The 124,717-nt window shown below is 49.2% G+C and overlaps 4 protein-coding genes across 6 annotated transcripts; 1 reads left to right on the forward strand and 3 right to left on the reverse strand.

Moving 5' to 3' along the window:
* Positions 1-7,376: 7,376 nt before the first annotated feature.
* On the reverse strand, positions 7,377-17,655 carry CD40 (CD40 molecule). Of its 2 annotated transcripts, none has more exons than XM_004430314.3 (9): positions 17,544-17,655; positions 14,363-14,441; positions 13,905-14,030; positions 13,278-13,424; positions 12,821-12,914; positions 10,148-10,209; positions 8,638-8,724; positions 8,481-8,509; positions 7,377-7,950 (listed from the first exon to the last, which is right to left on the reverse strand). In XM_004430314.3, the coding sequence occupies exons 1-9, from the start codon at positions 17,592-17,594 to the stop codon at positions 7,795-7,797; spliced, it is 831 nt and encodes a 276-aa protein (XP_004430371.1). In that variant the 5' UTR covers positions 17,595-17,655; the 3' UTR covers positions 7,377-7,794. The 2 variants fall into 2 exon arrangements, with proteins under 2 accessions (XP_004430371.1, XP_014642889.1); XM_014787403.2 differs by having other exon boundaries at positions 8,626-8,724.
* Positions 17,656-36,353: 18,698 nt separating this feature from the next.
* NCOA5 (nuclear receptor coactivator 5) lies at positions 36,354-66,314 on the forward strand. 2 transcript variants are annotated; one of them, XM_004430315.3, is made up of 8 exons: positions 36,354-36,500; positions 48,533-48,599; positions 57,165-57,491; positions 58,886-59,022; positions 60,007-60,133; positions 62,014-62,213; positions 63,562-63,882; positions 64,345-66,314. In XM_004430315.3, exons 2-8 carry the CDS (start codon positions 48,562-48,564, stop codon positions 64,932-64,934), a joined length of 1,740 nt encoding a protein of 579 aa, XP_004430372.2. In that variant the 5' UTR covers positions 36,354-36,500; positions 48,533-48,561; the 3' UTR covers positions 64,935-66,314. The 2 variants fall into 2 exon arrangements, with proteins under 2 accessions (XP_004430372.2, XP_014642892.1); XM_014787406.2 differs by having other exon boundaries at positions 63,562-63,905; positions 64,345-64,513.
* A 2,947-nt stretch (positions 66,315-69,261) lies between these two features.
* On the reverse strand, positions 69,262-104,410 carry SLC12A5 (solute carrier family 12 member 5). The gene is made up of 25 exons (XM_014787407.2): positions 104,205-104,410; positions 91,148-91,242; positions 90,713-90,844; positions 90,169-90,315; positions 89,300-89,354; positions 88,673-88,803; positions 86,448-86,689; positions 85,513-85,724; positions 83,531-83,701; positions 83,127-83,225; positions 82,933-82,990; positions 81,112-81,286; positions 80,348-80,466; positions 79,928-80,026; positions 78,901-79,020; positions 78,452-78,556; positions 77,075-77,243; positions 75,033-75,228; positions 73,927-74,096; positions 73,356-73,487; positions 72,350-72,457; positions 71,068-71,190; positions 70,776-70,975; positions 70,023-70,156; positions 69,262-69,815 (listed from the first exon to the last, which is right to left on the reverse strand). The coding sequence occupies exons 1-25, from the start codon at positions 104,323-104,325 to the stop codon at positions 69,724-69,726; spliced, it is 3,405 nt and encodes a 1,134-aa protein (XP_014642893.1). The 5' UTR covers positions 104,326-104,410; the 3' UTR covers positions 69,262-69,723.
* Positions 104,411-107,034: 2,624 nt separating this feature from the next.
* On the reverse strand, positions 107,035-114,399 carry MMP9 (matrix metallopeptidase 9). Its single transcript, XM_004430318.3, has 13 exons — positions 114,159-114,399; positions 113,439-113,671; positions 112,956-113,104; positions 112,531-112,659; positions 112,268-112,441; positions 111,863-112,036; positions 111,312-111,488; positions 111,033-111,188; positions 109,946-110,222; positions 109,683-109,822; positions 109,186-109,336; positions 108,990-109,093; positions 107,035-107,344 (listed from the first exon to the last, which is right to left on the reverse strand). Exons 1-13 carry the CDS (start codon positions 114,294-114,296, stop codon positions 107,226-107,228), a joined length of 2,121 nt encoding a protein of 706 aa, XP_004430375.1. The 5' UTR covers positions 114,297-114,399; the 3' UTR covers positions 107,035-107,225.
* Positions 114,400-124,717: the final 10,318 nt, after the last annotated feature.

The following is a 124,717-nucleotide window of genomic DNA, read 5'->3' on the forward strand; positions in this document are numbered from 1 at the left end:
GATTACAGGTGGGTAACTCAAGATGTGGAGCATCAGCCAGTACCGTGGTCCTGACCCTGACTGTTGCTGTCACCCCCACACCCTGGACCCAATCTCTCCCCTCTCCTCCCCCTTCCAACTGCCCTGTTCAGTTGGCCCTGCCCCTCTCTCTGATTCCGGGAGTCTGGAAGCATGAGTGACTCAGGACCCAGTCACAAGCTGAGGGTCCTGCAGCCAACTCTTTAGATAGCAGTCTTACTGGGCAGGGGGCTTCAAGGGAGAGTTGGAGGCATAGGTGGAACACAGCCCCCCAGCTGAAGACCTCGAAGGAAAGAAAGTCAGCGGAGTCCCCTCTCTGGGTCTCAGCCAAGGGAGGTGGCAATGGCCTTCCCACCTGAAGCCCAGCTTCCTCTGCCACTCACACCCCTTGCTGCCTCCCACCCTACCATACCTCCATCATCTGTATAGATTTATTTCACGATAATTTCATTTCATCCTGGCTCCGGAAAGATGGATCAGCCTGCGAGGTGATTAGGGAATCTGTGTTGGGCTCATAAATTTGCTGCCCGTCTATGAAGCTCCCATGAAGTCCCCCGCACTTGGGGAGGGTGGATGGAGGGGGCGTGAGTGTAACACCGTCCATCTCTTCCTGCCACCTCCACTGGGGACGGGAGACGGGGTAGCAGGAAAGCATGGGAAAGGGGGAATTTCCCTGCCCTGGAGGGGCTACGGTTCTCTCTCCACCTCTGTTACAAACAAGGCTGTTTGTCATTTGGCTGGCAGGATGACCCATCCTTCCCCACCCCTACCCCGCCCCTACCCTGCCCCTCACCAGCCCCCAGCCACAAGAAGAGGCTGTCCCCTGCTGCGTGGGCACTGGAGCTGCCTGTGGGAAGCGGGCTCAAGAAGCAGAGGCAAGTGCCCCATCCTCCCTCCTCTCACTGGTCAGCAGGACGCGCTGTGCTGGGTGGGAGTGGGGGGCTTGTTGACAGCTAGCCCCTCTTAGGAGGGAGAGCCCACACACACACATCTAACAAGCATGCACACACACGCAGAATAGTAGCACGCCCACACTAACACCTGCCAGAGAAGAGATCACAAACGCATTAGCAGAATGCAAGCAGCAGAGGAGAGAGGAGCATGGGACTTGCAATCAGGAGAGCCAGAAATTGGATGCTGGCTGTGCTGTGTTTCCTTGGACCACTTACTCAACCTTTCTGAGCCTCACCTTGTTCAGCTGTAAAGATAATATTCCCTCAAAGGGTTGCTGTCAGGATCAGAGGAGATAATGTATGAGAATGGCACATAAATGGCAGAATCATGATTACTACACACACACACACACACACGTACACGCCCCTTCACTCCCCTTTCTGCATCTCTCCTTAGCCTAATTCACCTCCCTTTTCATTTCCGCACAATCCCTAACTGACCTCTCACCTCTGACCTCCAGGAACTGCCCAGAATGGTGCAGCCCAGAGCCCCCTGGGGCCACTTTCAGGTCTCCTTCCCTTACTCTCTCGCCCAGTCACCTCCACCATCCTATTCCACACAGTCCCTCCTGCCCCCAACTTTCATGCTCCCAGATGTCAGGAAACCAGGTGACAGATACGGCTAGAGCCCTGGCGGTCATTTGGGATGGGTTGGATGAGAGGACGGAAGTGAGTGGAGGAAGGGGTGCCACAAACACTGTGAAGTAGGGGCAGAGACTCAAATAGGGAACTAAGGTCTACACCAGAGGTTTTCAGCCCTGGCTGAATGTTAGAATCACCAGGGAAGCTGTAAATAAATACTGAGGCGTGGACTGCTACCATCGCGCCCCCACCCCTCGGACATCTTACGGTTTTGAATTGGTGAGGAGGGAGGCCTGGGCCACTCTAGGGTTAGGAACACCAGCTTTGTAGCTAGACAGGACTGAGCCCAGTCCTGCTCCACACTAGCTGTCTGGCCTTGCATGAATCCCTTCCTGTCTCTGCGCCTCCGTTGTCCTCCTCTGAGATCATGACCATGCCAGCCCCCGAGGGCTACGGTGAGGGCTGTGGGCATCGGTCTTCAGCACAGGGGCTGGCCCTGGCAGTGCTTGGGTGTGGAAGGGACCCTCCTCGGAGCCACTAGGTCCCCTCCGCTGTAGGTGAGACTGAATTCTTGCCATCCACCCCCACCGCACTGCGTTCCCTCCAGGCGCCGCTGTGCCCTCCTGCCTCTCTCCATATTAAACATTAGCCCCCTGCCTTCCTCAGGCTGGAGGCCCAGGATTTCATCTCCCCAGCACCCCCCGTGTTAACCCTTCCCTGGGGTCCAGGGTGCCCCAGGGAGGGATCAGGCCTCCAATGAGATTCACGCAAGGATTCATTTCTCCTCGCGACCCCGGCTTCCCAGAGGGGAGAGGGACGGGAGAGGCGGCTCTGTGCCTGATTTTCTCCCATCGCTCCTGCCTAATTAGTATTCCAAGGAGAGCTGGCTCCACAGGCCCCAGGATTTGTTTGCCAGCCGGCCGGTTCCCTGTCTCCCCAGTTCAGAGTGAATAATTCTGTCCCTCCCAGGCCCATTTAGGGGAGTGAAGAATTAGTTACATTCAATTAGGCCTCTGCTGCCACCGTGGCTCCTGCCTGCCTCACTTGGGGGGACAGGCGCACTAATGAGACGGCACACGTCTGACACGGGGAGCGAGTGTTAAACACTGATGGCCCCCACCCCTCCACAGGGGGCCCAAGGGCTTGGAGGGAACTGGGAGGGCGGGAGAGGAGAAACTGAGGGTGGGACCTGGGGATGAAGGCAGGAGAGGAGGGGAGGGTGAAAGAGGCCAAAACCCGGAGATAGGAGAGGAGAGGTGGAGAAAAGAGAAAAAGCAGAGGAGGCGCTGGGGAAGCAAGAAGGGACTCGAGAGGAAAAGGAAAGAGAAACCACCAAAAGTCCATCAATACGGAGCCGTTACCTGAATCAGGCTCCAGCTGTACCGTGGAATCCTATGCAGCCATTAAAAAGCACGTAGTCGATCTATATTTATTGGCACGGAGAGACAGCTGCCATATACTGCTAAGCAAAGAAGGCTGCTTACAAAACAGTGGATGTAATAATAGCCCAAGTTTAAAAAATATTTTTGGCACAGAGAACAAGTCTGGAAGAACCTGTAACTCGTGGTTGGTGGGGGTGGAGGCGAGGCTTACAGGAGGTCTTATTCTCCTATTTATTGCTTGGATGGGGGAGTGTGCAATGCACAGCTATGACTTTCATAATTAGCCAAAACAATAACACAGAAAGAGAACAAGGATGAGATGGAATTGCTGGGAGAAGGGAAAGGAGGCGGTTGGTCAGGGAGCAAAGCAGCAGGGGTGGGGGGTGATGGGCAGAGACTGCAGACTTGGGGGAGGGAGTCTTGGAGGGAGGAGGAGGCAGGGAACTAGGTGGGCACCAAGCCCCAGCAGGATGTGCCAGTCGGCAGGGAGAGAGGCAGAGATCCCCAGGGATGGGGAGGGGGATAGGAATGGAGGAGTGGTGGCCCCGCCCCCAATCCCCCTCACCAATTGTCCCATCTGTCTGAGCAAGAGCTGCTGACTGTGCTTGCTGAGTCTCTCCCGGAGCCCCCCCTTAACAGTGCTGCACGTCCCGGAGGAGCCCCCCCATGAGCTTCCCCCCATCGCCCAGACTCCAGGACCACAGCATGGGGTTGTTTTTCTTTTTTTTACAAATTAAAACTGTATCTCCCCAATCTTGCAAGTAGGTTTGTAATTTTCTGTGCCAGAATAGCTCTGGGGGAGAGAAATCCTTGGGGGCAGAGTCTTTAATAACTTCTGCTGCCCAAGGAATCTGTGGGGCCCTGAAGGCTTAAGGAGAGGGTATGTGCCTGCATGCCTTGGGGGCTGGGACTTGGGGGGGGGCAGTCACAGAAGTAAGAAGACATCTACACCCAGCTTAGCCCCAGTCGCAAGACAATTGCCTCAGCCCTAGAGTTGCAGTACCTTAGACCCCGTTAACCAGGGTTGCATGGGTGAAGCCTATGCCCCCAGGGGCTCTCTCTAGCCTCCTGGCTGGGTGCAGAGGAAGGAGACAACATGCCTACGGTGGTGCGTTGCCTAACTCAGATCTGGACCCTCCCAGGGCCTCACTTTCCCCATAAATAAAACATGGGTCGGACACGATGAAGTTCCCAGTCTCTTTTAATTCCAACCTTCCCTGACATGCTTTCTTGGGCTCTCACTGTGTTTTTTAATTTTTGGAATTGGTAGCATTTAAACATGGGGAGATTTCACGTGGAAATCTGGATCCCCAGCAATATACAACTCTCATTCCTGCAGGGTAACCATTGGAAGGAACCCAAAGACGCTGCTCCCCAAAGATGCGCAGAGCCTCATGGCTTTGCCAGAGTCTCCGCCACCCTGACTTCTCTTGACCTGGCCTGCTTTGCTCTGCAGCCCCTGTGCCTGTGAGTTTGCAACCCCTGCTCTGGGCCTACCTCTGCCCTGGGCAGTCACACTGACTTTCAACGGCCTGTTAACATGTGCCTGTTTCCTTACTCACTGAATGGGTAAAAACCGCAGGCTTTGGGGTCAACCAAGTTAGGTCCAAATCCTGGCTCTAACTCTTCAGACCTTAGCAAGGGTTTTGGTCTCTGAGCCTCATCTGTAAAATGGGTGTTATAAGAGACTGTGCCTTATGTTGGGTTGTCCTATGGACTCAGATGATGCATGTAAAGTTCTCAGCACTGTGCCTAGCACATAGTGAGCACTCCATCCAGGTACACTGTTAGTAGTCACAGTGCACAAGCCTAGCTCGGGATGAGGCCACAGTAGGAATGCAGTTGATGCTTGTTAAATAAAAGAAGCAGTGGAGAGGAGTCCTGAGCAACAGATGAAGTTGCAGAGTAGAGGTTGCAGGCAGCTCAGGCCCATGGGGCCAAGGGAGGAAAGGCCTCACCGCCAATGTAAGGACAGACGTGGTGTGCGAGTCGGCAAAGCCTGCCGCCAGGGTCTTCGGACGTTACCTTGGCACCACCTTCTGGCTGAGGTGTGCCTCACACCCACCCCCTCCATCCACAGGCCAGAGAGGACACTACAGTGGGTTCATCCTCTTCGCTTATGTTTAGAATTGGCAGGAGACCCTTAGCATTCCTAGGGCCCCAGCCCTTCATCACACATCTAGGGGGAGAAAGCCCAGAACCAGAGAGTGACTTTCCCAGGGTCACACAGAAAGTTCCTGGCCGAGCTCCACTTAGAACCCAGAACTTGCTACAGGGGCCGAGAAGAGCAACCCCTTCCCGTTGTCAGGGATGCTACGGTATACAGGACTGTACCTTCTCGTGCGTGAGCTCTGCTGCCTTTTAGGGGAACTTCTCCCGGAAGCCAACTCTGCCACAAGGAAGAACTGCAGGTGGTTTATTCGGGAGTTGAACCGAAGAAGCCCCAGTGGGGGAGTGGGGGAGTGAGACGGAGCAGGCAAGGAAGCCAGTGCAGAGGGGCCGCTGGGGCTCCATCTAGGGGACCCAGAGACAGTATAGGACACACCTCAGATTTGTCTCTCGCAAGGGCAAGGAAGCCGGGGCATTTATCTTGCAACTTACATTGCTAGTTGGTTGCGAGGATCCCCCAGGTACATCTCACCTACAGCACACATGCACCAAGGACGTTTTCCAGACCGGGGAAAGCCCCAGGGCAAGCGATCCCAAGTGCCTGCAATAGGAAGCCGACTGCTTATCTAGGAATGTGGATGCCAAGGGTGGCAGTTCTCAAAGTGTGGTCCCTGGACCAGCAGCATCAGCATCACCAGGGAAACTTGTGACAAATGCAAATTCTTGGGCCCCACCCCAGACCTACTGAATTGGAAACACGGAGGTGGGGCCCAGCTACCTGTCTTTTAACACGTCTTATAGGCGGTTCTGACACATGGACAAGATTGAGAACCCCTGACCTGGGAGAAGACAAAGGAGGCATCAGAGCATCTGCTATGGGACTGGCTCCATTTCAGATAAAGAAACTGAGAGGCTAAGAGGCAAAAGTGACCCATCCAAGGTCACACGGATAATAGGTGGCAGAGGTGGGTCTTTTGTCTCTTTCCGCCATGCACAGAAATGAGTAACTTTCCCTACGTTTTCATAAATGGGCAGCATTTGGACTCTAGGTAGGGGAAGAGGGTGAGGTCTCAAAGCTCCCCTCCCCCCCAGCCCACAACGCCACCACTTTGCTCCGCTTTCTAAACCAAACGTCTCCCCCTGGTGCATCCAAATGGCTCTTGAAGCTCTTCTGGGAAGCCTGCCAAGCCAGGTGCCCCTCTCTTGGCTCCCAGCTGCCCTCACAGCCTCCATCGGGGACAAGCCCTCTCCACCCCCACCCTCTAGGCCGAGGGACACACTGGAAAAGTCCAAGGCAGCTTCTTTGGGGGGAAAGGTTGAGATCCCTGGGTTAAACCAGCCTGGCCTCACCCTCACCACGACTCTTTCATCTTTGTGCCGCTGGGCTTTGCATTGCTCGTCCTTCTCCTTCTTGTCCTACAACCTTCTTCCCCTCCCCTCCCCTCCCGTCCCCTCCCCTCTGCTCCCACTCCATCTGCTGCTCCTCCTGGCTAGGCTCCCCCTCAGTTGGCACAGCAGGAAAAGAGAACAGGACGGTTTATTTTTATCCTAAGATACTGCTGGCAGGGAAGGGGGCACCATCTGACCGAGAAGCAGCAGCTCTGGTAGCAGTTGGGAGGTCAGAAGGAGGGGGGAGGCCCAGGAGCTCCCTGGGAAGGGGCTATAGATGTAGGTTCCAGAGAGCAGGCAGGTCTGAGAGAAGCAGTGCAGGACCAAGACTGGGGAGCTCTGGGCCGCTCCACTACCAATTGCTGTGTGACCGTAGGCCAATCACTTCACCTCTCTGGGCCTCCATTTCCACCTCTCTTAGAGAGGGAGGGAGGGCTGCAGGCCCTGCCTGCCCCGAAGGCTGTTGTTGTGAGCAGGAATCAAATGGAGAGAACCCTTTGCAAACAGGATGTCAAATGTGAGTGCCCATGGAAACCGCCCTGGCGGGGCAGCAGCCTGAGCACATTCTTATCTATCCTCAGAATGTGCCCCAATTCTGTGGGCCTGACACCACGTTAAGCAGCTCATGTCACCAAGCACGGCCACCCCCCTGTTTCTTTTTACATGTTTGATGACTTTTTAATTACATAAGCATTATGTGAATTCACTCTCCTTTTGGGGAAAAAAAATGAAGCATTATGGGAAAGCCAAATCTTCCTTTAACCAACCCTCCCCCGACCCTTCTTCCCCAACCCGGACATTACAACTCTTCGAGCTATGCATTTTCTTGTATCCTTCCAGAACCCTCGTTATACCGACATATATAATCCATATTATGTTTATACACATATCCATAGACGGTATATCACATTGTTTTTCCCACGACAGTGTTTTTCAGATCCTGTTGTATAAATATATTATAATTTTATTTAGCCAGTCCCCTGTCGGTGGACAGTTAAGTGAGTTCCAGTTGTTTCTGAATATCCACAACGCTGCTCTGGATATTCGTGTATATGCCTCCTTGGGCTCATAGAAACCACCCTGAGGCAGCTGGACATTGAGCTGCTGGTTGGAGGGTTTGGTGGATATTACTACATGGTCCCCGCAAAAGTTTTGCCTCCATCTTTAAAAGCAAGTTGGAAGATTGAATGAGCTTCAGGGATGGGGTTCTCCGAGGTGAACTGTCTCTGAACCGCAGGGGTGCAGGCAGAGGTGGATGTGCCCAGTGCCAGCCCCTCGCCCTCCAGCCGCAGCAGCAGCTCCAGGCTCCCCGGCCATGTGCCCCTTGGCCCACACTGCCACGCTCCTGGACACGCACAGCCTCACTGTCTCTCCTGCACCGAGATGCGGCTCTCTTTGCCATCCTCCTGGGTGACTGGCTGGCACCCGTGTAAGGTCTCCTGCACCGGAGCAATGGAGTGGGGTCCAGGAAAATCCTCCAGATAAAACGTCTCCTCAGGAACCTTAGGGTGGAGGGCCTGGGGAGCCAAGGCCTGAGGTTACCCCCAGCAACACCTCTGAGGAGCTCTTCCCTCAGAAGCAGATCCTCTTCCCAAACCCCTTCCCCTTTCCCAAACGGAGGCTCAGGGCTGATTCCATGGGCGCCTCCTGCCCCCTGCTGGCCACACCGAGGGTGTCAGGCAGCTTCCAGAGTGGGAGCCCGTGGGTTCAAGGAGCTGCCTCTCCAGGCCCCATCCACGGACCCCAAACCAAGGCCCAAAGATGTGGTTCCCCACATACTGAACGCCAGAAAAGAAGAGCAAATGTCAGATTTTGCCACTGGTGCCAGGGCAGCTCCATGGGGAGGTGAGCTCTGGAGATGACAAAGGCTGGCACCAAGGGACTGAACAGGAGATCCCTGGAGCACCAGGGTCCAGGGGAGAGTTCTGCTGCCACCACACTGGCCACAGGGACACACCCTGAATCAGTGTTACTGCCATCCAGGCAACAAGTCAGTCTTTCTTTCCAGTTTGCCAAAACTCTGCCCCAGTTCCCAGGGGTGACCTACCTTATTTTCTGTCTCCTTGGCCACCTTTCCTAGAGAGAGAGAAAAAAATGCAATGCGGAGTTGATGAGGCCACAGACTAGATCAGGAAACAGGTGGCCAGTCCTACGGTGCCTTCTCCTCCCTCCCTCTCACATCACCTCCCCACCTGGGAACTCACTGATACAGGCAGACACCAACAGAACAGCAAACAGGATCCCCATCGTGACAGGGATCACCACCAGGGCTCTCATCCGATACCGCAAACCTACAAAAATGGAGACTTCAGCGATGGCTCCCCATCCCCACGCCCAAAGCTGCTGCACCTTGCGGGACTCTCAAATCCTTCGTGTCTGAGCTCATCTACATCAGATGTTTCAAACAGGTAGCCTGGTAAAATGTGGCCAGCAGATGTCTGTAGTGTGATCAGCACATTTAAAAAATTTTTTTGAAATATTTGCCAACATTTTAAAACTGGGAGATTGCATATTTAAATCTGGATATCTGGTTTCTCCTAGAAATTTAGAAGGTCTAGCCCCAGTGGGCCAGCAGCCCCACCTGGCACCCATTGGCCAGAACTGAGTGATGGTAGCTGTCTCCACTGGCTCGCCACACTCCCCACCCCTCCCTACTCTCTGCCCAATGCTGAGGTCCAGCATCATTTATGTCTGCACTGCTGCCTTTGTTATAGAAGAATGGAGGGGAAAGTAAAGTATTTCTTGTACCTAAGTCTCTATTCTACATGGGAAGATGAGAAAAAGACCAAGAGACAGGTCAGGGACTAGGGTGAAGCAAGTGAGACACTCGCCTTGGGACAAAACTTAAGGGGGCACAAAAAACTCAGTAATCAAGATACATAATATTTTAATGTCATGTTTTGAAAAATCAGATCAGCAGACATTGGCCCACAGGCCAGCCGTCTGTTTTTTAAATACTGTTTTATTGGAACCGAGGCTGGGATTAAGACGAGGTGATTGAGGCAGGGTCGTGCAAGAGCAGGGTCGGATCTTGTCTTTATTTAAATTTTGATATTTTGTTCATTATGGATTTTTTTGCATTAATTTCAATTTTTTAAAAAAATATTGCATCAAAATGTTATCTATCTTGATTACTGCGTTTTTCTGTTACCCCAGGAAAGTGCCTCGCTCAGCTCACTCGAGTCCCAGCCCTGCCAAAAGGAAAGTGAATTTTAAGAAAAAGCAAAGAGAGTGCATTTTTCTTACTTCTGACCTTTTTCATTTATTAACATGACCTGCCTAGTCCCTGTAGTTATTTGAGTCTGTGATCTGTGCTGTCGGCCAGCCTCCTCATTCTAAAATCAAAACTGAGGCCCTGAGAGGAAACAGTGTCACACCATGCTGGCACTCGAAGTGCAGGGTGGCAGACTAGCACTGATGGAACACCTCCAACGTGCAAGAGCCCGTGCCAGGCGCTTACACCAACCTGCTAAGGGAGGTGCTGTTATCGTCCCATTTTAAAGATGAAGAAACTGAGGCTCAGAAAGGGGAGGTGACCTGCCCTGGCTCCACAGGTAAGTGGCAGAGCTAAGATGCCACAACTCCAAACTGCCTCCTCCTGTTACTTCATTTCCCCTCCCTCTTTCCCCACCAAGGGTTTCTATGTGCCTCTGTCTCCCCCCTCAGTTCTCCACCCTCCTAGCCTGCTGCCAGGGCCCATTCTCCAGGACTCACCACAAACAGCATCAGTCTTGTTAGTCCCTGCCTGTAGCTCCACCAGGCCTTTCGTCTCGCAGCTGTGTACAGACACATGTGCGCACACACACACACACATACAAAGAGACATTAAGTTTCCCCAGTCATAAGATTTCCAACCCCAGTGGGAGACAGTCAACAACAACAAGTCCAGGTTCACTGAGCAGCTATTACATGTAACCTCCTAGGCTGGTTATTATGAGAATGACACAGACTCTGTTCTTATGGAACTCAGGAGTGCAGAAAAAAGATTGTTGCACATCTTGAAGGAATAATAATAGGAGAGTCTCTAAAGAATGCCAAGCTTTGTAATAGAGGCTAAAGTGAACCGGTAATTGTTCAGAGAAGAGGAGACAAAATCCACAATGGCTGGAATGGAGAGATGATGAGTTCTGCCACATAATTCTCTGCTGTCCTGTATATCACAGGATGTTTAGCAGCATCCCTGGCCTCTACCCACTAGATGCCAGTGGCATCCTCCTCCCCAGTCGTGACAACCAAAAATGTCTCCAGATATTGTCAAATGTCCCCTGGGGGAAAAAATTGCTCAGTTGAGAAGCTCTGGTTTAAGGGTCATCCAAAAAGACTTCCCTGGGGAAGTTAGATCTGAGTGGACCCTGGAGGATGTAAAATTCAGAGCAGCAGTACATTCTAGCTAAGCAGGACAATGTGATATGAGGGATTAGGTGAGCGGCATGCCAGATGGTGTTAGGGAACTATGTAAAATGGGTTCTTTAGAACCAGATCACTGATAATCAGCCAGGAAGGTTTTGACTGGATTCAGCGGGTGAGTCACATCAGCATCCAACCCTATGACTTCAGTAGCGAGAGCACTCAGCTGGCCAGAGAGCTCACAAGAGGAGAATTACAGAAAAGTGGCCACCAGCAGGCCACTGCAGGAGTCGAGATATGAGATGATGAAGACCCAGTCCAAGGTGGTCCCCGGAGGAGTGGGGAGGAACAGACAGAGAAAGACACCGCAAAGAAGAAAACATCTAAAGTGGAGAAAGAGAAAGAAGCTTCAAAGTAAGCACACGCATGAGAAGAGTCTTACATGAGAAGAGTGCCCAAGAGTTTACAAAACACTTTTACATGTCTTTTCCTCAAGCCTGAGAGAGAAGGTCATGCCCACGGTCCAAATGAGGACACCGAGGCTCAGAGAGATGAGGGTCACACACTGACACAGGGTCACACCCTTTCTAAGCTGCAGCAAGGGTGGAACCCAGTGCTCTGACTGCACTACACCAAGGTGCCTCCAGTTATCATCCAGCATTTATTGAGCAGCTACTATGCATCCGGCACTGTTCTAGGCATAAGGGATGCAGCAGTGGAAGAAGAAAAAAGCCAAGTCTCTACATTGAAGGAGTTTGCTATCTACTGGAGAAAGGCAGACAGTAAACAAATAACAAAGTACGTATGGGATGCTACTACTGTGTGGACTCTATGTGTGTCTGCATGTGTGCATTTATTTGTCTGTACATAGAATCTCTGGAAGGACACACAGGAACAGGGGCTGCCTCCAGGGAGAACTGGGTGGCTGAGGGACAGGGTAAAAGGGAGACTTATCTTGATAGGCCCTTTTGTGCCCATGTGCTCGTCTTACCCATTTTTAAAAATTCAATGTAAAAGTTAATCGGGCGTGTGTATAAGGGTATTCCAGGCAGAAGAGTTTGATGCAAGAGAAGGAACAATGTGTTGAGGGGATTGCAAGGAGCGTGATGCGGGGAGAGGTCAGGAAATAGAGCTGGAAGGTCAGAGGCCATGTGAAGGAGACTGAGTTTCATCCTAGAGGCATAGAGAATCATGAAACATTTTAACTAGGGAATGCCATGATCCGAAATGAGCCGTAGAAAGCTCACTTTGGCAAAACAATGGAGAACCAGCTGAAGGGGAGAGAACAGAGGCAGGGTGGCTGGTGAGGAGGCTAAGACATCATCTAGACCATGGTGATGAGGCCCAAACTAAAGTGGGGACAGTGTAGATGGCGAGAAGGAGTCGTCCCAAAACATTTGGAAGGCCAGACGCACAGGACCTGGTGACTGATTCGGGGTTGGAGGTGAGGGGGAACCATGGGACGAGTGCCCATGGACATGATGGTGGCTTTCACAGATGGTGAGGGGAGGGGGAAGGTGAGTCCATTTGGGGCCTGTGGGTCACCTGCGTGGAGGTGTACTCTCGGCAGTTGGATATGACAGTGTGGGACCCAGGAGACAAATCTAGACAGAAGATGTTGATTGGAAACCATCCGAGGAGATGGTAGCTGAAGCCATGGATATGGATGAGATGGCCCAGGGGAGGCAGGCAAAGTGATTGGATAGTAGAACCTAGAACAAAGGCCTAGAAAATGAGTTAAGGAGGAAAAAGGAGAAGGAGCAGAGGAGGGGTAGATGGAAAGTAAGAGAGGTGTCACAGTTTCCCCAAGAAGGGAAGATTGAGAGATCAACAGTGTCTATTACCACCAAGAGAGAGCAGGCAAGAAAATACTGAAAGGTTGGCCATCTGGTTGGCCACGAGGTCACTCTAGGAGTTCTACAAGTGCACGAGTGTGTGTGGACACGTGGCGCAGGGGCTGAAGGACAGGTGGCCAGAGAGAATGGAAGCAGGTCCCATGCCCCTCTTGGGACAGGAAACACAAGGGCTGAATCCTTATACCTTGTCCAGGAGTGACACTTTTCAAAAGCAGATGATACATTGGAGAAGAAGCCGACTGGACAGGGCTCGCAGATGGTATCAGAAAGCCCTGTAGCTGGGAGGAAGGAGGAGGCATTAATCATCCCAAGGACCACCTGTCCGGCCCTTGAGGGAATCGGTGGACAGGCAGGGCAGGAAGAGCCGCCTGCTCTAAGCACCCTTCCCCCAGCATATCGCTTCCCCGACTGCTGCAGCCCCTAGGAAGGCTCCTTCCACTGCCCTCCCAAGACAGACACCCATGGCGGCAGGTGGAACGAAAAAGGTTCCATTTCCTGCTCACTCTGGCAGAGATTCCACGTAGGTTGGAGTCCCCATTCCCTCCGCCTCTGGGGCTGAGTGCCCACTGCCCAGCCCCTCACCTTTGGCCCTTGGCTCCTCTGTCTTGCCTCTAGAGCTGATTCCCAGACAGGCCACTTACCGAGCTGCTTGACCCCAAGACCAGGGGGGCACAAGCTGTGCAGGGTGCAGCTTTCACAGGCATCGCTGGAACAGTGTTGGCCTTCATGACATGTGCAAGTGGCGTCTGTTTTCGAGGTGCCCTCCCTCTGGACCCGGAGGCCTAGGTCTGAGCAGAGACAGGCAGGAAGGATGGGAACTCTTTGCTGGCCATGCTCGGGGCCCCGCTCCTCACACATCCTGATCTTTTTTTCTCAGACCCTCGTCCAAGTAGGGATGGCGATCAAATTAAATAACTCAGACTCCAACCAATCAGAACAGACCTTGGCTATAAAAAAAAAAAAAAACAGAATGGGGGCCGGCCCAGTGGCGCAGTGGGTTCGAATTCTCGGGTTTGGATTCCAAGTGCAGACCTACACACTGCTCATCAAGCCATGCTGTGGCAGCGTCCCACATACAAAGTAGAGGAAGATTGGCACAGATGTTAGCTCAGGGACAATCTTCCTCAAGCAAAAAGAGGAAGATTGGCAACAGATGTTAGCTCAGGGCCAATCTTCTCACCAAAAAATACCAGAATGGCTGCATGGTCAGGAATGAGCTGGAATATCAGCCTGGCTCCCAAGTGCCCCTTCCCCAGCAGCCCACGCACTGGGGTCGCAGTATTTGTGCTGGTGACAACGGTTCTCTCTGTTCCAAGTGTCTAGGAATTCGCCTTCATTGCAAGGAGAGCATTCTGTTCCAGTGATCTCCGTGCAGTCATGCACCAGTTTCTCTCCTGGAAAACATCAGCGAATGAGGCAGCTCCAGCCAATTCAATGAATCAGACACTTACCAAAAACCGACCAGGCTGGGCTTTAGGGTGGGGGTATTCAAAGGGGACAGTCTTGGACCCTTCTAGCCTTCCTAGTCTGGTGAGGGACATGGAAGAGATAGGAACCCTAGTCCTGGGTAGGCAGAGAGGGAACCCAGAACATTCTGACAGCCCTGGGCAGGGATGGAAAATCCCAGGGGTTATTGAAGACTCGAGTTTCAGTTGAAACATGGGGTGTGCATCTGCCAACAGACCAAGAGGGGTCCCACTATAGAACTAGAGGGTTGGCATCTCACCTGGCGGGCACAAATTACAGCACCGACTGCTTGTTAGGTATTGGTTTCCTTGGCACACAGTGGGTGGTTCTGGGTGGACCTACAAACAGAATCGGGCGATTTGAAGGGATCTTGAAATCTCTGCTGTAGCCTCCCTGGCAGGAAGGTGGAAATCAGCCAGGACAGAGGTTAGAACTGAAGTGGAAGTCCAAAGCAGAAAAATGGAGGCTGCATATAACTTGGTGTGTTTGTTTTTAACTAAATTTCCAACTGGTATGATTATAAAAGCACAGAGAATCATTCTGGTATTCTACAAAGCGATTGCACTGGAACCTCACACTATTCTCTGAAATAAACAGATCTTCCTTTTGGCTTGATTCCTGAGTCCTTCCTCTTCCCAAAGACCCAAAAGAACAGGAGGACCCCAGCACCTCCCCTGGAGTGCTGAGGCTGGCTGGCTTCAGCTGGTCCTAGTCTTGGCTGGGGCTATATTTAGCACCTGGCCTCTTCCTTCTAGACTTCTGCTCCCCACCCTCTTCCCCTCTCCAAGCCTCATCATGTTTTCTCCCTCCAACCCCTCATCATCTGATCATCCAACCCCTCTTTCATGAAATGCCAGGATTGTGAAGCTGCAAGGATAAAAATCATATTCTTTCACTTTACAAATCGTGAGACTAAGGTCCAGGGTCACTTACCCAGTGTCACTTACCCAGGGTCACACAGTGATAGAATCCAAATGAGAACTCAGGTCTCAGTACTCCCTCTCTCCATCAACTTGGGTCTCACCTGCACTATTTTTACTATATCCAGGTACCACCCATGCTATTAATTACTTCCTGTTACTCTAAATACATTTATTTTAAATGGGAACCTATCATCGCCATGAGAGAAGAACCAGTATCACTTCTCATAAATGAAAGGTAACCCTAAAAATAAATTCAACAGAAACAAAACAGTGTTATTAAACCCCAGCTGGCTGCTTCGCTTGCTGACAGCCCTCTGCCCCAGGCCTGCTCTTGATTTTTGTTTAAAAAGGAGGATTAGCAAGTGCTCAAGAGGTATTAACTATATTCTAGCTCCAGAGACTTCTTCCTTGAAAATATGAGAAGGATTTTAAACAGAACTGTAAAGTAAATCAATGTTGCTTACAGATTTATATATATATTTATATAGTTCTATATATCCATGCACTTCCTAAAACCTTCCCACACTTTGGGAACACCCAATGAAAACAGCACAAGTTTGAGTCAAACAGCTTAAGGCTCCAATCTTGACTTTGTAACACTTACTAGTTATCTTCCTTCTCTTAGCCTCAGTTTTCACATCTCTAAAATGCCCCACAGATTAGGTTATGAAGACGAGAAAGAATATGTGTATATGGCCTGTACAATGTCATAGTAGGTGCTCATTAAATGGCAGTTTTAATTATCATACATACGTGAATATCTACTTGGATGCTATCTGGCTGACTGTCCAGAATCCTGCCTAATTGGTGGCTTGCATTCAACCTGGGTGGGCAAATTACTTACAGAAATGTACCTTACCCCAGATGGAGAAGGAGGTGGAAAAGGCTGCTGCCCCCACCATCATATCACAATGCACCGCCCTGTGCATGTTCTCCCTGCAATCCTTCCCACCACACTCTCAGAGCAATGAAACTCCTTTATGCCTTTTTCAAACACATGAGAAATACAGCTCCTCCTCTGAAAGTTTAAATCCTGAGTTCCTACTCCATAGCTCCAGTCCATCTGATGCAAAGAACCCCAGGACCGTGGCTTGGAGACTCTCACCATGTGAGAGGCAGGCTCAGGAATCAGGCAGACGTAGATTTATATCCAGGTTCCACCTAGCTATGAGAATTTTGGCAAGACATTCCCTCTCTCTGAGCCTCAGGTTACTCATCTGTATAATGAGGGAGGGAGTTGAAAGAAAACGGACAGAGAAGGCACATAAAGCATTTTGCTCAGAGCCTGACACAGGAAGCTGTCAATAAATAGCCCCTGCTATTGTTGTTGTCACAGCCCAGTCTCTACCTGGAGCCAAAACTGGAAGTATGCTCTTGAGAAGCCCAGACTACCTTTCACCCTACCTCCCTTGGCTCTTTCTCCACTCCTTCCCACAAGAGCCCCCTTCCTCCTCTCTCTGGCTCCACCCTCTTCCTGCCTCCTTTCTCCCTAAGAGCCATTGCTTGGAATGAAAATGAAAGCTCTGGGGCCAGAGCAGCTTCCCTACTGACTCTCTTCCCTTGTTGCTGACCCCCCACTACATGGGTCATTCCTGCGAGACTTCATGCCAGAAACTACAGCCCTCGAAAGTAGGGGGAGCCCAGAGGGGTTGGGATGAGAGGGTCAGGTACTTGGGGGATTCCCAGCCTCCAGAATGAGGAACTACAAAAATATATTTAAACAAAAAGTGAGTCAAGTGTGGGCTTCTGAAAATCCCGGAGATATGCTTGGTTGGGTATATCTGAGCTCTTCTGGTTTCTGGAGAAACCCTTGATGGTCTCTTACCCTTTCTCGGGTCTTATGAACTGTTCATTTCCCCCAAGGGTTCCCTATGTCATCTTAAATTCAGGAGGCAGAGACAGCCTTGGGTATACCAACTAGATTGGATCACCCAGGATTTGGGGGTGGGGGTGGGAGTGTTAAAAGCTTGCCTTCTCAAAGAGGTACCTGGGCCTCTGCACCCACCCCTTGTTCCCACAAGATGCCCTAAAAGAAAGCAGCCCCAGCTGGTAAAGAGATGATAACAACTCACAGAGGCTGGCATCTGTCCACAATGGGAAAGAGACAGGAAACCGGCCAGATCCGCCCCTTCCCTTGGCCGGCCTCTCTTCCCACTTCCGAAAGCCCTCACCAGTCTCCGCGTGTCAAGGCTCTGAGGCAAACCTAGACTCTAGCCTTTTGACCAAAGGCTTGAGGCTCCCAAAACCCCAACCCAATCCGCACCGTCTATGCACGTTTCCTGCAGTGCCCCCACTACGACGCGCCCTCTGTGGGCTACCTGAGACCCCAACCTGGGAAGAGAGAGAGGCAGCCCACCTCATTCAGCCAGGAGCTGGGTACCTTACCCAGCTTCCACGCACCCTCCTATCCCCCCAAAATCAGCTAGGAAGGTCCCCTCCCCGAAGTATCGCTTCTCTTCCCGGGAAGTTCCCCACTCCCAAACTCCCCGGTCGGGACGGAGCAGAAACGCAACTCACGGTGGTCAACAAGCAGCCCCAGAGCAGACACTGCAGAGGCAGACGAACCATGGCGAGGAGAGAAACAGGCGGCGGAGCCGAGGGCGCGTAGACAGGGTCTCTAGTAACTCGCTTGCCCCAGTCTGTGGCCCCGCCCAGGAAAGGGGCGGGGTCTTCGGGGACCAATCGCCGCAACCAGCCTCGCTGACGGGGCGGAGTTCTCGGCGACTCCCTGCCCTGGGATTTCCCCAGGACATTCCCGGGAGTTCAATTTCCCCGGGAGTTTAGGGACGCGTTTTGGGAGGTGGGGCTGGTCCCAGGGAAAGCCCTTCCTCCTCGCCCCCTGAGACTACAGAGGCCAAGCTGAAGAGGGCAAGGAGCCAGCCGGCTCCCAGCGGGGGCGAAGGGAGGGAAGAGAGAGCCCCACCGGTGCTGGGAAGATGCCGCAGGGACCCCCACGGTTCTCCCCCACCGCCTCCGGGAATCCCGACAGAACCGAAAGCACCTCCACCGCGGATGGAGGGACCTGAGGAAGTTCCCCCCATCCCAGAAAACGGGAAGGTCTCAGCTGGGGTGTGGGAAGAAGGACTGGGGAGGCGTTTCAAGGAAAACAGTTTCCCAACTTAGAGTTTCTCTCTCTTTCAAAGGAAATTCCCTCGTGTGGGCGCAGCGTCCCAGCCTCGCCATCCATTCATTCATCCATCCATGCGTCCCCACCAGCTTCTCTTCCCTCCCAGTTCCGATCCGGCGCCTGGAGACAGGCGTTTAGAGTAGATCCCTGTCATGGGATGGTAGGACCCCTTGAGAGTCTTAAGGAAACTCGGGACCCTCTCGTTCTGCGGAAACACACACACCCTTGTGCCTACATTTCCCGGGGTTCCCAGCCCTCCAACCCAATCTTGAACCAGTATTAATACTCTCTGCAGTACCCAACACCCGGATTCTGGTCTAGGCTCTGCCTCTGATGGGCTGGGTTCCCTTGAGCCTCAATTTTCCCTAATGAAACGTGAGGAGCTTGAACTAGACAGTAGTTGAGGTGATGACCCTCTAAGCTCTGAATTTCTGGACCAGTACAAAAGGCCAGGCTGTGCAGATCAGGGAGGATGGGAGAGGAGGGAGCTGCTAACCCCATCCTCCTGGCTTCTGCTGCAAAGGGCACATTTGCAGCCCTGTGGATCCTAATCTCTAGAATCCATCCCCTCTTTTCCATCCCCTGTGCTCCTGCCCTAATTAAGAGGCTCATCTTTCACCTGGGCTGTCCCCATAGCTTCACTCATTCACTAAGTACTTGTTGAGCCCCCACTATGTGCCAGGCAACTAACACTTTCTCTCTCTCTCTCGTTGTTCATACTGTTGGAGTTCTCTTTGTAAACTCCAGATCTGATCTGATCCGGGCACTTCACTGCTTAAAAACCTCTTTGGGCTCCCCTATGCCCCCAGAATAGTACAAACCCCTTCTCCAGGCACAGCAAGCCCTTCTCCACTCAGCCCCAACCCCTCTCCCCATGCTCACTCCTAGCCATGTCCTCCCATGCACATTGGCTTCAGCCAGGCTTGCCTTCTTATTTTCCAAACACACATTGTTTTTTCTTACTGTGTCTTGCTTTTTCCTTACTTCCCTTATCCTTCCTGGAACCAGTTTAAATTTCACTTCCTTTTCATTTAAGCCTCCTCTTAGCTCCCTGAGACAGAGGTAGATACTCCACTCCACCTTAGCCCCTCCCCCTGTTTCCACAGCATGAGGATGCTGAACTGGAACTCCATCTGCCCGGCCTCATTTGGTTGTGAGCTCCTGAAGGCCAGGACTGAATCTCTCCCAGTCCTGGGCACATAATAAGACACCAATATGCATTTGCTGAATGAGTGAATAAAGGAGCGAGTGGGTTAAGTAACTTCTCATTCTAAGCTCAGCTTCTGTCAGGAAGGATGTGGGGGCACAAGGTGCAAATCCAGTGGTCGCAACACAGACCTCAAGCTGGTGGTCAGACACTAATAATCTAGGAACGCTTGAAATCAGAGTCTAGGGGGCTTCCTGAAAGCCACCCAAACATGCCTGGGATGAAGAGAAACAGTAAAATATCTTTTCCCTTTTTAATCCACTTTGAGAAAAACAAGCACAGTTTTAATTCCTTCGGGAGTGGGGGGGCGTTACTATAATAACTTCAGCCATTACTTATTCTTTATTTGCTTGATTCCAAAATTGGTCCCTTCACAAAACTGCCTTGGGAAGCAAGTACACAGAATTAAAACATTAATTATATTATATAAAACATATCATAGCAGCAATTAAAGCAGCTTAAATTAATGTGTGAAAGAATAAATAGTAGCCTTCGGGTTGCCCCATGGGGTGAAGACCAGATGAGATAAAGGGAAGATATTTTAGTATATGCATCTCCCAAGGAGACATGTGCTGGCGGGCACAGGCCCAAAGAAGGCATAGAATCTTCTTGGGCCGAGAAGAGTATGCTGAAGGAGGAAAGAGAGAAGATGATTTATGGGGAGGGCAGCAATATTTCAGAGTCCCATCAAAGAGGGGAACTATGAAGGGTTTGATGATGGGAGTAGGGCAAAGGACATTCAAAAGAATGGGGACCTAGGATTTGTAATCAGATGAAATGGCCTTTGCAGGGGAGTGGGGGTCACAGGGCCAGGTGAAAGAGTGAGAAGCGTGCCTGAGGTCAAGTCCACAGCAGTGCCAGAATCCTAGCGACCAGATGGTTCTAATAGGCAAACCCAATTGTGTTGCTCCCAGCTTTGAAGCAACTCTCCAGAGCCCTCACTTCTTAAGCTCACAGGGCCTCAAGGCCATGGGCTTCCAGGTCTTCATCTCCTACTGTCCTTCCTGCCTTCAACTTGCTGCTCCAGACTGTGCTGTCACCTCTGCCTGGAAACCACTCTCCTTTCATGGAACCAACTCCGTCTCATCCTTCAAGACTCAGCTCAGATGCCGCCTCTCTGGAAAGCCCTCTCCAACAGCCAACCTGGGGTGTGCACACCTACCTCCCCATACTCCCTCAGAACCCTGGGGCTGCTTACCTAAGCAAGACTCCAGCCCTAGCGCACTGTATTTCAATTATTCTGTTTACTCCCAGAATCGGCGTATTAAGGTGACTCAATTTGGTGGGACATAATAATGAAGTTTTTTCCCCTAATCTCTGCCTTCAGCCACGCTGTGTTGAATCTCCCTTTTTCATCCATTAATGACATCTTGGGCAGATTGCATTACTTTTGGATCACTTTCTGTTGTTAAACCTCCCTCCTTGAAAGCTGTATTCTCAAACTCAATTTAAATCTCATTTTATCTTCTTGCTTACTCATCCAAGGATTGACTTGAGCCAAGATCTTCCCTGCTTGGATAAAAAGTGGGGGCAGGGGGGACATGGCCTGGTTGGGAGACATGCCCCAGCACCCTCCCCCGTATTGAAATTGGGAGGAGGGAGTGGGAATGACTCTCTGCAATAGCCGTCTCCCTGTTGGATGACCCTGCTTCCCTGGCTAACCCAGAGTGGCCAGTGTTCATATATGGTATCTCAGAGGCACATGAGTAAGTTTCTTGGGGGCTTCTCCACTGCACAGTTCTCTGACATGGGGCATCCAGCTCAGGCTTGAGCTTTCCTACCTCGCCCCACCACCTGGGCTCCTGCCACTGGTGGGACCCTCTTGCTCAGCAGTCAGCCTTGCTTGGGTGGGATACCAGAAAGCCTGGCTAACTTACTGCAGTGTCCCGGTAAGTTAGCCAGGAAGTTAGCTTGACCCAGAGAAACTCATGCATCCTGGCCAGCCGCTCAACAATGCCTCCTCTCTCCGCCTCTCTTCTCCCCTGCTAGCTGGCACAGAGGGACATCAGCAAGTCTACTACCAAGTAGACCCCCACTGGGGAACAGCGTCCTAGTATCCCCTTCTTGAAGTCAACCCTTAATCTCCATGAGGGATTCCCAATTAAAGAGTAGGGAGAAGGGAATCATCTTCCACCATAAACACTATACTCCTCAATAAAACGAAAGAACTCCTCCCTCCCCAGGATTATTATATGGACAAGGAAGAGGAGAGTAAGGTTTTAGCTAGGGCATATAGGACCCTTTTAATTCTACCCCTTTTAGTAAACTTTGGAGGGAAAGTATCTGGCTTCCATTTGGAATGCAGGGGCCATGGGGCCATGGGCCATAGTGCCAACTCACACCCAACTTGATTCCTGAAGAGGAGGATCTTTGTAGCCTGATGCCCACACAGAGCCCAGGCACACGCTGGATACTGAACAAGTGTTTGTTGAGCGAATGAGAGACTATGAAGTAATGAGACTGAAAGGATCCACCAGGATCCACCTGCTCATTCCCACACTGTCCTGGGTTGCTGCCCATCTCTACCAGATAACCGGGCTCTCTAGATGGGATTCCCAGGCCCAACTATGGACAAAAACCTTTCCCTTCAGCTCAGCAGAGTTGGGTTGGAATTTATCAAAGGGAACTAAGAAACTCCAGAAAGAACCCAACCAGAAATTAAGGAAACCCGAAAGCCAGCAAAACAGATGGGTGAGTTGACAAAGTATAGAAGTTCTTTGTCAGGATCTGGTTAAAGCCACTTACTGACTTGGCTGATCCTGATTCCCAGACAAGCAGACCTCAGGTCTGGTCCTCAGCCTTCTCTGGCTCTGATGTCTGGAATAAGAGATGGCTTTGTTTGGGGGAGGGGATCCAAATTCTTTACCATGGCCTCAAGATCCTGCATGATCTAGCTTCCCTGCCTGCCTCCACTCTCCCACTTGCTTGCTACCCCCCAGCCATCCAGGCCTCTTGGTTCCCACCTCAGAGCCTATGTCTGTTGTTCTCCCTCTGACGGAAATGCCCCTCTTCCCACTCTTCATCTTGTGACTCTTGCACCATTTGGGTCTCCTGGCAAATGGCACCTCTTCAGAGAGGCCCTCCCTCATCACCTCATCTAAAGTGAGTTCCTCCGCTACCAAACCACCTTCCCCACTGCTGTCCTCTCTTGTAGCACCTGTTCTAGTCAACGTTGTCATTGCAATCAAGAGAAGACGCAGCTGGTGAACTTAAGAAGAAGAGTACATTATTGGAAGGGTGTCAGGCGACTCATAGAATTGACGAGAAGGTTGAAGAACAAAACTCAGGCAGGAACTGCAGGAGGCAGGACAGAGTCAAGACTCTGCTACAAAACAGGTCTTACAAACCAGCTCTGTGTTAGCCAACCTCCAAGATGGCCAACGATCACCTCCTGTCTTCACATCTTCGTGTAGTTCCCACCCTCATTTCACCAGGGTTGTCCTGTGTGACCAACAGAAACCAGGAGAAGTGATGATATGTCACTTCCAAGATTAGATTATAAAACTACTGAGGCTTCAGTCTTATGTGCTCTATCACATATTGTCTCTCTCCCTCCCCTCCCTCCCCCTGTCTCCCTCTCTCTGTCTTTCTCTCCCATCAGGCCCTCTGGGGAAGTCAGCTGCCATGTCGTGAGGACACTCAGGCAGTCTATAGAGAAGCCCACATGGCGAGGAACTGAAGCTTCTGACCATCAGCCACATAAGAGAGAAGCGGATCCTCCAGCCCCAGTCAAGCCTCAGAGGACTGCAGCCCCCGCCGACAACTTGACTGCAGTCTCGTGAGAGACCCTGAATCAGAACTACCCAGCTAAGCTGCTCCTGGATTCCTGACCCACAGAAACTGAGATAATAAATGTTTGTTATTTCAAGCCACTAAATTTTAGGGTAATTTCTTACACAGCAATAGATAACTAATACAATCTCTAACTGACCCTGAACTTGATCATTCCTTCAAGGGTCAAAGTCTTGGGAAGGGATATCGGAGTGGCCACGCTTGGCTTACATCCCATATTCTGGCTGCCAGGAGGGAGGAAGAACTATCTGTGCCCTCTTGGCCTCCCTGGTGGTCCTGCCCCCACCCCCATACCCCTCAAATAAGAAGGATGTTCAGAGCAGCCAAAACAATCTATTTGCACTGCAATGTTCCTACAGAACACTTACCACAAGTTGTAGTTCTCTAAGCATTTTTCTCCTTTCCCCTTCCTCTTCCTAAGTTTGGACACACGCCAGATCCCAAAACTAACAGAAACAGATATTCTCTTGGCCGGATAATGTAGGAGAAATATCCTCAAAAGTTAAAAGTCTGATTGACTTAAAAATGCCAAACCCTGGGGCCGGCCTGGTGGTGTAGTGGTTAAGTTCGCACACTCCGCTTCGGTGGCCTGGGGTTCGCTGGTTTGGATCCCGGGTGCAGACCTACGCACTGCTCATCAAGCCATGCTGTGGCAGCATCCCATATACAAAGTGGAGGAAGATGGACACAGATGTTAGCTCAGGGCTGATCTTCCCCAGGAAAAAGAGGAGGATTGGCAATGGATGTTAGCTCAGAGCCAGTCTTCCTCACAAAAGAAAAAAAAAAAACCCAAACCCTGAGGAAAGACCTATGAAAAGGCAACTTCTTCTCAGTGAATTAATGGGGAAAAAATAAAGTTCGGGAATCAGGATCAAGAGATACAATCCTGGGGCAGGCCTGGTGGCGTAGCGATTAAGTTTGCATGTTCTGCTTCTGCAGCCCGGGACTCACCAGTTCGGTTCCTGGGCGCAGACCTACTCATGCTCATCAAGCTATGATGAGGTGGCATCCCACATAGAAGAACTAGAAGGACCTACAACTAGGATATACAGCTATGTACTGGGGCTTTGGAGAGAAAAAAGAAAAGGAGGAAAATTCGCAACAGATGTTAGCTCAGGGCCAATCTTCCTCAAAAAAAAAACAAAGAGAGAGAGAGAGAGAGAGATAATTCTGCATCTTTTCATATAGCCGAAGCCCAGTGAATAATCAGACACTTCCCACTCAAGATATATATATACATGAAACAGACACTTTATTACAGACCAAAAAGTTATCCATGGTCCCATCCTGAAATGAGATCAATGGTTTTATTTGTACTTGTCACCTTTTTGTTCTTGTCCATATAAACTTTCAGATTTTTCTTTCCCAAGGATATCATAGATTTCTTGTTTTACATTTTCCTATAACATTATACTATATGTATTACTCCCACTTTTGTAAACATCTATTTTTTTCTTTATCTTTACACCTCCCTCCTCATAACAGCCTGGTAGGTATCCTTTTCCATATCTAAGGATATGTTTGTTCATTTCATAAGAAAATAAATATATATCATTTTTCTGCAATCACTTTTCTCACTTAACAATATATTGTGGAAATCATTCCAGGTTAGTAGACACAGATCTGACACATTCTTTTTTTAATAACTGTGTAATATTTCATGGTGTGGGCTTGTCAAAATCAATTCAACCCTTCTGTCGATGTACATTCAGCCTGCATCCAAGCCTTTATCACTGCAAAACATGCTGTAACAACATACATGCTTGTACATGTGTTCTTATGCATCTGTGCTTTTATTCCTATAGAATAGATTTCTACAAGTAGAATTTGTGGGTATGTATATTGTAAATGCTGGCACATATTTTCAAAATTCTTTACAAAAACACTTGGGAAATTCACATGTATGAAGGCACCTTTACTTTGCTTTCTCTCCATCACCAGATATTATCATTCATTTTAATATTTGACAATTTGAGGGGCGAAGAGAGACATCTCATTGTTGCTGTAATTTACATTTTCCCAACTATTAGTGAAATTGAGCATCCTATCAAATGTTTAGCAACCATTTGGATTTCTTCTTCTATGACCTAATATATCATTTGCCCACTTTTCTATTGAATTGTCTTTTTCTTATCAATTTCATTCATTGAACAAATATTCATTGAGCACTTATTATGTGTCACGTGTTGGGGTTATGCTATTGACTAGACAAAGTCCCAGCCCTAATGAAGAGCTCTTTGTACAATATCAATATTAACCCTTTATTCTGTCATCCATGTTGAAAATCAGCTCAGATGTTTAATTGTACCTCCAGGCTCTCCCCGTACACATTTTCTGGCAGACTGTTAATCATTGTGGTTTCAGATTTTATGATCTAAAAATACCTAATACCAAGCTCCACTAGCCATTAGTTTGTTAGAGTAGAAAGAGCACTTACTCCAGTCCCCTATGTAGCACCTTGTTGGCACCCCACTCTCATGCCCTCCATATACATGTTCCTGTTCCCTACTTCAAGCACCTGTGCTCTTCTGCCTGGGAGCCGTTTATGGCCACAAGAGCATGGTTAGCTCTCGCAGGGGACAGGACAGAATTGCCAGAGTTAATGCCCCTGGGAGCAGCCTTCTGCCAATGACGGACAAGGTGTTGGTTCCCCTCCTCGTTTCACTTCCTCCCTCCCCTATCAGTGCTTCCTGGGGCCATCTCCCAAATAAACTAATTGCACTCAAATTTGTGTCTCAGTTTCTGTTTCTGGGAGAATCCAACTGAGACACCTTGATTTGCAGATGACGAGCTAGCAGCAGGAGGCGGTGCAGCTTGCTGGGTAGGAGTGTGGCCTCTGAAGTCAGAGGCCTGGGTCCAAAGCCTGGTTCTGCTCCTAACTATGTGGCCTTATGCATATTCTTAATCTCTAGTTCCTCCTCCATAAAATGGGCCTAATAGCTCACATGGTTATTATAAGGATTAAATTGATTATGTAATTTTCTCATAATACCCCGTAAAAAAATGCTATTACTCAATAATATTAGAAAATTGAGTCCTAGAGAATACAAGTAGCTCACCTAAGGCCACACAGGAACCTGGGACTCCTATGTCCCGTTTCAGAAGACTCTACTCGTCTGTGTTCCCATGGGCCAGGGATGTTACAGTCATGGGGGTCCACTTGTCCTGGACTTTGAATACTCCTAGACTCCTAGGTGGAATTGCTTGTTTATCTGTCCAACAGAACTCCGCTGTCCAATAGAACTTTCTGTGATAATGGAAACATTCTATATCTGCACCACCCAAGAGGGTAGCCACTAACTACGTGTGCCTATTAAACACTTGGAATGTAGTTAGCACAACGGAGGAAGTGGATGTTTTATTTTATTTACTCATAAAAAATGTAAACAGTTATGTATAGCTGGTACATCTTAGACACCTTAGGTCTAGAGGATGGGGCTTGAGTGATGGTGGGGAGAATCTCTTAGTTCCTTTCTCCTCTCCATTCTCTCTCTCTTCCTGTCATCGCTCCCAGCCCCAGCTATTCAGCACCGTCTTCATGGCACTCTCCGCCTGTCCCTCCTTTGTACATGCTAGGTTCTGTGGAAAGAAGCAGCAGGGACTGTGACAACCGTTGTATTTTCACACACCCAGCAAGGGAGAAAAACTCTTTTGAGACCCCGTGTTGAAAGACAAGATGAATACCTGCTATAAATAAAGCTGAATCAAGAGCCTTTTCTAGACGGCTTCTATTGTTCCCTGTTCTCTTATAGTAGTCACGCTGAGATAATTTACAGCTTCTCAGACCCTCAATCGTTATAAAACATACCATTACCTCATTTTCATTTCATTAGATTTACAGGTCAGAAGACCACTTTGATCTTTACCAAGTTCATCATTAATGGTTTCAAAATAATCGTTCTTTCTATTTTAGCATGAGCCCAATACAGAACTTCCTACTTGTGTATTCTTTTATCTTCTGCTTCCTACTTTTAACTGTCTGTCTAGACAGCAGTGGCTAATATAGTTTTCCAAATGCCAGTGTGTATTTCACATCCGTGAAGATGCTCCCTGCACCACTCTGTAACCCCACAGCAAAAGCAGTAAAAGTAGTAATTTCTTTCCAAACTGTCTAATCCTGATGGCTAGCATGAAAAGGTCTGCCTGAGTCATACGTCTGACAAACCATCAGCTCTCGCAGGCTACATTTCCACAGTACCTTTAATTAACTCGGCAGGGTACACTGGGACAGGTGGGCTTTGGAGCCTGACAGACATGGGTTTGAATTCTGACTACGTTGCTTAACTGTGAGAAAAAATAACTTATCCTCTTTGAATCTCAGTTTCTTCATCTGTAAAATGGAGGAATGGGGTACTTTGCAGGGTAGTAGAAGGACCTAGAGGATTTATATGGGAAGCAGGATATTGAAGTTATTAAAATTATGGACTCTACCACTAGCATACTGCTCTGTGACCTTGGGTAATTTACCCACCTCTCTGAGCCTCAATTTTCTCATGTATAACATGGTGATAGTAATAACACTTACCTCTTAGGGTGTTGGGAGGATTCAATAAGGATATATATAAAGTCCTCAGACAGTGACTAACTCAAAGAAAGCACTCACCTCTTAGTATGCCCCGAGGAGAGCTTCTCATCCCAGTCATTCACTACTTTCTTTAGAGCAGGATTCTTAAGTTTTTTGCATTGCGGACTCCTCTGACCATCTGGAGAAGCCTATGGACTCTTCCCAGAAAAACATCTGTAAATGCATAAAATATGAAAAATAGAGTTACAAAGAAAGCCAATTATATTGAAATACAGTCATCAAAACGTTAAAAAGACAAATGTGTGATATAGCACTGCGTGTGCTTTTTTATTAATGGATTAAATAATAATATCTAGTGGCAAGTCTAAAATTTCCATAATTTCAAAGCAGTGATGAATGCAAACAATAATTTAAGACATCTGCAACAACTGTGATATAAATATCCTTGATTTCTATTGGAGACAATGTAGCGGGCTCCGCTAATACTACTGTTTGTTGCCTACGTTCGTAATTGAAGAAATGCTTAATTTCAGTTAGCAGTAAATAGAAATAAGGAAGTAGGGTTTTCTCATCCAAGTTCATGAACCCCATGTTAAGGACCCCTGCTCTACAATATATTTAGCACTCCTTTATCCTCAGCTGTGGGTCCAAAGTCACAGATTAGGAGGTAACCCAAAAATTCTCCCCACATTCCATTACACGGCCTCTGATTAGAAAAGTGATTTTAAGCCAGAAGTGCACAGCCTCACAGGTGTGTGCAACAGGCTGACAAACCACTACCAGCTAATGTTTATCGAGCAATACATGGAAGGCACTGTTGTGTTTTAGATATGTTAACTCAGCAACATTCACAATAATCCTTTGAGATAGGTCCTATTACTATCTGTTTTACAAAGGAGGAAACTGAGGCACAGAGAAGTTGGGTAACATGCCCAAGGTCACACAGCTAGTAAATGATGGAGCCAGGATTTGGACCCAAGTAGTCTGAATCCATAGTCTGTGCTCCTAGCTACCACGCTATACTGTCTCTCTACTCTGAGTGAGGAGGGGGAGTGAGATTTAAACTAAAACCTTCAGGATGTATAGGAGTTAATTAAAGAGGTGGCAGAGAAGGGAGGATGGAGATGTAGAAAAAGGGCTGGGAGAGTATTTTAAGCAGAGAGAATGGGAGGTACAAAGGTCCTGAGGTGGAAAGAATGCAGTGAATGGAGGGCCTGAAGGAATACCAGTGGGGTTGCAGGCTGGAAAGCAAGGGGGACAGTGGCATAACATACGGCTGGATGGCAGAAAGTTTGCAGACATTGCAGAGTCTGGAAGGCAGCATTATCATCATCCTAAGGAGAATGGGGAGTGACGATCAGATTTGTTGTATAAAAATATCACTCTAGGGCTGGCCCGGTGGCATAGTGGTTAAGTTCGGCATGCTCTGCTTCAGCAGTTCGGGTTCACAGGTTTGGATCCTGGGCGCGGACTTACACCACTCGTCAAGCCATGTTGTGGCAGCGACCCACATACAAAGTGGAGGAGGATGGGCATGGAGGTTAGCTCAGGGCCACTCTTCCTCAAGCAAAAAGAGGAAGATTGGCAACAGGTGTTAGCTCAGGGCCCACCTTCCTCACCAAAAAAAAAAAATATATATATATATATATATATATATACACACATATATATATATTACTCTAGCTGTAGAAGAGAAAGAATTGAAGGGAAGGAAAAGTGGAAGCAAGGAGCCCAGTTTGGAGGTAAGGTAGGAGTGATGATAGCTTGGACTAGGTGGTGGCCAGGGGTACACAGAGAAGTGGACAGATTTGAGAAATATTTGGGGGAAAGGATCTGGTGCACTAGATATGGGGGTGAGGGATATCTCATGGCAGACTGTATTTCCCAAAGATGGCCACAGCTGTATCTCCCATCCACACACTCTACTTACAATGGGACCATGCTATTCCTCCCATTGAGAGATGGGACCTATATTCCCTCCCCTTGAATCTGGCCAGCCTTATGAGACTATGTGACTTCCAAGGGTATGTCACAGCAGGCAATACAGCTCCTGCTTGGTTCTTTCAGGCACACTCTCAGAGCCCTAAGCTCCTGGTAAGCAGCACAACTGCTCTGAGGCCATCATGCTGCGAGGAAACTCAAGCTAGCCCATGCAGAGAGACCTTGCGGAGAGGCCCTGAAAGTAGGTGAAGCAAGAGTTGTCCAGCCAGCCTCCAGCTGCTCTAGCCCCCTGCTGTTCCAGCTGCAGCCACTGTGTGACTAACCCCGAGCCAGAACTGCCACACGAAGCCCTTCCCGAATTCCTGATTCCCAGAAACCATGAACAAGAATAAAATGGTTGCTTTACATCACTAAGTTCTGAGTCTGGAACATTCATCCTTCAGATGCTGTCTCTACTGACTCGGCCAGTTATCCAGTTCTAATCCGCCTTAGAGAGATTTAACATTCTCAGTTAGGGTTATTTGTGAGGAACCCAGAAACATGGTAAATGGCTTTTAGGTGTGTTATCTCTGCAGTTTTAATTACCCAGCCCAGTGGTTTGCAAAGCTAGGAGAGTTTTTCAAAAAAAGAAAAAATGGATTCCCAAGTTCTACCCTCAACTCACTGAAACAGAATCACCAGGAAAGAGTGAGCATTAACTCAGGTGACCTGTCCTACTGACATTATCCTTAGCTTTTTTATGATTATACTTATATTTCTATACTCCAATATATGTAGACAAATTAGGAGATAGATCCTTTGAGAATTTCATGTGAAGGGGGGCATGAATCAGATTGCCCTGGTCACCTGCATTGCACAAACAAGATTCGCTTATCTACATCAAAGAGAATTCTCTTTAAATGTTTGCACAAGTATATTTCACATGGCTCTGGAAATAACTAAATATGTTCCATCTAGAGTAACAATAATTGAAATGGTGTGAATTGCCCCAAAAAGAAACAGAGATATTATGGAAATAATGAATAGCCCTGAATTTAATCCTCCTATAGAAAAGAATGTTATATGATAAAAGATATAAAAATGGTTTGAGCGTGTTACTTGGTATTGAAGATAGCTTGGAGAAAGAGGTAATCTAAGTATACCTACCTGTGATATCATCAAAATCAATTTCAATTGGATTAAATATTTAGTTATTAAAAGGGGAAACGTAAACCACGATAAAACTAGAAAAGGAAATATGTATTTATTAAGTTTTTTGGAGAGAGGAAGGTCAAAAGTCAAAAATGGGTCAGCAAGGCTGTGTTCCTTCTGGAGGCTCTAGGGGAAAATCTGTTTTCTCGCCTTTTCCAGTTTCTAGAGGTCTCCTGCATTCCTTGGCTTATGGCCCCATCCTCCATCTTCAAAGCCAGCAGTACAGTAACATCTTCCAAACTCTCTCTCTCTCTCACTCCCTTCCCTCTCCCCCAACCCCTCCTTCCATCATCACATCTCCTTCTCTGAATCTGACCTCCTATCTTCCTCTTATAAGAAACCTTATGATTACATTGGGCCCACCTGGATAATCCAGCATTATCTCCCCATCTCAAGACCCTTAACTTAATGACATCTGCAAAGTCCTTGTTGCCACGTAAGGTGATATATTAACACAGGTTCCAGAGATTAGGACACGGACATCTTGTGGCGGGGGTGGGGTGTGCATTATTCTGACTGCCACAGTTGTACGGAGCTGTACTGACATGGATGGATGTGTCGCACAGGCTGGGCTCCCTGATGACTGGGCGAGACCTTAGAGTGACAGTTCTGCAGTTCCCTGAGCAACTTCTTTCAACAGACAACAGAACTTGCCAAGCGGTGGCAATCCCATTATGATCCACTTCGTTGGTGAAATCTTGATTTGAGGAGCCATTAGCTCTGTCAGGGATCACCAGGACTTCAATATCATCACAATAAAGTCCTCTCCACCCCCACCCCAAAGTCCTGGGGAACGAGGACTCATTGATCAGCTTCCAGTGACAGTTATTCCATTTATTCCACCTGTGAACAGAGTAGTCCATGAAAACCCAAGGGCTTCTGTTTTCTAGGAATGGTCTAACAAACTATTAGCACAAGCAAATCTATAGAAAGATACAAACCATGATGTCACAAAATGAACCTAAAAATATGTGATCTACGAGCTAACAAGCCTTCCTGATGAGCCAAGCACAATTCTAAGGGCTTTATGCGTGACATGTGCTACCTCATTTAATTTAACTTACTTCATACTGACCTTATGAGGTACGTACTATTCTTATTCTCATTCTACAGAGGAAGAAAACGAGGCACCGGGAGGTTAAAGAACAAGCTCAAGTTCGCCCAGCCGGGAAGTGATGGAGCAGAGTTGTGAACGTAGGCCAGTCTCACTCCACCACCTGTGTTCTGCTCCACGACGACTTCATAAACGGTAAATTCCCCTAATAGACTTAAGCCAAGCAAGTTGGAGCATCAGAGGTCTGTTTACATGACGCACTGGGTAAATCCCCAGGGCAGCACAGGCAGGTCCTATGGGAGTTGTGAAGCCTGTGAAGTTAAGCTACAGACCTGTCTGCCCCCACTCTCAAGCCTCTCTCCTCGCCTCTCTCAGATGGTCCTATTGGCCGTGGACTCCCACCAAGACCAGTATGGAGAAATGAAGAATTTCTTGGCCTTTATTAGGTCATGTGAACACTATGGGGATAGGAAATAAGAGATATTAATCCTTTTACCTGGAAAAAATGCATTCATGAACGTAATATTGCAGAGGGTTTAGTAAAAAAAAAAATTACTGTCTGAGAAGGACAAAGCATCACTTCTGCGTATTCCTGCCCAAATGTACAACCTGCATCTAACAATGAAGAAATGTCAGACAAACCCCAATGAGGGACGTTCTATAAAATAAATGGCTTGTACTCTTCAAAAATGTCAAGGTCAGGAAAGACAAAGGAAGACTGAAGAACTGTTGCAGATTAAAGAAGACCAAAGAGACGAAAACTAAAGGCTACATGTAACCCTAGACTGGATCCTGGGCCAGAAAAAAAAAATTGTTTCTTCTGCTCTAAAGAATATTAGTGGGACAACTGGTGAAATTCAAATAAGTCTTGTAGATTAGCTAATAGAGATAATACAGAGAAAGAGAGAGAGAGTTATAAAGCAAACAAGGTAAAATGTTCAACATTTGGGGAATCTGGGTGAAAGACATTCAGGAATTCTTTGTACCATTTTTTGCAACTTTTCTGTAAAGCTGAAATTATTTGAAAACTTTTAAAGTATTTTTAAAAATCTTGAAGTCTAGAGTCAGAGTGCTTCATCATGTAGTAAATAAGAACTGCACATAACCTGCAGCCTGTCCGAGCTCTGCACGTCCTCTACGTCTACAGAAAAAGGCTGAGAAGTGTTCTCATGAGACAACTAGCAGAGCAGGACAGCAAGAGTTCCTAAACTGTGGAGTGCAGTGCAACCTTGGGGTCAAGAGCCCAAGTCACTCACCACCAGTGCTCTGTGACCTTGGGAAAGTCACATAAGCTCTCTGTGCCTCTACTGACTCACTGGTAAAATTCACATAAAAATAGTATTTACCAAGGAGAATATCTATGTGACATTAGGAAAGGGGAGGAATTCTTAAACAAGACACAGAATGCTAAAACCATAAAGGGAAAGGGTGAAACAGATGACTACGTTAAAATTTAAAACTTTTGAATGGCAAGACACCATTAACAAAGTAAAATGACAAACCACAGAGAGAAGACCTAAACCTGACATGAGATCAGTATCCAAAATATGTAAATAAGTCCTATGAATCAATAAGAAAAACATACATAAACTCAATTAAAAAATAGTCCAGGAGCTGCCCCGGTGGCACAGCAGTTAAGTGCCCGGGCTCCACTGGGGCGGCCCGGGGTTTGAAGGTTCGGATCCCGGGCACACACCAATGCACTGCTTGTCAAGCCATGCTGTGGTGGCGTCCCATATAAAGTCGAGGAAGATGGGCACAGATGTTAGCCCAAGGCCAATCTTCCTCAGCGAAAAGAGGAGGATCGGCATCGTATGTTAGCTCAGTGCTGATCTTCCTCACAAAAAAAAAAAAAAAATAGTCCAGAAATATCAACAAGAAATTGATAAAGGAAGAAACCTGGATAGCCAGTAAGAAAAGATGGTCAATATCACTAAATTCAGGAAAATTAAAACTAAAACAACAAAGATATCATTGCACACGTATAGTCATAAGCAAAAATAAATAAAGTCTGAAGATATCGAAAGTTGGCAAGGATATCTAGAAATGATATTTATACATTGCCGGCAAGAGTATACATTAATACTTCCTTGGAGAGCAATCTGGCTAAACCTCCTAAAATTCAACATGCGATCCACTACAGAGTCAGCAATTCCACTCCTAAGTGTGTATCCTTGAAAACTCTGACATGTGTACCCTAGGAGACATGTACTAATGTGTTCAATGCAGCACTCTTTGTAATAGAAAAAAATCTAACTGTTCCTAACATAAACTGTGGCTGATTAATACAATAAAATACTATACCGCAAATAAAATGAACAAATTAGAGCAGTAGTTCTCAAATTTTGCAATGCATCAGAATCACCAGGAGGGTTTGGTAAAGGACAAATTGCTGGGTCCTACCCTTAGAGTTTCTGATTCAATGGGTCTCGGGTGGGGCTGAAATTTTGCATTTCTAACAAGTTCTCAGTGTTCCTGATGCTACTTGCTGGTGTAGGGACCACACTTTGAGAACCACTAAACTTACTATATGTTTTAACACAGTTAAAACTTGAAAATCTAGTACAGTTAAAAAAAATAAAGGAAAGTTGTAAAAGGATACATAAAATATATCCAAACACATTAAACAATAATATTCAGATTGGGCATATATATATGTACCTTTATAATAAAGGTACAAAATATACACGGGAATGTATATCAGGAGAGTGATTATCTCTGGGAAAGAAGGGGAAGAAGATGGGAGGAGAGTCTTAGTGGTGAGTAGAAAGGTATGTGCTATATTATTTTATGTACTTTAACGTGTTTGAAATGTTAAGGAATTTTTAAAGTTTAAATTATATAGTATCTATCTCATGGGGTTGTTGTGAAGAGTAAATGAGATAACGTGAAACTTCTGAGTGAGTAAAGATAGCAAGATAAAGTTTGGTCACAGAATCTCTGTCCTTGTATATCTAACCAAAAAATAATAATAATAAAATTAAGTTAAAAGATACCAAAAAATTAATTAAGAGAATTAATCAATTCAACCAAACAATGAAAGGGTACAACTTTATGGCCTAAGCATCAAAAAAAGGTAACCAAGGAAAGAAACAGAAGATTCTGAACTGAGCCAAGTGTGGTTCTTAACCTGCCCCACAAAAGCATAACGGGAAAGCAGGTGAATCTACAAAATCCTGAGACTTCTCACCTAGAGTGAATGAACAACCTGGGAAAAAGTAAAGGAAAAATCTCTGGGAGTAGAATTCCCTATTGGCCTCCAGGAGCTCTCAGCAGAGACAGGAAAAACCACCCAGCTTCCATTTTCCCAGGTGCCATGATGAATTATGATAAGGATCTGAAGGCCAAGTGTATTTGCTCAGAAGCATTGAACATATCCTGCCCTATTCCCAAGGAAAAAACAAGACCGGAGAGTGCATCCCTGTTTCTTTCCTCAAGTATTTACCTGTTTGCAATTACACACTCAAGTGTGATTATTCGCCCAGTTCTCTCCACTAGACAGTAATCTCCAAGATAGCAGAGATGGGTCTACACTTGTTCATGATGGTGCCTAGCAAGTAGGTGTATAAAAAACCAGACAGCCACCTCGTAGGTATATAATAAACATTCGGTGAGTAAATGAGTGAAGGAGTGAGCATATGAGTGTGTGTCAAAGAAATCTGACTTCCCATGGTGCTCAAATTCCACAGCCACCATTTTTACTTGGCATGCACTACTCACAAGGAGAAAAACTAGACCCCATGGGATCGGAGGCATTTCCTAACTAATAAAAGAGCCTACCTGATTCCTATAGCGATAACCGTGATTAATAGAGTGTATTTACAATTGCGTGAGCAAATTCCATTCCTTGTGACAAATATATCCTGTAGATTAAACGAACAATACGTACAACATTTTACATGCTTCACGGTCAACAGTTACATCCTGGGAAATTTATTTTTGACATTGAATGAATATTCCAGGAAAAAAGAACTCAAGAAGAACCTGTGCCTATATCACCAGAAGCCTTTTGTCTCTCGTCAGCGACACTAATAGGGTACACAGCCTATTTAAATATAAATTTGAATAAAACATTTTCTCTACCTCTTTGCTTTCTTTGTTCCTTGTGATCCTGAGGTTACAGGAATATATATACTATTCTCCAACACACACATCGATAGGTGTTTTGGGTTTTCTTTAGTTTTATGCAAGACTAAATCAAAATATTTTAGGATTTCAATGATCTATTTCCACAGTTAAAGAGGAAGGAAGGCGCTCCGAAAATGAGAAGAAAGGCGAAGCTCTTTGGGGTGCAGGGACCAGGCCTGGCAAGCATCCTCAGCCAGGGACGCCGTTACTAGGCAACCCCTCGCGTTCTCAACCGCCGCCCGAGACCAGCTTCCCCGCCCTCATTGCTAAGGAGATGGACGCCCCAACTCAGCCCTGCCGTAAACCCGCACGCTCTTGCGACATTGCCGCGCCTGCCGCTGCGTGCGCGCCCTCTGCCCCCCACTCCCCGCCCCGGCCGCCATTGCCTCGTGCCCGCGCCGGTCGGTTGGTGGCGCCTTTGTCCTGTGGCGGGCAGGTGGGCTGAGGCGGAGGCGGCAGCGGCGGGCCTGAGGCGAAGGAGCGGCCGGGAGCCCGCCGCGCTGGTAGCGGTGAGTGCCGGGAAGCGGTGGCCGTCCGCCGAGGCGCGGGGCTGACGGGCAGGCGGTTGAGGGGCCCGGGCCGGATGGGGAGGCTGAGGCGGGAGGGCCCGCTGGACGCGCGGCCGCGGCCTCGGCTCGTCTCCGGGTGCGCGCGGGGCTGCGCATGCCCGGTGCGGGGCGCGGCCTCCGCTGGCGCCCGTCCGGCCCAGGCGCGGCCAGCCGGGGCGGCCGGTGATGGGCTCGGGCGCTGCGGCCGCCTGTCTGTGCGCGCACCGCCGGGGATAGCCTTCTTGTAGGGTGGGGCTGCACACCCCGCTCCCCCTTCTCGAAACGGTGACGTCGCTCGCCCGCGGGTCCTCAGCGAGTCGGTGGCGCAGTCGGGATTCGAACCCGGGCTGAGGCGGCCCGCCTCCCGGGCGTGCGGCGCCGTGCGCGAACCGAGCGCCGTCCCCTCGCGGCCCCTTGACAGCATCCTCGAGACGTCTCCTCGTCATGTGACTCCCCCACCCGTTTATAACGCGACCCCGGGCCCGGAGAACGGGAGAAGGAGCCGTGCCCGAGGTTACTCCGGAAACTGGCGACGGAGACAGCGCCCCAACCTGCTGGCTCTCCCGTCTCCGGACCCAGGGCGCTTCCCGCGCCCAGACATCCCGCCTGGGGCGTTTTTTTAGCACGGCGTTCCCCAAATTTGAGTCTCTCGCGTTGCACCTTTACGTCCGTGTACCATCTGTACTGCCATTTACCAAATGTTAATTTTTTTCTTTAAACTGACTCTTTTTTTCTTAAATATGTTTGTTTAAGGTGGAAACGTAAACCACAAACCGTATAATGGAAAGCCAGTTATTTTTCTAATACTCATAAAAAAAATAAATACCTATCAATTAAAATAAACCGCGCGTCCTCGTTCCTCCTGAAATTATTGTGCGTTCCACGCTTTGGGAAACGCTGCCCCATGAGTATGGGGTTCACTGTGGTCTTCTGGCTTTAGCTCTGTGCACAGAGGTTGCCCCGTCCCTGAGGCATAGCAGATTCCATGAAATGCCCCAGGGTCTTCGGGGATGGTAATTAATAATATAAGTTGTGTCGTTGTAAAGTGTTCTCGTTATTGACGTGCAAGTGGTAGTCTCAGGGAACTGCAGGAACTGTCTGTCTGCTCAAGCGCACCTGGTGTGCCTCCTCGGTTTCCCTGCAGCCTTGTGGTAGCCACCCCGCAGTTTAAAAGAGATGATTCTGCCAACGCCGATGGAGCAGTTTTGGTTTTTGACAACTCTAGGTTTAATGTTTTCTGCATGAGTCAGTCTGAGTGTGAAAACTAACTTTCGTGTGGACGTTTTCGAACCAGTAAAGCCCAAGCTTTGCATTGTGGGTATTGGAGATCACTTGGCTGTTAACAGTTTCTTTCTTCATTCTGGTTTCTTTGCCTTTCTTGTAGCTCGTCTGTCACCTTCCACATATTCTTTGAAAACTCTGACAGTCTTTTCACCTAAAACATGGAAGCAGTGATTTTCCTTATACAATGTACTGGAGAAACCATATTGCAAGGCCCAGTGGAAGGAATTTAGGTGCAGGTTGCTCCATGTCGCGTGCCTGTGAACACCACAGGTTTAGAGGAGGCGTTGACAGATAAACTTATAAGTTAACAGTCTGTTCTGTTGGTAGTCTATTCATAAGTTCTGTTTGTGTGTGAGGGAGCAGATTTACTTTAATTCATCGAAAGGAAACTCAGAAAAGTTAGCTCAAGCCATTCAAGAGTTTTTTCCTCAAAGCCTATGTAGAAGAAAATCCATATTCCTTGGGGTTACTTTTGAATGAGCACAATGTAGAACTTACATAAGGCAAAGGTGATTTTCTTCACATTTCTAAGCTACGGTCCTGTGTAGAGAAGAAATGAGAATTTCTTTTTACTCAAGTCACTTTCTGAACTTCAGCATATGGAACCTCATCTACCAGTGCTCAAATGCTAAGAATAAACATCTTTTGGAAAGGCGATAGAAGTCTGATGAGAAAGAGTGCCTGATGGTTTGAAACTTCATTTTAAATAACCATTGCAAGCGTTCTGTCTCTGTGGCCTGTAGATGGCACTGCCTTTGTACCGCTTGTTACTACTGTGGGAATTATTGGAATTCATTTGTGCTTTTAAAAATGAAAACCTTTGGAGGAAATCTATTTGATATTTTATTCCCTTTAGTTTACATTGTTTCTTTGTTTTTGATTCCCTACTTGAAGAATGAAACATCTCTTCCTATACTCACTATTGCTCTTAGGGATGATGATAAACAACCGGCAGTCCACACGGGTTACAAAGCAGCTTTACAAATACCAACTCATTTGCTCCTGCTAATCATCTTGTGAGGTAGATAGACCAGTATTATTATTATATCTTGTTTGCATGTGAGGTAACAATGGCTCGAGAGGTTAGATTTCTTGCCCAAATCACATATTTAGTGGAACATATTCAAGCTGTTATTGAAGATAAAAGATTTCATGGTCAAGCAAAAATTGGGAAATGTTGAGGTAAATGGGTGTCCTTACTCCAGAATTTCTCAGAGGCTTTAACATGCTAAACATGTGCGATGTAGATGTCCGAGACAGGAAGATACCATGATGCGTTTCTGTCACTGTCCTCCCATGAACAACTTGAGGTACTAGTGTTACCCAAAACTGATCACTCTTTCTGCTGCACTCTTGTTCCTCTCTGTACCTTGTGGTTTACTAGTAATTACCATGTGTCTTTGAGACAAGAGCTTTTAAAGCTCAGGCAGCTTTTTTGTGCCAAAAGATTTGGCACAGCATACATATTTGTCTATAGACTGTTCGTCTTAGGCAGAGTTAAAGTATACTATCAAGAAGTTAACAGGGCATTAACCAACAAAATTACCCTCTATGTTACTCTCATTAATGAGAGGCATTAATGAAAGGATCAGGGTAAGGCCACTGTCGGAAGCAACAGCACATTAGGGAAATATGAAGTATACTGACAGCTAAATATATAATACCAGCATGCCTGCTGCTTTTTAAATGGTGGTTTTATTGCCACCAGATATGAATATTTATAGGGATGGTCATTTTCATTCTTTATCCTATCACTAAAAAAATAAGAGATAGTAGGTCAACTGGACCAAATGCTTGTGTGTTTAGAAAATAATTCCCCTCAAAGAATCAGAACTTTTCCAAACCATAAGGCTCTTTTTCTTTTATTTCATGTTCAAAACAACATTATTGTTGACCTATATAAAGACTGGTGACTTTAGGCAAGGATCAGGGCAACTTAAGTTGCATTGGAGAACAGTTATAAAGCAAAGTGTTGTACAACTTTAGCTCTGTAAAATACCTTGAGTGGTCCCCTGGTTTGGATCTGGAATGATTGAATTACTGAAGATTAGGTTGATCCTACAGCTAGTGGGCAAGTTTTGGAGAACTTTGAATTATAAGTAATTTGGATTTAAATGAGTATACTTAATTATGCAATTGGAGATTGAGATAGTAATAACATGTATTTAGGATCAGAGATGATACAAGTTTGTTTTTAATCTCTCTTCAGAAATTATTTTTGATATCCAAAAGGAGAAAAATAGGAAAAACATGATTTTCATTCAGTTTTAAAGTTTAGGATTATAAACATATAACTGAACCTTTTGCAGCCTTTGGGAAGCTTACATTAGGACAGCATCAGAGTCACTAGACCAGCTGGTTGGAAATATAGATCCTTGAGTGCAGCTCCCCACCCCCCACTCCCAACTAACTGGTCTCTGGAGGTGGGGGCTAGAGAATCTGCCTTTTCAGAAACCACCCCTGCAGTTTTTATGTACATTAAAGTTCTGAGGACCCTTTGGGGCCAGCCGGTGGCATATTGGTTAAGTTTGCACGCTCCACTTTGGAGGCCCAGGGTTTGCGGGTTCGGATCCTGGGTGTGGACGTACACACTGCTCATCAAGCCATGCTGTGGCAGCATCCTACATACAAAATAGAGGAAGATGGGCACAGTTGTTAGCTCAGGGCCAATCTTCCTCATCAAAAAAAAAAAAGTTTTGAGGACCCTTGATTTAGGACTTTAGAAAATGAGTTTTCACTAGAAATAGAAGGTTGAAGCAAATTCTAGTACTAAACTATTCATATCCCAGATTACTAATAGGAATTGACAACTTGGGTTTATGGTTGGGTTTACATTAATGGATTCATTTTAAGCAAGACCTTAATTTAACTATAAAGTGTTTGGGGCTTTATAGCTTGAGCTGGAGGTAGTGGGAATAGTTAGAATATCTGTGGAGTTCTCAATATTTTAATTCCTTCCATTCACATCACCAGGATGCTTTCACCTTCTTGAGAACAAAGAAAGCAAACCTACCAAGATTCCATGGTCTGCTTATTAACTTTAGCTATGCTCCACTTTGCTTTTAGTGGTATGGATGTGAAATTGTCGGTGTGGCCATTTTTCTCTTTTTGCAAAGAGTTGCATTTAGATATGAAAACAAAATGCCTCAAAAGAAACAGGTAATCTAGCCCCTGCCAGCAGAACAATACTGACAGCTCTAGTTTGCAAAATTTTGAGAGAACTTTAGTTGACAGTTTGCCCTTTATTAGCCAAAGAAGTGGATAACATGCTATCAGAAAGTGGCAAGCTCAGTGGTTAATGTTTTTCCTGCCATTTTATAACTAGGTAATTCGAAAAAGAAGCCTAAATTTTCAGAATTCTTTTTAAACAATCACCTGAAATTGAGGAGAAGTGATAGACTGCATAGTCCTCCTTGGAGAGGGGGCACTGACCTTATGCTTGGATATTATTATTATTACCTTTAGCACTATGGAAACTTGGGTTGATGATTCCATTTCCTTTGGAGGTAGCCATGTGATTATGCTTTCTGTACTGTTTTCAGGGATTATTTTTTTTACACATTTTAGCCGTTGTCATGACACTTTCTTTGTAACAGATTATGAGTTATTTCCCCTTGAACATAGGAGTTTAGAGAGGTTTCTAAATGGAGGACCTACGTGTATGTTATGTATAAGCTAAAGGGATAAATAGATAATAGAATAGTGGTTCCCAAATACCTGCTGAGAATCACCTGAGAAACTTGTTAAAATACAGATTCCTAGGCTTCATCCTCAGATTCTAAGTTTGAGACTGAACCTGGGAGTCTGATTTTTAACCATATTCTCAGGTGGTGCTGATATATCTTCATTAAAGAAATGTTTTGGAGAATGAAAAAAATATGTATCTATAAATGGGGAGGGGGAATGGGGAGTTATTTAATGGGTATAGAGTTTTAGTTTTGCAAGATGAAAAAGTTCTGGAGATCTGTTGCACAACAGTGTGAAATATACTTAACATTACTGAACTGTGCACTTAAAAATGGTTAAGATTATATACATTGTATGTTACATGTTTTGTACTACAAATTTTTTTAGAAAGATATTAGAAAAAAAAAGTAAGGAAGGATGGTTTGTTGTCTGTTTCTTCCTGAACAGTGAATTGAACTAGTAGATTGTTGGCTATTAATTACTGACTCCTCTGGCCATCAGTTCATTTTATATCCCTTTGTTAAAGGTAAAATCATAACCTCTTAAATATTTTTCTTCCATCTGTTTCCTTCGGTATCAAACTAGTGATCCTTGAAGAGCATTTCTAAAATGGGCAATATTTTGAATGTCTTAGGTTTAAATATGCTTTGCCTATGAAGGCAGTATGCCTTCATTAATTTGGCTTCACTGAAACTCTGTGGTAATTCATTTCATAGCCTCCTACAGGCCCTCTTAGGACCAATTTCTTCCTTTTCCATAGCAAAGTTTTTTTTTTATCTAGTCTAACTCTGGCTTGCATCTATAATTCCTCTCTCTTTTCCTCCTCTTATCCCCCCATTCCCTACACTAAACTTCCTATAGTATTTCTAACTTATTATGTCTTTCACACCATTCCTTTACTTTTACATGTGCTGGAATGACTTCTTTTCTGGTAAACTCCTACTCATCCTTCAAGACTCAGTTTAAATGTTATTTTTAGAACTTCCCTGCTTCCTCCACCTTCCGTCTGCCCCCCGTTCTTCCCAGTCTCCTGTCTGTCTTATTCCTCTCCCCTGCCACACACATACACAAAGTTAGGCCTTCATTATCTCTGCCATAATCCCACTTTAGATTATATTGTGATGATCTGTGTACATGTGGCTCTCTCTTTTATTAAACAGTGAACTCCTTTAAGGCACAGACTTTAGCCTTGTTATTTCCATATGTCTAAGGCCTAGTACAGAGTGCGACACATAGTAGACACAGAAGCATTTGGTGTATTGATTATAAACTATCCTTTTCATATTTATTAATTTAGGTCTCTAAGGATCTCTACTTGTACAGTTTAGTTGAAATTTTACCATCTTGAATAAACTTGTATTTTAAATTTTTTGTAGCTGAGACTTTTTTACTAGTCTAGATTAGCTCAACCCTTGTGAATCCAAATAGGTGTTTTTTCTTTTAGCTGATATTCTTCTTTGAATCAACATAACTAACACAGAATATCCGTTTTATCAGGTTCAGAGAATTCAAGTGACTTGACTAAATTCCCCCCCAAAGTAGGTCTAAAACTCGGATTTGCTGATCCAAGCCAAGTGCTTTTTCCTCAAAAGAAGTAAAAAGGGCAAGACATTAAATGTTGATGGAGAATTTGTGTCTGAAGAGTTGAGGTGAAGAGAATGTCAGTAGCATAAGCCAGAAACACTGTAGTTTGAGGTGATAGAAATTGAAATGGTCACTAATAGCTAGGTCCTACTCTATTGAGTGTTTGGGGCACTTAAACATTGGGGTGACTAACATAGACTGAGGCTTTTCCGGGTTCCATCAGCATTTGATTGGGGGGTCCTAGCAAGAGTGTTCCAAGTGGAAACCATGTCTTTCAGCTCCCTGTTATGGAGGCAGCAGAGCATACTGTTTAAGCACTTTGGCGTCAGACAGACCTGGGTTTGAGTTCTAGCCCTGCCTCTTGATCATCTTGTGACCTCAGATAAGTCACCTAATTTCTCTAAACTTCAAATTTCCTCATTCACAAAATAGAGATCATAATAGTACTTAACTCCAAGAGTTGTAGAAAGGATTGAATGAGATAATGCACATAATGTTCTTAGTACAGGCTCTGGGATAGAGTAAGCATTCTGTAAATGTGGGTTTTCATTGTTTCCCCCATTCCTGTTCCCAGGAATAATATTTGAATACAGTTAAAGATATAATAATTATTTTAATTAGAGAATGAAGGAGATAATCAAATATGAGGGAATGCATAGTTTTCAAAGTGAGCTTAAAAGGTTGATTTAGAAACAGCAAGCAGATGGGGCTGGCCCTGTGGCTTAGCGGTTAAGTGCGCGCACTCGGCTATTGGCGGCCCAGGTTCAGAACCCCGGGCGCACCCCGACGCACTGCTTCTCCGGCCATGCTGAGACTGCGTCCCACATACAGCAACTAGAAGGAGGTGCAGCTATGACATACAACTATCTACTGGGGCTTTGGGGAAAAGAAAAAAAAGGAGGAGAATTGGCAATAGATGTTAGCTCAGAGCCGGTCTTCCTCAGCAAAAAGAGGAGGATTAGCATGGATGTTAGCTCAGGGCTGATCTTCCTCACAAAAAAAAAAAAAAAAAGAAACAGCAAGCAGAGCATTCTCTTACCCCTGACTCATTACAGTGTAACTCGTTAAAATATCCCTGAGTTACAGTATACCATCAAAGTCATCTTCATAAATATGGTTTAAGTGAGAAGTCCTGTCCTTTCCCCTCCCAGTTTGGAGAGTTGTATATTGATATCTGCTGTCTCATCAGTGTGATTTCCAAGGGGCATTATCTTTATCATCATTTGTTTCCAATTAGTAATTCCTGATTGTTAGTTGATTTTCAGATAAGCCTTTTGGGGAGTTTTATTTCATTTGTAATCACTTACTGAAATTGTATAGGTTTCTGGATTCTTTCAGCAGCCAGTGGTGGGCCTGTCACTAAGTGCTGTGGTTCATACTGCACTTGTTTAGAGTAATTCTCCTTATTTTTTATTGCGATAGCCCGTGAAGTATAAAAATTGATTTTAAGGTGAAAAGAGTTGTTTTATGATGGTACAATTAAAAAATAGAGCAACTCAGTTCTTGGTACAATGAATGAAACATGCATTTTTATTTATAGCATTATCCCAGGATCATTGTGTAAACTCTGTCTGACATATTAGTCTAAAGTAAAATTGTAGATTAAGCATTGTGTCTTTCTTTGGGAGTCCTTAACCCCGTTGTTTTGTGATTTACAACAGCTCTGCCACTTCCTGCGTAACATCATGTTTTCTGGATTTTTTTTTCTGGTTTTTTTCCTTTTATGCCAATCTCTTCAGTTGGTGCAATTTTTTGGTCTGAAAATCCTTTCCTGAGAAGTGCTTTTAACTGTTTTCAGAAGACCAGTTGGAAATTATAGATATTCAGGCCAAGGTTAAGCACGAGGTGGTGATGGTGATATTGAATGGCATTCACATTGCTAATGTAATTAAAGTACCCACCAAGCTGAGGTGGAAGAGACACTAAGAGACTGACTGACTTTTCGTCTTAAGGCATTTGACCAGGATAAAATATAACAGGAGGAGAAAGAAGAACCATTTCTTATCTTTTCTATGCAGAGGAGGCATTCCACCTCTCCTTGGAGACTCCTAAGTTGCCACTGCCCTCTTTTTCATTAAATTCTCTCCAATTTTGGTTCCCTACGTAATGTCTAGAAAGGTCCCCAAATTGTCTTTCCATCTTTTTTTCCCTTTTCCTTTACATTAACATTATTTCTCTTTCCTTGGTGTGGATTATATATCTTTGTAAGGAGTTAGGAAGAAAATCTGATTCAACTAATTAATACAAAAGCTCCGTTTACCGGTCCCAGTATTTGCATTTTCAAAGAGAAACTTGTTCAGGTGGACCTCCAAACAACAATTGATGGGTTTTCAAATTGTGTGACAAAAAATTGGGATGGGGCAAAGTTTTTTACCTTGACTCTTTAAATCTTTGCTATACTGTGATTAGCTCCCTGAAGTTGTTTGTGCTTTTGGTAGCTTCTCTCTTCTTCCTGTGTTTCTAAACTCATAGGTTTTTCAAAAGTTCTGTGTGCACGTATGTTAGGATTTTTTGTATATGGGGATTGGTGGTGGTGATAGTTTTGTTTTCATAACTCTCACTGAAAACCCCTCCAATCCTACCCTAACATGAGCAGTCCTCTTGGATAGCACTGAGACTATCAAAAATTTCCAGGTCTCTGAGGCCTACCCCGTGGTGTAGTGGTTAAGTTCTCGGACTCCGTTTCGGCAGCCCGGGGTTCGCAGGTTCAGATCTCGGGCACGGACCTATGCCCCGCTTATCAAGCCATGCTGTGGCAGGAATCCCACATATAAAGTAGAGGAAGATGGGCACGGATGTTAGCCCAGGGCCAATCTTGCTTAGAAAAAAGAGGATTGGCAACAGATGTTAGCTCAGGGCTAATCTTCCTCACACAGACACACAATTTCTGAATCTCACCAAGATGGATATTTGAGGAACTCTTAAATGGGGCAAATAAACAAACACTTGACATACCACACTAAAAGTTTGCTACCCCCCAAATTAAGAAAATGATCTGACAGTTCTTTTTGCAGAAGAAACGTTAAGTCACACCATCCAAATATAATTGCTTTGGACTACTCAATGCAAATAGATACTAGGAGGCAAATTACAATCAAAATGGTTTGAAGATATCTTGAATTTTTAAATAATCTTTCAAATAATTGCAAAAAAATTTCAACAACTTCAAAGTAAGATATTTATCTTCTTCATTCTAACTGGAACCAGTTTTGCCCCAAAGGTATATAATACATGACTACTTTGGTCTCCCCAGTCCTATATGTAGGCACTCACAGAACTGGATATAATCATACAATGTAAATAATCCTTTTCATATGATGAGGGAAAATTATATAGCATTAATAGAAACTTACCAATTAAAGTAGTACCATATAGTCTTTACTCTGACCTAAATGTTTGCCAGGTCAAGTCAATGTTGAGATGAGTTTTCTTTATTCACATGACCATGTATTAATATATGGAATCCTGCTGGGAGATAGGGTACTTATTTAAAATAAATCTTTGCACCACCACCATCCCCAGTGTATTCCAAAGATACTTTGAAAATACTTAAATAATCAAAGACATTGCATTTCTTCCTGAATCGTAGTCACTGTGTATTAGAAAGCAGTGAGCAGACTAAGTCAGTAGGCCCTTCTAACCTGAACTGATGTTCTCCACAGTTGCATATAAAAGAACTAGATAGTCCCTATAAGGACTATCATTATATAATATGTAATTCAGATGTTAGTGAACTTTAAGAATTATAAATTGTGAAAGTGCCACGTGCTGTACCAAAGCCATGGTCAGATATTACTGGCCAAGTCCTATATAAAAAATATTTTCTGATTTTGTAAAAAGAGAGGGATTGGGCCGGCCCCGTGGAGTAGCGGTTAAGTGCACGCACTCCACTGCTGGCAGCCCGGGTTTGGAGCCTGGATGCGTACTGACACGCTGCTTGTCAGGCCATGCTGTGGCAGCATCCCACATACAGTGGAGGAAGATCGGCACGGATGTTAGCTCAGAGCCGGTCTTCCTCAGCAACAGAGGAGGATTGGCATGGATGTTAGCTCAGGGCTAATCTTCCTCACAAAAAAAAAAGAGAGGGAAAGGTAAGAGGCAATTTAGGTAGAATATACTTCTCTAACTTTTTAAATTTATGTTACCTTTTGACTTTTGTCAAAAGCCAGTCTTCTCTTAGGCATAATAGAGAGGGACTTCTGACTTAAAATGGAATTGAAGATCATTCTCACTTGAACTCAAAAGTTGACAACATAGCAGGGTAAAGTCTATACCAGACCTGTTAAGCTTTTCTGTTATTACTGTGGTCTTTCACATGATAGGAGTCTGGTTGGAATTTTTAAAATACATAATTACTGTTTCAAAGCACTTAATTATGTGAGTGCTTAATACCATTTAATGTCATTAGATACACTATTAATTGCTTAATATGGAACAATGGGAACAAAACTACACTGCATCAGGAAGCAGTTTTATTTCTTCATTCAACTAATGTATGAAATTTTTAATGCATTTATTTATCTTTAAGTCATAAAAATTGTCAAGTGTTATCTTTGGGCATAGATTGGTACATTTCTTTAGATACTTCATCAATTCTTACTTATACATAGTGTTTTTATTATTCACTTCAATTTTTGCAAAGCGAGTTTGTTTTGTTTTTAGCAAGCAGGTTTTAACTGCACAAATTGGCTTTTCTATAAGTGTATGTGATTCCACTGTTCTCCCTTATCTAGTTGTGTATACCAGCCTTCTCTAATGGAAACTTGTTATGAGGAGTGTTTTATTACCTAACCCTTCTACCAAATGCCTATTCTTATTCTTAGGTACCTATATATGAGGGTTATAGATGTTAACATATCATATACTTTGTTTAGAAAAAAAATTAATTTCTTTCCTATGTCTCATTCTGGAAGATTCTATCCAATGGAATACAACACAAGGCACAGAAGGAGGCCCTGCCTCATGGAATATTGGAAGTTTTAAGACAACAGAGTCCAGCTATTCTTTGTAACATAAAATGGGATTATTTGCCTTTGCTCTTTTTCTTTTTTAAACTCTCTCTCTTCTTATCTTTATCCTTCTCTCTTCCCCTCAAAAAAGAATCTTTCAGCTGGCTCTCCAAGGATTTAGTTTCCCCCTTTTGGAGGGGGCAGGTGTTAGGTTTAGGGCTTGGCAGAGTGTTAAAGCATTGATATAATCAGTTTTACACAAATTAGGTGTTAGCTAGAAAACTGAAGGACATTCCTTACCAAGCCATGACACTATACTGCTGTAACTTAATAAAAATTGTCCAAGTGACAGTGTATCTGCTGAATGGATTTTCTTACACCATCTGCTTGTCATTGTAGTTTTTTTTGTTGTTGCTTTCATTTGAAATGTGCTGATGATCTTGTTTTTATTCCGTAGCATTGAACAGATGGGTTGATTATTCTTTTCAGATATTAATAAGGCAGCGGAAAGAAGAAATATGAATACGGCTCCATCAAGACCCAGTCCCACACGAAGGTAAAGTACCCTGAAGCAGTGAGTTACCTTGGGAGAGTTGGGCTCTGGGGAGTTAAGCCCAACTTCGCACATCAAGGGTCTTTTCTTCCCCCCAACAAATCAGAAACGCTCAAGCAAACAATTAAGAACATGAACCTTGTGTGAAGGGCCTTGCTGCTTTTTTTAAACATACATCAGGAGATGCAGAGGAAGCTTTGTGTTTTCGGTGGCAAACCCAGCAAGTTCAGCTTGCAGCATGAGTTGCAGGCGATTGGAAGAGGATAAACCTCTGTCTGTCCCCAGCTCACGTGTCAGTGGGAGCCTCCACAGCAGGAGGAGTGCCCCAGGGTCGTTGGTGTGTGCCATGCTGCACTGCAGCGGGCAGCAGAGATTCGACTCTTCATTCCAAATGGCTGCCGGTCCAGATGTTAACCCAGGTTTACGGGAAGTGCTGCTTGAGAGATTGCTGCTGTGCCTGTGCTGCAGATCCCCTGTTTGCTCGCATGCTTGGGTTACCTATTGAGGGGAAATAAAAAGGGCAAAAACACTCCACCTCTCTAAAGTCTCCCTTTTTCTTAGCTTTCCTGGAAATAAAAGACATTTCCCCAATATATTCTTCCTTCCAGTGTATACAAAAGAGATAGTCCTGATGTGTACCCTCAAGATATGCGTTAAATTGGCCTCTTCTCTCAAAGAAGAGCCTTATTAATGTTACCATTTACACCAAAGATGAGTATATTGTATCCAAAGTGTCCGCCCCATAACAGCACACAAGTGGATGCAGTGTGTGCAGTTTTGTGTGAAACCCAGACCGATGTGATATATTTCATATCTGGTGTCTCTTCAGGGCCCAAGCAGATACTCAGTATGGATTTTGCCTTTGCCCCTAAGTAAAAATGCCAATTTTCCACAGTAAACTACATAGCTAAAGTACCGCTGTAAACTGCATTTCCTACAGTGAACTGAACACTGCTGAGTACAATGAATTCTAGTCTGTACTCGTAGCTCCACAGATCACCTGGGGATGTACCCAACTAACTGAGCACTTACACATAACATACAGCTGTCCTGCTTTGGGACAAAAACATCTATATTTTGTTACCTACTTATTGGAAAGAATGACTGCTGTATGTTTGGTGTATATACCCCTACTTGGAGGTGAAGAGTATTTTCTAACCCACGATCAATAGATAACACACATCAACTTTGAACACACATCAACTTTGCAGAGTTCAAGCAGATCCTTGGGGGAAAATAATACTGCTGATGTCAGTTGGATTTTTTGAGCACTCTGCCTACACAGAGGAGTTGAATCTGACACCACAACTTCAGCTACACTACAGCTGTCAGGTGGATGCCCTGGCCATCCATTGACTTCACTGCAGAAGTGAGCATATATATTTGTACTCTGTCTGTTCTCCTTAACCCTGTAAGGAATGCCTGCAGCTTGCAGGTAAATGCTATATTGATTGATTTTGTGTGTATGTCTGAGTATCCTGAAGAACATAAATGAATCCTCTAGAACTTCAACAGTTCCATATAATGTCTTCTTCCGTTATGTTGCATCTAACCACGCTGCAGATGTTGGGCAGTCCCATCTGTGTTGCTCCTCGTTGCCCCAGTAAACATAGAATACAGGTGGCTAAGAGTTTACGTCTAATGGCCAGAAATATGGAGCTCCCGTTGGAAGCTGTGGTCACCAAATGGCTTGAAAGGAGATATAGTGTGTATCCAGTTTCCAAGGAGCTCTAATGTGTGTGCTTCTGAACAAGGTAGCTTACCAGAGGAGTGTGGAATTGGTAACTATAGAGACACTGACTCCACTAGTAAAATCCTCCCCCGTCTCTGTTGTCCTCAAGATGCTTATGATCTCTGGGTAATGTTGTCTGTGTTTCCTTAGGCAAAAAAAAGAGACAGGGCACATTGCAGAATAAAAAGTAGTTCCTGTTTGTGCTATGGATTGAGAAGAATATTTTATGTCATCCCATTAATGATACTTAACCAAATGCTTTTAACATTTCCAATTGATTGTAGGTGTTCAACAAACATTGGCAATGTAGGGGAAATAACTGACTCCCTTGGTTGGAATCCAATGTAGGCATTGCCAGGCATTAAATTAAAAAGATTAACTTCATCCCAACCTAAAATGCAACTCCATAATTTCATCTGTAATAAAAGAAATAGCTTTATGCTTTTTTTTTAATAGCCTCCCCAAAGAAAAGCATTCAAACAACATTGGCGGGGGCCTTTTAAAATGTTCTCCTTACCAGATATATAAATATAAATATATAAAGTCACTTTTATATATCTTTTAAAATATCACCTTCTTCAGAAGTAAATTCTAAAATGAGGTTGTTGGGGATATGGATGGGGCAGTGGCTTCCTGATTTATTTACAATCAGTATGAGGGACAGCTAGGCTAATTCAAATTCCGTTAAGAATCAGTCTTCCCCTTGGTGATATGTCCCTAACTGGGTTCCTCAGCATGTTATTTACTTGATGAAGTTTCATACAGTCATGCTTAATAAGGTTCAGGGAAGAGGGATGTTCACATTTAATAAAATCTGTTCTGAGCCCCATCTAAAACCTAGGCAAAGAGTCTTAGTTTTTTACCTTTAAAAATAAAAATTTAAGAACCTTAAAGCCAGATAAATTGAACATTGTGTTCAAAAGAGAACACTAACATTTAGATCGTTGCCATGATCATGCATTCTCTCTTAAGATATACTGGTAGGGCAGAAATAAAATGCAATAAGTAAGCAAGATGGGTGAGTGGTTAGCCTGGAAGGGACTAATTATTTCTCTGAGAGTGAACACTGAATATCACTCTCTTTGGGTGCATACTTCCAGTCAAAGCCTTGAGGTAATTCCAGATGTACCAGTATTTTGACAACAACCAAACTGCCTGCATTGGCAACCCTAATCATTTTATTTGCCCAAGCCATAGGGAGTGCATTGTTCACAGGAAAAAACCAGTGTACCTATAGCAAATTTTTCCCTTAAGTTGTACCTCTGTGTCTTCAGTGTTGCTACTTTTAATAAGAAAATTGTTTTTAAGCATGCTGGCAAGACCTTTGTAACACCTTGTTTTGCTGGACTTTAACCTTGAGTATCAAAACACCTAGGTATCTTTGGGAATTTTCACAGGATTATCACCTCTTCAAATGTCTCTGTAAGTGACGGTTCTGCTGGCATTGCTCTCTGTTCAGTAATATGCCTCCCTAATGACTCCAGCTGTCAGTGTGTAATTCTGACAATATTGGCCCAGCCAAGCAAAGAACTCTGCATCAGGGATCCCTGCTATAGATCACATTTCAGCCTGAATTCTCATCATTTGACCTTTGGACCACTTCGTTGGACTCCTTTGAGTACACTGTGTAGTTACCATGCAAGTCGTCTAGCATTGGCACTGCACGTTAGTCCTTACCTTCTTCAAAGACTGGACCATTATTCTGGTTGTATATCAGATGTTCTCAGTTCCTATCTTCAGCTCAATACCTTGGCAGCTCAGGTCCTGGAGCATAACCCTATACAGACGTGGCCTGCAAGTGAGACTCTGTATTTCCTGATCCTTGCTGCATGACCTAAAGAAGAGCAAATAGAATTGCCTTGTCTGCATCGAAAGCTCTGCAGAGAATTTTCCCCATGTATTTGTGAAGGATGTTAGGCCTGGTGCCTCTTCGGTGAAAGTCATCAGGGATTGGTTCATCAGAAATAACCTAGCTATAGACAAGTTTCTTAACGTGGCCAGAGATGATTTCTACATATCCACAGTGTTAATTCCTTTGATAACTGCTTGTTCCTTGGATATGAGACAGCCCTAGCTCTAGGTGGGCCTCACAATTAAGGATTCCAGGCTGTGATTACCTCTGCACTAAAACTTAAAGAAGAGCCGTCAGTTCTCAGCAAGTGCCACCTCCACCAACAGAAAAGCTGTATTTGTGCCTGAGAAAATCGTCAGCGTGCTTCCTAGGGAGAAGCATGGGCACTTAGAAAATTTGGATCTGTGAGGTCTGATATCTCATTGCACCCCATATCCTACCTGCGCCTAATGGCAAAATTCTGCACAAGTCTGTTGTCTCCATTTCTGGCAGTAGCATGGAGCCGTCGTGGTGGGGAATCAACATCACACAGCAGCCAGCCATTTAGATAATGATATTTGTGGACAGTATCTGTAACAGAACAGAAGTACGAAGAACTGATGAAGGACTTTTTTCAGGAGCAAAAAAAGGCTGGCCCTCCCAAGGAAAATACTCCAGTGATCAGAAAGGAGATGCTGATGAAGAAAAGGACAGAGACCTTCCTCCCTGACTTTCTGTACAGCCAAGGCTAAAGAACACCATCGTGAGCTTGAGGTTTCAGTCTCTAGCTGAAGAGAAGCTCAAAGTTCATCAGTCTTCCAAGATAATCTATCAGTTCTTACTCTTTAGGCTCTCAAATGCCTAGTGCTCTGCAAACCCCTTTAGTCCCCAGGAAGAGAAGCAGTTCTGCCAGAAGCACGTCACTTGCCATCTGAGCCATGGTTTTTCCCTTCACCCATCCCTCCCTTACCTCTCAAATGTTTCCAAATGATATGACTGTATTTCTCTTGAGGCAAGGAGCATTTGGCTTTTTCTTCCCCCTGCTGAATAGATGAGGAATTTGCAACAGAATTTTAGTAGTGTTTGTCACCTGCCTTCAGTTTGTGGACTCCACTGCTGAAATTTATTTAACCATTGTTTAGTTTCTTTTTAGCCTCTGGTGACCTGGTACCTGAGGGTACAATGGCATTTGGTCTCCAGTAGAACACCTCTGGTGCCATGGGATGATATTGTGAACCTAATTATGCTACAGAAGCTTGCTTCTAACCCACTTCTCTGAGGTCAAGCATCTCGTTCAGCAGGCTTCGTCCTTGCGGCACTCTGAATCCTCACACTGCACCACTCTTTAGTTAGCTGGTTCTTTTGAGAAGCATGTTGGGGCCAGCAGCAGGAGCCGTTTTGTTCTGGGGAGTTCTTTGTTTGGGTCCTAAAGTCACCCTAAAGGGCTTTTTGTTTTGTTTTTGTCTCCAGAAGAACAGCAGTCTGCCATACTGCTGGTCTTTTGGAGAAAGGAAAAAAGCTTTTGCCTTTTCGTTTTAAAGAATTATCACCTTCTCTGTCCCTACTTCCACCACTCTTTTGGTTCTTTTCCCCTTTGTGATATCCTCTTCTACATTTTTACCCAGAAGGCAATTGAGGGCAAATTAGTAGTTTTGTTGCACGTGGAGTTAAGATTCATTGAGAGAAGGGGAGTGCTTGCCTTCTCAAACTGGAAGCATGAACCCAGACTTTGGGAATTTAGGGTTATAGTCAACCTTCAGAGATGGATCTAACAGGTAAGTAAGGTATTTCAGAGGATTCAAAAGAATGGGAACCACATATGGCATTTATAATCATCCTAAGCCTGTGAATAACATGCTGTGATATGATGTTTTTATCCACGTCCCCACCCCCATTTCCACCAGCCCAAGGCTTTATGTGTGGTCTGTGGTCTGTCAGGTTCATGATCTCTCTCAGCTCTGATTGCCAAGAACACTTGAAATCGTATTCCACCTCTAATGACTATTTCTAACTGCTCCCCAAGGCGGGTTTATCTGCCAATCATTAATCCAAAAGTACTTTCAGTTGTCCCTTCCCATTGGCTCCTGAGTGTTTGCCCACATTATACACTATATCAGATGTTACACATGTTAGGAGGATTATTTGACATAGTAAGAAAAGCTGAAGTAAGAATCTTTGTTAGTCTGCTCTTTGTTCTAATAGAAAAGTGTTCAGCTGTCCTCATTTAAATTCCCTGGTCTCCCATTTGTTTGCTCCCACAAATCAGGAGTACTTGCTAGCCTAAAATACATGACAAGGACTTCTCATAGAAGCAAAATGGGCATTTAAATTGTTTTTGCTGTGCCCATGTGGATGAAGTGAAATTGAGGTTTTCTACCAAGCTGAGGGCATCATGATGAATGCCTAATATGTGTAATCATGGTAAATGACAAAAATATAAACAAAACATGGTGCTTGCTCTTGACAGGCTTACAGTTTAGTTGAATAATTCAATTTATTACTGAACTCTGAACTGAACTCTGCTGTGTCCTAGGAATACAAAGCCTTCAAGAGAGCTTCCTGTTTGGTAGGGAAGCCATGTAAACAGACAATTACAGAAGAGTGTGATAAGTGCAGTAATAAGAATATGTACGGGAGCAAGATTCACCCAGCATATTTATGGAGCATCTGCATGCCAGACATAAACCTACATAGTGGGTTCATAGTGGAGAGTCAAACTGACAGTCCTTGTCTTCGTGGGCTTGCAGTCGAGTAGGGCAGACAGACGTTAAACGAGTAGATAGATATGTGGTGTCAGAACGTGATAAATGACATAAGTAAAAACAAAGTGCTATGAGAGAATGTGGCCAAGATTTAGAGGTAGAAGATAAACTTTTAAACTAACAGAATCAGGGAGTAAGGGATACTTACTGCCTGAGACCTGGAAAATGAGTATGGATCTGTTCCTGCTGCTCAAGTAGAGGCATCAGGAAAAACCTTGGCTAGTTACAGCTGAAAGGCCAGTATGGCAAGAGAGCAGTGAACTAGGGAGAGGGTGAGATGAAGTTGGAGAAGACAGGAGCCAAGAGTTTGCAGGATCTTACTGGTCTTAGGAGAGATTTTGGAGTGGATTCTGAATACTGTGGGAAACCAGTGAAAGCTTTTACAGATTTAAAAGATCACTCTAGAGTAATCTGGAGAAAGATTAGAAAAGAGGCAAGAGCAGAAATGGGGAGACTACTTTAGAAGGCTCTAAAGGGAGAGATGATTGTGGGTTGGCCTTCAGTGATCCCAAAGGGAGGTAAAGCAACATGGGCAGAATAGATATCAATTTCAGGGAAAGAATGAGCAGAATTTGGAAATGTGATTGGAAGAGTGGATGGAGCTCTAAGGAAAGGATGACATCCAGTTTCCTGGCTTGAGCAACTGAGTAGATGGATGTGCCATTTATTGAGATGGAAAGGACTGGAGGAGGAGCATATTTGTTGGGGAAGATCAAAAGTTCAGGGCAGGTTTTATGGAGGAGGTAATTCATAAAGTGGGTCATAACAAGAAGACGTTGTAAAATGGTAACTACTAGATCAAGATGAGTAATAGAAATAGTAAGTGCTCTAAGACTTGAGCAGGAGGAGAGATCAGCAGTTACTAGGGAGATTAGAGAAGATTTCTTGGAAGACATGGGATGTGAACTTGCCTGTGAGGATTGAGTGATACTTAGATTAGTGCATGAAAAATATTCCAAGTTGAAAAATCATATGAACAGAAGTATTGAGACAGATAAGTCTTGTGAGTTAAGTTATAAGAACAGCTTAAGTAAAATTGAAGAGGTTGAATCAGGAAATGAAGGAGAAATAGTAGTTGGAAAGGGGCTAGATTTGTTAGGGAGGGGTGCCCAGAAGTGTGATAGTCAAGCTGTGATGGGTAACAGGTGAAAATTTTGATGGTTAATCTGGTATTTCTGTGTTGACTGAATTGAAATCTGAAAGATTGGTTTTTGTTTTGTGTTTTTTGGAAACTTGTTGGTGCCAGCATAGAAATAAGGATTTGGATTGAATCTATGAATCCAGTGGGAATAAAAAGGAAAAACGAACAGGATTCAAATGACTCCGTGGAATAGCGAAGGAAGAATCAAAGTTAACTTTCAAGAACTTAAACCTTGATAACTGGAAAGATGGTTTTTGGCAGAAGTGAAAAAGTCGAGAATGGGACTGAGTGGGTTGAATAAGAAGTTTAATTTTAGATATGTTGAGGTTGAGTTTCCAGCAGAGGGGAATGTCTCATGAAGAATATTGAATCAGGGCAGGCGAAACATATCTGTGACTTCAAACACTTAAAAAAAAAACACTTTGGCGAGAAGGAGCCTGTGATAAACCTCAGATTGTGAGAGACCACTACTCAGTAACTAATTTGAGAAGACAGAGAAACAGAGCGTTCTTATACTTCACTGTGTCATATTATACTTTTTCTATTTTCCCTTAATTTGATTATCCTGCTAGGTATTTTAAGTAAAATTTTCTGTACTTTAAGGACAACTGCTTTGATCACTGTTACTTTGTATGAGAGTGTGCCTTTTGCTCTTTTTTTCTTCATGAGTCTTGCCACTTATTATGTCCTCCCAATTTTTTCCCCCTTGTAAAATCTCTTTAAGTCTGGTAAGAGAGAACAGATTCTAAGAGACACTTTCACTTTGAAAACGTACTGAGATTGTGATGATAGTTTGGCATGCAAAAGGAATACGGAATGACTCCCTGAAGCCTGGTAAATACTGTGACCGAAGTCAGACAGAACCTTTGGCTTTGGGTCATAACATTCTTCCTTTGATGTCCTAATCTTTTGAGATTCTAGAACCTACTAGTCTTTATTTGCTGACCAGATGGATAACTGTCCTTAAAATTTTAGTCATGTTCTCACTGTTTGGCTGCCGTGTTTTAGAGAAAAACGCTTGAGGAGGGTGGGGGCTTCCTCCAATAAAGGGTTGGCTACCTTCATGTTCTTTGTCTTAGCATCTTCCTGCTACCTCCCACAGAGATCCATATGGCTTTGGAGACGGTCGAGATACAAGACGTGATCGATCCCCAATTCGAGGAAGTCCAAGGAGAGAGCCCAGGGATGGCAGAAATGGCCGGGATGCCCGGGATAGCAGAGACATGCGAGACCCCCGAGACTTGCGGGACCATAGAGATAGCAGAGACATTCGGGATCACAGAGACAGCAGAAGTATGCGTGATGCTCGGGACATGAGAGATCTTAGAGACTTTCGTGATCTAAGAGACTCGAGGGATTTTCGAGATCACCGGGACCCCATGTACGACAGATACAGAGAGATGAGAGACTCCCGAGATCCCATGTACAGGTACATATACAGCCATTCTGCTTGGTTTTTTTGTAACAGTTCTTTTTATGTGTCTTCTGTTGAACTAGTCGAAAGCTCTGCAAGGGAAGTGACTTTATCAGCCTTATATTTCCAGTGTCTATCAAGTGGTAGATGTGCTGCTCAATAAGTATTTGCTAAATGTGTGAATGTTTGATGAATTATGCTTAGTGGATGAATCTGGGTATCTCCCTGTGGCCTATGAAAAGCAACATTGTGCAAATGGAAAAAAGATGGAGTACAAATTGTTTTGGCAGTGCAAAGGCACAGGGAAGACACACAAATGGCCGGCAAATACGTGAAAAGATGCTCAACGTCATTAGTCGTCACGGAAATGCAAATCAAAACCACAATGAGATACCACTTCACACCCACTAGGATGGATGTAATAAATTATTTTAAAAAGCCAACAACAACAACAGAAATTAACAAGAGTTGATGAGGTATGGAGAAATTGGAACATTCATGCATTGCTAGTGGGAATGTAAAATAGCGTGGCTGCTGTGGAAAACAGTTTGGCAGTTCCTCAAAAAGTTAAATATAGTAAGATTACTAAGACCCATCAATTCCACTCCTGAGTGTATACCCAAAAGAATTGAAAAGAAGGACTCAAACAGATACTTGTATGTGAATGTGCATAGCAGCATTATTCACAATAGCCAAAAGGTAGACACAACCCAAATGTCCATCAATAGAGGAATGGATAAGAAGGTGTGATATATCCATACAGTAGAATATTATTCAGCTATGAAAAGGAAGGTAATTCTAACACCTGCTACAACATGGATGAACCTTGAAAACATTATGCTAAGTGAAATAGGCCAGATAAACACAAAAGATAGATATGGTATGTTTCCACCTATATGAACTATCTAGAAAAGGCAAATTCATAAAGATAGAAAGTAGATTAGAGGTTACGGGGTTTGGGTATGAAGGGTTACTGCTTAATAAGTACAGAGTTTCTGTTCAGCATGCTCTGATCAATGTGATGAAAAATTACTGTGTGTATATATATATAATTTTTTTAGCTATAATTTTTAAACACAGGGAAAGGGGACGGGAGAGTCATGGAATGGTTCCTCAAAACTAATATCAATCATTGCTACCAGTTATTTTGCATTTACTTTATGCCAAAGACTATGCTGAGAGCTTTCTGTATGTCATTCCAGTCATTTTGCAAGGCAGGTTAACTCAGTCACAGCCTCAGAGCTGAAAAGCAGTGAGTCCCAGAGACAAACCTCGTTTGTCTAATCCCGAAGTCCTATGCCTTACTGTGCTTACTTCCACACAGGGGACTGGGTCTTGAAGAATTGTCTATATCTGATTTTTGCAGGACAGGAGAGCTTTAACTTTGTGCAATTTCTTTAACTTTTTAGGAGAGAAGGTTCTTATGACCGATACCTGCGAATGGATGACTATTGCAGGAGAAAGGATGACTCTTACTATGACCGTTATAGAGATAGCTTTGATGGCCGAGGCCCTCCAGGCCCAGAAAGTCAGTCTCGTGCAAAAGGTAAAGTAGCAGAAGCAGCTTATTCCTAATACTGGTAGAACACTTTACAAAAGAAAGAAGGAACCAGTAACCAACTAAAAAGGGGCTAATGAGTTGGCTCAGCAATTCACAAAAAGAAGAAATACATAGCCTTTAATGTGTAGAGCATATTCAGCTTGAAAATAATTCCTAAAATGCAAATTAGTATCATCATCTGGGTAGTCATCCAACAAGAAGAAATGTGAAATTCCACCAATAAGAAATGAACAAAAGATTGGAGCTGAAGAGGTTAAGTGCTTGCTTTTTGCTCATTGACCAAATAACTGCAACTATCTGCATTATGTATGCAGCATGTGGGGTTTTTTGTTTTATTTATAATTTCTAATAGCATCTCTTTTTTAGGTAAAGATATGTTCTTTAAAAGCCTGGTTTTTCTCAATATGTCTTTAAAGATTTTTAAATTCTTTCCTACCTGGTCAAGTTGAGTTAAGAACCTGATTTTTAATTCACAATAAAACTTTACTACCTTATTTTTTTTTTTCCCCAAAAAAAACTAGTACCTGTCAATAAGGTCTTAAATAGTTGTCCCCAAAATGCAAATTAGAATAATAATGAAATATCATCTTTTACCTATCAGGTTGACAGGAATTTTTTAAAATGTCAGTACCCAGTGTTGACTAAGATGTGGAGAAACAGCATGAGGTGATCCACCCTGTGGAGGGATAAATTAGTAACAGACTTTCTAGAGGGCAGTTGGGCGATATGTCTCAGATGAAGCATTCAAATGACCATGCCCTTTAATTCAACCATTCCATTTCAATGAATTTATAATAGTAAAAAATATTAATGCTGGTTATTTTTAGGAGGTAGTCTAGAGGATTAATTCAGAGAGTGTGTGTTATGACCTTTGCCTACAAGTAGTTTAGAATTCAAAATACGGCTTCTGACTTACTTATATAGAAAGACACAGTCTATATTTCCGTTTTCTCTGGTGGTATCTTGCAGAGCGTTTGAAACGTGAGGAACGGCGTAGAGAAGAGCTTTATCGTCAATATTTTGAGGAAATCCAGAGACGCTTTGATGCCGAGAGGCCTGTTGATTGTTCTGTGATTGTGGTCAACAAGCAGACTAAGTAAGAACCCTTTGGATATTTCTCCTGAGTAAGGAGAAGGGTCAGAAGAGAAATTCAGCCTCCCTCTTGGCAGCCATACCCACTGAACTTGGGCTGAGTATTCTGGCATTGCTATGCTGTGTTAGCCAGAGTTCTTTCAGTTGTAGGTGACAGAAAACCTGTTGCAAACTGGCTTAGGCCCCAAAGGGAAATTTTTAGTTTGCTTGACCGAGAAGTTCAGGCATGGCCACATCCAGGGTCAGATCATGTCATCAAGACGATCTCTGTGTCGTCCTCATTCTTAAACAGGCTTTCTATTTGAAAAAGCAGAGTGGCACTGGCCCTAGATAGTTATCATCTTAGCTTAGCAAACCCAGTGGAGAGAGAACTTTTTTTCCCCAGTGCTTCCACCTAAAGTCCTATAATTGTTTCTCATTGGACTGACCTGGCTCACTTTCCCATCCCTGAACTGGTCACTTTAGCCAGTGGTGCTGGGATGCCCAGGGCTAGGTCACCTGCCCATCCCTAGTGCTAACGGTGGGATTAGCCCTGCGGAACCATGTAGACTGACTGGGAAGGAGAGGGGTGCCTTCCCACAGGATAATCAAAGAAGGGATATATGCTGGTCAGGCAAAGCAGTAGATGCTCCCTTCATGGGACAATCCCAAATCCCCAGTACTTTGGGAGGCACATGTCTCTGCATTCGTCAGCCAAGTACCAAGCCTTCTCTGTGAAGTGCCATGGCCCTGCAGAACTGTTAGGTGACCATGCTACCCAATCCAGAGTTCATAGCACCGTTTTACTCCACCTCTGTTTTACGTTCTTTCCTTGAAGAGGCAGAGCAGAGAAGCAGGAGGGAATATAGCAGCTTGCAGGCTTGGTAGTAGCTATGTTCCCTTTCCCCAGGTGGTTAGTAAATCACTTTACGTATTTTCTAGCAGTTTGGGGTTAAAAAGCTAATTTCAAGGCAGAGACTAGGGAAATAGGTGTTGAGACACCAAGCAGCAGGCAGAGTTCACAGGCTCTGGGCTGTCTTGGTTGGAGATAGATGCTGTTTTAACTGTAGATAGCTTTTTTTTTGACCTATGATAATAGCCATCGTTTTCTGAGCACCTACTCTGTACTACCCCGTGCTAGGCGCTTTACTTAAATTTTTTTTATCTTCACAATAATCATGTTACATGTGTGTTCATTCAGCAAATTTTTTGTATGTATGGCAGATGCTGGGTACTGGGGTTATAATGGTAAGCAAACACACACGGCCACTTCCTCTTGTGGAGCTTACACCCTAGTTGGATACATAACAAGATAAAATGTATTGATGATGAGTCCTATGAGAAGAAATTTATCAGATTTAATTTAGATTGGAGAGAAGGTCAAGGAAATGACATACGAACTGAGCCATATTATTCCTGTTTTATTGGTAGAGAAACTGAGGTTTGTAAGAGGTAAAGGGATTTGCTTAAAGCCTCACAACGTTGCAAGTAAATGTTAGGGCTGGGATCCAAACCCGTCTTTCTAGCATTTTAGCCCATGCTTTTCCCACTATGTCCTGCAGCCTCCCCAAAGACAGATACGTGTCACAGGTCTTTGGCAGCAGGGTAGTGTTAAGAAGGACTAGAGAATCAAGAGAAGGACCTGGGTACTAAATGCTCTGCTACTGGCAACTTCATGTGTGACCATTCTAAGCTGGTCATGGCTGTTCTGAGCCAGTGCAAAGAGAAGGAATTGCTCTAGATCCTTGGAGCCTGAGGAGGGCACCAGGGAGACACTGGGTGTGCTAGTTCATGCAGTTTAACATAAACTCTCCATAGGAGCACACACAGCTGGCTGACGTGCAACAGTGTGCAGACTGGGAGTTGGTCGGGAAGTGCTCACCTTTATTCTGTTTGTTTCTACAGAGATTATGCTGAATCTGTAGGGCGGAAGGTGCGAGACCTAGGCATGGTAGTGGACTTGATCTTCCTCAACACAGAGGTGTCGCTCTCGCAAGCCTTGGAGGATGTGAGCAGGGGAGGATCTCCTTTTGCTATTGTCATCACCCAGCAACACCAGATTCACCGCTCCTGTACAGTCAACATCATGTTTGGAACCCCACAAGGTACAGAAGCCCAAGTGGGTCAGAATTCCAGAAGTAGTCATTAGTCCATTAATTCTTTCATGCCTTACTCAGAAGAAGCAGGTTTTGGGCAAATGACTCATGTATTTCAGCTCAAATATAGTAGGGCCGTTTTATAAGTGCACTGGAGGAGACTTGCTTAGTCATTTATTTATTCATCTGATATTTTTTCAGTAGATATAGTTCTGGGCCTGCTGTATATATAAGACATTATATTTAGCCCTTAGGTATATACAGTGGTATGCTGGCAAATGTTTAACAACTAGTTCGCGGGCAGGGGTTATAGCATTTGCTGATTTCCGTGATACTCCCACTGTGTCCTGTTTCAAGCCGCCAACATGAAGTCACTACAGGGAGAATTGAGAAGAGATGCACACGGTCGGGTCTCGCCAGAGGTTTGAGAGCACACCTCTGGCATATACTACCCTGAGTGTCATAGAATCCTTGCTTTTGCCCAGCTTTCTAATGAGGGACAGAATACAACAGACAATTAGGGTACTATTTGTAAGTGTGCTAGAGAAGTGGGCAGAGGGGCTGTGAGAACAAGGAGGAGGCCCTGACCTCCTAGCAGCCCAGGGTAGGTTTCTTTAAGGTCTTCCCTGAAGTAGCTTTTAGTATCTTGTGCCCAGAATGTTGAGACGCAGCCAACTGATGCCCTGCTCATTGCTCTTAAACAGCACAGACTTTTCCCTTTTCCCTCCATACTGGGGATCTCTGTTTGCCTGGCTGGTTACACCCATAACCATAGAATACATCGGGCAGTCCAGTAGGTCATTTGTCGCTCTGAGGAATAGTCCTCAAGATGTGTGAGGACATTTATATAAAGTTCTGAGAAGTCTTCTCACCACTCTGTAAATCATGTTGCCTGATGGTGAGGAGAGGAGGTTATTTAGGGTCACAAAATGATCTTAATCCATGACCTTTGAACTGATGGGTTCAAAAACAGTAGGCCAGCTGTATCCCAAGGAGCACAGTGGAGAGCCAGGCTTTACAGCAGGGCTTTTTGGCCCCCTGCGGCCTGCCTCCAATGGTTATTCCCCACATGGTCTTTTTGAATCTGTGAGAAACTATCATGTTTCTTTGATTTTTGCTACAAGTGTGTGATCTAGGAATTCCCCCAAAGAACCAGCTCTGTACAAAGGTGTGTGTTCCCCACCAAAGAAATCCATTCACCTATCTTCCCAACCTTCATCTCCCTCCCCTCTCCAGGCTTCTGTCACGGAAACAGTTTTCCTGCTGGTTTGAGGTTAGGAAAGGCTTGGTAGCATCCAGCAGGTGAGCACTGAGATCTGCCATAGGGGAAAATAACTCATGTCATTCTCTCCTACAGAGCATCGCAACATGCCCCAGGCAGATGCGATGGTGCTGGTGGCCAGAAATTATGAGCGCTACAAGAATGAGTGCCGGGAGAAGGAACGTGAGGAGATTGCCAGACAGGCAGCCAAGATGGCCGATGAAGCCATCCTCCAGGAAAGAGAGCGAGGAGGCCCTGAGGAAGGAGTGCGCGGGGGACACCCTCCAGCCATCCAGAGCCTCATCAACCTGCTGGCGGACAACAGGTACCTCACTGCCGAAGAGACTGACAAGATCATCAACTACCTGCGAGAGCGAAAGGAGCGGCTTATGAGGAGCAGCACCGACTCTCTGCCTGGTGAGCTACGTGGCAGGGCCGAGGTGAAGTTCTGACTCTGCATTTCTCTAATCCCCAGGCTCTGTTGGGAGGGTGGCAGGCCCAGGGCTCTTTGGGGTGGGTAAGGGAAATGAGCCCATCTCTTGAGTTTTCCCATGGGCCATCCATGCTGATGTAATAATAACTTAAGATTTGGGCACTGAATTCTGATCCCTGTGGTTAATGTGGTGGTGGGTGGATTAGTACTGCAGGCTCCCTGGTAACCAAGATGGATGCCCTTTTTTCTTTAAGTAGTTCTCTGGGGAAACTAGGCTGTTTTCTGGAGACAGCACATACCGTGAAGTGGCCCCTTTGGGAAGTTGATGTTATAGTCTGTGTACTGTGTGATTGATGTGATCAGTGATTATTGTTCTTCCCTGGGCTACTAAGCCTCCTGCCCAGGGTGGGTACTTTCAACAGATACCTCCTCCTTCTGTCTTCTAGGCCCGATTTCCCGCCAACCACTCGGGGCGACCTCGGGTGCCTCGCTGAAGACACAGCCAAGCTCCCAACCGCTCCAGAGCAGCCAAGTGCTCCCCTCTGCTACACCCACTCCAGCTGCACCCCCCACCTCCCAGCAAGAGCTTCAGGCCAAAATCCTCAGCCTCTTCAATAGTGGCACGGTTGCGGCCAGTAGCAGCTCTGCATCTCCCTCTGTCGCTGCCGGAAACACCCAGAACCAGAATTTTTCCACAGCAGTGAACAGCCAGCCTCAGCAAAGATCACAGGCCTCTGGCAATCAGCCTCCAAACATTTTGGGACAGGCGGGATCTGCTCGGAACATGGGCCCCAGGCCTGGGGCTCCTTCCCAAGGGCTCTTTGTCCAGCCTTCCAGTCGCCTGGCACCTGCCAGCAACATAGCTAGCCAGAGGCCCGTGTCTTCCACAGGTATCAACTTTGACAATCCAAGTGTACAGAAGGCTCTCGACACCCTGATTCAGAGTGGCCCTGCTCTCTCCCACCTGGTTAGCCAGACCACAGCACAGGTGGGGCGGCCCCAGGCCCCCATGGGATCTTACCAGAGGCATTACTGAGGCTATCTCTCAGCTACCCGGGCCCCCTCATCCCCTGGCCTCCTCCCACCTCTTGCGTTCTAAATAGAGTTATTTGGAGGATGTGCTCTGCACCTATCCAGGTCCACATCGAATGTCATAAGTTTCTACCACCTGCTCTCTGTTCTGCCCAAGGCTGTGTTGCTTATTCCTTCCAGAGTCAGAGTTTATACTGCATTTGGGGGTGTATCTTTTTTTGTTGTTTTTGTTTTTTGTTTTTTTTTTTGTAGAAAATAAATATCTCTGGGGTCCACTGGGCAGTATAGGTGTCTGGGCTCAGTTTATATTTTATGGGTTTCTCTGGTCTTTCTGTCGGCTGGAGTTGCGGGGGGAGGAGGAGGAATCCAAGCCCCAATTAGCTGAGTTTGGAATGGCATTTTCATGTCAACAGCCACTGCCCCTGTTCATTTTGAACCTACCCAGGTTTTCCAGCCTTGCACAGGCCAACCAGAGCTCCAGCTCCCGTCTGCAGCTCCCACCTAGGGTTGCGGAGGAGCAGACCAGGCCTGGCAGGCGCCGTGTCGCCAAGCCTGTCCCACATGGATGGGAGTCTGCTGGAGGAGTCATCCGTCAGCTGCTCGGGAGTTGTTGAGGAGTGGCCATGGCAGCCACAGAAGTAGCCACTTTTCTGCCTGACCCAGGGTTATTGATTTTTGGTTTTCTCTTTTTTCTTTTTTCTTTTCATTTCATTGGAGGATTTCCAATGGACTGAATAGCTCCAGTCACCAGCAGTTTAACATGAACTGTGAATCTGGGCCCCAACCACTCCTACCCCCCTTAACGGTTTCTGTCAGCCTCTCCATCTCCAGTGGTAGTTTCATGGAGTCGGTTCTGAGAAGGCAACTCTAGACTCGGGCAGTGAACACCCATTTTTTCAGTGATTGTTTTGAGCTTCTGGCTCAAAAGTCAGGCTCTTGTTTTCATCTGGACTCTTGTTCTGTTTTCTGAGCAGCAGGAGGTAGGGACCATTTTGACATCAGACTTTTGGTAGCTGGACACGTTCTTGACACAGGTGGCTGTCCGTAACTTTTGAGCCAGAGTGAAATTATTAGCGAGAGGACTTCTGACTGCTGCTCTAAATGGAGCCAAAGGAGGCTGCCCTCTCCCTAGGGATGGTGCTCATTAGAGCCCTGTGGATCACAGTCTCAAGGGGCCCCTGGCAGGGATGAGGGAGAGCAGTGACTTCAGCTGAGTCCCTGCCAGTGGCTGAACAAGCAATGGTTTCAAAAACTCAAGGTCCCCAGATGGCAGCATTTTATGTTCTGACCTGTTTGTGTTATATAGTGTTTTTTTCCTCTTTGGAATTCTTGTGTTGTTAATAAGATGAGATGATTACTTTTTAATTAAAATGAAAAAGTAAAAGCTGTGTCGTCTTTTTTTGGGTGTGAATATCTGCAGGACCTCTTTGCAGAGCATTCCTTCCCAGGGTTGGAAGGCGAGGATTCATGAAGGAGTACTGACTGGTTTCAGTCTGCCATGTGGTCTGCCCACTCTTGTCCTCAGGCTGTGGTCAGGCCTCAAAACCTCTTGCAACCCTAGCTTCTCTTATTATGCAGCTCACCTAGTTAGAAGCTTTGATAACAGTTGAGAGCAAAAGCCTGCTGGCTAATTAGAGTGCTGTGTTCAACATCCTTGTTTGTGGTCGACTTTCAGTGTGTCAGCAGGCTTGTCCTCTTACTCTAGGAAAGGAAAACAGGACCATGAAGAGGCCATTTCTGGCCAATGGCCAGTGGAGTGAGGCACTCTCCCGTTTTGATTTCGTCTCAGTTGCCACCCTCTGTTCTGCCCAGTATGCAGGGAGTTGGCAGGACCATGGAGTCATAGAGCTGTAGAAGCGTTGGAGAGCATTTAATAGCCAACTGCATCAGGAAACTTGGGGTGGGTATGGTGAAGTGGGTGGCACAAGACCCCCAGTATTAGTGTTAGGGACCAAAATACTGACAGCGCTGAACCTGACCTAGTACATGCTCACTGTGTCAGAGAAGATAATGCTCGTTAGTGCAGTGCTCTCTCCACTAGCCCCTGTTGCCAGTTCCTTTGTCCTCTAGGACAGAGTCCCAGAACAGTCAGTACACAAACCAGACCTGGAGGATCAGCCCATCCCTCTGTCAGTGAAGGTCAGTGTTGCTGATTAAGAGTATGTGGTCCTCCTGAAGAGCCACTTTGAGTACCCCTCTGCTTCTTCCCTGAGTGTCCAAACAGCACACCTCAGGCTGTGAAGGGTATAATAAAATTATTTTTATTGCATTTTGTGCAGACGGGGGTCTAAAAAATTAATACAGTAAAAGCTGTAAAGCATTAAATGGGAGCATTCAACAGTAAAGGAAAGAACCAACCCTCTCCTTTTCATATTGGCACAAAGAACACAAGATCAATATTGAGGCAGAATGCAGAATACTGAAACACTGAAAATTAAAGGCAGGCCTAATAGTAATAAATACTCTTGATTTGGTTTGCAACTTCTATTTACAAGGGTTTTCAACTTCATTGCATTGCTCTGCACATAGATCGTCTAAAACAAAAGCAACGCTAGTTAGCACTACAAGGCTATTGAAATATTGCACTCAGAACAAAAGTCACTTGAATGGACATGAAACATCTAGCTACAATGATTATAAAGATAATTTGATGAATGACATGATAACGTTCATAACAAATATTGCACATGTAGCACAGAAAACTTGGGTTTTTGTTGTAGGATGTTTGTTTTCATCAACGGAAACTTTGCTCTTGCCAACCAGACAGTCCGGGCCCAGATAGTGCAACTTTGGTTCCCTAATTGGTGTTGATGCATCCCCTTCCCCTTCTGCCCAGCCCACCACTTCAGCCCCAGAATGCTCAGGCCCCCAGAAGGCTAGACCCAGCTGTGGTTCTCAGAGGGAAGTCTTTTGGAGGATGCAGTGGGGCTGGTGTCTAATACCTCCAACTTTCTGATTACCAGCTGGAAGAATCTATCTAGCCCCAGATCAAATCTCAGAGGGGCCTTGGCCTAACCTGCAGACGTCCAAACCCACCTCTAGCCACACCTGACCTAGTCTAGATGGCACCAGCTCCAGCTCTCTGCCTTGGGCTCAAAGAAAGGAGATGGTGAGGTCAGGAGTACCCAGTAGCCCCAGCTCTGGGAGGTGGACAGGATGTCTTAAGTGTGAAGGTCAGGGCCCTGGGGCTGGAGGTACTGTACCCAGTCCCAGAGGGCGCTGGAACAATCATGCAGCGCCTGTCCCCCTTAGTAGCGTGCCCTGGGGGAAGGGAACCCAGCCAATGCGCCTTCTCTAGGGATAGAGGGCGCCTCGACTGGGCTAGTGGAGCAGAAGCGCCAAGGACTGGAATTGGAAAAGCCAAAGGCCTTGGGTCCTAGGTGGAGAAGGGCAAAGAGGCGCTAAGAACCAAGCACATGGCGACTCTAGCCCTCCCCCCAGCCCAGATGCCTGGGAAACACAGCTAGACGCTGCTGCTAGGCAGCAAAGCCAGGCCCGGGGATGCAGAGAAGGCGGCTTGGGTCCCCGGAGCTGCCAGCTGCCGGATGGGGGCAGGGGAGGGAACATCAGGGGCAGCGCTGGGGCCTCCCCGGTGAGACCCGCCCCTGAACAAAAATCGCCCCCCTCCCCCCTCACCTGTCCCAGGGAGGAAACTCCCGGGAGGGGATGCGCTCCAGCTCCCCGATTTCAGTCTTTGGCTAGGAGCCCTGGGATAGGGGGAGCAGGCGACAAGCCGACTGAGGAGAGATGCCTGCCCCTCCCCCCCCCGCAGGAAGGCACCGGGGCGGGGCTTCCTCGGTGGGGCGAGGCCTCTTGGTTTCACCCCCTTGAGGAGCGCCCCTCCCCCATCCTGGCCCCAGCTTGCATAAGAGCCGATAAGAAGAGGCTGCGCGCGTCTCTGCAGCCGCAGTGGAAGCTCATATCTGCTGGGAGGCGAATCCAGGAAAAGTTGGACACTTGTCTCACCTCGTCAACCAAAAGAACTAGAGGGAAGGATCGGAAGCCAAGGGCGCGCGGAAAGGGCGAGAAGGCGAGAGCAAGGCGGGGGTGTCGAGGGACCAGGACCACGACTCCCGCCTGGGCCTCAAGCACTTTTGCTCTCAAACTCTCGGGACGTCAAGGAAAATCCAGCCTCCCGAGGCCTCCGCCTCCTCTGGGCGCCCCCAGCGGAAGAGAGCTCGACAGTGGCGAGAAGTCCGTTGCGCTTCTAGTCACAGAAATATGGGGACGTTAAAAATACACGCGATGTCTCCTGTACACTATGTATAGGCTCTGCCGGCCCGCGCCCAGCGGCCCCGCGAGGAGGGGCGGCGGAGGCGGCCGAGCGCGGCTTCCCCACCCCGCGCCCCCCGGGCCGCCGGGAGCAGCGCCGGAGGAAGGCAGAACGAGGCCGCGGGCGGGGCGCGGAAAGGGGGAAGGGGCCGCGCGGACAACCTGGGGTGGGGGGGGGGGGCGTCTCAAAGCCCCAGCTCCTCTCCTCTCCGCGCAGCCTCCCGACCTTTATTGCAGCGTCTCCTCCGGCGGGGCGAGGCCGGGCTTAGAAAAAGGGCAGCGCAGCCGGGACCGAAAGAGCCACGCCCCAACCGGGCGCTTGGGGCTCTGGTCCCCGCACTGGGGCGGTCCTCTCCGAGTCAGCCCCGACGGACGTGGCCTCCGGGCTTCCGGCAGCGGGGAAAGGGGCCGGGGCGCGGGCGCAGGGTCTGTATGTAAACGGTGACAGCGGCGGGGGGCGCGGCGAGGGCTCCGGGGCCGCGGGCCGGGCGCGCTCGGGCCCAGGTGGCAGGTCTTGGCCCTCAGGAGTAGATGGTGATGACCTCGCGGCCGCCGCCGCGGACCAGCATCACCCGGTCCAGGTGCTCGGTGAGGACCTCGAGGAACTCCATGTCTGAGCGCCCGTCAAGGAGAAAGACCCGTCCCTTTCCCTTCGGATGGAACTGAGGTCGTGGTAGGCCGCCGGGGAACTCTGGGCCCGCGTCCCTGTCCGAGGTGCTGATCCTGAAGCAGCAACGGCTCAGCTCTTCCATCCCGGGGCTAGGACCCAGATCCCTTGACGTCCACCTCCCTCTTCCCACCAGTTTTAAGTCCAGGATACAATTTTCGTCACCGTTGCGGTTGCGGGGAGGCCCAGGCATGTTGAGCAAAACAAGCTTGGCATCCCGGGATTTCTTCACGATGACCTCGTTCAGCCGCACGGCTGTATGCATGCGCCGCACGTTGGACTGGTTCCTGCGGGAGGAAGGAGGGGAGGAGAGCGCGTGAGCCCGGAAGAGCAGAGAGTTGGATCCAGTCGCCGGGGGGGTAACCAGGTCCTGGGCTGCTGGGACCCCCTTGCAAGCCGGGGACCACCAACCCCAGACCTCTCCAAGCTGGGTTATTCAGAGACCCCAGAGGTCAGGGGTCAGGTCAGGGCACGAATTGAGGGTTCATGATAGAGTGAAGAGAGTGAAGGATAGGGACCCTGGCCAATCCAGGAGAGAGAATTTAAAAACTCTGAAGCACTTACAAGTTCTCCCATTCCCTTCAGGAAACACAAGAGAAGCAAAGTGAGGAAGAAAAAGAGAGGAGTCAGAAAAAGCAGGAGAGGCTGAGGACTTGAGCCACCATCACCCACCCTGAGTGCACTCTGGCCCTGCTCTCCCAGCCCCCCAGCCATCACCTTTCCACTGCCTGCACCTGGGAGCTCTGACCCTTAGCAATCAGGCCCAACCCCCGAGTCCTCAGATGGGGTCTGGGCTGGATCTTCAGACTGCCAGACCAGGACCCCTTCTGCTCGTTTGCTCTGCCATGGGGAGCAAAGACCCATAGGCTCACTCCAGACCCCAGCCCTTAGCCCCCAGGCCCATACGGCTTCATGCTGAAGAAGTCCTTGATGCCCTCGGAGGAGACAGGACTGGGGCCCTTATTCTTCTCTGCCACCGACTTGTCCTTGGTCCAGGTGAGATGCACCTTCTCAGGATCTGCCTCCCCCTCCCCCTCGGGCTCCTCCCCCGGGGACGGTGAGCTGCTGGGGCAGCTGGGAGCACTCTGGTCATGGATCAGCTGCACCTGAGTGATGAACAAAGGGACAGCACGTGACTCCTCTGGAGGCCAAAGGTTCTGCTCCCACACGCTGGAGCCAAACCACCAGAGCTGCACACCTCCTCCTCTGGCTTCTCCTCACTGTCACCAGCCGTCTCTTCCGGGACATTGAGGCGGAGCCGAGTGTTGGCTGGATTCTTCCTCCGGATTGAGCCGCGAGACTCATCTGTGATGCTCTGGATCTAGGGAGTGACACAGATTGGCACCGACTCTGCTGAGAGTCAGCACCCGTGTCCTGCAAAGAGCTACCACAGAGCTGATGCTCCACCAGGATGCACACTGTCAGGAACTGTACCAGCTGTTAAAATACTGCAATGCTTCCACACCCAATAGCTATTGCCCCACTGACCCTGCCACTCCAGCTCCTCTCTAGAACCCCCTGATCCCCCCATTATCCAGCAACCAAAGGGTCAACACCTAGCCCAGCAGGGCTCTACCTTAGCACCATGGTCCAGTGTCAGTTCTGATTGTCAGTGCACATGCCATTTCATACAATTTTTACCATCACCCCTGGATAACAGCCTGGATGACATCCTTGGAGGCTCCATCCTTCCCAGCTCAAAGGGGTACCCATCACTCATTCCCCTGAGGATCCATCAACCACAATCTGAGAAATATATTACCCACACCTGTGAGACCCATAACCATAATCTGTCACCTTCACCTATAGGATCTGCCACCCATTCCCCCAGGCAACCTGTCATTCACCTCTGAGAGCTCTTCTGTCCCCAGCCCCAGGATACCATCACTCATTTCCCCAAGGACCCCAATCCCTGGAGTGAGTCTTTCATTCAAACTCCAGGGGACTAGTGGTCCCACATTATCCACACGTGGGAGATCTCACCCCCATACCCCATAAGATGCTCATCACCCCTGAGAACCCATCAACCACAGCCTAGAAGGTTTGCCCCCAACTCCTACCATCAGCTATATCCCTAAATATCCATCTGTTACCCACCCTCTGAGGGTCTATCACATGATCCCTTGTATCCCACACTGGCAGCTCACACCCCTGAGGAATCATCATCCATGCATATTTAGCATCCACTATTTTCCCTTGGGTCGCAGAAATCACATAGAGGGGAAGATCTGTCACCCATGCCAAAGTCCCTTTGCATCCTGGCTGGGAGGCCTGGCAGGTGCAGCTGCAGAGTGTACCCTGCTGCTGGGAAGCCCAGGCCAGGAGGCAGGGCAGGGGAAATAAGGGTGATGAGTAATGTTCTAGGGTGAAGGTGGCAGTGCCAATGGCCACGAGTGTCAGCCCTGGGCCACCCCGAACCTGTGCAGACCCAGAACTGGTGGGAGCTTGAGGCTCTCAGAGCCCAACCAGGGCAACCTCACCTCCCGCTCCCGCTCATTCTTGGTTAAATGCATCTGTTTGAGGATCTGGGAACGCTGTTCCATCACCAATGTCTTCTCGTAGGTGTAAGCTGAGATGTCGCTCTCATGCTGTGGGCAGGCAGGGGTGGGGTGAGGGGGGCAAGGAAGGAAAGCAAGAGCTCTAGCTCAGGTGCAAGGCCAAGGGAAGGGAGGCAGGCCCCCTTCCTTCTGCCAGCCTAAGGCTTCCCTATCCAATGACCTAGTTTAATCAACAGATGTGAGAAGCAAGGACGAACAAGAGGCGATGCTCCTTGAAGGCAATACAGCCCATTCCCTCGTCAGCCCAGCACAGGACTGGGCGTATGAATGGGTGAATTAATGAATGAGTGGATTAATTAATTACCTGGGTGAGTGGAAAAGGGGAAGAAATTTAAAAAAAGAACAAAGGGGTGAATGAATACATACATGGATGGATGGATGGGTAAGTGAGTGAATGAATACATTAATGAGTATACACGTAGATTGACGAGTACATAGAAGGATGAATGGATGGATAAATAAACGGAGGGAAGGGATGGACGAGAGTCTGTACAGTATAATTGCTGGCAGCATGGACTCTAGAGCCAGGCTGCCTGGGTTTGAATCCTGGCTCTGTCACTTAATGTGCATTGTTGGGCAAATTACTTAACATTTCTGTGCCTCAACTTCCTAATCTGTAAAACGGAAATGCTGATAATTGTATTTATTTCACTGGCTGTTGTGAGAATTAATATATATGAAGCACATAGAACAGTGCCTCACATACAATGAGCCCTGTTAGACATGGCTATTCTTACAAAGGAGAGAGGGATGGATGGATGGATGAACTCCCGGGTGAATATGTGAGAGGCTAAGAATGGGGGGGAGGGGCAGGCATCCAGCATCATAAGCTGATGAGTGCTGGGGTTCTCCTACTTCCCGCTGGGGCCAAGAGGAAAGAGGGCCAGGTAGGACTCCAAAACTTCAGGAGTGGCTCTTGGGGACTCACCATCTCCACCACCTCAACCTCCGCAGTGATACGTAAATGGTACAGAAATGTGGTGAGGTCCTTCTTCATCTGGATGCTGTTGTCGTCCATCTGGGCCACAGTGAAGATACGCATCTTGCATTTCCGCCAGACCTAGAGGGGTGAAGGGGACCCAGAAAGATCCAGGCCAGATGCAGAGCGGAGATCCAGGGCCAAAACCTAGAGAGGACCCTCACCCTTCCCAGCCGCTTTCCCACACACACAGGCAGACTCGAAATCCTCTATCTCAGCGCCACTCGCTACAAAAACTCTCCCGCTTAGGTGAGGGTCCCCCATTAAAGGATCACCTGCTTGGGTTAAGCACTGCTCTCCTTTACAAGTCAAGGATGCCCCCAAGGGGAGACAGTCAGCTCCTAACATCTCAGAATGAAGGAGATGATCAGATCCTTTTCCCAGGAGCTCATAAGGGGAGAGCTCCCACGGAGGCTGGCCCTGGCCAGAGCCCATGAGCCTCGCCCACAGATGTGCACGCACGCACAGAAATGCATGCCTGCACGCACACACAGAAATGCATGCCTGCGCGCACACGCACCTTGTGGTGCCGCAGCAGGAAGGGCAGCAGCATGAGCATGCCTCCGTCGTGCACAATCCACCAGACATCGATGCTGCCCTCAGAGAAGCGCTCCGGGTTCCCGGGAAACATGGAAACGTTCTTGGTGACCAGCAGGGCCAGGTGACCGGCCGTGGTTTCCCGTACCAGCTCTGGGGGTAGCCAAGGAGAGGGCCAGACAGGAAAACAGTGACCCCGGTCCCCTCCTACACCCAGCAGCAGCCTCGGGGGCTCCTGGCACCCAGCAGCCCACCCCACCCCACCCTGCCTTGGCCTTGGGCTGCATAGTCAGAAAGCCAGCATCTACCTGAGCTCATCACTTATTTGTTATTTGGATTTGGGAAAGCCTCTCAAACTCTCTGGGCCTCAGTTTCGCCCCCTGTCAAGTGGCAGTAACACCACCTCCCCTTTCTGATTATTAAAAACTCTACCTGCACGGCCTCATTTAATCTTCCCAACCACCTTATAACTATGATCTACCTACAAAAGAGACGGAATAGCCTGGAGTTAACAGGGCAGCCTCTGGGTTTACCAGCTGTGCAATCTGCAGCAAACTTCTTAATCTCTCTTTGCCTTAGTTTCACACCAATGAGACGGAGATAACAATGCCCAGCCCTCACAGGGCTGCTGAGGGAATTAGAGACAGAGAAAGTCTCAGCTCGTCTGGCACACAGAACACAGTCTACAAATGTTACTTATGCTATTACTATAACCGACTGTTACCAAGGAATCGGATGCTCAGAGAGGGTGAGTCCCTTGTGAACAGTCACACAGCTAGCAAGGGCCAGAAGTGAGATTTAGACCCAGGCCTCTGTGACTTCAACGCTGTGGCTCTTCTCACTGCCCTGCACTGTCTTCCTCCCAGGGCTGTGAGCCCGGCAGGAGCCAGGACCGTCTCATTCACACCTGAGTCCCCAGCGCCTAGCACAGTGCCTGGCACATGGACGGCTTTGAACACCATCACCTGCATCTGCTGAATCGACACTTACCAAGCCTGGGAAACGGCCCCCAGGCCCAAAGAAGGAGAAGCCACCCTCAGTCCTCCACCGCCCCCAGCCCACCACTGCCCCCAGCCCACCCAGCTTTACCGATGAAGTTCCTCCACGTCTGATGATCTTCCTTCTGCTGCCAGTTGCGGGGCCAGCCAACGAGCACTGTATTGTGCTGCAGGCCCCCGAGGCCCCCAGACTGAATCAGATGGGACACGCCATCACGCAGGTTGGAGGAAATCACTACCTGGCAGAAGCCTTTGACCTTCTCCGCCTCCATCAAGCGCCGGATGGACTGGGGGTTGGGGGGAGGGTGTCAGACAGGGACCAGGCTCAGGCCTGGCCCCTTGCAGCCTCCTTTCCTCTCGTCTCTCCCCTCCATCATCCCGATCTTCCCAAAGCGCAGCTCTGATCGTATCAGCCTCTGGCACCAGAATCATGCATGGTTCCCCATCACCTCTGGCCCCATTCCTTGTTGATCAATCAAGGCTCTTCGTGATCAGACTCCACACTTCGCACCACCCTGCTGTTGCTCACACAGTCCCCCTGCAAACTCTCCACCACCACCCGCCCCCTCCCCGCACTGTACATTACACCCTGCCTGGCCCAACTCAAATGTCACCTTCTTCAGATACCAACCCCCAACCAGACCAGAATGAAACTGGGCTCCTCTGCCTGGCCACACAATTTGCTTTTAGCAACTTTTAAAAGTTAGCATAATGATAAGTATTTTAAATGCACATTCAATCCGCACTAGGAGGGAAATGTTCCTGTTACTCTCATTTTATAGAAGAGGAAATTGAGGCTCAGAGGAATTAAGACTTGCTTAAGGCCACACAGCTAATGGATATTATTGTAGGGGTTCAACTCCAGGGGTCGGACTCCATCCCCCACACCCTTAACCACTACCCTGATGTCAAACAGAGACGGCTTCCATTCCTACCTCTGCTACCTCCTGGCTGTGTGACCTCGGGCCAATCACCTAACCTCTACGAGCCTCAGTTTTCTCATCTGTCAAATGGAGATCATGACAGCCATCCCACTGAGGAATCAGGAGAATTACATGTGGGTAAGGCTTAGTATTCTGCCTGACAGATCGTCAACACCCAACACAACCTATTACTCTGCCGTTATTAACTCTAACGTGGCACCTATCAACAGCGGACGGGTCTGAGAGCCTCTGTCTATGTTCTGTCTTGCCCACCAGCCTGTGACCACCTTGAGGGCTGGAACTGGTCTTACACATCTCCATCTGCCCCATGCCTAGCCCAGTGCCTGGTACACAGCACGTTCTCAGCCACTGCGCGTTTAATTAAACTGACCAGTAGAGGCCTCCAGCTCTGGGACCTGACAGATTGGTCAGAACGGCCCAGCGAGGCAGAAACAGCAACTGTCACAAGCCATTAGGGGTGCCCCCTCCCCGTCTCACCTCACCTCCCTCAGGCCCCCTTCCTCTCTCCACGATTAGTCACAGCCCCGGGGGGAGAAAGGCCTGAATCACAGACAGAACCTGCTTCCTCTGCTACCCACCAGGTTCCAGATACCTGTTAGTGCCCCATAATGCAGACACCAGCCATCCCAGCCCACACTGGCTCTGTGCACTGCTCCGTGGGCATGGACCAGGATGGGGACAAGAGCAGGTGAGCCAGAGCCAGGGTCCTGGGTTCATATCCTGACTATGCTTCTAGCCAGCTTTGTGACTTTCCGCAAGCTCCTGTCCCTCTCTGGGCCTCAGTTTCTTCCTGTGCCAAGTGTAGATACTCACCCTGCCGATTCCACACAGCATGGGGATTGAAAGAATCCACGGATGTGAAAACACTTTGAAAGATTTATACTCTGGCAGGAAGAGGTCTGGAATAGGAGTCAAGCAGTCCTGGTTTTCTGACCTTAGATAAGTGACCTGACTTCTCTAAGCCTCAGTTTCCTTATCCATAAAATGGGCCCTTCTGGCTCTGATGGCCTTTGGTTCTGCAAGTTGGATTCTAAGGAATTCACTCCCTGAGCCCTTAGACTCCTCCTCTAAGGCAAAGGGCAGAAAGGCCCGAGCCCTCCTTGGTCTCAAAGGTGGTAAGGAAGGAAAGGGCAAAGGGGCAAGGACTGTTCTCCTGAGTGCCCTGTCCTTTCCCACTCCCTCTGCTCACCTCCTCTGCCCGCTGGGCCTGGGGATGGTTGTCCAGAAAGGTGCCCTCAAGGACAGAGCCCACAATGGTCAGGCCCTTTCCTGCCTTGAGCTGGGAGGTCAACGAGAGCAGCTGTGGGTGTACCACGTTCTGGTCTTGGTCCACGCGCACCAGCACCAGCAGCTGTGGCCTGAAGAGGGTGCAAGGTCATGTGATCCATCTACTATCCACACAACCACCAGCCACCCTACACCCATTGGTCCATTCATTTCTTTGAATATCAGCCCATCCAACCATCTCCCACACATCCATCCATCCCCCAACCCATCCATCTCTCCATCCACCTCATTCATCCATCCATCCATTCAACCACCTACCCATCTATTTTATCCTTCAGTCATCCACTCATATTCATATTAATTTACCTACACATGTATTATTCACTCCATTATCCACACATCCACCTACCACCATCAATTCACACAACCATATATTCATATACACTTACACATATACCTCCCTCCCTTACATATATACACTTAGCTATCTACCCATCTATTTAACCACTCATTTCCTTATTCATTTAGCCATCCCATCTATTCAACCACTCATCAATTTAATAGCATTCTCTAAGCACCTACTCTGGGCTAGACCCTGTGCTAAGCATTTGAGAATTCACAGACAAATAATGCAAAGCCCCAGTCTCTGGAAGCCCCAGTCTAGTAGGTATCAGCAAGGATAAGCCAGCGATGTCCTAGGCATAGCTTAGACTTCCAGGCCTTACTCTTGGCAAAATGAGCCTGAGGGAGGTGAATGAGGGGTTGGGCCTGCAGAGCAGTCAGTGAGAAAGCACCCTGGGCTGAGAGGCAGGGAGTGAAGATGCTGGTTCCCGCTCTGCCTTCCAGGACCTCTGAGACCCTCTCTGGTCTCCGATTTTCATGTGAATAAAATGGAGGGATTGTTATTAATCTAGAGATTTCTAAGAGGTCCTACAACTGTTAAAGTAGATGATTCCACCTCTCTCAGAGCAAATGCTATGTGACATTATGTTTGTCTTCTCTATGGAACTGTGAGCTCACTACATCCCCAAAGACCAGAAGGAGCCTTGGCACATACCAGGCATTCACACATTCTTTTTAACGAATGATGGAATGAATGAATGGATGGATGGATGGATGGGTGGATGCACGGATGGTCAGGAGGCTGTTGCGGTGGGTGGTGTTTTGGAGAACAAGTGTCTGGAACGCAGCCCAGCCTCAGTGTTGTAGGTGGAAGGGTTCAGACAAGGCTGAGCTGATGAGGAGAGGTTAAGGGCACAGCATTGTGTGGTGGGGACGGTCAGGCCCCGCTCCCCTCCTCTCCCTCCCGAGCCCTCACACAGGTGTCCCCATCACTGACCTCCAGTTCTTGGTGTGCGGGGGCCCTTCCTCCAGGCGTAAGAGGGCATAGCGAGCAGCGCTGAGAGACAGGCCTCGGATCCCATCACCCCACTCCTTCTCCGCCCTGGGGGCCAGGAAGGGGATCACGCGAGGGCAGAAAGCCAGGGAGGGTCAGGGAGAACCGTCCACACTGAAGTGGCCGCCCCAGGGCAGAGCCGTCTATCTCAGGCTCAGAAAGGACATGCATGTTGCTCCTGCCACCTGCATTTCTCAAAGCTTCAGCCCATCCCTCCGCCCCTGTCCCCTATCTCCCAATCCACCCCCGTCACCTTTTCTCTTCCATGCTAGCCTCATCCTCTCCCACTGCCTGCTTCATCCCCACCCCACCCCAACTACCCACCACCCCTTCCCCTCCTCACCCTTCTCATCCCTCAGTCTCTCCCAGCCCTCCCTACTCTCCACACTTACCCACGGTACTCGATGTACTTGTAGATTAGTCCAGCAATGAGCATGGCCACCAGAGCGTAATACCAGGAGCAGATGAACATGAGGGCCAGGCAGAGGCTCATGCCCAGGAAGGAGAGTGTCCTGGACAATGGGAGGAAGACCCAGCCTCTGAGCCCTGGTGGAGCTGTCACTGATGCCGCGGCTCAGACAGCAAGAGTTAGATGGGGCAGGGCCTGGGAAACACCTGGGAGACTCCAGCCAGGTCCAGAGGCACCCACACCATCATCTCCATGAGCACCACGGGGCTATGGGACCTTCTGGATGAATGAGCAGCCACAGTCAGGGCACCGCCCCATGCCCCACTCAGCTCCTGTCACTGCACTGCCCTGATCCTGTGCTTTAGACCCTGCAGACAGCCCTGGCCAGATGGGTTCTGAGGCAGGGGTCTTTGGGCAGAGGTGGAGGCCGGATCGCCCAGGAAGAGCATGCCCCCAGAAAGAGGCAACTGGCAAAGCAGGAGCACTGAGATGGAGTCAGGCAGCCCGGATTCCACCCAAGTATGCCACAGTCTTGCTGGGTGGCCTTGGGCCAGTCCCTTCCCCTGTTTCAGCCTCCATTTCCTTTTTGTAGAACCAGCATGCTCATTCCTGCCTTGTCTGCCCTATGGGCCTATTGTGAAGACAAAGAGCCATAAAGTAAAATGATCAGAAGGACCCCAGCTCCACGTAATGAGCATCTTCCGTGCACCAAGCACTGTAATGCTCACAATGGTTCTCTGAGGTAGGTGCAGTTATCATCCGATTTCACGGTTGAGGAAAATGAGGTTTCCTCATCTAGATTGTAAGAGGGTGAGCTTTATGGGCAGGGGAGAGACGATAGCTGAGACTGTCTGTCCTGTATATTATTATTTGTGATTATAAGGAGACCCTCTCACGCTAGTTGGGCTATAAAAGCTAGAGCATGGGGTCCTTTGACCTAGAGGAGGTGAGGTTGGGGAAGAGATGAGAGGATGGTTCTGTGGGGTGGGAAGGGGGAACGGGGCACCCACCAGTGATAATATCGAAAGCGTGGCCTCCAGTTGGGTGTCCTCAGCAGCGTCTGTACTGCACAGGCCAGGTTCACAAACATGTAACACATCAGGAAGAACCTAGAACACAGAAAGGCCCCAAGAGAGACAGAGATGCAAGGGAAGGCAGAGACAGAAACATGGTGAAAAGGGAAAAGAAATTGGGGAGGTGCTGAATCATGTTCTGGTGCTTAGGGAGGAGTTTTAAAAGCCAAATTCCCTTACAACACACCCTGACACATGTGGGGATGAATCTCCACATATCAAAGGACGGGTTTCTATGACAGTGGGGAACCTCCTGGGTTGTTAAAGTGTTTGGGTGGGCTGTCCAGGGTCACAGCTGGAGGATCCAGGTAGAGAGACCCCCAGAGCCAATGGGGAGGGCAAGAGACCAGCACGCACATAGAGAGGATGGGGGCGACCTCGTCGAGGGATGCAATGAGGATGCCGATCTCGCAGATGCAGGCGGTCAGGAGCAAGGCCCATGTCGGCTCTCCGTTGGCTTTGCCGTGGCCAAAGACCTAGGGACATAGCCACACCACGGGGATCTGAGACTTTAAAGACTTCCTGTCTCTCTCTTCCAGTCTTGGGGACCAGTGCTGTAGAGCCAGGAATCCCCTGACTAATGAGGAGGTAGGGAGAGGATGCTGTATTTCTCAGCTTTAGGGATCCAAAGGGATACCAGGCTCCTGCTGTATCTCACCCACCCTGACATTGGTACCCCAGTGCAATGAAGTTCAAACGATCCCTTAAGGGGAAAACAAACTCCAGTGGGACAGATGAGAGAGGAGCTACAGGAGGCCAGCAAGTGGCCATGACTGTGTGCTCCATAAATCTTTTTTTTTTAAGCACCATGGAGAGAGCCACCCCCTCTTCTTGCCTTTTGGCTGCCTCCCTGAGTTCCTGCCCAATCACTAGGCCAGAGGAGGACCATTTATTTTTCCCCTAAGAGCAGACTACTCTGCCCAAAGAGATGGCACTGACCATGGGCCAAATCCCAAATAAGGCACACTCATTCTTCTTCATGGCAGCGCAGAGCGGAAGGGCCCCAGGAGGCAGCTCAAGGCTTGCCACAGCCCTGGCTCACTGTGTGGCCTCTCTGGGCAGGGGCCTCGCTGGCTGGTGTAGGGGGTGGACTGTTCCTCCCACATTCCTCCCCCACTAACCTGCAGGAAGGGCACTATGCCATCCCGAGAGATGGCCTGCAGCAGGCGTGGGGCCCCTGTGAGACTCTGCAGCCCAGCCCCACAGGTGGAGAAGAAGGATCCGATGACAATGACCCAGGGGGACGGCCAGGCCAGCGTGCCTACCACCAGGTTGCCATTCACAGCTTCACCAAACCTGGAGTGAAACAGCAAGAGGACAGGAGATGCTTGGTGAGCAATGCTCCCTGGATTTGCAGGGCGGGTCTCCCACACCAACTTCAGGACCAACTGTATGCCCACCCTAGGGTGAGGCTCTGTAGGGGCGAGGGCAGAGACAAAGCCCCTAATGTCCTGGGCACTTTCTGTCTGTGTGACCTTGGGCAAGTCATTTAACCTCTCCTTGCCTCAGTTTCCTCAGCTGTAAAATGAGAATCATTATAAACCTATTCACAGGATTGGTGAGACAATAAAGGAAGATAACGCTGTAAAATGCTAAGCACTGCACCTGGAACATGGTACTAACAGAGATTCTAGTAAATGGTCAATCGTGTAATACTATGTTATCTGGGGAAAATCTCTTAGCCTGTTAGAACCTCAGTATCTCCATATGAAAAATGGGGGTTCTGGCCTCATCATGTGGTGATGGTGTGCAATGTGAGAATCAAAGGAAAGCATTTTCTAACAATGACACTGTCTTAAATGGAAGAGGCTGCTCTAGTAGGTGGAGGGAGCCCTGTCCCTGGAGTGTGTAAGCAGAGGTGCTCAAATGGGCCACTGCTGAAGGACTCCAAGTGTCAGATGAGGGTTACAGGATGACCTGCTGAATCTCTTGCAATCTTATGGGTGGTCTACGAGTAAATGAAATGAGATAAGTAGAGGCTAAGGTACCCCCAAAACTAACAGGTGTAATATATGCAAATCATCCATTTGGCCAGGTCACTCCCCTGCTTAAACCCTTTAGAGCTTCCCCCAGTTTTTATAAAATAAAGCTCCAATTTCCTGGTGCCAAAAACCAGGTCTCCAGGACTGGCTCCAGCCTGGGTCTCCAGCCTCACGTCCCTATTCCTCAGAAGCCAGGATGGTGCCACAGAAACTGACTTCTGTGATAGGACCTCCTACTTCACCCTGCTGGTGGAGCATGCATGCATACCCCTTTCAGAAGTGCATGCTCCCGAAGTGCTGAACTGCTTATGGCCACAGGCACCCATGTGTGCTAACACACACACACGGCTGTTTCTCTACTCCACCTTTGCTCATGCTGTCCCCACTGCCTGGAATGCCCTTCCCCTCCTGGTCACCCAAGTCATCTCTACTCAACATTTAGAATGGAAGGATAAACGAGAAGATGCGTATAAGGCACTTCCAGCATCACCTCCTCTTCCCCAACCCTCTGAGGACTGGACTGCAGCCTTCTGGGCGCCTCCACAGCCCCTGTATTTTCCTTTATCACCACCCCCACCACCCTGCATTTCAAGTCTGTTGACAGGTATGGTTCCTATCCCCAAAGAGCTCCTTCAGGATAAAAATCATGTGTTATTTATCTTTGTTTCCCCCAGAACCCTGGACAGCGACCAACACGTAGACATACAGGAAATAGCACATGAATTAATAGATTTTAAAGAAAAAAAAGGAAAGTGTCATTATCCTGAAAGAAACGAGACACCACTCAAGCTTCTTGAGCTGGAGTGACAGGAGAGAGATGAAATACAGTATGAGAACTGGAGTTGATCTCCCTCCCACAAGGCCCCCTGCACAGGTTTCGGCACCCCTGGCTGACCCAGAACCTGGCCCCCATGCCCACCCCACCCCCAGAGCAGAATCAGCCCTGATTCCCTTACTTACTTGTCCCGAAGGACGACCCCCTCAATGCAGGCCCCAAATAGAACAACGGAGCTGATATCTGCAGCAGAGGATGAAGGAGAATCCCCAGGGTGGCGTTCCCTTTCCTCCCCACCCTTCCTAAGCCAGCCAGGTGAGGCAGCAGCTGCAGCTGCCCTCCCCACCCACGGTGGTCCCAGCCCAGCAGTGCAGGATACAGACAGCAGAGGTGGTGGCGATGGCCAGGATGGTGCCAGTGGGAATTGACTTCTGGGCATCCCGCAGGTCCCCAGAGCGGTTAGAACCAGCCATGATCCCTGTGAACAGAGGAGCAGCTAGGACAGGAGCCACAGGAGCCCAGAAAGACTGAGAAGACAGGACACCAGCCTCAGAGTCAGGAAGTCTGGGATCTAGCCCTGGCATACTAACTTGTGCGAGAACTTGGCCACGCTACTTGGCTTCTCCCAGCCTTAATTCCCTCACCTGTCCCATGGGAACTGAATTGTTGGCTCCTGCCTACGTGATGGGGCTGTTGAACTAAGAAATTCCCCTACATCATCCTTGACTCTCTCCTACCCATCCATTCCCAGGCAGAGTCCTCCCTCTCTGAGCTCCCCTTCACCTGTGACTGAGGGGAAGTAGATGCCAACCAGCAGAGTGAAGTAGGAGGTCATATCGCTGAAGACGTAGGGATGGTCCATGTCAACAGGGGTGCCATCTGCCAGGCCCATCGAGGGCATCCCACGCCTCTCCACAATCACCCCCTTGGTCAGGTAGGAGCTCCAGAGGTTCTCTGTGGGGGAGACAGGATGCTCAGGGGGAAGATCAGAAGTCAGGTGCCAGAGCTCTGGGGCCAGGTGGTGGGGTGGGCAAAAAGAAGGGTCAAGGTCAGCCACCTCCCACTCCTCCCAGGCCTTGGCTCTATTTTACTTCCACCAACATTTCCTCAGCTCCTGATCTGGGCCAGGCCATGCACAGGGGCTCTACACACGAATCAGATCTAGTCCTTGCCCTCAAATAGTCCAGTCTAAAGGAGTAATAGACACACAAAGACCTATCTCAGACCGATTCAATATGTCCCAAACTGATCTCACCACTCACCCACCCCAAATCAGCTCCTGTCTTGTATCCCTTATCTTGGTAAATGGCACCACCATCGATTCAGACAGCTTGACATTGCCCTCAACTGCTCCCTCTTCCATCTCCATTTCAAAACCATCTCCAACTCCTGTCCATTACTCCTCCTAGATATTTCTCAAATACGCCCCTTCTCTCCTTTCCAGGGTTCCTCCACTTCGGCACTACAGTCATGCGCCGCATAACGATGTTTCAGTCAACCACGGACTGCATATACATCGGCGGTCCCATAAGACGAGTACCATATAGCCTAGGTGTATAGTAGGCTGTACCATCTAGGTTTGTGTAAGTACACTCAATGATGTTCACACAATGATGAAATCACCTAACTACGCATTTCTCAGAACATATCCCGTCATTAAGCGACGCATGTCTGTATTGACATTTTGGGCCAGATAATTCTGCGTTGTGGAGGGCTGTCCTATAGCATTGCAGGATGTTTAGCAACACCCTGCCTCTACACACTAGATGCCAGTAATAATCCTCCAGTTGTGACAACCAAAAATGTCTCCAGATATTGCCACCTCTCTCCTGGGGAGGAAAACATCCCTGGTGGAGAACCACTGCTCCATTCCTACTGCCATCACTCCATCACTCTAGGTGAGAAAACCATCATCTCTCACCTGACTCAGCATCAGCCTCCTCCTGGACTCCCTGCCTCTGTTCTCTCCCCCTTTTAGCCCATCCACATTAGCAGCCAGAGTGAATCTTCAGAAATGACGAGCTGACCATGTCCCTCCTTTACTCAAAACCCTTTGGTGGCTCCTCATTGCCCTCAGGACACAGTCCAAACTCTTGAACATGGCTTCCAAGACCCACCAGTCAGCCTCATGCCAGCCTCTCCAACATCATTTCTTGCCCCTCCTTCCTTTGCACTTTATGCCCCAGTCATACCAAATTACTTGTAGTTGGAAGGACACAATATGTTCTTCTGTATCTGCATGCTTCTAGGCTGTTCTTCTGTCTCTTATTCCCCTAGTATAACCAAAATCTCTTCTTTATCCTTCAAAACCCTTCTCAGATGAGTCCAAGAAGCCTTGTCTTGCCACCTGATACACATGGCCATCCCTCCCCTGGGAGATCTCTGTTCATTTAATGCACATCTACACATATCACAATTGATTTGCTAATACATCTGTCTCTGCCATTAGACTCCTTGAGGCCAAGGACTGTGACTTATTTATGTTGTGTTTCTGGCGCTTAGCATAGTGCTAGGCACTTATTAGGTGCTTAGCGAATACTTGTTAAACTGATGGCTTTCTTTCCTATTAGGTGGTAAGATACTCGAAGGCTCCCTTTTATCTCTACCCCTCCATGATCCCAAGGACAGAACATGGCCCAGAGTAGGTGCTCAATTAAAACTGATTGAATTTATCTGAATCCCAAGGAGAGTCCCTTAATCCTAACTGTTTAACTCCCAATCCCTGCAGTGTTCCCTGGACACCAGCTCTCTTCCCTCCCCCAGACCTTTGATGAGGCCACTGGCAGCGCCAGGAATGCCCTGGATCTCCGTGACATTGTTTCGGGTGAAGTACTCATCACAGGTGGCATTGAGGAAGCGGGAGGAGCAGAAAAGGCCCCAGAGCCGTGTGGTCACCGTCTCATTTCCTTCCCAAGCTAGCTTGGCACAGACATCAAAGCCATGGCGAGACAGTGTGCGGTTCCCCAGGAGGCAGATCCTAGGGAGAGAAACAAGGAAGGAAGATGGGGAGGGACATAACCTTGCCCTGGCTTCACAGTAGAACCGCCAGAGGAGCTCTAAAAAACACAGATGCCAGGGCCCCATATCCATATTCTGATTTAATTGGGATGGAGCCCAGAATCGGCGTTTATTCAAAGCTGCCCCAAGTGATTCTAATATGCAGCCACGGCAGAGAACCATCGCCTTACTGCAATGCTATGTTTCAGCACCACAGACAGCAGTTTCTGTGTGCCGCCTTTTGGGGCAGTGGGAGGTAGGGGAATCTGTCCTAGGGAGAGAGGCAGAACCAACAGGGATCTGAGCTCCCAGACCCTCTCTTCTGTGTCCTTTCCCACGATAGAGAAGACGTTTAACACTAAGAGGTAGTCCCATTCCAGGAGGTTGTCCCATCCAGGAAATGTTTCCCTATCACGGAGTGTTCATCCCTTCAGAAATCTTTCCACTTCGTTCTTCCTAGGTCCACCCCACCAGCAAGCAGTTGACCCTCACCAGGGAAACTGTACCCACTCCAGAAATGTTACCCCACCCTGAAAAGACTGCCCCCAAACCAGGGGAGATTTTTCCTCCTAAGGCAGGTTGCTCTGAATCCACAACCACTCCAATTCTGAGAGATGGGGAGGAGGGGGTGGCAGAGACTGGTGTGCAGACCAGCCCAGGGAAGAGGAGGACAATGCCTTAGACTCAGAGCAGCAGCACTTACGGGAAGTTGGGCGGGTCGAAGGCAGATTTGATGACCCCAGCATAAATGGCCAGGATGGAGAGGATGACACAACCCAGGAAGACAAGGGCAAACTTGTTGACATACTTGACGCCCACAAATACCACGGTGGCCATGCAGGTGAGCACACAGGTGCCATAAACACGCATATTGTTCAACATGGCTGCTGCCTCCCCGCTGGCATCTTCTGCCTTAAAAATGGCCATAGCTGGGAAGAGGTAAGCCTGCGGGAAAGGGGTGAGGAGGTCAGGCAAGTAACCCAGTAAGAAACAACTGAGAATCACCTCAAGGAAATAAACCGAAGTGCAGGCAAGGCTTTGGAAAAAAGACACCCATCACAGCACATTTACAGTAGAGCAAGACTGGAAATGACATCCAATGACAGCAGAATGGGTAAGGAAATCCTGCTCTCTCCTACCAGGACTTTTATACAATCACTAAAAATGATATTGCAAAAAAGTTCAGAGCAATTATTGGTTTCTATTATTTTTATTAGGTATGATTCCTGATGGTTACTTATTGTTTTTATTATTTCTAATAGAAAGGTAGAAATAAATTAGACATTCATCACTAGAGGATTGGGTGACTAAATCATGATATTTCCATATAGACTACAGAGCTGTTGAAAAGGATAACAGATTCATATGAACTGACTCAAAAAGCTATCCATGTTATATTAGCTAAAAACAACCAAGTTTTAAAAAAAGAATATGTCTTATGATCTCATTTTTGTAAATATATGTGTACTTATATGTGAATATGCACACATATATGTGTATATATGTCTATGTGTGTAGATACATCAAAATGTTAACAGTGGTTTTCTCTGAATGGTGAAAATGTGGATAATCTTTATTCTTTTGCACATCTGTATTTTCTATAATTTCTATGCTAAGTATTAATGTTTATAGTCTTACAAAAGTTATTTTCACTTGTAAATGATACTTACAAAGAGTTTTGGGTTATTTAGGGGAATCTATAGAGTTATATTTTACAAAGACAGAATACGATATTGCATTAAAAAAAACTAGAAGGAATACACCAAAATTTTAATGATTATTTTCTTCAGGCAATTGTTACTTCTTTTTTTTTACATTCTTTGATACTTTTCCAATTTTAGGCAATGGGCAGAATTGCTCTTATAATAATTTTTAAATTATTTAATTTCGTAAAAGTCACAGAGGTCTACTGTTATTCTCTCATAGTTTGGCTTCTCAGGTCTTTTATTCCCCATCCATCCTCTCTGCCCCGTACCCCTCCATTGGGCCCCCAAACCAGAAGCTGTGACATCTTTTAGTTCTAGTTCTCAAGACAGCCTGGTAGAGTGGAAAGCACCGGCTTTGGGGCAGAAAGGCAGAGGTTCATATCCCTTCCACATGTTTCTTAAACTCTCTGAGCCTTGCTTTCCTCATCTGTAAAATGGGGACATCTTCTAACTTGTGGGAGCGTCGTGGGGATAAAATAAAATGACACATTGTAGGCCAGGGGCCCTGGATAGAGTAGGGGCTTGGGAAATGCCAGCCCCACTTTCCATACACAAGGAACCCTCTTCAGCTCCCACCTCTTCCTGGACGACAGGAAGACAGAAGTCAGCAGCCATCTCCTTCAAAAGCTGCCCAGTGACCTGACTTCTCATCAGTCACTACTCCTAAGACATCTCTTTACACGGCTCCCTCAGATCCTTCTTCTCTTTTGCAATCCACTAGCCACCAGCCCTCTACAGTTAACATTTACAGGGTACTTAGCACAGTCCCTGGCACGTGGGCAACCAATGGTGTTGGGCAATCACAGAACGGTAGCTATTGTGTGACGTTACCATTATTATTTCTACCCTGATTTTACTATTATGAACCCACCTCTGCCACTTGGTAGCTGAGTGACCTTAAGCAAGTCATTTCACCTCTCTGAGCTTCTCATTTGTAAAATGGGCATAACGATATTTAAGCCTCATGAGGATTCAATATAATGACTGTAAAGCACTTGGAACTCTGCTGAGAGCACAGTGGGTGCCTGATAAACGACAGCTGTTCATGTTACATAATTATTGTATCTCGTCTCCCCAACTAGACTGTGAACTCGTTAGACAGAACCACACATGATTTCCCTTTGGCCCTACTGAGTGGCATGGCCTCTAGGAGGTGTCCAGGGAGCATTGGCTAACTGACTGACAGCCTGGGACCCCACACCTCCTCCTCGGCCCCTCTCACCAGCAGGATTTCGATGGTGCCCAGGATGTACATGGCCCCAGCAAAGGTAGTGCCCAAGTAGAAGCAGAGGCCCACGGCGCCCCCAAACTCTGGGCCCAGAGACCTGGAAATCATGTAGTAGGAGCCGCCAGCTGCAGAAAGAACCTAGTATCAGCAAGAGGTTCGAGGGGCACTGGGCTGCCGTAGGGGGTGAGGGGTGCTCAGGGATAGAGGTGGGAAGGGAGTTGCTCTGGGCGTTTGAGCCATGGAGGCTGCAGCCCTAGGACTGGAGGGAGTTTCAGCCAGCCATTCTGAGTGGATTTTGCAGCACTAATTACCATGTTGCTAATTACCCCTCTAAGGAGGTCACGGCTCAGAAAATAGGATGATGGAGAGGAGGGTCTCAGGCAAAAGGAGATCCTACATTACCCTATTCAACACCATCAAATGTCTCCCTCCCTTCCCCTAAGACGGCTGCCCCCACCTACCCCAAAAACATCATAGCCCAGCCCCCAGGTCTGCAATATTGCCTCTCTTGGGTCCTGATGGCCCCCAAAGCCCAGGACACTGTCCCTCCTTCCAACTCTCCAAGCCCCCTCTCCTGACCATCCAGGCCCCTTTCCCCTCCAAGAAGCCCCAGTCACATACCAGGTACAACACCATTGGTTGCAATTGCACTCATGGAGATGGCCGTGAGCATCGTCTGTGAGGAGAGAGATCATCACAGTGGTGGCTGGGCTGGGGGCCGCAGTGGCCTGGGTAGAGGCCAAACCTTATGCCCCATAAACACCCGCCAGGCCCATAAGTCCTCTTCCGCTGAGCTTCTCCCTGGTCCTGTTCCAACTTCTACTCCTGCCAAGTCCTCCTTGTCAAGAAAACCTCTTATTCACCATGCACATGGAAGAAACACAAGCTATAGCATCAGAGAGCTCTGGAAATCCCAGCTTGGCCTCTGAGCAGCTGTCTGACCTGAGACAAGTCATTTCACTTCTCTAAGCCTCAGTTTCTCCATCTATAAAACAGGCCTCCTGGCTTCAGCACTGGCTACCTCACACGCAGAGGTGGCTCACAGTTCGTGTGTGAGGAAAGGTAAACAAGGCAAGAAGCAGATGTTTAGTGAATATTTGGCTTTTTAGAGAGGATGGGAAGAATTCAATTACAAAGCTGTTTGTTACACATAATCCCATTTTTTGTGAGTCTGGACCTACCAAAACATTAACTATTGTGGGATTATAGGTGAATTTTATTTTGTATGCCTATCTTTTTCATCAATGAATCTGCATTACTACACACACACACACGCACACACACAAACAGATCCAGGTGAAACCTGGTTAATAGCCATCAGGGACCAGCCCATGAGACACAGGAAGGACCAGTCAAACCTAATTTACTCTCAAAGACCATATGCAGTGGTTCCTATAAAAAGCTCAGGTCTCATGCTCCCCCCACCCCACCCCCAGGTCCCTGCTCAGCCCCAGCTGTCAGGGGGTGGGAGAGGGGAGAGTGTCACTCACACAGGAGCAGCAGATGAAGACCATGCAGAAGGCTTCCATGATGCCTGCGATGCCCACCACCCAAGTGAGTCGCAGGAAGAGGATGACACCAAAGATGTTCTGCAGGCACGGTAGATACACGCCCATGAAGGTGCCCATGCGTGGAGCCTGCCAGGGGGGCCAGCGTCAGTTTCTGCAGCCCCCTAATCGCTACCAACACCCCAGGCCCACTCCTCTCCCCTGTCCCTCCATCCCCCAGTTTCCTCTCCTCTCCATCCCCATGCCTTCATCCCTCTTCCCTCTGACTCTTATACCCCTTGCCTCCTCCCCTCGTGCTCCCATCTCCCAGCCTTCGTGTTTCCATTACCTATTCTTCAAACCAACCCCTCGCTTCTTCCCTTCCGTCTCTATCCCTCATCTCCCATCCCTTCCCCTCCTTCAGCCCCCAACTCCTATTCTTCTGCCTCCATCATCCACCCTTCATCTGAATCCATTTTTCCTTCCCCGTCCTTTCTCCCATCCATACCTCCGTCCTCCTTCACCCCTTCTTCCCCAAGGCCCTCACCTGAACCGGCTTCTTTTTTCCACCCTCATTGTTTTCTGCCTCTTCATGCTCTCTACTTCCCTGGGGCAGGTTGGTGTAGTTGGCCAGGCCACTGAGCAGGGAGGACACCATGGGGCTGGTGTCCATCTCCTCCTGTGGAGGGAGGGTGGCAGTGTTAGGACATGGTGGCGTAGGGGAGGGGTAGGTGAGCCAGATGGTAGGAGGCAGAGAAAGAGATGGGGACACATAGGGCAAACCATTGAGGTTGAGAAAGAGGATGGTCAGATAAGGAGAGGGAAGCAGGGGAGTACAGAGCAAAGGGAAGAAGAAGGAAGGATGGGGGAGGCTCAAGGAAGAAGGTGGACCTGAGGGAGAGATGGAAAGGAGGGCACTGTTCCCTAGCGAGGGAGGGAGTGGCTGATGAACGGGGAGATGAACTGTACCCTATCAACCCACCTCAAATAGGGCCATGTTCTTGCCATCATACTCCTTTCCCTTCTCTGTGTCGGTGCTGTTGATGAAGGGACTGCTCTCCTTGGGGTTACCATCACCTGAGAAGGCAGAGGAGTCAGGGGCCTGGGACCAACTGGTTGTCATCCACCGGCCTGGGCCAATGCAGCCATGTGGCCACTTTAACTCTCCGAACCCCGGTTTGCACATTGGAAAAATGGAGCTAATACTACCTCCCTTGCAGAATTTTAGTCGACAGCACGTATAAAGAGACTAGAGCACCCCCTGCCATGTACCAGGTACTTAAAGAATGTATGAGTACTTCCTTACTTGGGGGTCCTACTTCATTTACCAGGGCACCCTAGACTCTCCAGGGTTCCCTCTTTGATCATAACTGGGCCCATCCTGGTGTTTTGGGGTGGAGGCATGCTCTTTCCTGGGGGGAAGGCAGAGAACACTATAGCCCAAGGCCCCAAGGATGCTCCACTTCTTAGAAAAGTGACCTCCTTTGGCATCTCCTATGCCCCTCATTCATCTTCAGTCAACATGTATTTACTGGATGTCTACTATGTGCCAATATGGGCACGGGGAGGTGGGGGAAGAAAATACAGAGTAAGACATCGACCCTGCCCTCAGGGATCCCAAGAGCAAGGGAGATGAAGCAGTAACCAGGAACTTTCAGCCCAGAGTGGTAAGAAGATGAATAAGGAACTGTGGGAACACAGGAGAGGCATTCAGCACAGCCTGGGAGGTCACAGAAGGCTTCCCAGGGGAAGTGATGTGTCGGCTGAGAACCAAAGGATGAGTAAGAGCTGGACTGGGAGGGAGACAGGAGGGCGTTCCAGGCAGATAGAGCGGCAGAACAGCATGTCCAATGGCCCAGAGGTGAGAGTGAGCAGAGTGGGTTAGAGATGCTGAAAGAAGTTTGGTCTGCTGGAGTCTGAGGAAGCGGCATGGAGGGAGGGCCACACTCCAGAAGGAGGAGTGGCAGGTGAAAAGATGAGCCTGGGAAGGTAAGTGTGGGCTGAGTCCTAACAATGAGCAGGCCATGTTAAAGATTTTAGGCCTCATCCAGAGGACAATGGGAAGTCACTGAAGAGTTTCAGGCAAAGAAGTGCCATGAACAGATCTGTATTTTAAGGCAGTCACTCTGGCCTTTAGATGAACAATATAGAAGCTAGTTAGGGACTTTCAGTAATCCAGGCAAGGGCTGATGACGACCCACACCAGAGCAAGGCAGGACAATGGACAGACTCAAGAATTATTGGCACGTATTTTATGCTTGGAGACGGAGGAAGGAGGAATCTAGGATAATGCCTATGGTTTCTAGCACAAGTAAATGGTGATAGTGCTTTTCAACAAGGAGGAGATTGGGGGTGTGGAAGATGTTGAATTTGGTCAAAGGTGAGGCACTAGAGGACACTCAAGTGAATATGTCCAGTAGCCACTTGGATATACAGATCAGTCTGAGACCCAGGAGAGAGGCTGGGCAGGGGAAAGAGATGGGGGTAACCCATGAAAAGGTGTGCAGGAAGTGTGTGAAACCATGCATCTGGACAAGATCACCCAAGGAGAAAGTCTCCTGGGCATCAAGGAGAGGGTCCTTTCAAAGAAATCTAAGTGACTCCCATAGGCACATTCCCTTGGCTTCAGCCATCATACTTTCTCAGTTTCAGGACCAAATCCCAGTAGTTGACATCTCTCTGGACCGTGAAGAAACTCCCCAACGACCAAATCCCAAGTGAAGTTGAGGCCCTATATCTTCTGAATTTCCTGTCCCCTCATCTCTTGACATCTCTCTCTCTCCATCTCCATCTGTCCAATGTCTCCATCCTCCCCATCCTTCTCCTCCCTACCTCCTGGAAACCTTCCTTAGGTCCCAGCCAGGGTCTATCCCCAGAGCAGACCTGTTATAAATCCAATCTCATCCTGACTCAAAACTGTGGAAGGAAGAAGATGGGATGCCTTACCGCTCAGGGGAAACCCACCAGCCCCTGTCTCCTGCCACCACGTGCACCCCATCCATCAAGCCAGGAACTCCTGGTCCCCAAACAGGGGGCCATCACCAGCTCTCTCTTCTCCTCACTATTGTGAGTTCCTAGAAATAGCATACCTGTCCTCCCAGTGGGAGCCTGGCACATAATAGATGCTCAGGAAGAAGTCTTTGGAAGTAAATTCCCCCATCCTCTCTGCCTGACCCCAGAGTCTCAGAAGAGCTGTCTAGGGCCAGAGAACAGGAGAAATAAAAGTGAGACGGGTTCCTCCTCCTTTTAAAATGCTGACAAGATGCCTCATGTTCTCACCACACTATGGTGGGAACTAGAGGGCTTGAGGGGGGATGAGATGAGAAGACATTCCTTAATAGTTAAAAAAAAGAGCTGGAGTCAAGGAGATTTGGGTTCCAGTCCCAGCTTCACTGGCTGTGTCGACACGTTGGGCAAGTCGCTTCAACTCTCTAAGCCTCAGTTTCCTCTTTTGCAAAGGAATAACAGTGTTCTTAACTCATAGGGCTTTTGTGGGGATTAAATAAAATAACGCCTATTGGATTTGCCTGGTACATAAGTGTGGCTATTGCTGCTACTCTTACAATTATGATTATTATTAAGATTCGTGGTGCCCCACCTAGCCCGGGCTTCCCATCCCACACCAGCCACAAGATTTAGGGGCCCTGTGTCCTGTGGGGCTGGGTCCCTCTCCCCGCGGCGTCTGCTCTTAGGGCCAGGACAACCAGACACGACAGCCCTTCTCTGCCTTTCACTCCCCCTCCCAAGCCTCTCCTTCTTCCTGGGGGCGCCGGGTGCGTGCTGAGCGGGAAAGGGGGCGTCCTGGTCGGAGACCCGGCATCTAGGCAGCCCGGCGCCGGTCTCTATGGCGACCGCGCGGGCAGAGAGCGCAGCGCCTAGCCGAGCCGGCCACGCGCCCGCAGCCGCTTATGTAACGCGGCGCGCAACGCGGAGCCAGACTCCGAGCCGGATCCCAGCCAAGAGATGAGGGAAGGGGAGGGGGTGGCTCGGCAGGCTTGTCCTGAGCCCTGCCTTTCCACCTGCCGTCTGGATGGGACGCCAGGCCCCCGGCCTCGTCTGCCAGGGCTGATTTCGTCCCCACCCTGGAACGCCAGGAGCACTGGTTGAGGGGGAGGGAGTGAGCTTCATGAGTTCTCAAAGGAGCAGGACCGCGAAGGGGGAACTCGCCCTGATTCCCCAGAGCTGGGAGTCAGGACGATGGGGGAGCGCCGAGCAGCGCGCGCGAGAGTCGGGGCCAGACTGAGGCTGAGCTCTCTCCGCCCCCGCCCCCCCACCCCCGCCCCCTGGGAGCTCTCAGCCCGAATCGGCTTTCAATTAAGCTGCAGCGGCCAGAGCTCCCGGGGAGGAAACAGGCGAACGGCGCGGGTTAAGGAGCCTCAGCCAGGGGCCTGGGGCCAGGCCTGGGGGAATCCCCAAGCCAGATTGGGGTAGTAGGGGAGGCGTCAGACCCCAAGGGGAAAGGGGACCTGGGGGCCAGAGACAATATCCTTGGGTTCTTCTTTAGTCCAGAGGAGACCTCTTACTCGGGCCAGTCCCACCTTCCCGAGATCAGCACTCAAGTCCGCCCCTACATCCCCAAGAATCTAGGATCAGAGATCCCAGAGGTTCTCAGTCTGGTGGTCCCTCTTCCTTCAAGCCCAGCAGGTCCTTAGAGCCCCCTACCACCATCTCCAGGCGCCACTGGAACTCAAAACACCTGACCTGGGTCCTGGCCACTCTAGTTCCAGGTCCTGGACTCTATATAGAGAAAGAAGGTCTCCAGAATAGCCCGCTACACTCAGAGCCTAGAAGCTAATGGGGAGGGGGTAAAACTGAAAAACTAGGGGTTCCTAGTTCGACTTCTGCTCCACACATATAGATGCCTCTTTTCTAGGCCTCCTGAGACCCCATGGAAATCCAGAGCCCGGTAAGGCGCCAACCTCAGGGTAAAGAAAGCAGGGGCTGGGGTGATCAGACCAGACCCTGTGTCTGGGGTGGGGTGGGGCAGAGAGATTATCTCTCAGGCTGAGGCCCCATTCTCAGAGTGGAGGCATCTGAAGGGGATCCCGGATGGAAATGACCCCCCTTCGTTCCCCGGACACCGTGTCAGGATTCCTGGCGCTGCTGCAGACTCGACTTTGCCAAACCTCTTCCCCCCAGAAGACCAAGCCTGCTAGGGAGGGGGGCAGCTGTGGGATGAGGCAACCCCAGGGTCACCGGGGAGATGAGTGAGCTGGCCAGCTGGTAGTTCCAACCCCTGTATACCAACTCAACCCCAGGGAGGAAGAAGAGGTCTCAGACAAAGAATCGGGGACCCTGGTGTCCACAGCCTTCCCAAGCGGTCACTTGGCTCTGACTTGGATCCAGGATCTGGAGGACTTCAAGTCAAGGCTGCCAGTCCCTGGAAGACCCCACTCTTTCAGTTCGTAGGGCCCTTTGGCCATCCCCCGGGAAGGTCTGCAGGAGTCTCGGCCCAGAGGGTCAAGCAATGCCCAGGGGAGCGTGTGAAGGCGCTGAGCGCAGACAGCTGGAGCTGGAGGCGCGCTAGTGCGCAAGGGACGCAGCGCCGCTGGAGGGTGGGGGGTGGGGGCGGTTGACAGCCGTGATGGATGGCTGAGACCGCTGGGGGGCGGCGGGGGGCCTGGGAGCCCGAGAGGGTGGCTGGCCCCGAAGACCTAGGAGCGGGGAAGCCGCGGAGGAGGGCGGGGGAGAGCGGGAGCAGCGAAAAGGACTTGCTCCAAGCCCCTCGGCTCCTAGCGTGTCTCCGCACCCACCGCAGCGCGTCCGCAGTGTCCGCGCCGCGGCGCCGGGGATTCAACCGCTGGGACCCCATTCCTGAGGCCTCACTAGGGAAGCTAGCAGAGCTGACTAGAAAGACTCCCCCCGCCCCGCCCTGGGAGCCTCACTGCCATTCCGGGTACCGAGAGGAAGGGGAAAGAGGGAAGACAGGAGGGTGATCTTGCTTCCCGTCCTGAATAGGAACCTACGGGGACGCGAGTGGGCGAGGGAGATTCCGCAAAGTAGAGCTGAAAATCTCGGAGAGGTACGCTTCAGTCTGAGGTCGGAACTCGGGCAGCTTTGGGGGAGGGGGTCGGATTGCACCAAGTGTACCCTTAAGGAGACATCGCAGCCCGGACGAGGGCTGTCATATGGCTCCAACCCCCCATAGACACCTTCCCCCCACCTTTCAGCTGGAAGTGTCAGAGCAAGGGACTGCCGCAGACTGCGCCCCCCCCTCCACCGCGCCGCCGGTCAACGCTCTGCGCCAGGACGCCGGGGTCCCATCTTGGGAAAAGGAGCCCTCCTCCCGCCCGTCGAGCTCCACGTCAGCCCATTCTAGCTCTCCCATCCCCTTTCCACCGCCTCCCCCGCTTAGCTAACCCACATCTGCCCCTGGGCCGCGGGCAGTGGCAAGCCCTCGGCCCCCCAGCCCTGCCCCCGGGCGCGGCGCATTCCAGCACCTCGGACAGCGCCTGGCGCATTCCAATAGAGCAAAGCTCCAGGCCGCCGAGGGCGCCCACCGCCCGGTCAATCCCAGCCTCTTCTCTGAAGGAGGCGGCCCCCGCTCTGCCTCTAACCCCAGAGCTGCCTCCTCTCCTCGCCGCCCCCTCCCTCGCCGCCCCCGGACAGCTGCTTACCGGGGTTGGCTCCCCCATCGCCGTCCTCGCAGTCCGTCAGGTTGTTGAGCATGGTGGCGGCGCGGCGCCGGGCCCGGGGATGGCTGCGCCGCCTCGCCCGCGCCCCTCTGCCCGCCTTCGCTGCTCTCTCGCTCGCTCTAGCTCTCTCTCGCTCTCCGCTCCACGGAGGAAGAAGCTGCAGTGCCCGCCCGCCCGGCGCACACACACTCGCACACGGACACACGCTCACACCCGCGCGCGCCCCCTCTCAGCGGCGGCGCTGCTCACCTCATCCCGTATGCAGGAGGCGTGAGCCACTGGCGGGGTTTTGTGGGGGGAGAGCGGGAGGGAGGAAGAAGAGGGGACGAAGGGCGGGCACAGCATGCCTGGCGGCCCCACGGACAAAAACTGGGGGCTTGCACGGGTGGGATGGAGGGGGTGCTGCGGGGAACGGGGGCCTCGCCTCTCTTGAGCAGACGCAGCTCCGCCTGCCCCCCACTCTCTGGCGCAGGCGGGGCCGGCACGTGGGCAGGTGCCATCCCGCGCCCTAAAAATAACGGCAGGGAACTAGGTCGCGGCCGCGGGGAGGCGGCCCCGCAGCGGCTGCCTGGCTGGGGGTCTGGGGTGACCCCTAGGGAGGAGATGAGGGGACTGAGGCAACGGGGGTGGGGCGCCATGGAATATGGGTCCCTGGGGAGCCTGTCTGCAAAGCCGGGAAGGCCAGCCCTGAAGAGGGGTGGAGAACCAGATCCTCTCCCATATCGCTGTTCAAGAGGTTGGAGCTGCGGCTGTACAGAGGCCGGAGCCCTTAACTGAAGCACTGTGCTGCCCCCAGGGGTGTTCAGGGTCACTGGGCTGAACTGTCTGGCTCATCCTATCTTCAAATGAGAGGAGTGGAGCCTGAGGAATTGCAGCGAGCCCTCTCACTGTGTTTAGACCAACACAAATCCTAGCATCTCACCCCCGACACAAATCGCTGGAGTCTGCAGACAGGGGCCCTCTGACTGTGGAATGACCCTGGGAAGGAGATCTGGTGAGGAGAGAAGGCAGCAGTGAGGTTCTAGGGAGCGCTGACTCCCCACCAGGGATGGTGCAGACTCTAGGGAGGGCAGGTTGGTTGAGGCTAGCTAGGGACAGAGTGGGGGAGGGGAGAATGAGGCCGCCTGTCGGCTTGGGACCAGATTTTCTCCTGGGGCAGGAGTGTCTAATCCCCTAATCCAGGATTGCTTTCTGAGGATTCCAGAGCTGACATGCTCTCTGTGTTCCTCCCCCTCCCATGACACCAGTCCCCCAGAAGCTTGATTGTCCTGGGACCACTCAGCACCCCTAGAACCCAGGCTTGAGCCAGTGATGGAGGCATCTTAGGAAGCAGCATCAGAGGTTTGGACCCTTTGAGTCTCCAAAATATCTAAACATCCAAGGGTGAGAGCAGATTAAGGGGAAACGATTTTCAGACTCACTCTGGCCCCCACTAGCCCTCTAAATTCCAGGAAAGTTCCAGGGCTGGAGGAGACCAGGTCAATCATCTTATCTAATGCACAGCTTTCATTTTACAGATGAAAAAGCTAAGGCCCAAAAAAGGGAAATGACTACCTATGGTCACAATGCCAGCGACTGGCAGAACTTGGTCTAGAATCCAGTTTGTTTTATTCCAGTTTAGGACTCTCCTCCTCAATATAACCTCTTTTTAAACTGGTCCTGCCTCCAATAGAAGGGACAAAGATGCAGTCATATCCAAACCGCTCAGCAGCCTCCGATTCTTGGCTACTCAAAAAGGAAGAGGGACTGGGTCTGAGATAAGCTTTCTCCCTTTTCTTGTAGTCAGGCTTCAGAGCTGCAGGACTGGAATGGCCTCTCAGTTTGCAACTGAAGGTGGGCCCAGAAGACCTTCAAGGGTCCTAAAAAGCCATCTCTATGACTAGAGACCTGGTTATAGGATTTGATGTTTCAGAACAACGGACAGGGCCCACTGCTCAGATCCCCTGGTATACACTAGGCAGTGGCTTCCGGCTGAGTCAACTACAGAGTCTTGGGCAGGTGACAAAAGGGGCCTGTGAGGGATCCACCAATAAGGTATCACTGCCACTGGGTTTTGTGGACACTCAAAGGCCTCTTCAGGGTGGAGAGCTAGCTATTCAGACAAGGTGTGAGTTGGCTCTCCCAGACAGAAAACCACAAACATGGTGAGATGAGTTTGGATTGGTGGCAAGGGTTAAAAAGATAGAAGGTGGGTAGGCCAGTGTTCAAGAATTTCTAAGCATTCCACTACGCACATACCACCAGCACTATGATTTTCCACTACTCTGAAGAGACAGGTAACGTAGTAAAATGTATAGTATGTTTATCTGAGAAGCACTGTGAACTAAATTAGATGCTGGTGTTTTTCAGCAATCAGTCTGGGGTGTTCCCCTGGGTGTATTTCCCTTCATTTGTGGTCCACAGTCCTGGCCACTCAGGGGCTGAGCCCACCCACAGGGGAACCTAGATACCAAGGGAGTAGAGGTAAAGGCAGGAATGATTCCTCCTCCCCTGGGTATCCCATCTGTCCATCCTCACCAGAGCTCCCATCTCACGAGGCATCTGGAATTCAGGAGATAGTGGTGCTCTCCTGTCCTCTGCCCCAAAACTCTGTGTATCCCTGGGCGAAACTGAGTTCCTCTCTCTGGGAATCAGTATCTCCATCTGTAAAATGAAAGGGTTAGGCTGCATAATCCATGAGACTTCTTCCTGCTCTGAAAACTCCTAGTGCTCTCTCCATTTATCTCAGACCAAAGCCATGGAGCCCTTACTGAGGAGCCCTCACCAAGTGAGGAGCCAGTCCCAAGGGGAGACCCCAGACCCTCCATTCACATCCCCCACCTCTCAAGGTGACTGGTCACTATTCTGGCCTCAGGCCAACCCTCTGCAGTGAAGCTTTGAGAAAACACCTTGCAGGCACCTCCTGTACTGCCAGCCTGGCCTTGGCCAGTAAGGTCACCAGTAAGGTGACCCTCAGCCCTGAGGCCCAGGAAAACGGCTGGCAGCTCAGCAACCCATCCCCACCCAGAGCCCTAGGAAGAGCTAGGGCTAGGGGAACCCTCTCATTAAGCCAACAGAAGACACAGGGCTGGGCAGGGTCCTATTTCTTAACTCTGAGTCTCTAATATTCATCCCCCTTCCTGCCTTATGCTTCTCAGAGAGAAAAAAAGTTCAGAGATGCTGCTTCCTAAGTATCAGGATTTGAAAACTGGAAGAGATTTTATAAATTATTTTTTACCACTCCCCATTTATGGGGAAATTGGAGTCTAGAAATGGAAAGGTACAAATTTTCTTCATGGGGTGAACTTGTGGCAGACTGGGGACTAGAAGCCAACTCCCTGACCTCCAGCCCAGGGCTCCATCCACTGAACCAGGAAGAGGGACTGTTTGGAGGAAGCTGCAGCCACCTGACTGGGTCCTCTTTCCACAGGAGGCAGGCAGTGTTCCTCCCAGTGGCTCAATCCCTATCTATTCTTATCTCTATATTGCCCCCATGACCTAACCCACCAACCCCCAGCTCTGACCTTACAGAGCCAAGGCCCTGAACTCCGCCCTCACTCTTCTCTCCCCTACCTGCATGCCCTGTCCTCCAGTCCTCAAACCCTCTCAGTGAACTGATGACTCCAGAGCACAGCATACCCCGTACACCCAGGGCTCTCCGCAGAGCACGTCAACCACCATCGTCTCCGTGGCAACCAGGGGCTTAATTAACAGGCTGCAGCCCTGTCACCATGGCAATGGCACCCCAACAGCTCCCCATTCCCCTACAGATTCAACCCATCTTCCCTCTTTCTCAATTTGGACCCCCTTCTGACTGCACCTACCCCCCACCCACACCCCACCTGGAGAGCTAGTGCCCGAAGATCGCTCTGGTTCATTGAGAAGAGGGGAGGGGAGATGAGGAGGATGAGAAAGAGAGAGAGAAAGAGAGACAGAGAGCAGCCCATCACCATGGCAACTGCAGCCCTGTTCATAACCAGTTTGTTGCCATGGAGATTCCCAGGGCTCACCTTGGGCTGAGGTACTGGGCAATGAGGTTCTGAGTCCTGGTTTGAGGAGGGGGTGACTGGAGAACTTCTTACATAGGCAGGAGATCTCCAGACCAGATATTTATACCAATAACTCAGTGTCATTCTTCCCAATTTACAGATAGAGAGACTGAAATATGAGGTTTGGGTGTGGGAGAGGCAGAGAACTTCACCCTACTAGATCACAAAGAATCTTAGCAATTTTACGGCTAGAAAGACCCTCAGATAGTTTCCTGTTCAACTCTTTTATACCACAGACGGGGAAATTGAGGCCCAGAGAGGGGAAGCAATGTGCCCAAGGCCACACCACAGAGCCTGAGTTAGAATGTGGATGGCCAATATTGTGGTCTTGCTCCATCCCCCTAGCATAAGTTGGCTCCCCCTTACTCCATGGGGACACATCCCAACTCTTGTTAGTCTTAACCCAGACCCAGGGTTCTTTTCAGTGCCCTGTCTTCTCCATGATAAATTAAGGCACAGCAAGCAGTAGTGTAAGGGGATGAGAGAGTAGCTCAGAGTTGTAACAATTGGTTCCGGGTCCACTTCTATCCAGCCAAGTCACCATCAGTCTTCCTATGGTACAGATGAGGCAACTGAGGTATGGAAGCTGTAGCCCAGGGTTAGTGGTAGATTCTAGGCTCAGCTTCTGACTTGCTTCTTTAACCCGTGTAAGTCGTGTTTCCACTTATAGCTGAACCCCTGGCAGCACGAAGCACCTCCAGGAGCAAACTCCACTCCCCTGGTCTAGAATGAAAGACAATGCTCATATACAAGTGACTTGCAAAACCTCCTCCAACCCTTCCCCCTCCTTCTACATGCTGCCGTCTCTCCCTGTGGGCCTGGGTGAGGACAAGAAGTGTGGAGAGCATCTCCCTGGGGCCAAGGGCTAACATAAGAACAGGAAAGATACCACCAGACGTTGGGTTTCCCTAGAGAGCCCTTATCCACTTCCCCATGCAATGACCTACTAAGGAGGAGGTGCTGGAGGCTGTCTCAGGGCCTAAGAAGTTAAAAGTCACCCAAATCATTTTCAAGATGAAACTTCCAATAAACTCTGCACACAGGTACCCACCCACAGATAAACACAGAAATACATCAACATGCCCATCAACACAATGACATACAGTGACACACACAAGCACTGACTCACTGACCACCCCACAGGTCATCAGAGCTAGCGTGGGATGCTCCTCCTTCAAGACACACAAAGACACACACACCCCGCCTTGGCCAGAAGCACACAACATTCCAGATTCACATCCAGTTTGCGCACACACCTTCACACCCAAAACTGGGAGCTGTATTTTACTTCAACATGCAGGAGCTTGGAAATGGGAATGGGAAGGCTGAGCAATCACCTTGGGATGAGAGAGAGGGCCATCTTATTCTCAGGCCAGGGGATGCGGAATGGTAGGAGAGAAGGCAAGGGTAGGAGAAGTAAGAGACTACAGCCACTCCCCTTCTCATCTGATGAGCATTAAGCACCCACTCAATGCCAGGCTGTGGGCTTGGAACTCGGAACACAAAGATAAAAGGATATGGCCCCTGCCCTTGAGATGCAGGAGAGACACAAGTAAATAACTTCCACCCATTGAGACATGTGCTCTAATGGTGCAGTGGGTGGGCAGAAGAGGAATGACTGCTCTGCCTGGGAGCAAGGGAAAGTCAAAAAGTTTTTAGAAGGGGTTAAATGAGCTATAACTTAGAGTGAGTAGGAGTTCCCCTGGCTAATGGAGGTGGGGAGATGAACATGGACAGGTATACCAGGAGCAGACAAGGAAAGAATTTGAATGACAGACTAAAGGGTTTGGCCTTTATCCTACAAGTGATGGGGAGCTTGTGTGGAGAGAAGTTAGGACAGGATTGGGGGCAGGCAGACCAATGAGGAGGCTGTGGTCATGGCCATGTGAGAGATGATGAAGGTTGGGACCAGGGTGAGGGTGACAGGAGGAGAGATGTGGTCAGATTCAGGGTAAGTTTTGGAGGTGGAGTGGCCAAGACGTGAGGACCAATTAGATCTGGTGGGAAGAGAAAAGGAGGCATTGAGAATGGCTCCTGGAGTTCTGACTTTCAAAATCTGTAAGGATAGTAAAGACATTCATGAAAATGAGAAAAGGGCAGACAGATTATGGGAAAGATGAAGAGTGGAAGGAGCCCAAGAAATCCGAGTGGCCACATCCAGGAGGTGGTTGGTTCACGGGGCTGGAGCTCTGTGGAAATCTAGGCCTCAGTTTGGTCATCTATACAATGAGGGGGTTCGCCAAACAAAACCCTAAAGGGTTCTGGTGGATAGTTTTGCTGGGGTCAGGGTAAGCTCACCTGCGGCTCAGCAGCGACCCCTGGCGGCCCGAGGAGGCTCTTCCTCCTCCCCGCACTGGGGCCACTCCAAGAGAATTCGCCACGTTCCATCTAACCTGAGGGGCACAGAGCCAAGGAGGGGACCCCTAACAAGTGCCCCCTCCCGAAGAGGAGACTATGTGTGCATCCAGGATGCTAATTCTTCACTGAAGGCTAAAAGGATCCTTCCCCTCCTCTCTCTTCTGTACCCTGCGTGTAACTTCCCTTACAAGACCACTGCACTGGGCCCTCCAGGAATCCGCCCCCAATCCCGCCTGGTCTGGCTCCACCCAACCCTTCTGGAGCTGGAGCAGAGGCAACTAAGTGGGTCCCCGAAGGTCGGGACTGGACCCAAGGGTTAGTTCAGAGAATTTAGCGCTCCTAGTATCTAGCTGCTAAACTAACTTCTCTTTCTCCCGTATTCTTCTCGGGACCCCTGGGCGCTGTCCGCGACGCCTCCAGGAAGGCAGAGGATTGGGGATCTGCCAGGCAGCAATGACCAGCTAAGCCGCCCCAGCACCTGCCTCAGCGACCTGGACTCATTTTTCCTCCCGCCCTCGACCCCACCCCTCTTCTCCTGGCCCAATCCCTTCCTCTCTCGTCCCTCCCTTTTCTGCTCCCAAACCAAGCTAGTCCTGCCTCCTCCCATTGGCTCTGGACCCACCCCTTAATCACATCGCCCTCCCCTTTCCCTGGTTCCACTTCCCCCCTCTGGTCCCGCCCCCTACCCGAGATGACCCGGCCCCTCTAGTGCCCTCCGGCCCAGCACTCCCCTTGACCCTAGCCCCTCCATCACAAGATCCTCCCCTTCGCCTCTGGCCCCACCCTCTTCCCTGTGGCCCCGCCCACCTCGAATCTGGCCCCTCCCTTCCCACTTGCCCATCTCACCTCCCCCTTGTCCCACTAGGTCTCAGCTCCTCTCCCCAATCTGGCCCTGGGCTGGGACCCCCCGCCCCCAGTCCTGGCCTCTCTCTTTCCAACAGAAGACCCGCCCACCGTGGCCCCGCCCATTCTCTCGCCCCGCCCCGCTCCGGCAGGCCCCGCCCCCTGCGGCCTCTACCTTTGGCGTCTTCCGCGGAGAGGTGGCCGAGATCGGCGGCCGAATGCCGGTGAAACTCTCGGTTAGGGGTCCTGGCGGGCCCCGCAGGGGGCAGCGAGGTGACAGTGAACCTGCGGCTCATGATGCAGAAAGTGGCCGCGCGGCCGCGGTCCGGGCCCGGATCGCACAAGTGGCCGCAGCCCGGCTCCGGGAGGCAGAAAGAGCGGATTCTCGGTCCCGCCGCCCCCCGCCGGACGCGACGCCGCGCAGGGTCCTAGTGCCCGCTCTGCTGTAACTGTTCAGAGAGATTTTTGGTTGTCACAACTGAAGGGAGGGTGGTACTGGCATCTAGTGGATAGAGGCCACTTGCACCATCTAGGCTTGCACCAAGGCTGCCTGGTTATGAGCCGCAGGTTCACCATCACCTCTCTGCGCTCATCCCCCACCGCCAACGTTGGGGCCCATGGTAGGGGAGGACGACTGACGCTGAGTGGGTGTGTCATCTTCCATGGATCCCGCTACCTCCTGGAGGAAGTCACCAAACACCCTACAATGTACAGGATGGTCCCCTATAACAAAGAATTATCTGGCCCAAAATGTCAACAGTGCCGAGATTGAGAAACTGTACCAGAATAAGGAGTTTAACAGATTCCTAGATTTTAGGACTGCCCGAGTTTTAAGCTTGATTGAGGGTAGATGATGTTGTCTCTTATTAAGGTGGTGAAAACTGATGGAGAAGCGTGTTTGGAATGTGGAGCCCAAGAGTTCAGTTGGACGTGTTAGGTCGAGATGCCTATTAGTCACCTAAGGATCACGCACAGTCGGCAGTTGAACATGCGAGTTTGGAGCTCAGGGGAGAGGGTAAGGCTGGGGATATAAATTTCAGAGTCTTTAGCAGAGAGATGCCATTTAAAGCTGTGCGGCTAGACGAGATCACAGGGAGTGAGTGTGCACAGAGATGTCCAAGGATGAGCACAGGCACGCTGTCATGTAGAGGTTGGCAAGACGAAGATCCAGCCAGTGAGGGGGAAGGAGAACCAGGAGTAAGGGGTGTCCCAGAGCCCAAGTGAAGAACCAGTTCAGGAAGAAGGGTCTGATAAACTGCGTCAAACAAGCCGAGAGACAGTGCAGGACGACACAAAGGAGCACCCGTTGCGTCTGGCTACAGGAAGATCATAGGTGGCTTTGAAGAGAGTGATTTCAGTGGTGTATTGGGGTGAAAGCCAGGCTGGAAATGGTTGAGGAGAGAATGAAAATTGAGGAGGTGGAGACAATGAGTAGAGACCGTCCTTTGAGGAAGTGTTACTGAAGGGGTGAGAGGGTAGAGAAATAGAACAGTATCTAGAGAGAGTCAGGGGTCCAGAAAGATTGTAGACAAGCCATAGTAAGGAATGTTTGTATGCCAGTGGGGATGGGTCATTCCTGAGCGAGAAATGGATGAGTCAAGAGAGAGGGGCTTGACCCAGAGGAAGCGCGGGGGGAAGTTCTCTGAACCCCTGCTTAAACTCCCACTTGGGCTGTGGGTCCAGGAGATGATCAAACCTGAGCAAGCCCCTCACCTCCACTCACCTGCCCCAACCCTTCGGTCAAGTCCCTCTCCTATCTTGTGGGGTCAAATCCATACTCCTCAGCCTGGCATTCAGACCTTCTCTCATCTAATCCAGACCACCATTCCTATCTCAACCATTCCAGAATCCTCTCTGCTCCCCTATCATCCACCTGCTAAAACCACACACGAGTTCTGAGCCATTTGTGGCTCCCTAAACACCACCTGCTTTTTCTCATCTCCCAGCATTTGCCTCAAGAGCCCACATTCAAACCCCACTGTCATCCCTCACCAGCTATGAGACTCAGGTGAGCTGTGTAATTCTCTGTGCCTCATTTGTAAAATTGGGGGTGGGGTGGTGATGCCAATAGTAATAGTGCCTATAAGGTGAGAGTATTACATGTGTCATAGTGTTGTTTTAAGGATTAGCTGTGTTATCACACAGAAAGCACATGGAACAGTGCCTGGCCTATAGTCAGCACCGTACTGGGGTGCTGCTCTCATCGTGTATATAATCCATATTTTCTTTATCCACTGCTTCACCCCAGGGCACTTAGGTTGTGGCCAGTTGCTCACTGTACGAACAATGCTGCAATCAACATGCTTCTGTGTGTTGTTTTGTGCGCACACGTGTAAGGGTTAGAGAGCAGGCACATTTTTAGGTTTAATGTTTCCTGGTAAATTACCCTCTAAGAAGACAGTCCTCCTTGCAAGGAAGAAACTCTTGCTTATCCTTCCAGATTCAGTTCAAGGTCAGATGTCATCTTGGCTTGGAAATATTTCCTGACTTCAACAAGGACACCCAGAATTACACACACCATTATTCTAGAATAGAGGGTCACACCCTGCACACTCTCCACGTGTGATCCCACCCCCGCTGGCCACAGAATCACCCTTGTAACTGAGTTGGACTCTCTGGGGGCAGAGCCTGGAGTCTGCATTTTATGCAAGTTCTGAGGGCACTCGTTTGCACCCTAAAGTTTGAGGACCTCTGAGAGGTCCTTGAGAACAGAAACATAGTCCAATTCATCTCTCTACCCCCAGTGCTCAACACAGGGCCTGGCTCCATGTAGGGGCTCAATAAATGTTTGATGAATGACTAATAGGTTGGCCATTTCCTCAGCTGTAAAATAGGAATAATCACATTATACTTCCCTAACAGGAAGAATTGAATGTTAGTATTTATAAAGGGTTTAGAACACCACCTGGTACATAGTAAGCATTGTATCAGTTACATACATAACACATGAGTACACACATGCCTACCTGCATGCATACATACATAAATAAATCTGTTCCTCAATGTTAGAGAATTCAAGTTTATTAAAAACATTCCAACAAAAAGAGAAGCGGGAAGAGAGGGCTCAGCCCACCTCCCCTCCTCTTTGTCGTCCAGAACAGACCCACCAGTTTGTAACCGGCAAACTGGCTCCTTCTCCATCGGGATGGCCCCCCATGGGGACCCACACTGCAGTGCTGAAGCAGGATGGGGAGCCCTAGTCTTCGGGGCACTGCAGGAGGTCGAAGGTCACATAGCCCACTTGGTCCACCTGGTTCACCTCATCCCGGGAACTCACACGCCAGTAGTAGCTGTCCTGGCAGAAGTAAGCTTTCTCTGCAGGGGAGAGGCAGGTACAAGAGCGGTGATCCCAACCCTCCCACATACACATACAGAGACAGGAGCAAGATCTTTACAATCATCCCTCCTACCCTTTCTAGATCTTTCCAAGGTTTTCACATGACACCTCTGTCTCCCCCACAGAGATGGTGGAGGGCACAGACCTTGATGTCCAAAGCAGGGCACAGAGCCTGCCACACAGTAGGTGCCCAGAACAATTCATTCAACACTCATTCATTCATTCAACAAATCCATTCATTCGTTCAACAAATGTTCATCGTGCCAAGCACTGTGAAAAGCACTGGGGACACGGCAGACAAAAATGCAAGCAGGCTCTCAGTTCTTCTGGTGCTTACACTCTGACGGGGTGAAAGTGTAAATAAATGAGATTGGTTTTGACAACGTAAAAAGCTATGAGGGAAATAAAAGCAAGTAAGTGAACAGATAATGAGGGTCAGAGAAGGGCTCTTTGAAAAGGTGGCCTTAGTGCTGAGACCTGAAGGATGAGAGGGAGGCAGCTGGTGACAATCTGGGAGAAACCTCCCAGGCAGTGGGAACAACTGGCACAAAGGCCCCAAGCTAAGAGTGACCTTGATGTGTTCACAGAGCAGCCAGAAGGCCGGTGTGGGTGGAGCTGAGCAAAGAGATTGACAGGAGTAGTGGGAGGGCAGTAGGAGGGGCAGGGGCGGGGGCAGATCATGTTAGTTTCTTTGACCTTGGAAGGGGTGTGGAGTCACCCCCCAAAACCATTGCCCTCCACTCCTAAGCCCCTCTACTCACAGACAACCAGTGTGGGTTGGACTGGGGTGTTTGCAAAGGAGACGGGGAAAAGGGACTATTTTGGCGGTAGAATCAACAGATCTTGGATGTGAGCGGTGCGAAAGAGAAAGCAAGTATAACTCCATCTGTCATCCCCATTTTACAGATGGTCAAAGTGAGGCTCCGCGAGGAGCAGTCACTTGCCTAAAGACACACAGCTATGAATTGTCTTATTTATCACCATATCCTCAGCAGCAGCACAGTGCCTGGCACATTATAGGCACTTAATAAATAGTGTCTAATAAAGGAATGAGCCTCCAGGCAAACCACGTGTCCCATACTGTAGGGGAAAGAGCTTCCATCTGGGGAGACAGGAAATCTGGGCCTTAGTTCTGGTTGTGCCCTTGTATGAGCTGGGGAAGGTCCCTAACTCTATAGGGAACTTACCTGTGCAGGGACATTTGCCTCAACCTCCAGGGGCTTTTTCTTTTTTTTTTTTTTGTGAGGAAGATCAGCCCTGAGCTAACATCCGTGCTAATCCTCCTCTTTTTGCTGAGCAAGAACAGCTCTGAGCTAACATCTATTGCCAATCCTCCTCCTTTTTTTCCCCAAAGCCCCAGTAGATAGTTCCATGTCACAGTTGCACTTCCTTCTAGTTGCTGCACGTGGGACGCGGCCCCAGCATGGCCGGAGAAGCGGTCCGCCGGTGCGCGCCCAGGATCCGAACCGGGCCGCCAGCAGCAGAGCGCGCGCACCCAACCGCTAAGCCACGGGGTCGACCCCCAGGGGCTTTTTCTTTCTCGCTCAAAATTTGACCAATCACTAAGGCAGGGGAGGTGTCTCCGGGAGGGACCCGCCCCTGACTCCGGAATGCAGCCCTCACCTCGGTACTGGAAGATGTTGTGCGCGTTGAAGGGCACGCCGAGGAACATCTGGTCCACGCGGCTGGCGCTCCTGGGTTCCACGATCTGCGTCTTCACGTTGAACCTGCAGGAAGGCGGCGAGGAGGCAGGTGCTGAGCCGGCAGGCGGGCGAGCGGCGCCCGGGCTCCCCCTGCCGGCGGCCGCCGCGGCTCTCACCTCCAGAAGCGCTGCCCGGTGAACAGCAGCACATTACCCTCGCCGCGCGGGAGGGCCCCGGTGACTTGGGCCACCTGGGGGCCCAGGCCCAGCTTGTCCAGACGCCTCGGGCCTAGCACCGACTTGCCCGTGTACACCCACACTAGGCGGCCTGCAGGGGAAAAGGGTCACATGGGTCTGGGGGTAGGGAGGGGGCACACATTCTCCCTGAATGTCAAGAAGTTGAACCCAGCGAGGCCTTTCCGACCCCGGCATGCCAGCGGTCTGTGCCCAAGGAGCCCAGCCGCTGGGGACGATGGCGAGAGGGTGCGGCGAAGGGGGGACCTGAAATGCAGCCCCCACAAAATTGCATTCGCCGGGAGGGGGCGCCTTTTTCTAATCTGCGCAAGACGGTCCAGGGATTGTCCTCGGTCTCTTGGTCTTTCTAGATTGGTGAGGATGGCGGGGAGAGGTGGGGGACGCGGGGAGACGGGGGAGGGAGAAAGGAGGAAACTAACCAGAGAAGAAGAAAATCTTCTTGGTGAGTGGCTCCTGAAAGGCGGAATCCAGTTTGTGCGGCAGCGCAGGCCACGTGTCCCTGATACGGAAGGGGCCCTGCACCTGGCGTCCCTTGCCCTCAGAGAATCGCCAGTATCTCCTGGGAACGTGAAAAGGGAACAGCGGGGCACTGAACCTTGAACCAGAGGCCAGTGTGCGAGGAGGCACAGGCAGGTCCCTCCTCCAGACCCCCTCCCTCAACCGCGCCTCCCTGCCCCCTCACCCATCCTTGAAGAAATGCAGATGATCCCCGATCTCCGCAATGGCGTCGAAGATGTTCACGTTGCAGACGTCTTCCTCTGGACCCAAAGGCACTGTAGGGGCCGTGGGAGGGCCAGCACTGGGGGGCCCTGTGGGGCCAGCTGAAGGGGGGCCTGTGGGGGCAGCAGTGGGGCGCTCTGCAGGGCGAGTAGGGGGAGGCCCTGTGAGGCAGACTGTCGTCTGGGGTTCACGTGTGGTGGTGGTGGTTGGAGGCTGGGGCTCAGGTTCAGGGCGAGGACCTGAAAAGAGAGACGGTATGAGACACCCTATATGCCTGCATCTCTCTGTGCCCATGGAATATTGCTTCCCCAGACCTATCGATGAGCCCCTGGCACTCACTCTCCTCACTTTAGCTGTTGGAGCCTGACTTCCCCCACCCACAGGCAGGCTGCTTCTTTTCACAGATTCACCTTTCATCAAGCCATATTTATCCAATCCCTGGGCTGTGTCAGGCCCTGGCTGGGCCCTATGAACACAAGACAGGCAGGAAACACCCCACCACCACTCCCCCAGGCTGGTGGGAAAGAAGTGTTTTTTGAGCACTCAAACTGAGTGCTAAGAGCTGTGTAAACTCACATTAGCTTGCTGATCTTCAAAGAAAACCCTATGAATTAGATTCTTTAATATCCCCATTTTTCTACATGAGGAAATAATACTAATGATAATGACAAGTGATGATAATAAAAATATCAAACACATATATGGTGCTTACTATATGCCAGGCATTATTCTAACTCATCTAAACCTCCTAACAACCCTATAAGGCAGGTACTATTATTAGCCCCACTTTACAGATGAGGAAATTGAGGGGTGATGTAACATATCCAAGGTCCTCTAGCCAGGAAGTAGTTGGACTGGCTTTTGAACCCATGTCTGTTTCTCTAGAGTCTGGGCTCTTTATCACCATTTCCAATCACTGACCGGACATCTATCTGGCTCTCCCCCAGATGGATGTTGAGGTCCCAACTTTCCCTGCTCCCTATTCTCCTGTACTAAGTCAGGGTTCCATCCTTCTCTCTCCTCCCTTCATTCCTGCCCCACAACCTCACCATAGAGATGCTGGATGCCCTTCACATCATCCTTATGCAGGGGGGGCTGCTCGGTGAAGCTGTACATGGGGTACATGAGCGCCTCTGGCACGGATGAGTGATCTAAACCCAGTGCGTGGCCGAACTCGTGCGCTGCCACAAGGAACAGGCTGTATCCTGGAGGAAAGAGGGAGCCTGAGACATGAGCCCTGGGCCGAGCTCCCAGCCTCTGCCATCCCTCCACCCCCCCGCACTGCCCTGCCGAGGCCCCCAGGTCCGGAACCTCAGAACCCTGCCCACCTTGGTCCGGACAGAAGCCCCACTTCTTGTCGCTGTCAAAGTTTGAGGTGGTGGCGCACCAGAGGCGCCCATCACTGCGGCCTTCTCTGGTACAGGCCGAGTACTCCTTGCCCAGGAAGATGAAGGGGAAGACGCACATCTCCCCCGCCGAGTTGCCCCCGCTCACTGTGGAGTCAACTGGAGAGACCCAGGGCCTTGGGTGAGCCAGGTGGGGGGATCCAAAAAGGAGCTACAGAATCTTGGTGGCTATTTCTAAAGCCTAGGGGGTGTTGTGGGGCACAGCTAAGGCCAGGCTAGGCTGGTGGGTGGGCCCTGGGGACTGGAGTTCAAGGAAGAGGCAGCAGGCTTGGCTAAAAGGCCAAGCCACTGTGGATGGAGTGGCTGCAATTAGAAACCGGGGGGAGGGATTGTGGTGACGGTGGACAGAGTCATGGTGGTCCTGCGGACCAATGAGGAGAGGAGAGACAAACTGATGGGTGGAGGAGCCACATTTTGGGGACCAGTGTGGAATTAGGGGGCGAGGCTGAATCTGGTAGGCGGGGCAGAGGTACCTCGGGTTGGGCAGAAGCCATAGAGCTTGTCCTGGTCATAGTTGGCAGTGGTGGCGCACCAGCGGTAGCCATCGGATCTGCCGGCGGTGGTGCAGGTGGAGTAGGAGCGACCCTCGAAGGTGAAGGGAAACACACAGGGCTTGCCGCCCGCATTCCCGTCCTGGGTGTAGAGTCCTGGGGAGGCCCACAGGGTTACCCCAAGGTTCCATGAGCTTATGGACCCACAGACCACCTGTGTCCTCCATCCCCCCTCTCCTCATTACACAGATGAGAAAACTAAGCCCAGAGAACAAGAGTGACCCGAAAGCCACACAGCACTAGTGGCAGACCTGGGATTAAAACCTAGGGTTCTGGACCCTCCGGGGTAGCGGGCGCCCCCTCCCCTCGCCGCGACCCCGCACTCACTCTCGCTGGGGCAGAAGCCAAACCGGCGGTCGGTGTCATAGTCGGCCGTGGTGCTGCACCAGAGCATACCGTCGGAGCGGCCGTCCGCGGTGCAAGAGGAGTAGGAGCGGCCCTCGAAGGTGAAGGGGAAGTGGCAGGCGGCGCCATCTGCGTTTCCGAAGTACGTGGGAACCACTGCAGGAAGAGAGGGATCGGGGTCAGGGCGGCTGGCGACGGGTGTGAGAAGAGAAGGGAATGGGGGCCGAGGCGGCTCAGGATCTCACCCGCGCCCTTGCCCAGAGACCACAACTCTTCATCGTCGAAGTGGGCGTCTCCCTGAATGCCGGGGCCGGGAGGAAAGGCGTGTGCCAGGAGCCCGTCCTTCCCGTCGAAGGGATACCCGTCTCCGTGCTCTGAAGACGCAGGTGGAGAAAAAGAGTTAGCCGAGCACAGGCGCGGAGACTGTCCGCTGCCCGAGGGCGCTGGACTGAATGCGGGCTGAAACCCCGCGCGCAGCAGCTGTTCAAGCCTTGCGTCCCCGCGCTGTGCCGCGTCGGGCTGGAGGGGGCGCCACAGGGCGGGCGGCGGCCAGGGCTGCGGGGACAGGCAAGAGAAAGCCGGGTCCAGTGTCCCCCCTACTCTCTCCTTGGTCCTCCCTCCCCTGTCCCGGTGCTAGACCCTCCTGGCTTTCCCCTCCTCGCGTTCTCACCCCTGACGCCAAACTGGATGACGATGTCGGCCGGCGGGCCGTAAACGCGGGTGAAGGTGAGCGGCGTCACCTCGCTCCACACGGCGAAGGCGCGGGCAAAGGCGTCGTCGATCACGTCGCGCGGCAAGTCTTCCGAGTAGTTTTGGATCCTGTTGGGGAAAGGCAGGAGGATAGAGGTCAGAAGTGAGAGGCGGGAACCGGGGCAGCAGCGACATCCCACGTCTCAGCGACTTCGGCATACACCACACTCCCTGCGCTCCCCGTTTTCATCTAGAAAGCGCTTGCAGACGCGTTTTTCTCTTTGGACGCTCAGAACGGCCCTGGCAGGAGGATTCAGATTGCACGGCCGGTTTCCCCGAAAGGGAAACGGAGGCTCAGAGGTGGAGCCGCTTGCTCCCGGCTGCACCTTTAGTGAAGCCACGGGGATGGGTCTAAAACAGGACGTTCACCGCCTGCCCGCCCCCGCGGGGCCCAGCCGCGCACCAGTACGTGATGTCCTGGTGGTGCCACTTGAGGTCGCCCTCAAAGGTCTGGAATTGGCCCACGTCTGGGACGCCGCAGCGCGGGGCACGCATGGCCTCCAGGGTGATGCTGTCCAGCTGGCCAGTCTCTGGCAGGGCCAGGCGCTTCTGGAGCTGCCGCAGCGCCCGGTCCAGGGGCAGATTATCGTCACTCATCTCGGCAACACGAGTGTAGCCATAGCGGTACAGATATTCCTGTGGATGGAGGGGCAGAGACATGCCAGAGCCCTGACTCCCTTTCTCTGCCCTGCTGGGCACAGGGACTAGCAACAAGACAGTGTACCCAGGACTTGGTCCCCTGGATGCCATTGCTTGTGCCCACGCAAGAATCTTCCCTCCCTGTAGACATCCTCTGCCCCTTCCCACCCTTGGATGCCCCTGGCCATGCCTACCTCAAGGCCCCCTAGAGTTTACCCCTGTTCACCCCAGCGATGCCCACTCCAGAATCCTCCAGTGCCCCCCCAATTTCCCATTGCCCACCTAGGAAACTCTCATTAGCCCATTCCTGGCCGTCACTGCCCAGAGCCTCCACAGGTCCCCCAGTGCCTGATTCTGGACGCCTCTGTTCTCCAGACGTGCCCATCACCCCCAACATGCCCCAAAATGTCTCCTCTGAGGCCCCGTGCCCTCCCTGGGACTCCTGGCCAGCCCTCCCCAACTCTAGACTGGGGTGTTTGCCTACCTCTGCCAGCTGCCTGTCGGTGAGGTTGGGTCGCAGGTCTCCTGGGAAGACCACCACGGTGGGCTGGTGCCGTCTGGGGGCAGCAGAGCAGCAGCCCAGTGCCAGGAGCGCCAGGACCAGGGACTGCCAGGGGCTCATGGTGAGAGTAGCAGTGTCTGGCTGCAGCTGCCCTTGTGGGGGCTTTAAGAGGTGCTATTAACTGAATCAGTGACCCCGCCCCTCCCTGCCAGGCGGGAGCTGACTCAGGGGATGGGGTGTGTGTGTTGGGCAGCCCCAGCATGAGAAGGCAAGGAAAGGGCTTACACCACCCCACCTCTTCCCACTGCCCACAGTCCCCATTGCCAAGTCAGGCAGGACCCCAGACCCACAGGAAACCACAAGCCCATAGGGGAAGGGTTGGATTTTGCAAACTGCAGAGCTTGTGAGAACTGTATGAAAGGGAGGAAGGGAGACGAGGCTGGAGGACTCCCTGAGCCCTGCATCTGGAGCCCCTTGGTGGTCAGCCTAAGGGAAGGTGATGGAAGACTCCCTGAGGCCTCTTTCTGAACCTAGTGATCCCCCTTCCTGGTCAGACCCCCTCCGTGGACCCCTCCCCACACTCACAGGCTCTGTCCTCATGTCTCCCCCTGGAAACCTTCCTTGACTCAGCTTCCTCTCCCCGCTCCACCTGGGGGCAGAAGGAGTGAGCTCTGCAAGACAGGAATTGGGGAATTCCACCAGGGCAGCCCCCTGTCTTGTAAGGGATGAATCCTTCAGGACAGCAAAGGGGGGAGTTTGTGGCATCTGGAAGCCAGCAGACATGGCATCACTCTCTTCCTTGAGGGCCTCAGGCAAATGTTCTCACCACTCTGAATTTGTTTCCTCAGCTGTAAAAAAAAGGGTCCTTTGTCCCTAAACTGATGTGAGGATAAAATGAGATCAAACACAGAAAATACTACAGTGTATGTTGCAAGTCCTCAATAGATGGCTGTGATTGCTTTTAATTATCGGAGCCAAGACCATGATTCCAACGTGGAATCTGGAGACCAGGGTCTTAGGCTCTAAATTGCTGTGTGACCTAGAGTAAATGCCTTCCCCACTCTGGACTTTGGACTCTTCAACTGCAAAATGGCAGGGAGGAAATAATCTCTGAGAGCCGTTCCGGTTCTTCTGCCCTGCTCCACCCAGCACAAGCTCCAGCCCCAACTACCACCACTCACGCCAATAACCAGCAGCCTCCCTCCATCCCCTCTTCCCAGCCAACCAGTGTGGAGCAGGACTACTGTTGCCTTCTTGGAGGCATTATTTGGGAAGGACAACAATAGCAATTCAACAAGCTGTATGTAAAGGGCTTACGAGGTGCCAGACACTTTATATGCTTATCTAATAAGCAAGTCTGTAACAGTTCTGGTTTTCAGTTCCAGCTCTGCCATTTTCCAGCTCTGTGACCTTGGGCAAGTCATCTCATCTCTGAAATGTAATATGCATTTTTTAAGATTTACTGTATTGATTACTCTGATAAGTTCCCTATAGGAATCTCAGTTCATTCTCACCACCATCTGTGAGGTAGATTTAACAAGTACCCCTCCCATTTTCAGAGGAGGAAACTGAGGCTCAGAGCAGTTAAGGAACTTGCCTATGATCACACAGCAAGTTAATACACAAAACTAGGATTCAAGCCTAGGGCTGCCTGGTTCTTAAGCTTTTCATGCATCTTACCATTTACAGGGAACTGAGATGACCAGGGGCTGGAGGGGAGCGGGGGAATGGGATGGGGAAGGGGAGATTTAAAATCTGGACCCTTCTCCCCTGATCCCCAGCACCCACTGAAGATCAGAGAGGAGGTGCAAGCCTTAGGGGAATCAGAGACTAGGACAGGGAATCCAGGGAAACTATATTCCAGACTTGAGAGTGTAGGGTCATAGAGCAATATGATTTTAGAGATGGAAACAGAGACCCTCCAATCCAAGGGATCTTCATCTGGTGGCAGACATGGGCTTTAGGAGAATCCACGAACCACCTCCAACTTGCCATCAATTGTACAAAATAGGTCATATCTATGTAGATATGTCACATTTCTCAAATTTAGCAATATTGACATTTGGGGCCGGATAATCCTTTGTTTTGGGGGGCTGTCCTGTGCATTGTAGGATGTTTAGTAGCATCCTCAGCCTCTACCCCATACCAGTAGCACCTCCCCCTGCCAGTTGTGACAACCAGAAATGTTGCCAAACATTGCCAAATGTCACCTTGGCGGGTGGGAGGGGCAAAATTGCCCCCAGTTGAGAACCACTGATATATGTTGATTTTTCTATGTAAAGGGTCCAAAACTTCTATCATGTACTCAAACCATTGATGATGACCCTCAAACCTTTAAAGATCATTTACCCAACAAACATTCATTGAGTTTTTATGGGCCAGGCATTGTGCTAAGAATTGGTAATATACAGTGACCAAGATAGCCTTTGTCCCCGTGTTCATGGAGCTAAGAGTCCAGTGGGGAAGAAATTGAATGAGTAATTAATTACCAGAGAGACAAACATCACAAGAGAGAAGTGTACTTATCTACTCCAATTATTCCCATCATGCAGATGAGGAAACTGAGGCCCAGAGTGGAGAATTTAGCTCTCTTAGGTCACAGAGCAAGCCAGGGACAGAGTGTGGGGCAATCAGGAGTGGTAGCTAAGAGCCTGCACCCTGGAGCCAAGCTTCCTAAGTTTAAATTGCAGCTCTGGCACCAACTTGCTGTGTGATCTGAGCAATTGACATATCCTGTCAGTGCCTCAGTTTCCCGATCTGTAAACTCGGGCTCTTAACAGTGCTTACCTCATGGGTTTGTAAGGGTCAAATGAGTTAACAGATATAAAGTGCCCAGCACATGGTAATAAGTGCTTGCTGCCACTCTAATTATGATTGCCTCCAGGCTAGCTGGCTGTTTTTACCAACTGGGGAGCAGGGAGAGAGCACCCCGCCAGGAACCCCAGACGTTGATTCCTGGAGTCAATCCAAGCAAGAACCCTCCTTCCTCACCCCCTCCCAACTTCCTCCTTTATGCCTTGGATCCCCACCCCCATCAAGGGGAACTTGGGGAGAACTCGGCTTTCAACACAGCAATGGCAGGAAGTGGTTCTGGTTACCACATCCCCTTCCCCACTTCCCCCAGCCCCTCCTTCCAATGCCACAACTGTTTGGCCAAGGCCCTGGGAGAGGAGGCAGAGACAGGATATACCCCCAGGTGGGTACCCCCAGCCCTGACTGGAGTCATAGCTTGGACTCCAAGCCCCTCACCTGGTGGAGGCCCCATCAGGATGGGGAGGGGGCGATCCTGGAGCCTTGAGTCACCAGCTGGATGACACAGCCCTGCAGGCTGCTATTAGTAACTGCAGGCCCCCAGACCAGGGTCAGCCTCACGAGATGAGGAATCCCTCCCCCTCTCTAGGATGGGGGAACTCCAAGCCTGTTTCTCCCAAACCTACCAGAGAGGGGAGGGGCAGCCAGGCCTGAGAGGCCATGGCAGGATGTGAGGAAGACACTCATGTCTGGGATGAAGCAGAAAGGTGTGTATACTGCAAGACATTGCCCCAGAGGAGAGCATCACTCACGTACCCGCCACCCGCCCCCAAACACACCTACCATCCCTAGCCCCAGGGTGGTAGCAATTCCCATGCTGACTCTTAAGAGGCCCTAATAGTAATAATAATGTCATGCCTCCCACTTATCTGTATTGAGCTCCTTCAACAAGAAGCCATAGGGCATTGACTTTGCAATCAGACCCGCTTGGTTCAAATTCCAGCTTCTACTACGTCTGGCTGTGTGACCACAGACAGTCACTTTGCCTCTCTATGCCTCCATTTCCTCATCTGTAAAATGGAAAAGAGAACAATCCTCACTTCAAAGGATTGTGGGGGGCTTAAGTGACATTATACATTGCAAGTTTTTAACACATAGTAGGTATGCAAAAAAAAAAAAAACCATTGGCTATTATGATTCTGTTACTCTAGTGTTGTCACCTTTACAAATTAGGACTCATGATCCCAGTTAACCTTGTGAACCAGGATTCATGAGCCCCTTTTACTGGTGAGGAATCTGTGAGACTCAGGGAGTTGCCCAAGTCCACACAGCAAGGGGCAGACCTGGGACTCAACCCAGACCTGACACCAGCACCCTGTTCTTTCCACTACATTCTGCATGTGCCCCCAGCCACCTCAGCCTGTGATCATTCTAATAGTCAATACATGTGGGGGGGCCCTTGACAGTTTATCCAGCCTGTCGTATTCCTTGTCACATCTGATTTGCACCAAAAAGCAGACTTTCTTAATGTCCTATTTGAATCTGAGCTTTCAGAGCCCCTTGGCATTCGTGGGAGGCAGAGACTGGAAACCATTTTCAAGGTGACAGCACCAAGGCCCAGAGAAGTGTTTCAAGTTGCTCAGTCACACAGCTGGTGAGTGACAGAGCTCCTGTCTAGGCCTTCTGACTCCAAATCCCGTGCTAAGATCAGGTCACTGGATCTGGCAAGAGGGAAGTCAGTGGGGGAAGCAGTCTGGGGGCTGCGGGGTGCCCAGAAGTCAGGCTGGAGGGAGTTAAGCCTAGGAACCAACAGAGAGAACGGTTGTAGGTTATTTGCCTGGGCTCTGTAAGAAAAAATTGAGGGGGCTAAAAAAGGAAAATAAAAGAGTAAAGTAGCTGGAAGGGGCAGAGAACAGTCAAGTGGAGTTTCCTTTAAAGTGAGAGGTTCAAGACCATGAGAAAGGGTGGGGCTGTGGAGGGAGAGACGTGCAAATTGAGGGGCAAGAGGATGAGCCTGGGACCAGTTCCCTTGGCATCAGATTGCCCGCTGGGCGTGGTTGGATCCCAGCAAAGCAGGTGCAACCCAAAATTTAAAAGATGGTTTGCTTGTTTGTTTTTAATTAAGACTTTATTTTTTTTAGAGCAGTTTAAGGTTCACAGCAAAATTGAGGGGAAAGTACAGAGATTTCCCATACGCCCCCTGCCCCCACACATGCACAGCCTCCCCGTTATCAACGTCCCCCACCAGAGTGGTACATTTGTTACAATCCACGAACCTGCAATGACACATCATTATCACCCAAAGTCAAGTTTACATTAGGGTTCGCTTTTGGTGTCGTACATTCTACGGGTTTGGACAAATGCATAATAACATGTATCCATCATTATGCTCTCACACCAAGTAGTTTCACTGCCCTAAAAATCCTGTGCTCTGCTTATTCATCACTCCTCACCACAAAGATTGTTTTTGATATTTGAAAAAAGTCCTTAACGTAGCCAGCATGGGAAAACTCAGAGCTTCGCTGGACTTCCTTAAATAGTCATTTCAGGGTTGAGTGTTGTTTAACTCGGGATGACATAGGGGCAAGGACACCATATTCTTGTGATCACAGCCTCTAAAGGTCTAAATCTGGTCCTGTTTACAATGGAGATGGGGTGCGGGAGGCTCTAATCCTCAGGAAATCCCAGGTTAAACATTCAGTGGTCACTTAGTTTCTGCTGGCCGGTCGAATCGAGAGCCCTGGGGAGCGGAGCAGGAGGGAGAGGCCCACACGGCACACAGGGCAACTGGCAGCTTCTTTGCCCCTTTTACAAACCTGGGCTGAGCCCCTGCCGTTGGCGGGGCGTATCTTCTCATGCATCTTCTAGTTGGGCGGTTCTTAGAGTAGTTCCAGGACCAGCAGCATCAGCATCATCTGGGAACTGGTTAGAACTGCAGATCATTGCTTGCCTCCACCCCAGAACTATGGAATCAGCACCTCTGGGTGAGGTCCAGCTATCTTTGTTTTAACAAGCCTGCCAAGTGATTCTGATACAAGAGGTCTTGAGACCTCTGTTTTAGTCGAGCTTCATCCCAAGGCTGAGAGGGAGGGCTCTTGATCCCATTTCCAGATGAGAAAACTGAAGCTCAGAGAGATAAAGCCACTTGTCCGAGGTCACACAGCTAGTACTAAAATTAGGTGGGAATCTAGGCCTTTCTAACTGTAAAACTGATGCTCCCACCGCAGTGTTATAACGAGGGCTGATGTTCAACTATTTAACAATCAAGACCCCAACCAGTCAGAACTGATTCCATCCAAAGAGCTCCAGGAGGCCCCTAAGGGGAAGAGGGGTGACCCATTATTAACTCTTTCATTCCTGGATCTGAAGTCCTAGGGGCTCTAGGGGAAGGGCCAGGGCTCTGGGGCACTTAGAAGGTTCCAAGCAGCACCTGTCACCAATGGGCGGGGAAATATTTCAATATTTTAACAACTGGTGCTTACCAGCTGAATGTCAGCCCTGAGTACAGTCCCTTTCCTAGGAGAGGCTCCTGAAACTTCCACCATGGGCTGGGGGGCCTGGAGCTAAATGCAGCCCCAAAGGGAACCCAGTATAACAAATGTCCTATGAGAACACCTGTTCTGCAGTGCTTCTCAAATTTGGCTCACAGTGGAATCTCCTGGGATTTTCTTTTGACTAGCGATGCCTGGGTTTCACCCTCCTCCCCCAGAGATTCTGACTTAATTGGTCTGGGGTGCAGCCCGGGCATTGGGATTTTTTAAAGCCCCCCTGATTCTCGTATGCAACCAGGGTTGAGAACAATGCTATACGGGCCCCTGAAACCTGTAAGAGACTCGAGATTAAGAGCCCCTGGTTTGCATCAGTATTTCCCAAGGCCGGGGACTTGTTTAAAAACACAGAATCTCAAGAGATTCTGATTCAGTAATCAGTGGGGCCGGAATTGGATGTTAGCAAGCTCCCCTGGTTTAGAAATCTGTGACGGGAACACCCCCCGCGGGCCATGGTAACTGAGAGAGGCTCAGAGATTCTCCTCCCTCTCAGCCCACCCCCACTATAGTTGAAGCAATTGAGAACATTTTGCCAGGAAGTATCCAGAACCAATTTCCACAGCTCTTCCTTCCCCTGTGCTGCGGAGACATTGCTTCAAAGAACACGCTCTGAACAGAGCCCAAGACACCCTCCCGGGATAGCCGCTTTCTGGCTGTGCCGCTGCAGAGCCCCGGGCCTGCTGATTGCTTTTCTTCCCATCAATCCCGGGACACCCTCATTTAGATGCGATCTGCATACATTTGCATATTGAGTTCCAGAGTGGGGCCCCCCACCCCCACCCCACGGCATCTTAGAGGAAAATAAAACTAATGTATTCACAAAGCCTGCTGAGATGTGTTTGAATCTCACGCTGCGCTGGGATTTACACAGCGCTGGGACTTTGATACACCTGAAGCAGGGCCCTGGGCTGGAGGGGAGATGGCTCAGGTTCACATGGCTACAGCAGGAAGGCAGGGGGGGCGGGGGGCGGGGGGCGGGGTGTAAGCATGAGAAGCATCCCAGGGTCTGGAACCAGCAGTTCCAGCTCTGCTCCTGATGAAAGGCAATGGGGGATTTCTCCAGTGGGGAGCATCAGAAGATGGGGTGAGGGGACTCCCTCCTTCATGGGAGCAGGTGAAATTCCTTCCCAGCCTCAGAAGGGGCCTGGCTTAGAGACCACCCACTGCTAAGGCTCTCCCAGCTCCAACCTTGGGCTCCATGAAGAGCCAGCTAGGTGACAGCTGGTGCAGTGGAAGGGGCCGGGTGCTGGAATCCAACAGACCTGGATTTGAATTGTATGACCTTGGGTAAGTGACTTTCCCTCCCTGAACCTCAGTTTCTTCATCATTTTAATGGGAGTAATACGCTAATTACATGGTGAGGGGAACCATGACTTTATTTGGTTACCCAGTAATGGAATATCTTTCCTACGCCCTTTCTAAGGCTGGGAAGGCATCTGCTAAGGGGTGCAAAGTGGGAGGTGGCATCGGGAGCCCTGCAGCCCTGAGAGTCCTCACAGGCTGCCCTGTGGCATGGTTCTGGCCATGCTCACAGTGGACCAGCTTCCCTGGCCTCCAGCTCACTTGCCTAGTCTGGCCTCGAGCCTTCGCATCACTGCTGGGAGCCTCCAGAATCCTGTTCAATACCTTCCATTTTGCTTAAGTTAGCCTGAACCAGTTTTTTTTTTTAATTTCTTTTTTTATTTTTTCCCCCAAAGCCCCAGTAGATAGTTGTATGTCAGTTGCACATCCTTCTAGTTGCTGTATGTGGGACGCGGCCTCAGCATGGCCAGAGAAGCAGTGCGTCGGTGCACGCCCGGGATCGAACCCGGGCCGCCAGTAGCGGAGCGTGCACACTTAACCGCTAAGCCACGGGACCGGCCCAGCCTGAACCAGTTTTGATTGCTTGCAACCAAGGGCCCCAGTTGACACAAGGACCATTCTATTCCTTCTCCTCAGCCTTCTGAGTGTCTGGCTTTAATTGCAAGCACCCCCAGCCTCATTTCCAAAAGCATTCTGGATAGCACTCCTGACACGCCCAGTGGCACTTCCAGTACAACCTAGTCCCAATCCACTCCTCTCCAGCCCTGCTCCTCCCTCTAGGCTCCCCTTGTGTCTATTCCTGGCACTCTCTTCTCCCTGGTCTTCCCAATTTCCAAACCAGCTGTATGTAATCCCATAGTGCACCCCCCACTCCCATGTCATCCGAACAGTTGACAACCTGTATAATCCTCTTAAATCCATCCCCTCTGTATTAATTTGCTAGGGCTGCCATAACAAAAAGTACCACACGTTGGGGAGCTTAAACAACAAAAACTAATTTTCTCACAGTTCTAGAGGCTGAAAGTTCAGGATCAAGGTGTCGGCAGGGTTGGTTTCTTCTGAGGCCTCTCTCCTTGGCTTATAGATGGCTGTCTTCTCCCCATGTCTTCACATGGTCTTCCCTCTGTGCATCTGTGTGTCCTAATTTCTTCTTCTTATAAGGACACCAGGCATACTGGGTTAGCATCCACCCTAATGACCTCGTTTTAACTTAATTATCTCTTTAAAGGCCCTATCTCCAAATACAGTCACAGTCTGAGGTCCTGGGGATTAGGCCTTCAACCTATGAATTTGGGGAGGGGCACAATTCAGCCTAAAACACCCTCCATCCTCTGCTGTCTCACTGCCACTGCTCAGGCTTTACCCCTACCACTTCTCACCTGGTAGTACAGTAGCTCAGCCCTTCTAGTACCCTGTACCCACACTCCAGATTCTTCTCCTTGGTCAGCTCTCCCTGACTATGCTCAGAAAGCGTCCATAGCTCCCTAGTGTCTCCAGAACAAAGACTGAACTTCTTAGCCTGACATTCAACGCCCTTCAGAAGCTGGCTCCAACCTGCTTTTACAATCATCATTGCAATTAGGGCCAGGAAGAATGGCAATGTTGTCTAGCACCTTGCTATTCAAAGTGTAATCCACGGACCTACAGCATGGGCATCACCTGGGAGCTTGTTAGAAATGCAAAGTCTCGGGCTGGCCCTGTGGCTTAGCTGTTAAGTGCGCGCGCTCCGCTACTGGCAGCCCAGATTCGGATCCCGGGCGCGCACCGACGCACCGCGCCTCCGGCCATGCTGAGGTGGCGTCCCACATACAGCAACTAGAAGGATGTGCAACTATGACATACAACTATCTACTGGGGGGCTTTGGGGATAAAAAGGGAGAAAAAAAAGGAGGAGGATTGGCAATAGATGTTAGCTCAGGGCTGATCTTCCTCACAAAAATAAATAAATAAATAAAAAGAAATGCAAAGTCTCAGGCCAGAATCTGTTGAATTAGAATCTGCATCCCCTGCACACTGCACAGACCCCAGGAGACCCGTATGCACACTGAAGTTTGAAAGTTACAGACACCAGTGGTATCCAGAAAGGGACTCAGGAACAGTCACCTGGTTGGGTCAGAAACTTGACTTTGTCCTGACAGAACCATCCAATTCACAGGAGTCTGGGATGCACAGCAGATGACAATTCTGAGCAAACAATTCTAACTTCCCAAGGTTATTAAGAATGCCTAACTTGCAAGCATAAACAAAGAAAAAGGTTGCCGGAGAGGGCTCCCTGATGGGAAAGGCAGAGTTCTCACCTCTCATTGCCATTCAGCAAGCATTTATGGAGGCCCTGCTGAGTGCCAGGCTGGGTGCTGGGCGTTGGGCGTGTGGAACAAACAGGAATGTGATCTCTGTCGTGTAGGAGCTCACAAAACAAGAAAGGAGACAGACCACAAAGACACGAATTCAATAACTGGTGTACACGCCAAGGGCACCCACCCACCCATCCACTGTATTCCTCCATTCCTCCAATGTGTACAAGCCAAGGGCACCCACCCACAGATCCACTGTATTCCTCCATTCCTCCAACGTGTACATGCCAAGGGCACCCACCCACCCATCCACTGTATTCCTCCATTCCTCCAACATGTACACACCAAGGGCACCCACCAACTCTGTTCCTCCAACCTCAGTTCTTGGAACTCCTCATGCTCTGGCCTCTGGGCCTTTGCACTCTCCATCCCTCCTGCCTCAAATCCTTCCCACACCTCCCCTCTCTGCCTTCCTGCTGCGCCTGGCTAAATCTTATTCATCTTTTAGATTTCAGCTGAAATGTCTTTTCTTCTAGAGAAATGCTACTGACCACCCTAACCTGGGAAGGGGGGCCCTTCTGTGCTCCCATGACACCCCTCAACCCACCACTTCCCTTACTGTGGCATTTTTCATAATTCAGAGCGA

The sequence above is a fragment of the Ceratotherium simum genome, chromosome 21, assembly GCF_057802395.1.
Source record: "Ceratotherium simum simum isolate JZ-2026a chromosome 21, ASM5780239v1, whole genome shotgun sequence".
NCBI lineage: Eukaryota > Metazoa > Chordata > Mammalia > Perissodactyla > Rhinocerotidae > Ceratotherium > Ceratotherium simum.

Coding starts and splice junctions, on each gene's coding strand:
- MMP9 (XM_004430318.3), bottom strand. CDS start 114,296: ATGAGCCCCTGGCAGTCCCTGGTCCTGGCGCTCCTGGCACTGGGCTGC. Junction 112,037..112,267: donor TGGCTTCTGCCCCAGCGAGA/GTGAGTGCGGGG, acceptor GGGCCTCCCCAG/GACTCTACACCCAGGACGGG. Junction 107,345..108,989: donor CAACATCTTCCAGTACCGAG/GTGAGGGCTGCA, acceptor TCTCCCCTGCAG/AGAAAGCTTACTTCTGCCAG.
- SLC12A5 (XM_014787407.2), bottom strand. CDS start 104,325: ATGAGCCGCAGGTTCACTGTCACCTCGCTGCCCCCTGCGGGGCCCGCC. Junction 75,229..77,074: donor AGGCCCAGCGGGCAGAGGAG/GTGAGCAGAGGG, acceptor CCCAACCCCCAG/TCCATCCGGCGCTTGATGGA. Junction 71,191..72,349: donor AGAATGAGCGGGAGCGGGAG/GTGAGGTTGCCC, acceptor GTCACTCCCTAG/ATCCAGAGCATCACAGATGA.
- NCOA5 (XM_004430315.3), top strand. CDS start 48,562: ATGAATACGGCTCCATCAAGACCCAGTCCCACACGAAG. Junction 57,492..58,885: donor TCCCGAGATCCCATGTACAG/GTACATATACAG, acceptor TTAACTTTTTAG/GAGAGAAGGTTCTTATGACC. Junction 60,134..62,013: donor GTGGTCAACAAGCAGACTAA/GTAAGAACCCTT, acceptor TTGTTTCTACAG/AGATTATGCTGAATCTGTAG.
- CD40 (XM_014787403.2), bottom strand. CDS start 17,594: ATGGTTCGTCTGCCTCTGCAGTGTCTGCTCTGGGGCTGCTTGTTGACC. Junction 10,210..12,820: donor AAGTGTCACTCCTGGACAAG/GTATAAGGATTC, acceptor GTCTGTACACAG/CTGCGAGACGAAAGGCCTGG. Junction 8,510..8,625: donor CTGTATCAGTGAGTTCCCAG/GTGGGGAGGTGA, acceptor CTCTCTCTCTAG/GAAAGGTGGCCAAGGAGACA.